Source organism: Abramis brama (assembly GCF_963993115.1).
Source record: "Abramis brama genome assembly, chromosome: 20".
NCBI classification, from domain to species: domain Eukaryota; kingdom Metazoa; phylum Chordata; class Actinopteri; order Cypriniformes; family Leuciscidae; genus Abramis; species Abramis brama.
The window spans coordinates 10,341,055-10,459,507 of NC_139982.1; the positions used below are offsets into that span (position 1 = coordinate 10,341,055).

Consider the following 118,453-nt stretch of genomic DNA (forward strand, 5'->3'; position numbering starts at 1 on the left):
CCACTGGCTTCAGTACTGGTGTTCCATCCCGCTCTCTAACAGGATCTCCTGTTTCATGCTTAGGGCCTCTGTGGCGGCCTTAGTGCCCTCCGCAAGCTTCTAAGGGTGTGCACGTAGGGACATTCCCACTCAAACTCCATGTTCCTGTAGATTGGAGGATGAATCCTTTCATCCAGCCTATTGGCATCAGGCTGATGGGTTATCCCTGGCACCCATCATGTCCTGTGGGTGAGGTATACGAATATATATTTGAAATATATAAGTATATATAGGAGAATCTATTGAGTCTGCTTCCTTATGGAAGAGCGGTGGGGCTACCCCCTCTTACTTGCTAGCGTGGGAGCCACTCAACGTTATTGTTGCCCGGTACTGAGGTACCTGTAGGCAATGTTAAGATTCTTCGGGTATTCCATCCTCCATCGCATGTGTCGGATGGTCAAGGTCATAGCCTTTGAGGTTCCTACATTAGGCCTCAGGCTGAGAGGAGTCAGTCCATCTAGTTATGCATCAAGGGTTAGGAGCTATTCCCTTTATTAAGACTACATTTGGTTATCTAAAACCACTCATATTTGAAGTACAAGGTGCACTTTTGCCTTCACCTCTCATCTAATATTTTCTACTGTCTGGGGCTCCCATCCATGAGGTCAGTCGAGCCTCCGGCTCCAGACCTCCCCTTCTTGCACCAAATCTTATGACAAGCTAGTTTGGATGCGCCCTCTACTCATTCTATCGTCCGTGAGTGTACCAGATGCTTTATACCAGGGCGTTTTTTCTCTCAGTGTGGTGGCGTGGGTATTCGTTCACCAAAGTATCGAGTATCGATGCAGCGGGAGTTCCCTTTACGAAAGGGAACGTCTCGGGTTACGTATGTAACCCTCGTTCCCTGAGTAGGGAACGAGACGCTGCATCCCTCGGCCACACTTTTCGCGCCCCTGAGAACGACTTGCTTTGACCCTTCGAAAGCTGACGCGGCTATGTTCCGTTGTCCTTATATAGCTTCCGGATCACCGTCACATGCAACGTCACGAGTGACGAAAGACACAGCACCAATCAAGATTGGAGTAATTCCATTACAGACTTCAGATGCGTCATGCCGAAGGCATTCCCCAAAGTATCGAGTATCGATGCAGCGTCTCGTTCCCTACTCAGGGAACGAGGGTTACATACGTAACCCGAGACGTTCTCTCTAGAAGAGGGAACGTGTACTGCGTAATATCTTACGCTATGGGGAAATCTCTTTTCCGCGAGATACTAAAGCCAAAAATTAATTTTGGAATAATGTAAAACGCGTTGCGGCAGCATGCAGACATAGGCGAGACAGCTCGCACGCCTATTGGCTGCCCTGCGGCAACTGCAGCAGCCTATCGAAAGGCCCCATCGTCGAAACGGGCGTGGCCTTGGGCTATAAACATAGCTTCGTCAGGCTGGTTTAGCTGGTTTTTCATCGCCGGAGCGAACCAGAGCTTGTTGCAGGCACGGCAAAGATACGCAGTACTCGTTCTCTCTTCTAGACAGAACCGAGGTTACGTTAGTAACTGAGTACGTTCCCTTACGAGAGGTTCTCTCGTACTGCGTAATATCTTACGCTATGGGGAACACAGTGTAAAACGCTGTGCATGCTGAGATCCAATACCAAAGTCCCAAGGGTAAGTGCCCGGGGCTCATATAGTACATGATCATCAGGAACTCACAGAGAGTCCAGGAAGAGGGGCTAGAATAGCATCATTCTTGTAATAAACAGCATCCCATAAGGAGCAATTATGCTGATAGTGTTCCACACAGCCAGGGCGAGCAAACTCGGCCTGGTCTGATGAATATTGTGGGTCTTACACACTGCCCATAGAGCTGCGTGATCGATCAGCGAGCGTTGCTCAAGCAGTTTCAGTATTCTGGGCCGAAAGCATCGGGGCAGACAATACCAATTTATTAGACCGAAAGCAGCTTAGCCTGCAAAGCGGGAACCTCTAGGTCATAAAACCTTATAAATGTAGATGGGGAGGCCCAGCCTGCCGCCATACAGATATCTTGCAAGGCAATCCCACTAGACCAAGCCCACGACGAGGCCATGCCTCTTGTGGAGTGCGCTCTGACACCTAACGGGCACTGCAAGCCCTTTGAGGCGAAAGCCAGCGCTATAGCATCAACTATCCATCTGGATAGGCTCTGTTTCGACACGGCTAGTCCCTTAGAACGCCCGCTGAACGAGACAAAGAGCTGCTCTGTCTGTCTGAAGACAGACGGGCGAGACACATAAGCCCTTAATGCCCTGACTGGGCAAAGGAAGCTGGCGTCCTTCTCCTCGTTAGAGACCGGCAGGGCTGACAGGGAAATCACCTGAGACCTGAACGGTGTGTTGAGGGATTTAGGAACGTACCCGTGCCTCGGTTTGAGTATGACTTTCGAGTCATTTGGCCCAAACTCCATACATGTCGCGCTCACTGAGAGCGCTTGCAAGTCCCCTATACGCTTTACTGAAGCGAGAGCCAGAAGAAACACTGTCTTGAAAGACAGGTGTTTGATATCTATTGATTGGACAGGCTCGAATGGGGCACCTTTCATGGCCTCCAAGACCGTAGAAAGGTCCCACATGGGAACTGAGGGAGGTCTGGGAGGTTTTAACCTCTTAGCTCCTCTAAGGAAGCGAATGACCAGATCGTTCCTTCCAAGTGACTGGCCAAGCGTTGGTTCAGTGAACGAGCCCTTGGCTTGAGAGAGGAGGTCCCTTCTCACTGGTATCGGCCATGGGGCAGTGCTTGTCAGCTGCATCAGAACTGGGAACCAAGCCTGGTTCTTCCAGAACGGAGCCACTAGTAGCACTGAGCATCCGTTTTCCCTGATCCGCTCTAATACCTGAGGTAGGAGCGTGACGGGGGGAAAAGCATAGAGCAGGCAGCGGGGCCAGACGTGGGCCAGCGCATCCTTGCTCTTGGAGAAAAATCTCTGACAGTGAGCGTTTTCTTGAGCGCTTTCTTTTTTTAAAATTTCCAGGAAGAGTTTGTTAGGATGAACATCAGTGGATTGACAATGGCACAACACATTCATTTCTTTAAGCCCAGCAGTAAATAAGTATGAAGTGGATATGAATTGAAAGGTGGGGGTGGTGGGCTGTAACAGGGGTGAGGAGACCTGGTCAAAACCCATTTCCATTAAGTGAGAAATCTTGAGGTTTACGGCGAGAAACAGGTCTACTTCCGCTCTGCCGAATGTTTCCCACAGCAGCTGGACTGTCTGCGGATGTAGAGACCATTCTCCTTCTGGAACATTGTTCCTGGACAGTCTGTCTGGTCCCACATTCAGGTGGCCAGGCACGTGCGCTGCTCTCAGCGAGCGCAGATTGTGCTGAGCCCAGACCAGGAGGCGTTCCGTCAGCCTGTAAAGGTTTCGGGACCTGATACCTCCCTGGCGATTTATATAGGCCACCACTGACATGTTGTCCGAACGGACCAAGACGTGGTGTCCTGCTATCTGGGGACAAAAGCGCTTCAGCGCGTTGTCGACTGCCATCATTTCCAAGCAGTTTATGTGTAGAAGCTTTTCCCGTTCTGACCACTGGCCAAAGAACGGACTGCCCTCAAGCAGCGCTCCCCACCCCGAGGTGGAGGCGTCCATAGACACCACCTTCACACTCGAGGAAGTCCCCAGGCTTACACCTGACTGGTACCAGTCGATCGCTCTCCAGGGTTTCAGAGCTGAGACGCATTTCTGATCGACCTTGAGGCGAAAAAGACCGGAGGCCCACGCTCGGCGCAGCACTCACGTTTTTAGCCAGAACTGCAGTGGGCGCATGCGAAGCAGACCCAACTGAAGTACTGACGATGCTGAGGCCATGAGACCCAGCATCCTTTGAAACTTTCTGAGCGAGACTATAGCGTTGCAGCGGAAGGTTTCCGTCATGCGCTGAATATCCAGTCTGCGCTGTGGCGATAGCTGAGCTGTCATAGACAGCGAGTCCAGTTCTGTGCCCAGAAAATATATTCTCTGACTGGGAGACAGTGAACTTTTCGCCCAATTGACTTTGAGACCCAGATCCTCGAGATGCTCGAGTAATATGGTCCTGTGTTCTATGAGCTCTCAATGAGACTGAGCTAGAACCAGCCAATCGTCCAAGTAGTTCAAAACTCGCATTCCCCGAAGTTTCAGGGGAGCGAGGGCCGCATCCTTGCACATCGTGAATGTACGGGGTGCTAGGGACAGGCCAAATGGTAGGACTGTGTATTGATATGCCTGGCCCTCGAAGGCGAATCTCAAAAATCGCCTGTAATGTGACGCTATTTGTATCTGAAAATTCGCGTCCTTCAGATCTATTGACACAAACCAGTCCCCTTGGCAAATTTGCGAGAGGATTTTCCTGGTTGTGAGCATGCTGAACCGGCGTTTTGAAAGCACTTTGTTCAGCCGTCTTAGATCTATAATGGGTCTGAGACCCCCGTCTTTTTTCGGTACCAGAAAATATCTGCTGTACAGACCCCCTTCGCTCTGAGCTTGAGATAAAGGCTGTAGCAACACTGACTTGGCATCCGGCCAGATGGTCTGAATTAGGCGAATCCTGATTTTCAAGAACAACTCCCTACTGTGTCTAACTTTTGTTCTTTGTGAACTGAAGACAAATTACAAAGACTGGCTTCATTCAGTGTCTAGGACTAACTGCTTCCCTCATCAATTTTTACGACTCCTCAGGCCATAAGTGAATCTGCATACAAAACTGCTTTTGTCTCTGAGATTGCCATTTTCAAATTAAACCCCCAACCCCTCACGTAGTACGCGTACCACGGGATGCAACAGATGCCGACCATAAAGTCACTTCACACACACACATACACGAACTTTACACATTAAACTTAGAATATAAGCATGTCATATTTCATATACTCCTGTGTGTTTTCCAGTTTATATTCACTTCGTTTATGACGTTTATTTGAAGGAACAAACTTAAAATGCCAATGATATGCCTATCTTATGTAACTTTGTTTTCCTATAATCTTAATATGACGTGTTTGATATCTCTGTAATTCTCTAAATCTAACGGAGTCGAATTCCGATAGCAGAATGCAGTAATGTAAATTGTTTTACACATTTCATATTTCTGAAGCCGAAAGGTTTAAGTCAAACACTTCTGTAACTCAAGCCAGGAGGATGTTCCAAGCAAACAAAGGAATCTTCCCACTTGCAAATCTCGGCAGATGATTTGCCCTTCCCGCAAAACGGGGCGGGGACAGGATTCCCTCAAAAGACGGAACTTCCCCGTTTTTCGCTCTCTTCTTCTCCCTCCTTCGACTCCTCCGAAAACTTTGGAAACCCAAGTCCGGACCGGCTTCGGCCTGCTTCTCTTCTCTTTTATTTCTTTGTATGTTTTCTATAGTCTAGTTTCGTTTTCCTATTCGCCTCTGTTCATTCACGAGCTGAATGAACTTAGTCTGAATCATTCTCGGTAACGTACGTTCAAGTGAACCTTCAAATCTTCCCGCTACACAACTCCGGAAGAAACCAGGACACGCAGCTCAGCTCTAAAAGGGACACACATATTCCTTTTTCTCAGCTCCACAAAAGAGTGCCTCAAACTGCAAGTATCTTACTTATTTTAAAGCTGAATCTAGGTGTCTCTCAAAAGGAAAAGGGTTAATTGTTTGTAATAAGTTGCCAGGCTCTTCTTCAATTCTCTCTCTCTCTCTCTCTCTCTCTCTCTCTCTATCTCTCTCTCTCTCTCTCTCTCTCTCTCTCTCTCTCTCTCTCTCTCTCTCCGATCTCTCTCACTCTGATCGTTCATTTTGCTTTCACTGTCCCTCGCTCATCCTCACTCTCTCATCCTATCGTAATGCGTTTTTTATCTTCTTGTAATGTGTTTTGTCTAGTTTTGTCTTAATGTTTCTGTATATACATATATTCCGTGTATAACTGTAGTATGTATTATTAGTTCAATGATTAAAATCGTACTCGGTTACTAACGTAACCTCGGTTCTCTCTAGAAGAGGGAACGAGTACTGCGTTTTTGTAAAAACGCTATGGGAAAAACTCTTTTTCACGAAATACTGAAGCAAAAAATTATCCTTAATTTTGAAGTAATGTAAAGCGCATTGCAGCAGCACACAGCTATGGGCGAGACGGCTCGCTCGCTCATTGGCTGCTCTGCGGCAACTGCATAAGCCTATCGAGCGAGGCCTGAAGTGACGTCAGGCCAATGAGGGCGCTTCGCGCCCTCCTTGCCACTTCCCGCCGAAACGGGCGTGGCTTAGCCCTATAAAGGTAGCTCGAAAAGGCTGATTCACTTCATTTTCTTTTCATCGCCGAAGCGAACCAGAGTGAACGGCGGGGAACGCAGTACTCGTTCCCTCTTCTAGAGAGAACCGAGGTTACGTTAGTAACCGAGTACGTTCTCTTACGAGAGTTCTCTCGTAAGAGAACCGAGGTTACGTTAGTAACCGAGTACGTTCTCTTACGAGAGTTCTCTCGTACTGCGTTTTTGTAAAAACGCTATGGGAACACAATGTAAAACGCTGTGCGTGCTGGGATAAAGCACCAATAAGCCTGGAAGCGAAGCCCAGAGCTTACGGTGCACAATCACCAGATGGACTCACAGAGAGTCTGGAAACAGGAGGGGAATCCCTCCGTCCCTTATATGGTGGCGTCCGTAGACGCAAAACATGACGTCACATAGACAAGGCGGGGAGCCTGAGCTAATGTGGGAAAATGCGGGTCTTACGCAATACTGCCCATATGACAGTCGGCAGCGCACTGCGCTCGCGATCTCAGTGTTCTAATCAGACAACTGATTCGGTTACACCGACAGTAGCTTAGCCTGCAAAGCGGGAACCTCTAGGTTATAAAACCTAATAAATGTAGACGGTGAGGCCCAGCCTGCCGCCATACATATGTCCTGTAAGGAGATCCCACTAGACCAAGCCCACGATGAGGCGACGCCTCTCGTGGAATGCGCTCTGACACCCAACGGGCATAGAAGGCCCATGGTAATGTATGCTAGCGCTATAGCGTCGACTATCCATCTGGATAGGCTTTGTTTCGAAACAGCCATTCCCTTGGAACGTCCACTGAGCGAGACAATAGCTGCTCAGTCTGTCTGAAGACAGCAGAGCGAGACACATAAGCTCTTAGGGCCCTGACAGGGCAAAGCGAGCTTGAGTCCCCTTCCTCTCCTGACACCGGCAGGGCAGACAGGGAGATAACCTGAGCCCTAAACGGTGCGTTGAGGGATTTTGGCACATAACCATGCCTAGGTTTGAGTATGACTTTTGAGTCTTTAGGCCCAAACTCTAAGCACGCCGCGCTCACTGAGAGCTCACTTACCCTAACCCTAACCGTGCAGGTCACCTATGTGCTTCACTGAAGCGAGAGCCAACAAAAACACTGTTTTGAAAGACAGATGATTGAGGCTAATTGTTTGGGTGGGCTCGAAAGGGGGACCTTTCATGGCCTCCAAAACCGTAAAGAGGTCCCACATAGGGACTGAAGAAGGTCTGGGAGGATTCAGCCTCCTAGCTCCCCTGAGGAAGCGGATGACTAGATCGTTCCTTCCTAATGACTGACCGAGCGTTGTTTCAGAGAACGCTGCGATAGCCGCCACACAGACTTTGAGCGTGGAAGGGGCTCTACCCTTATCCAACAGCTTCTGTAGGAAGGAGAGAACCTCCGTCACCTCTCAATCGAGGGGTGATTGACCCCGAGCTGTGCACCAGCCGGAGAAAACCGACCACTTTGAGGCGTAAAGCCGTCTAGTCGACGGCGCTCTAGCCTGAGTGATAGTATTCAGCACTCCCACTGAGAGGTCAGCGGGTACCCGTTGAGCGCCCACACGTGGAGGGACCACAATTCCGGGTGAGGATGCCAAAACGAACACCTGGCCTGCGAGAGGAGGTCCCTCCTCAATGGCACTGGCCACGGGGCAGTGTCTGCTAACTGCATCAGACCTGGGAACCATGGTTGGTTCTTCCAGAGCGGCGCTACAAGCAGCACTGAGCATTTCGTTACCCTGCCCCGTTCTATCACCTGAGGGACGGGGGGAAAAGCGTAGAGCGGACAGCGCGGCCACGTTCGGGACAGCGCGCTCTTGTTCTTGGAAAAGAACGCGGGGCAGTGAGCGTTTTCGTGGGACGCGAATAGGTCCACCTCCGCTCTGCCGAATCTCTCCCACAACAGCTGGACTGTTTGCGGGTGTAGAGACCATTCGCCCGTGGGAAACCCAAATTCTGGAGCCCAGGCACATGCACTGCTCTCAGCGAGCGCAAGTTGTGCTGAGCCCATATCAGGAGGCGTTCTGCCAACCTGTACAAGTCTCGGGATCTGAGACCGCCCTGGCGATTTATGTAGGACACCACAGACATGTTGTCCGAACGGACTAAGACGTGTTGGTCCTTGATTCGGGGACGAAAGCGCGTCAGCGCGTTGTCCACTGCCAACATTTCCAGGCAGTTGATATGTTGGGGCTTCTCTCGTTCTGACCACAGGCCGAAGAACGATCTGCCCTCGAGCAGCGCTCCCCATCCCGAGGTGGAGGCGTCTATCGACACCACCATTACTCTTGAGGAAGTCCCCAGGCTTACACCTGATTGGTACCAGTCGCTCGTTATCCAAGGTTTCAGAGCTGTCACACAGCTTGACCTGAGTCGATTTTATAGGCGCGAGCCCTGTGAAGGGCTGTGTTTGGCATCAGTACTACATTTATAGCACCATCGGCTGTGGCCGGGACACCAGAAAATACATCCCTATGGGATTTTTCTGGGTAGCCGTAAAAAGGTTTTTGCAGAATAAACATCTGCAGTCGCCTCTCATGTATTTGACGGCATAAATTTTCCTGCTTGCAGACGCGGGAATCGAACCCGGGTCTCCATGCGCGAAAGCCTGAGAATCTACCCCTGGGCTACAGGGGAAGACACATTGGCTTTCAGTTATAGTGTTTGTGGCACCAGGCATCGGACACGTTTACTATGTTGTGTGCGCGATCGACCTGAGTCGATTTTATGAGCGCGAGCCCTGTTTTTGTGAAGGGCTGTGCTTGTGTGTAGGGATGGGCACTAGGCAGTGGGCATCTTTCTACACGTATAGCACCATCGGCCGTGGCCGGGACACCAGACGATACATCCCGTGGGATTTATCTGGGTAGCTGTAAAAGGCTTTTGTGTGCAGGCAAGCGGGCAGCTGTGCACTGCAAAATACACTGGAACAGTCATATTTCTTGGGACTGAACGAGCGGCTAGTCGAGCGCGGGCTGTACCACGTGCTCGTCGGCTGCAAAACACATCTGCAGCTGCCTCTCAGGGAACTGACAGAGTGATTTGCATTTGGCAGCATAAAATGTTTTCTGCTGGTTGACTCGGGATTCGATCACAGGTCCTTTCGCGCGAAAGCCTAGGAATCTACCACTAGGCCACAGTGAAGATACATAGACATTCAGATAGCGCGAGTATTATCCACACTGGCGTTTGTTTGCAGGCATGCGGGTAGCATAACATGCAATACTGAACATTTTCAGACGCCTGAAAATGCCAGAATGTGAGAAGAATGGATGTCGCCCGGTTTTCAGCGGGGCTAAAAACACTCCATTCTCCTTTGCCAGTGACGCACGGAAACCATAGAAACGGTGTTCGGTTGCAGGCAAGCGGGTATTACGCGCTTGCTGGCTGCAAAATGCACCCCTGCAGTCGCCCTCAGGGGACTGACAGAGCGAAGCATTGGCGGCATAAATATATGCGGCTGGACCGGGAATCGAACTCCGGTCTCCCGTGCAAAAAACCTATAATTCCACCACTGAGCCACAGGGGGATACAGGCTTTAGATGCGTTGAGCGTCAATGTTCTTCGGCGTTTGCTGGCAGGCGTGCTGAGAAATGTAAGAGAAAAGAGGCCAGTACACTACGAACACTCTTTTCTCCTTTCGCCGGTGAATGACGCGCAGAGGCAGGGTAGTTTTTCTTGTAACGTAAAGAAAAACTAACCCCGACCGTCCACTTCCAGGAGGAGCAGCCTCGGAGAAGGATGCCAGGTGAGTCCTCAGAGTCACCATAGGCAATCGGCTCGGAGTGAGGGCGGTCGCCGTCAGCGAGCGCGAGAGCTGCGAGATCCTCTAGAAAAGGGGGGCGTCTTGAAAAAGACGCCCGGCTCTTTTAGTGTAAAAGGTACATACATAATACACATAATACACAGAATATATAGAAAGGATATAGGCGCCGGATAGCGCAGCAGGTACGGCAGTCGAAGGTGGCGTTGGCCAGTGGCTTCAAGTGGCTCGTCCCGCTGAAGTGCTTTCTCAGACGACGCGTTGCTTCTCTCGTGATCCAACGATGCGTGAGCTTCGCTGAAGAGATGAAAAATCAAGTGAATCAGCCTTTTCGAGCTACCTTTATAGGGCTAAGCCACGCCCGTTTCGGCGGGAAGTGGCAAGGAGGGCGCTTTACATTACTTCAAAATTAAGGATAATTTTTTGTTTCAGTATTTCGTGAAAAAGAGTTTTTTCCCATAGCGTTTTTACAAAAACGCAGTACGAGAGAACTCTCGTAAGAGAACCATTATATCCTAGATTGATTCTGTCTATATTTCTCACCTTACGGGTCCCTGAAGTGTTTTGATCCTAGCTACAAGCTTTACAATTTGATTATGGTTTTAGTAACCTAAATCTTATAACAAGAAGGTGCTATTTCCTGGCCAGAAAACTGATCTTCCTGGAATTATAAGAAGTGCTACTTTTTATGAGAAGTTGATAAGTTAATCTTACGGTCTTTGCTGGACAAACAACTGTTCGATAATTACATTAATTTCCAGTAAAAGATATCAGGATAATTGATCTGAAGAATGGTATATTGATATATTCAATTTATCTATTTTTCATAATTTTAATGTAACTGTAATATGCAATATATATTAATCATATTCCTGAATAATTATAAAAAATCCCTGTATATCTTGAGCTAATGCGTTTACGTTACAAGGCTCTATGGCCCCTTTGCTCAACAGTTTTGCAATTTCGGCTCGAAGTAGATGTGCTACTTCCTTTTCCACCGTGGTTTCGATTCGCGCCGCGCAACGGCGGGGGCGTCGAGCGAACTGTAGCGAATAGCCTCTTTCTATAATGTTCAGCACCCATTCTGATACCCCGGGAAGCTTTGCCCACGCATTTGCATGAATAGCTAGGGGTTGAATGAGATCTGGGCTGACCGTATGTGTGTTGGTTTCGTTTTTACAGAAACCGAGAGACATGCAGTGTGTAGTGTTTGTGGGCACTGGGTCGTGGGCACATTCACTACATTTAATGCGCAATCGACCTGAGTCGATTTTATGTGTGTGAGCCCTGTGAGACGGGCTGTGTCTGTGTGTAGGAATGAGCACTGGGCAGTGGGCATTTTTACTACACTCATAACACCATCGGCCATGGCCGGAATACCAGTGGCCATGCAGTGTGTAGTGTTTGTGGTCACTGGGTCGTGGGCACATTTCACTACGTTTAATGCACAATCGACATGAGTCGATTTTATGTGTGCAAGCCTTGTGTGGCGGGCTGTGCTTGTGTGTAGGAATGAGCACTGGGCTGTGGGCATTTTACTACACTCATAACACCATCGGCCGTGGCCGGAATACCAGAAAATACACTCTTTATGAGATTTATCTGGGTCGCCGTAAAGACGGCGTTTGTGTGCAGGCAAACGGGCTGTAATACCGGCTTGTTTTCTGCTAAATACACTGGAACAGTCACATTTTCTGGAACTGAACGAGCGGGAAGTTTTGGTGAAAGTCTGGCCGCAGCGGGACTTAACACTGTCGCTTTCCTAGGCGGGCTAGGAAGACTTTGAGGCCTCGTTTTTAGAAACGGTGTTTGGGTGCAGGCGAGCGGGTTGTACAACGCGCTCGTTGGCTGCAAAATACACATCTGCAGTCGCCTTTTAAGGGAACTTGGCAGAGCGAAAGCCTTGACGGCATAATTTTATCTGCTGGCAGACCCGGGATTCAAACACAGGTCTCTGGCGCGAAAGCCTAAGATTCCGCCATTGAGCCACAAGGGGGGAACACATAAGCTTTCAGTTAGCGCGAGCATATAAGAAAGCGTCAACACGTCTTGTGACGGCGTTTGTTTGCAAGCGTGCATGTATTATAACAGGCTCGTTTACTGCAATATTGACATTTCCAGTCGCCTGAACTTCAGAGGGGACTGAGAAATGTGTGAGAAATGGAGGTTAGTCCAGCCTCGGCGGGACTAAAGCACTCTCTTTTCTTCTTTCGCCGGTGACGCACTCGCGAGGGCGGGGTCGCTTTCTTGTAACGTAAAGAGAACTATCCCAGTGACCGTCCGTTTCTGACATCCCTTGCGAACGGCGCAGTTTGCGCGGCACGAGCAAAGGGAGAGAGAGCTGGAAGAGAGAGAGCGTCATAATGTTTTGCTTCGGTGTTTGATTGCAGGCGTGCGTGTATTATAACAGGCTCGTTTGCTGCAATATTGATATTTCCAGTCGCCTGAACTTAAGAGGGGACTGAGAAATGTGTGAGAAATGGAAGTTAGTCCGGCCTCGACGGGACTAAAACACTCTTTTCTTCTTTCGCCGGTGAGTGACGCGTGAACGGGTGCAAGGGCGGGGTAGCTTTCTTGTAACGTAAAGAAAACTAGCCCCGGGACCGTCCGCTCCTGACCTCTCTGTGAACGGCACGGTTTGCGCGGCTGTATCATCCCCCACAGATGCGGCTTCTTGGTCGATATCCACGACAGAAGCGGCGGCAGACGGCGGCCGCTGTCCATCAGGAAGAGACTCTAGCGAAGCAGGTGAAGCAGGCGGGCGAACCGGCGAGCTTTTGCGGGTTGGGGGAGGTTCCAGGACCCGTTGAGCACGGCGCCTTTACGGTGCGGTACCGCGGCGGGCGGAGGTGCAGTCTCAGAGAAGGATGCCAGGCGAGTCCTCAGAGTCGCCATAGGCAGTAGCTCGCAGTGAGGGCAGCCGCCGTCAGCGAGCGCGAGAGCTGCGCGATCCTCACCCAGGCAGGAAAGGGCATCTTGAAAAAGACGCCCGGCTCTTTTAGTGCAATGAGAGTGTGTGTCGCGGCGGCGAACACACACACACACAAAACACAGTAGCAGAGAAAAGGATATAACGCCGGATAGCGCAGCAGGAACGGCGGCTGAAGGCGGCGCGGCCAGCGGCTTCAGATGCAAGGCTCGTCCGCTGAAAGGCTTTTTCTGACGGCGCGGCTTCTTCTCTCAGGATCCAGCGATGCGTGAGCTCCGCTGAAGAGATGAAAAATCAGCTAAACCAGCCTGACGAAGCTATGTTTATAGCCCAAGGCCACGCCCGTTTCGGCGGGACGTGACGCAGTGGGCGCGAAGCGCCCCCATTGGAGCTGGCGTCACGATGGGGCCTTTCGATAGGCTAGCTATCTCGCCTATGTCTGCATGCTGCTGCAACGCGTTTTACATTATTCCAAAATTAAAGATAATTTTTGGCTTCAGTATCTCGCGGAAAAGAGATTTCCCCATAGCGTAAGATATTACGCAGTACGAGAGAACCTCTCGTAAGAGAACAAATTAAACAGTTTGAATCAATTAAACTGTTGCCACAAATTCCAATTAAATTATCTTCAACCAACAAACAACATTAAGTTATATGAACTTAAATTGTAGCATGAACATTTTTAAGTTGATTACTTATAAATATGAAATTGTTGATTTCAACATAACTCACTTATAAAGTTAGTGGTGGACCTCTAACCTATTTTAGTTCAAATGAACAGCTAGAGATCATAATGTATTACTTATTTAGAATGTAAATGTAATGACCAATAAGATATTGACACTGGCATTAGCACAGCCATTGGAATTCAAACATTAAAACATGAGTTTATGAATGTAGTTTATGTAGAGTTTTAAGTAGATAAAAAAAAAAAAAAAAACTTATTTATCTATTCTATTAAATAATATAATTATTTAAAAAGGGTCAGCACATCATGATAATTGTTTCTGTACTTCTGCAAATCCATCTTGTTTATGACTTTTTTTTCCAGATTTTTGGCCTTTTCTCTTTTTAAAAATAATAGAATGAACACTGATTCATAGACTTTTGAGTAAGCTTTTTTAAGGAATGTGTTTTGGAGTGGATGAGATTTACACAAAAGTATGAAACGCTGTGATAGTAGATCATTTACTCAACAAGCTAGAAATAAATGACAAGCTTTTTCATAATTTTAAAATAATGGCAGACTGAAAGATTTGGATTAGTGTTACAAAACCTGCTCTGGCTAATAATCGGTTTGATAAATCTCCTCAAAAACCTGAGACAGCGTTCATATTAGCGGATTCAACAAAATTATCAAAGGATCAAGACTGTAAGATAAAACACAAAGGCTCTTTATCTGAGAAGATGGGTGGCTCTTTAAAGATGGGGTAGATGAAGTCAGGCACGCCTCACTTTGAGCTGGTGTATTTGGTGACGGCCTTTGTGTTGATAACTTATAAATATTAAATTGTTGTTTCAACTAGTTTCAACAATTCACTTATAAAGGGAGTGGTGGCCCTCTAATCTATTTTAGTTCAAATAAACAGCTAGAGCTCATATATAAATTATTTAGCATGTAAATTTAATGAACAATAAGATATTGTCACTAGCATTAGCAGTCATTGCTCATATAGAAATAATTACTCGTTCAATGCTGTATCTCAGGTTATTATTCAATAATAACTAAAGTATCTCTATATTCGTAATGTAAAATGATTTTCTTTTTTTTTCTTTTTTACAATTTTTTTTTTTTTTTTTTTTTTTTTACCAGTGTTAATTTTCTGGAAACAAATGCTCTATAGCAGTGGTTCCCAAACCTGTCCTGCCGGCACCCCAACACTGCACATTTTCTTTGTCTCCCTAATCAAACACACCTGATTCAACTCATCAGCTCATTAACCCATGTGATAATGAGCTGATGAGTTCAATCAGGTGTGTTTGATTAGGGAGACAAAGAAAATGTGCAGTGTTGGGGTGCCGGCAGGACAGGTTTGGGAACCACTGCTCTATAGATTACAGTAATGTTCTTACTTGAAATGGAATTAAAACAGTAAAACAAAAGTTTAAGACTTGAGTTTTAAATAGTAAAAAAATAAAAATAAAAAATGGTACCAAAACACTTTTTTCTTTTTTAAAAAGTAAATCATGGTAATTTTGTCTGTACTTCTGCAAATCCATCTTGTTTCATGATTTTTTTTTATTTTATTTTTTTATCTCCTTGTATGTTTTCCCCTGTCTCAAATCGAGCCGTCTGACCGGGTGACGTCACACGGTCGGACGCCCCTCCCACGATTGTTAATTGACAGCAGCGTTTCAACACAGACCCGCCCTGAGCGAGCTGTCATCATAGTCCGCCATTGTTGATACGCTGGAGCAGAATAGCGTCTAAGCGATTGTGGTGTTCTGTTCTTGGGTGTAATAAGGAACACAATCAGGGTATCTTCCGTCCATTTCATTTCCTATTTGAAATGAAATAAGCAGAAACGAGAAATGGCGCCTTTATCCGTTTTTTCGTTTTTTCCAAAAAACGAAAAACGAGATTTCGGCTTGATTTTTCGTTTTTTAGTTCACAGGCAAAAAACGAATAAATTACTTCAAAATTCGTTTTGCACATGTGGACGGTCATGAGGCGCCCCTGTCAGCCGATTGGTCAAGAAAATCTGAGCATGTGACGTCATCGGTAGTTCCCTAGGTTTATTCAACAAAATAATAGTCCTATGGCTCTGCGTACCGCATATTAAACTGTTCAGGGCAGGTCCTGGACTTACTTATGTGCAACTTAACGCGTTTCAGAGAAATATTTATATATCAGAAATATTAAATATTAATCTGCTGCACCCAGATGGTTTTATTAGCTGTGCGGAGTTAAATCTGTCTGGTGCTGCGCTAGGCAGCGCAGCGGGTGAAGCACAATGTTCAGTCGAGTGTAGCATATACGCAGCAGTCATAACTCTTCTTTTAGACAATACGCTCAGTTTTGGACAAGGGGTGGTTATTATTGCAAATACTGTAATGCAAAACTGCTGATGGTGGTTGGTACCGCGATGATGGTAAATAAAATTGTAGGCTACTGTAACTGTAGCCGCGAGAGTGAGACAGCGAGATGATTGACAGGACGATAGCGGAGGAAAAAGCGCAAGATTTTGTTAGTAAAGAAATATTTATTTGTTTAATATAAAAGTGAGTTTGCCTTTGAAAACAACAACAAAACGGTGAAATAACAGTGTGATCACAAAACTGAGCGTTCGTTTTAAAGGGAAATTTCCAAATATATTTTATCTATTTGTTAGCCTAATGCTGTTGTTTTATGCTACAGGTTTAATACTATGCGGATGCGGGAGTTAAAACTGTGCTGGGCTATGTTGGTGACCCAGTGTAATTGTAGCCTACAGCGTAAAATACAACCACAAACACACGTAATATGTATGCATAGCCAAAACACAACACGAGTTTGTTTAAACTTGATTTTTACCATCCATATTTTTTTTCTTCCGGACTCCACGCCAGAGGTCCCCCTCAGCACCCCAAAAATGCTACAAAGTATAATTTTTCTCCCTTGGTCCGGAATGAACGGAACTACAGATGTGAAAGCACCCTAAACGGTTCAAATTGACCCGCAACGGGTCAATTTGAACCGTTTAGGGTGCTTTCACATCTGTAGTTCCGTTCATTCCGGACCAAGGGAGAAAAATTATACTTTGTAGCATTTTTCAGGCGTTTTGGTTCCTTTTCACACCACACATTTGTGATGTTCCCGCCCGGGTCAATTTGTCCCTCAGCTATTCAAAAGCAACTGTATGGACACATGCGTTTGTATGACAGGGCACTTCAACTCCAGTTCTAAAGTGCAAGTGTCTAAAAGTGATCTAACCCTATCCAAACACACTTGAAAAAGCTAAATCACGTTGTTCAGAATTAATTGCAAATTACAGATGAAAATCTTTGTCAGACAAATAAGCTCTCATTTCTATATTCAAGATATCTGAAATACCTAGCTTTTAACCTTTTATGATTTTCAAAGGCAGCTTTACAGAGCCAATAAATAAATAAAAAACATTTATTTGATGTATGTTTTTGTTATGTTTTGTTTCTCACTCCCATGTGAGTGAATAATGAGCTTTCCCACAATTTTGCTTAGTGTGGCACAAGACTTTGGCATAGACAGCAGGAAAAATGAGCTCCCAAAGATTGACATTTATTATACAGCTACATTTAATTGTTTAGTTATGATGTTATAAGCATAAAATGTATAAGAAAAAATGAAAACGTAAAAAAAAATTATGCAAAAAAAGTCAGTAGGCCTATACTGTTTATAAAAAGAAAACGGTTTTAAAAATGGTTAAAAAACAATTTGTCAATTTGACCCGCTCCGTAAGTAGCCTAAGGAAATCGAACAGTGAACGAGGGTACGTTCAGCATATAGCGCTTATTTTAGATTTTTTTAATGTTTGACAACATCTTCCTCCACTCTTTGAACAATTTTAATTAACATTAGCCTATTCGTTATTAACAGAGCGAATAAGACGGATGAGATAACACAACTTATCTCATGGCCGCGGGCCGCCAGTTGTCGTTCCCTGACCTATTCACCTTTCAAACGAATGCGGTTCATTGTTATTTTTTAATGAAAACACAACAACAATAAAATAGTAGGCTACAATAAAAAAAACTCCTGCATAGTATTAAACTTGAATTAACAAAACGATTAAGACGGAATAACAACAGCATAGGCTAACAAATAAATAACTAATAAATAAAATATATTTGGAAATTTTCCCTTTAAAACGAACGCTCAGTTTTGTGATCACACTGTTATTTCACTGTTTTGTTGTTGTTTTCAAAGACAAACTCACTTATATTAAACAAATAAATATTTTTTTACTAACAAAATCTTGCGCTTTTTCCTCCGCTATCGTCCTGTCAATAATCTCGCTGTCTCACTCTCGCGGCTATGATTAGATACAGTTACAGTACAATTTTATGTACCATCATCGCGGTACCAACCACCATCAGCAGTTTTGCATTAGACCTACAGTATTTGCAATAACCACCCCTTGTCCAAAACTGAGCGTATTGTCTAAAAGAAGAGTTATGACAGCTGCGTATGCTACACTTGACTGAACATTGCTTGCCTAGCGCAGCACCAGACAGATTTAACTCCGCACAGCTAATAAAACCGTCTGGGTGCAGATTAATATTTAATATTTCTGATAAATAAATATTTCTCTGAAACGCGTTAAGTTGCACATAAGTAAGCCCAGGACCTGCCCTGAACAGTTTAATATGCGGTACGCAGAGCCATAGGACTATTATTTTGTTGAATAAACCTGGGGAACTACCGATGACGTCACATGCTCAGATTTTCTTGACCAATCGGCTGACAGGGGCGCCTGTGCAAAACGAATTTTGAAGTAATTTATTCGTTTTTTGCCTGTGAACTAAAAAACGAAAAATCAAGCCGAAATCTCGTTTTTCGTTTTTTGGAAAAAACGAAAAAACGGATAAAGGCGCCATTTCTCGTTTCTGCTTATTTCATTTCAAATAGGAAATGAAATGGACGGAAGATACCCTGATTGAACACAGCAGTCATTTTGATGTTCCTAAATCCGAACCACTGAAGACGCAGTGGCTGAGTTTGTTTTTCGAAGGGAATATTCCTCACGATCAACGTCAATGCTTTCATGTTTGTGTGAATCATTTCTCACCAGACTGCTTTACAAACGAGGGTCAGTATAAAGCTGGTTTTGCTAAGAAACTGCTCCTGAAAAAAGGATCGGTACCAACTATTCGTGTTCCTGCTGCACCTCCAGAAGAAGAAGTGAGTGTAACGTTTTATTAACCTTTATATTAATCTTTGCAAATCGCTTGCACGCTTCACAATGAATGCGGCTAAGGTTTACACTCAGGGTACATGTTTTCTATGTACGACGTTCTCAATATAATTCATAATCCCACGTTTATAATGAACAACGCATTATGGTTATTGTGTTATTACAAACCATGTACGCAGGTGTTAAAGTTAACGTGGTAACACTATACTAAGCTTACTTTTGTAGATGGTTTATAACGGTGTCTGTTACTGATTAAGAAGTGATGTAAAAAAAACAAAAAAACAGTTATAACTGCATGAAGATGAATGGTAACAATACCTGCAAAATACTGTTTACATCCTGCAAATGCATATGATTCAAGACTATAAATAGTCTAATTGATGTTTGCTTTTGTATAGGCAAGCACATCTGAAGAATTGGACATGGTGCAACATGTGGCCAGCCAAAAGAAACTGTGTACAGTTGGCACCCAGCTCTCAATGAAAACTTTACGTCCGCACTACAAAAGCACAGGGTTTCTGATCCAGATCTTATATAGTGTGAAGTCATATATTCAGTTTTTGTGGTATTGTCATTAATAATATTTATTGATTTTTTTTATTTTTATTTTTATTTTTAATTTATATTACTCCACGGTATTAAAATGTCAACTATTATGTAACAGGCACACAGACAACTATGTTATACCCAGATATTGGTGTTGGCCAGTCAATACCACTGCTATCATCAACACCAATAAAGAGGCCAAATAAGAGATCTCGCTTGGAGCTAGAGGAGGAAGAGGAGGACCCTTCTGGAGCCAGCTCAAGTATGAATGTGGAAGAGCCTATGGATTCCACATATGATCCAGCTGACTCTGTCACAACCTTGACTGTGCCAACAGATGTGACGTAAGTGACAAGACTATTTTTGTGTTTTGATTGTATTTATTTATTTATTTTTTATTTATTTTTTATGTTATGTGGAATTTGGAAATTATTTAAGTAACTCTTTATTATTCTAATAGATTTGAGTCTTCAAAGCCGGTTCACAAGACAGTGACTTACATTGTTTATGAAAACTGCCTGCTGTAGCTCTTCGAGCAGTGCCTTGTGTGTCAACGTGTTACCAATGTACAGAGAAAAGTATTTGGCACATTCCTCTCTGTGGAACAACGCTGCCCACACTGTGACTTCTTCAGAAAATGGAATAGTCAGCCAATTATACAAAGCACTCCTGCAGGGAACCTCCAGCTTTCTGTTGCAGTGTATGCCAATGGTGCCTCTTTCTTCAAAGTTAAACGGGTAGGTTGGTGAGGATTTTACTGTCTAGCCCATAATTTACTATTGCAAGTAATATCACAAAGACCAACCCTGAACAAAAATAAATGAACATACTGTCCCTAAAGTCATGCTAAATGACTGAATCCTCTTTTCTGACCTTAGATATTCCAGGCAATGAAACTGAAAATGATCGACTACACCACCTTTCGAATTCATGCCCGAAGGTACATACAGCCTGCAATTGTACATAGCTGGAAGACAGCACAGGATGGCATGTTGCAGCAGCTCAGACAGCAGCAGAACATTGTCCTGGGCGGAGACATGAGGGCAGATTCACCAGGTACTAAATGCTGAACAACTGTCTCAGTTTACATATTACTGTGAAAGCAAAACATACAGAGTAATAATAATAAATAATAAATACTGAATGTAATACAAAGTAAACATTAATTTTCTACGTAAAGGTCATTCAGTCAACTTTGTAAATTACTCAGTGATGGACCTACTGTAAGGACCAGCACTATTACTGATCTGCAACTAGTTCAGGTGAGACTAACATTACAGACTTATGCAAGATGTAATGCATATGCAATGTAACAAAGTAAATGTACAGAAAAAAAAAAAGGCACAGGGATTGTTTACTGTGTAGCTATTCGCTAACATAACAGGCATTGACAACAATTGTCATGTATGCCCTTTATTTTGTAATCAGAGTAATGAAGTTGGAGGGAGCAACAACATGGAGAAAGAGGGTCTGAGGAGGAGCCTTGATCTCTTGAGGGCACACGGTGTGACTTTTGACAGCATTGTTACAGACCAACACCCTCAAATACAAAAATACCTGCGGGAGGCCAACAGTATTACGATGTATGGCACATTGAAAAAGGTTTTAGCTCCTGTCTGAGTATGTGTTGTTTATGTGCCTAATGACTGTCATAGTCTCACAGACTGGTTATTTTTTTAACCGATCAGTAAAATTGTATTACAAAACATTATGATACAAAACCATACCTTTGACCAGAACTTCCTTTTTATTATATTGTGTTCGATAAACACTGTATCTTTCTGCATGGCTGAATTAAAGTTTGTTTTATTTGTTTATATTATTAGGAGTATCAAAGAAACTGCTGAGGATTGCTCAGAACAAAGACAGTGAAAAACTGCAGAAGTGGTATCGCAGTATAAAAAAACACAGATATTGGACAGCGGCTTCTTCTTCATCAGGGCCAGAGCGAGTGGCAAAGTGGACATCAATTCTTAATCATATCCAAGACATGCACACACATGATGATCCCGTTTTCCCACAGTGTTTGCATCTGCAATGCAATACAACAGACAAGAGCAAGTGGTTGAGAGCAGGTGTGTTTTCATGACCATTAGCTGTAATATCAATCTGTCAATGAACTAACGTATACATCAGTAAACACATAGCGTTCGTATCTCACTACTCTACCCTGCCAGTACATACAAAGATAGATCAAAGTGACATTATGTTAACCAACCATTCAGAAACGTCCTGTTCGAGCCTTAATTGTCAAACTTCTTCGGGCCGTCATCTTGTTCCAGGTCCTACTCCGGTTCAAATTGAGACAGTTGCACAGATATGTCCTCAGAGACTCCCGCTGCCATTCTATCTCCAAAATATACCCTCAACTGTTGTCAAGGCAACACTCCACGTGTGTTGTGTCAAAACCACTGATCTATATTGACCTTATGCACCAGAGAAACGAGGGCGCCGCCATATTTAGAATATTGTCTTTTAACTTCCGTTTTTGCGGTCGCTCTGTATATTTCTATTGCTGTCCAGGAGTAATTAGCTTTTGAAGTGGATTTACTTAATGTAAAGTCAACGAAAGTTATCATGAGGACTGTAATGTTTAAAGCAGATGATTTAACAAATGTCAGTAGACCGGGAAGATTTTAAAACGAGCCGTTAATTTAATAAACACGCAGAATCGCTGTGAAAATACAGACCGGAAGTCAAAAGACTTGCTTTTGAGCGCAGCGATTAAGGATTAAATTTATCCTTAATTTTTTATTGATTGTCAACGCAGTGCAGCAGCAAGCAGACCTAGAGCAGGCTATCTAGCGCGATCATTGGGTGCTCTGCGGCAACTGCAGCAGCCTACCACTGAGCCTGGCGTGACATCACGCCCAATGAGGGCGCGCCCGCCAAAATGGGAGTGGCTTAGCATATATAAGGAAGGGCTCGGGGGCTGCTACGCTGGTTTTCGTCGACTGAAGCGAAATGAGCTCGTGGCGCGAGCACGGCGGGTTACGCAATACTCGTTCCCTCTTCTAGAGAGAACCGAGGTTACATTAGGTAACCGAGTACGTTCTCTTACGAGAGGTTCTCTCGTATTGCGTAAGTTGCTTACGCTACGGGAACCCCTTGTCAACGCTGTGCGCGCCTAGCATCCACTACATGAGGCCCAGGGGAAGCCCGGGGAACACAGATAAGTGGGAATCAGGCGGCCAACAGAGTGGGCCAGCACATGTTCATAAGCACACAGTAGGGGGTGCAGAGCGGCTCAGCCGGTCTGTACTGAACTTGACACGACCCTTTATAGTGCAGCTCAACCAGGAGAGCTAAATCGAGTAAGAGTAGCCCACGCACGATTAATCTGGGCAGGTCATACACACGACTTAGACTGATAGAAGTTTAGCCTGCAAGGCGGGGACTTCCAGGTTGTAAAACCTAACAAATGTAGAGGGGGAGGTCCAGCCTGCCTCCGTAGAAATGTCATGAATAGAAATCCCGCTGGACCAAGCCCACAATGAGGCCATGCCTCTGGTGGAATGAGCCCTGATGCCCAAAGGGCACTGCAGGTCTTTAGACGCATAAGCTGCCGCAATAGCATCCACTATCCATCTGGACAGACTGTGTTTCGAGGTGGCGAGACCCTTGGTGCGCCTTCCAAACGAAACGAAAAGCTGCTCAGAGTGCCTGACAGCGGCGGAGTGCGTAATGTAATTTCTCAGTGCTCTGACAGGGCAGAGGAGGTTACTATCGACCTCGCTGCCGGATACCGGCAAGGCTGAGAGAGAAATGACTTGCAATCTGAAAGGAGTGCCAATCACTTTGGGGACATAACCATGCCTCGGTTTGAGAATGACTTTAGAGTCATTAGGTCCGAACTCGAGACATGCAGCGTTAACTGATAACGCGTGTAAGTCACCCACGCGTTTGACTGATGACAGGGCTATCAGAAAAACAGTTTTGAGCGTGAGGTATTTCAGATCCACAGTTTCTATAGGTTTGAAGGGATGAGCTTTCAGGGCCTCCAGGACCAGAGAAAGATCCCAAATAGGGCCGCGGGGGATTCATCCTCCTGTCGAGTCAGCGAACGCTGCAATGGCCGTAAAATACACTTTGAGTGTGGAGGGGGACCTGCCCATGTCCAGCAGCTCTTGAAGGAAGCAAAGCACCCACGAAACCCCACAAGTTTGTGGGTCTAAATTTTTGACGGTGCACAATTTATTAAACACAGACCATTTAGACGCGTAGAGCCGTCTCGTAGAGGGAGCTCTAGACTGCGTGATCGTGTTCACGACCCCTTTTGGCAAGTCAACGGGTATCCGTTGATTATCCATGCATGCAGAGACCAGCGCTCTGGATGTGGATGCCAGATCGAACCGCGGGCTTGAGAGAGGAGGTCTCTTCTCACCGGGATCGGCCATGGGGCTGAGTCTGCCAGCCGCATTAACTCCGGGAACCATGTTTGGTTCTCCCAGCGTGGGGCTATAAGGAGCACCGGGTGGCGCGTCTCCCTGATTCTCCCGATGACCTGTGGCAACAGTGAGATCGGGGGGAAAGCGTACAGCGGGCCGCTGGGCCAGGCTTGGGCCAGCGCATCCTCGCTCTTTGAAAATAACCTTGGGCAGTGAGCGTTGTCTTTTGACGCAAAGAGGTCGACTTTCGCTTTGCCGAAAAGGTGCCACAGTAACTGGACTGTCTGGGGATGCAAAGACCATTCCCCCAGGGGAACATTGTCTCTGGACAGTCTGTCTGGACCATCGTTCAGGTGACCGGGCACGTGCGCGGCTCTCAGCGAGCGCAGTGAGTGCTGAGCCCAAACGAGGAGGCGTCCCGCCAGGGCACAGAGAATTTTGGCAGTCGACATCGGCAGTTCTTCGCAATACTCGCAGCCGATACTTCGCAATACTACACAATACGAGAGAACCTCTCGTAAGAGAACACTGTCGTCCGAACGAAGGTAAGTTACCAGCTTTCTTTCTTTTAGCATTTTTCTATAACCGGCAACGTTACAATGGTATTAGGCCTACAAGGTTGTTTATTTGTCATTATACAAGACAGGATTGTATACCGATAATTAAAAATAAATAAATAAATCAACGATTAAAACACTGTCATCTGAACGAAAGTAACTTTACCAGCTTTCGTTCTTTTAGCATAGTTGTAGACTACGACACCGGCAACAAGGTTGTTTATTTGTCATTTTACAGCACAAGCTTGTATAACGATAAAAATAAATAAATATAGCCTTAAACAACAGACAAAGTGTAACGTTAGCGAAGTTTGAAGGAGCTAGCGGCTGCTGCTTCTACAAGGCTTCCGGTTGCAAAAGCAAACATAGCAGGTTTACGTAGAAAATACATTAACATTACAATATTCATTACAATATTCATTACAATATTCACTTTTTTTTTTTTTTTTTTGTCTTTGTTAAGGTCATGCACTCTCAGCGACTGAATGAACTGCCTTTAAAGCCATGGGTGATCGTCAGCAGCAGTTGAAAGGTGGAGTGTGCACACTGCACATGTATGGCAGGAGTAGCGGAGACATGTACCTATGTAGGTGCTCTGTTATTTAAAGTGGAGGCTACTTTTCAGATTCGTGGGGGAAAAAAAACTGTCACCGATGTACCAGCATACTGGTTTTTGCCCAGCAATTTGAGCAAGATCACAGCTGAAGTGGGATACAAGATTGACTACACCTCATCTGCTAGGCAAAAAAAAAAAGCTTGACCAGCGCATAACTGCACCCTCCACTGCGCCAGGCATAAGGAGTCGTGCCAAAAAAAAGGAAAATTCCCCTAGCTAAACTTGACGAGTTGTCACCAGTGCTTGACACACTGCTGCAGCATAGCAAGGCTGCTGGTTTGTCAGGGATAGATAACTATTACACACTGTACACAGACACAGTACAGCCCTCAGCAGTGCCCGAGTCCCTTGCAACATCTCTGTGTGATAAAAGAATAGATTCCCATTACCTTTCAGCTATCCAACTACACTGTGAGAAATACAGAGATGCTGCAAATGTGACTGATGAGCAGGCATCAGCTATTGAGATGTGCACAAGACAACAGCATAAATATTCTGCTTGGTATGCAAGTCGGACTGGAAGAATTACTGCCTCAAACATGCATGCAGTCTTTACCACAAGTTGGAAAAGCCAACCCTGACTGTTATTAAAAAGGTGTGCAACCCATAACACAGTGTCCACCGTACAAACCAGATGGGGTATAGAGCATGAGATTGATGCTCAAAAGACCTACCTTCACACCAGAGCCCCACATCACACAAACCTAAAAGTCGAAGAGTGTGGTTTTATAATTAACCCCAGATTTCCAGAAGTTGGAGCCTCTCCTGATGGACTTACAATGTGTGATTGCTGTGGGAAAGGCTGCCTTGAAGTTAAGTGTCCCTTCAAATATAGATCATGCAGCATCCAACAGGCCTTAGAAACAAAGGACAAAGACTTCTGTCTTGAGTTGTCCTATGAAAAGCTTCAGCTTAAGAAAACACATAGTTATTACACACAGACACAGACACAATTTTTTGTCACTGGATCCAACCACTGTGACCTTGCTGTTTGGACTCTGGAGGCATTCCAGAGCTTGTAGCCAAATATTACTCAAAGAATACACCACAGGTACTATAAGCTCACTTGCACAGCCATGTAGTCTGGGTCTTGCACTGTATATAATAATAATAATAATAATAATTCATTACATTTATATAGCGCTTTTCTCGGCACTCAAAGCGCTTTACATAATAGATATATATATTAAGTTTGTTCTCAACATGATTGCACTGTATATAATATATATATATATATATATATATATATATATATATATATATTATATTTGCAGTTTCTAAAGATGTTTACACAGACATGTTTACATTTATCGCTGGAAAAATTCAACTAAATTTCCACCCCCAAAAAACTGTTGTTGTTTTTGTACTTGCAAATTTAATTTTTATTAAACCAGTTTCTACAAATTCATATTGTGTCATCTGTTTTCAATAGAAGTATTTAAGTATACAAACATGTCATCAAAACGAATATATGTCTACAACAGTAATATACATATTTACAACATTAAAATGAAACATTTTAATTAACATCCACATTTTTCATTTTCATCTGGTTTTACAACCACACTGGGACACGTTTAGACGTATACAGCAAACGTCTCAGTTTAGGTATGTAACCCTGGTTCCCTGATAGGGAACGAGATGCTGCGTTTGAGACGCTGTGAGAACGCCCTGCGTGATTGCGTCGTGAAGCACGTGTATAATCAGTCCAATGGAAAGACGAGACGTCATAGGCGGGTGACGTCATCGACCAGAAAACTATAAAGCACCCCTGATACCAGACCGCGCTAGCTTCTGGAAAGCCTGAAGCAAGTCGATCAGGGCATGCAGGAAGTATGGCAGCAAACGCAGCGTCTCGTTCCCTATCAGGGAACCAGGGTTACATACGTAACCTGAGACGTTCCCTTTCAAGGGAACTCGAGCTGCGTTTGAGAAGCTGTGGGAACCCCATACCCACTACGCCATAATGCCAAATGCTCGTTCTGTGTGAAGTCCTTGCGCACACTAAGAAGCAAGCAACCTAGCCCCAAGAGTGGAGAGGTCTAGATCATAAAATCTGACAAATGTATGTGGTGAGGACCAGCCCGCCGCTTTACAAATATCTTGAAGAGAAACTCCCGAAATTAAAGCCTTAGAGGCAGCCATACTCCTCATAGAATGGACCCGAACAGCCAAAGGTGAAGGCTGTCCGACCGCTTCATAAGCAAGTGAGATAGCCTCAACTACCCACTTGCTCATTACCTGTTTAAATGCAGGGCAACCTTTCTTAGGTGACCCGAAGAAGACAAATAATTGCTCTGATTTACGCCACAGGGCAGCTCTGTGAACTTAAGCATCCAAAGCCTGAACGGGATATAACAGATTAAGTTTTTCCTGATCTAGGGTATCAAATGGTGGAGGATAAAAGGCCTGCAGCACTATTGGGCCCGCAACATTAGTAGGGACCTTAGGGATGTAACCCGGTCTAGGGTGAAGAAATGTGCCCCCTGCTTGGGACAGCAGGTCCCTCCTGATCGGAATCTCCATGGGAGAGCTGTCTAGAAGAGATCGGGTCGGCCAGTGAGGGGCTACTAATAACAGACGGACCCCTTACCGGCGAACCCTCTCCAGAACACCCGGAAGCATGGATACCGGGGGAAATGCGTACAGGTGTAGCCTCGGCCACACCTGCACCATCGCATCCAGCCTGAGAGGAGCTGGGTGCGTAAGGGAGAACCACATGGGAAAATGGGTTGTCTCTGATGATGCGAACAGGTCGACTTGAGCTTGACCAAACTTCTCCCAAAGGAGCTCCACCACCTCGGGGTTAATAGAGAAACATATTAAATTAGAATTATTTGTTATGTTCCTAAAGCATTATTATTTATTGACTAAGAATATGATAAAAGATAAAAGCAGGCCACAATCAGATAGTTGGCAAAAATTAGCATTTACAAAAAAACGGGATAAAGAACAATAAAGACTTATTTTTATTATGCTTTTTGATCTTTTCTGTTTCTGGTTGTCATAGAGTTAATTTTCAGTGTAAATGTGAAAATGGCTGACATATTAAGGATGTATGTATCTTTTTTTGTTGTTGTTGTTGTTTTTTTTGTTTTTTTTTGTTTTTTCTGTTTTAGTTTGTTATTGTATTGTTTTCTGTATTACCTTTGTTGACGTGTCTTTTTTCTGTTGTATATTGTTATTTAAAAAAAAAAAAAAAAAAAAAAATAGATCATCTAAAAGACTCTTTCTAGATTCAGTATCAACTTCATCTGCTGGCCAGTCAATATTTAATTTCTCAACAGCACGAGTCAAGACCTCCATAAGCTCCTCATCAACAGAGGTATGAGCTGGCGAAGACTCATAATCCCCTGTATCAATACTAACGACATCCAGTTCCTCAGAACTGCAGAGCGGGCTCCTTCCTGGGCAGAGGCACTGGATTCAGCAGGTAAGGGCTGAGAAAGGGCGGGGCCCGTCTCAAACCCCGCTACTAAATCCATATGCGAACCCCAAGATGAAAGCCGCCGCTGTACCTCAGCAGCAGCGGGACCCGCACCTCGGGGAGCGCGAACCGAACCGTCCTCCTCAAAGAACGCCCGGCGAGAGCGGAGCGTCCTCACGGACAACTTCTCGCAATGCTCACAGTCAGCCCCCTCGAGGACTAACTGGGCATGCTCCACTCCCAAACAAGCAACACAAAGCTGATGTGTGTCCCCACCCGTGATGTAACGGATGTGGAGTCTTGCTTGCTCACTATCATATATATATATATATCTATATATATGTATATATATATATATATATATACATATATATATATATATATATATATATATATATATATATATATATATATATATATATATGTATATATATATATATGTGTGTGCTTGAACTTGACAGACAACAATAAATATGACAAGGACAGATATACAGAGAGCGCTTGCTGAAGTCACAGAAGCTAGTGCGGTCTGGTCTGGTATCAGGGGTGCTTTATAGTTTCCTGGTCGATGACGTCACCCACCTATGACGTCTCGTCTTTCCATTGGACTGATTATACACGTGCTTCACGATGCAATCACGCAGGGCGTTCCCACAGCGTCTCAAATGCAGCTCGAGTTCCCTTGAAAGGGAAAATTCACTATCTTGTCAAGAAGTGTCATCTCCTCCCCCTCACATGGCAGTAACAAACTAATTGGTATTCTCTTATGTAACATTGTGTACTTGTTGTGCATACTGCCAATCACCCTTTCAACATGAATCCTCAGGTGTGCTATCGCTCGTGTGTTTTCCACATCCTTAGCGTCGAGTTGACATCTTCCTTTAGTGAACGCAGGAACTTTGACCTCTGCACACATCATCCCCACACTATCCTTGATATCGAAGCCTCGATCAGCTAGCACTATGTCACCAGGTAACAGTTTGTTGAGAAGGCCACAGTTCTCAGTTATGTGCTTGTCAGAGGCACGCCCACCCCATCCCTTGGAAATAAATGATATGGCACCTTGTGGTGTAATACCAATGAGGTATTTCATGGTGTGTGTACCTTTGTAATGAGAAAAGGCCTGTGCACGTGCCTTTAGATTTGATGGCCTTTCTGTGTGTATTTCAAAGCAGTCGACTATAATAGCAACACATTTCCCAAAAGCTTCCAAAAATTTATGTGGCATTGTAGCTTGTAAGCAATGCCTCTCTCCCTTCCTCATCCTCTGCGGCTTCCACATCCGCCCATTCTCCACATTCATCTTCTACAGCTCCTACCTCTGCCTGGTCACCACCTCCCGCATCTGCTGCCACTTCTGCCTCTGCCTGGTCATCACCTTCCTTTTCTTGTGCTGCTCCCACCTGTTTTATTTTTTCTTCATCTTCTGCAGTGGTTTCTCCCTGCATTTGGGATTCACCGTCGTCTCCTGCTACTGGCACGGTCATTTGTTGTCGTTGTAATTGACGAGAATACTCGGTAGCACGCACTTCAGAGTGTCCCAGGTGCAGTGTTGGAGTCCAGTCAGGATTGGACTCATCCATTTCATATGCTGGTTTACCTTCAAGAAGACAACAATAAATAAATACAGAACAAAAAAAAAAAAAATACTGCAGTGAAACAACTTCTTTTTAAAAAACATAGACAATACATTTTAAGATGCATATTAAATAAATCACACCTTATTTAACATTAAAATCATAATAAGAAATTAAAATAGGAATGGTTACCAAAATTTAATTAAAGAACACAAACAAATCTTGTGCTAAATGTCAGTCCTGTCACGCCACAGTCAGTCCTGTCACATTAAATATTATGATATAAAATGTCATATTTGAGATAATATTGATTAATTCATTTTTTTTTTACTGTGTAGATAAAGGTGGTTGTATATACCCACCATTATGTGTTTGTAAAATATCCTATGTTAAAGTATTTTTTTATATAAGTGCCTGGTGGTTATTCTGGACTTTCCATTCACTACATTTGACCTAAATATTGCTTATATTTCTTATAGAAATTATGATATCATGTTAGATACAATCAGGGACATGTAATCAATAAGAAAATACTATTTGTGTCAAACTAATTCATTTAAAAAAACATTCTAACATATACAAATTTGTCTGTGACAGGGCCTGACAATTTAGGTGTAAAACGCTTTTAAAAATGTATTTTATTCAAAAATAAAAACATGCTAAGATGGCACGATATGTGTTTCCCATAGTTCCCAAGTGTCTTCCATATGACTCAATGCTCAGATTAAAGAATAATATCTATTTTTCTCCAAGATATTTAGAAGTGGAATTGTATGTTGCTGGTAGAATGTCCCTAATACTTTGACACTCACCTGAATAAAAATGTCTGGAACATACTTTTAACGATCTTGGGATGCTGGAAAACTTGATGTCTGTACGTCTTACGGCTGATATCCAAGACAGCCGGTGTCTCTTTGTCACATCAGACACATAGCTTCCTTGATTCTGCCTCTAAAGCTAAAGAAAGACAATACGATGTCTAATTTCTTACCTTGTCGGTCATGTGAACGGACATTACAACCGACAACACAACAAGTTCTTCCCATATCTTTAAAATTAATCGAAATGTCAATGTATACTTTATATATTAGCGGTCTGGATTCGTGTCTGCCAGATTGACCATAGACAGTAAAATAAATGGACACAGCGACCCCATTGGATTCAACGGAGAAAAGTGAAGTCAATTAGAAGCACTCACTTCCTGATGGCTGAGCGTACTGCGCAGACTCAAACTGAGCTTGACGACGTAGATGTGACGTGAGCAACCTGTCTGTCTTCTAGTAGCTGTGCCAAGATAAATCTGAATCATTCCCTTCCGAAACTTGCAGAGACGAAGAGCGTGAGTAGGAGGTGTCCATGAGCTAGGAGCAGGAGCAACTTTTCTGGAGCAAGTATTCTGATTAATTATTTTGTCTTTTTGCCTCCACGTCCCCCCGATTGCCCGCGAGCTTCTCCTCCTGTCCATACGGTAATTTCTCTACTGTGCGACAGAGAGTCGTGTGGTTATGACGCAATCGTTAGCCTATTTTTACAAAAACTGCTTCTACGAGGCCATAACGTAAAATAAAAGGTAATGGAGCCTTTTATACGTTTTCGTGTTTCTTTAAAAATAAATAATGGACAAATTGAGTCTTTAAATGCCTCAGATGTGAAGTTATTCGCTGTCAAAGTGACACCAAAATTAATGGGAGTCAATGGAATGCTAACAGCAGGTGATGGTCTGCTAATCAATGACGGCCCCCGGGGAAGCTTCAGTTTCCGGCTGATAGATTACCCCCTTGAGATTAACAGCTGAACGGCGATGGCATCACAATATGGCAGCACTACCCATCAGCCACCACGGCACTCTGTGGCTTGACGTCACGTTGCCAAGCTCTATAGATCAGTGGTCAAAACACCCCACAGAACCTGTTGTTGGGAGGTAAAGCACCAATTTTTCATATAATCTTGACTTGAGTAAAACAGATTGAAAGGAGTTTTTCATATATTTTGATAGGTTTCATGAGTTGTATCTCAAACGATGAGTTGTTTGATATCATTTTAACTTTATGATTTTCATTTTGTCTTATATATATATATATATATATATATATATATATATATATATATATATATATATATATATATATATATATATATATACATACACACACACACAAACATGCATATCTATATAACCCTATGTTTGGAAGTTAAAAAAACAAACAATCTGATATTTCCTACTGGCACACTACAGCAGAAGATATAAATAACTGGCTTAAAACCATTTTTATACATATTACATTACATACTTCCATAGTATGAAAAAAAGGCAATAGGACTAGAAACGGTTTGGTAACCATCATTCTATAAAAATACATTTTTGTGTTCAACAGAAGGAAGAAATCCATACATGTTTAGCCAGAACAACTTGAAAGTGAGTAAATGATGACAGAATTTTAAATTTTAGGTGAACTGTCCCTTTAAAAAAATAATGTTAAGAAATTAAACCTTATTGTAAAGTGTTACCAGTATCTTTTGGAATGAGCACTTTAGAATGAGTACACATTGCACTTATTATTTTGCGTTTATTTTGAATTTTAAGATACAATGTATATGTGGCATCAAACATCCAAACTGAGTATTTGTTACAAATGAACATGAAGATGTTATCCCATAGTAAACTACAGTAAAAATAAATAAATAAATAAATAATATATATATATATAATGTTTAAAATGAACATCAATAGTCAGATTATGTACTTTGTCTAATAATGAACCACTCTATAAACAATTTTTTTTTGGTTGACGTAAACATTTACTCTTTATGTGGCGGAGTGTGTGGCTCTTAAAAGAGCCGTTGGGTTTGTGTGGTTTCTCTTGGTTTCAGGCGTTTATCCGCCGAAGCCGTACAGGGTGCGTCCCTGTCTCTTCAGCGCGTACACAACATCCATGGCGGTGACGGTCTTTCTCTTGGCGTGCTCGGTGTAGGTGACGGCATCGCGGATCACGTTCTCCAGGAACACCTTCAACACTCCGCGGGTCTCCTCGTAGATCAGACCGGAGATGCGCTTGACGCCGCCGCGGCGAGCCAGACGACGAATGGCGGGTTTGGTGATTCCCTGGATGTTATCGCGCAAAACTTTACGGTGACGCTTAGCGCCTCCTTTCCCGAGTCCTTTACCGCCTTTACCTCTTCCAGACATGTTTCACTCTGATTTTTTCAGACGATCAATGATAGTTAACGAATAGATACTGATGTGTGTTACAAGGAAGCCTTCTACATTAGCATACAGGACCTGACAGAAACCAGTGCCGCGTCACATGACACACACCCCTCCCCCAAAATATAGCTAGAGCTTTGTTTCATATTAAAATTCAGGTTTCATAAATTGTATTTAACAAATATCATATATTTTACAGTAGTACTGGTTGATAAATGATTTTCTACAAGTTTACAAGGCAAGACGACATTATCACATTTATATATAATATATGTATGTATATATATATATATATATATATATATATATATATATATATATATATATATATATATATATATATATATATATATATATATATGTATATATATGTATGTATTGAAAGTAGAAAAATAGAAAACAGTTCCTTTCTGTGCGGATTCTTGACGCGTTTATTGCAACTACATTTCATCACATCCTTTCATGTTACTTTTTATGTAATCTAGACTTGAGTAAAACAAATTGAAAAGAGTTTTTGATATATTTTGATAGGTTTCATGAGTTGTATGTCCCAGGATAAGTTTTTATATTAAGGTATATAAAAAAAGTCATTAATATTTGTATTTCATGTGATGCAAAAAAAAAAAATAATAATAATATTCAAAATATGCTGCATGTATGACATGTCTAAGTGTCCTAAAATTGAGGCATGTAAATGTCTTGTGTTTTTACACTGCTGAAGTGTCTCACTGTCCTGAAGAGTTCAGCTCCAGTCCTATTCAAACATTGCCAACAATTGCTTGTAATTTCGCAGTAAATCTGAAGACTTTTAGCAGGTTTTGGTATGTCTGATAGGGGTCGGAGCTGAACTCTGCAGGATGGTTGACGAAACCTGTTCTGCCCCTCATACATCGTAGTCAATTTTGTGTATTAACTTTTTTTCTTATCAAAAAGAAAAACAGCATGAACCACATATAACTGAAGATGCTGAAAAAGAAAATTAAGACAATGTTCACGATTGTTATTAGCAGCTTATGGCTACTTTTACTGAAGAAAGCTAACTAATATACTTTCCACAAAATCTAAATATCCAGCATCATGAAACAGAGAACATTTGAACCAAGTCATATGAACATTGTCGCTTTAGAACCTGCATATATTGACCTCGGATACTTTGGTTTGATACAGTTTTAACTTTATGATTTTTACTTTGTGTAAAATATATATATATATATATATATATATATATATATATATATATATATATATATATATATATATATATATATATACGTATACGTATATGTATACACACACACACACACACACATACTTATCTATATAACCCTATATGTTCATATATATGTTTGGAAATTAAAAAAACAAACAAACTGATGTTTCCTACTGACACACTATAGCAGAAGATATAAATAACTGGCTGAAAACCATTTTTATACATATTACATTACATACTTCCATAGCATGAAAAAAGGCAATGGGACCAGAAACGGTTTGGCAACTATCATTCTATAAAATGCCTTTTGTTTGTGTTCAACAGAAGGAAGAAATCCATACATGTTTAGCCAGAACAACTTGAAATTGAGTGAATTATTACAGAATTTTTAATTTTGGGTGAACTGTCCCTTTAAAGAATAATGTTAAAAAATTAAACCTTAATGTAAAGTGTTACCAGTGTCTTTTGGAATGAGCACTTTGGAATAAGTACACATTGCACTTTTTTATTTTGAATTTTAAAATGTATATGTGGCATCAAACATCCAAACTGAGTATTTGTTACAAATGAACATGAAGATGTTATCCCATAGTAAACTACAGTAAAAATAAACAATATAATAGTTACATTAGTTACCTACAACGTTTAAAATGAATATCAATAATCAGATCATGTATTTTCAGTTTAATAATGACCCGCTCTAAGCCATATATGGTTCGCCTTTACTTCCTGCCTGAGCTGTGTGTGTGTGTGTGTGTGTGTGTGTGTGTGTGTGTGTGTGTGTGTGTGTGTGTGTGTGTTGCAGCTCGATATACGGTCTCTCCTGATTATTCAGATCTGGAAATTAATTTAATCATATATGATGCTGCGTAGGACCCTGATGTTTAATATTCGTTATTTTCGATGTTACACTAGAAATTCCCTCATTCAGTTAAAACTGAAGTGGCTCTTAAAAGAGCCGTTGTGGGTTGACGCAGACGCGGGTTTAAGCGCGCTCTCCGCGGATGCGGCGAGCCAGCTGAATATCTTTGGGCATGATGGTGACCCTCTTGGCGTGGATGGCGCACAGGTTGGTGTCCTCAAACAGACCGACCAAATAAGCCTCGCTGGACTCCTGCAGGGCCATGACAGCGGAGCTCTGGAAGCGCAGATCTGTCTTGAAGTCCTGAGCGATTTCTCTCACCAGCCGCTGGAAGGGCAGTTTGCGGATCAGCAGCTCGGTGGACTTCTGATAGCGGCGGATCTCCCGCAGAGCCACGGTCCCGGGCCGGTAGCGGTGAGGCTTCTTTACGCCGCCGGTGGCCGGAGCGCTCTTACGGGCGGCTTTAGTAGCGAGCTGCTTCCTCGGGGCTTTACCACCGGTGGATTTACGAGCAGTCTGCTTGGTTCTTGCCATTGCTGCAGTCTTCTTCTCTCTGTCCTGCTTGCGCTGGAAATGCCGCTCTGTGTTTCTCGCCCGCTTTTAAAGCTTTGAACAGCCAAGAGCTCATAGTGTCGCGAGGATACAGGCCTCGTGATTGGCTAATACGTGATGTCTGCGCATGAGTGCCAGCCAATGACTGCGCGTTTCCTCTTTTCAAACAAGCGGAGGGTTTCCCGCTCGAGATGCTTTCTATGTTCCATTGACTACTTTGCTCATAAAACACAGTGTACACAATCTCCCTGGTATTTATACTCACATTGTTGTATTTATGTGTTCTGAAATATACTCGCCTTAATTCCCAGTGGTTGTGCAGATTTTGGATTAGAACAAAGTCAAGTTACAGTCTGTGTAAAAGCACTGCAGCGAGACGCAATAGGGTTTCCATCCGTCCCGTAAAACAGCATAAAGGGCAAAATACCCAGACTAACATTGATGACCAATGTTTTCCTGAAGCTGATATGCAAATTGATTTTTTTTATTCATTTCAGATAATCAATTTTTATTACATATAATCAAGGCTTGGTAGACAACTATATTTTAATATTAGGTGAGATGGGTTGGGTAGCAAACACGCGTTAGGGGATCATGTGTTTATAACAAGCATGCGCACAACTACGATTATACATGTAAAGGTCGATGTAGAGAAAACATTCATTTTGATGGTTCATTTTCACTCTCAACCACATGAGTTTATGGTGTTTATAAAACAAACATAGAAAAGCGCTCATTGTCAGATAAAATGGGTGGCTCTTAAAAGAGCCGTTGTTTCAGTAACCCAGTCTTCAATCTGTTTATTTGGATTTGGCGGGTTTCTCGGTCTTCTTGGGCAGGAGCACGGCCTGGATGTTGGGCAGCACGCCGCCCTGAGCGATGGTCACTCGGCCCAGAAGTTTGTTGAGCTCCTCGTCGTTGCGCACCGCCAGCTGCAGGTGACGGGGGATGATGCGGGTCTTCTTGTTGTCCCGAGCGGCGTTTCCAGCCAGCTCCAGGATCTCAGCGGTGAGGTACTCGAGCACTGCCGCCAGATAAACAGGAGCACCGGCACCGACGCGCTCGGCGTAGTTTCCCTTGCGCAGAAGCCTGTGAACACGGCCGACGGGGAACTGCAATCCCGCCCTGGAGGAGCGAGTCTTAGCCTTGGCTCGGGCTTTGCCGCCAGTTTTGCCTCTTCCACTCATTTTCAGTTCAGTTACTTCAAACACCTCCGTCTAAAATAATAGAATGAAATTAGAGTGGCTCCACACACTGTATTTATACGAGAGTGACAATCGCCCATTGGTTTAGAGTCTGTAAAGATTCAAACCAATCACTGAACTTCCCTCCAAAGCCCAACCCCCTTTCTGGCGGGGATTATGAACAAGTATTAATTATCTGTAAAACAGAAAAGATGAAACCATTGAAATATAAAATTATATGTATGAAATTTAAATAAATACAAAAATATAAATTGTACGCTGTTTCTACCAAATGTGCAGCACACCTTTCTCTCTCTCTCTCTCACACACACACACACACACACACACACTGTATATTCTGGGCACATTGACCGTCTGATACTGTACAGTATACTGTTCCTATTGTAATATTGGAGTTTTATCACTGTCCATATTGTTGGATGTGGGTTGTTTGTATTGTCACAATTCTCCAGCATATGTTGTGTGTATATTCTCTACTGTGTTGTACAACATATTTCGACTGATCACTGTCTGAACCCTCCTAAGGTTTTTTTTTTTTTTTTGGCCATTTACAATAAATTCCTTAAATATATAAATAATGGTTTACATTAGTTTTTTTTTTAGTTTTTTTCCAACAGTTTTGACTTGTTTGTTCAGATTGCATGAGTCTAAGAGGTCAAAAGTCAAATCTCATCTATTCGCTTTCAAAAGTAACACAAATCATTGATATTAACGACTTTTGCACTTATTCAGAATTAGTGGGTGGCTCTTAAAAGAGCCGTTGAGGAACAAACACTGGACTTTATTTCTTTTTGGGCGCTGCCTTTTTAGGCTTGGCGGCTTTAGGCTTTGCAGCTTTAGGTTTAGCGGTCTTTGCCTTTTTAGGACTCTTGGCTGCTTTCTTAGCGACTGCTGGCTTCTTTGCCTTCTTGGGGCTCTTCGTCGCCTTCTTAGCGGGTTTGGCTGCGGGTTTCTTGGCCTTCTTGGGCGATTTCTTGGCGGCGGGCTTCTTTGCCGCTGCGCTCTTGGGCTTCTTGGCCGCAGCGGGTTTCTTGGCCGCGGGCTTCTTCGCTTTAGGAGCCGCTTTCTTGGCTGGTTTCTTCTTGGTCTCGGCTTGCTGCTTGTTGAGCTTGAATGAGCCCGAGGCGCCGGTCCCTTTGACCTGCACCAGAGTGCCTTTAGTCACCAGGCTCTTGATGGCGATCTTGACGCGAGAGTTGTTCTTCTCCACGTCGTAGCCGCCGGCAGCGAGCGCTTTCTTCAGCGCGGCGAGGGACACGCCGCTCCTCTCCTTGGATGCGGACACAGCTTTGACGATGAGCTCGCCGACGCCTGGACCTGCTTTCTTGGCTTTAGTAGCGGACTTCTTCTTGGGCGCTTTAGCCGGGGCGGCAGCAGCGGGTGCTGGGGCGGTTTCTGCCATTTCTCTCTGATCGGATCAACAGTCTTTCAAACGCTGTCTCTGTTTTCAGCAATGAATGACGCTCGCGCGGCGCTGCGCTCTTAAATAACACATGAGAACCTTATAGACTCAACCTTCCCGCTCGGCGTCTGTGCGCGTCCACGAGCCCCTCACGCGTGTGTTTTCTTCTCTTACATTTGGTTCTAAACTGGAGTGGTAAAATAGTTTGGCGCAGTCAAAACAAAGTGAACACCAAGCAGAGGTTCTGAGCTTTCATTGGAAACTAAAATACCCGCTGATGAAATGTTTATTTTGCCTTCGTCAGATTAAATCCAAGGCGAGCATCAGCCACGGCGGAAAGCCGCGTGTAAATTTGATGGATAGTTTAAGTGTAAAGGTTGATAAAAGCCTGAACGCCTCATATGTGTATTCAGCAAACAGTCTGAAATAGACTTTAATGAAATCAGCATCAGTGAGGACCGTGAGGAGGCTTTCATACAGATGTTGTTTTGGGCAGCTTGAAGCACACGAACATCATCCGGAGGCTCCGAGTCTCTCTGTGACTCATGTCTGGCCAGCAGATGATATGTCCTTAAAATAATAATAATTTGTATTACTTTTAATAATAAATATATAACCTTTCCATAAGATGATGTACATCATATCACCTAAATAAAAATGTAAATCGTCATATTTGTTCATCCTTATTCGTCATTCATCTCAGTTTTCGGCATGTGAATGAGGATCATGTAAATAAAAGCTCATCTGAATGAGCTGCTCATTTAAGCAAGGCAGCAAGTGACTCAAAAAACAACTTATTTTCCCCCAGTTTCATATTTCCCTTGTTCTATAGCTTGTACTTTTCTGGACAATGTTTGAAACTTTGTATTGCAAGCATTTCTTATGCCATTGCCTCCTTAAGATGTATCGCTTGTATTTCTCCATAGGTCGCCTTGGATAGAATCATCTGCTAAATTAATATGATAAAGAGCAGGTCACTTATTGTAAGTTTGTTATATTATGATTTAGCCACTATTGAATGCTAATTCATAAAATAGTCATATCATTTGCACTATATGTTTGATATATTTGCACAGATGTTGGGATTTTGGTCAGACTGTGTAAGTTCAGCTCTAGCCCAAACAAACATCAGATCAAGACAATGAAGGTGTTCAGAATTACACAGGCAGGTTTAACTGGGATTAGTACTATAAAGTATGAGGACACTGGAGCTGAAGAGCTGATAACTAAGTAAAAACGTTTTGAATTAAACACTCAAAAACAATAAAAAATGTAGTTGTGTTGGGTCTCAGTTGTTTGGAATTTTTCAACTTAATCCCTAAAAATATGTTTCTTGGAATTTAAAACATCAGGGGATATGAGGGCATTCTGATCCAAGACAATAATTTTCTGTTAGATTTATTTTCAGGTAGACTCTCTGCAGCCTCGAAGCATCTGTCAGTCATCTGATGGAAACAGGCCTCGACCCCCGTTATGTGTGGCATCAGTGCGAGATCAATGATCAAGACACAGACAGTGTAGTACCCTTTTACAGTCTATGGTAGTACCATCACATTCTAAACTTTATTAAGGAAGAAGGGTCATATTTATACAAGATAAAGCAGAATCATCCAGAATGCAGGCCATCCATTCATAATACTGAAAGATCAACCCCATACGGTATATTAATAAATATAATAACAAGTAAGAGATGTCAGAAGATCAAATGTATGTGTACGTCTTGAGTTCGAGTGTACCAGTGTGTCCAAGGCATGGTTCTTGTTTTGTCTAGGTTTGTGATGTGCACATAACAAAACAGAAAGAAGCAGTCTTAAAAAGCAGCAGGGCAGTCTTACACAAGAATAATCAAAAGTGGAGCCTTAAGAACAAAATATTATCATGTTCTTACTTTTGTTCTTGTGAAAAGAAATGGGTATACTAGATGCAGTATTTTTTTAAAGAAACGGTCCCTATTAACTTTGCTAATATTACCAGCCAATCGGATTTCTCACTGACTAGTTTATTAAAAACAAAAATGACATTTATCTTTTTATGATCTACAGTGTGTGTTAAAAATGTGCTGTAGGCCTACATGTTATAGCCTAGTATATAAAAAGTGTTTTAGGTCATACAATATTAACTGGATGGCCCGATGTAAAGGAGAAAGACCATTTAAAATGACTAACTTTTAAGAAAACAAGGAAAAGCAAAGGCACAAATGCAAACAGGTCAGAGGCAGAACGTTCTGTAAGAAAACACACAAGCAGTCCCTGTATACAGTCACATATTACTGTCATTTATTGTTCTTGAAGAGCCTAAATGTAAAGGACTGTTAGCAATGTTGGGCCCTATGAAAGAATATGAGGTTGGGCCCCATAGACATAATAAATGCATAGATGCCCTAATGGCCGCTTTGGAAACTTGCTGCGATACGTCAAAACGTCCGCCATATTGCTGAGGGCAAGACTGCACTGTAAAAAAATGCAAGTAAACGGGTGATCTCGATAGTTAGACTTATTAATTTTTAATAAGGAATTGTCAAAGCTCAGACTTGTCATGTATTTGGCTTTTTATTCTTGGATAAGAATTGTGAAGATCCCCATACTGAGATATAATTAAATGTTCACATTAAATGAAATACTATTTTCTTATTGTGGAAAAAGCATTTTCTGTCTTTAACCCGATTGATCGCCATTGAAAAAATTAAACAAATCGGCAAAAACAAATATTTTATCTATGTGCATCTTATCCAATAGTGCATCTATGTATTTATTATGTCTATGTTGGGCCCCCTATTACACTGTTACTATTAATAAAATTGATCTCTGTGGGCCCCAAACGTGTGTGGGCCCTTAGAATTGTCCTAACTTTTCCCCCCTTAGCGCCGGCACCCCTGTCAGAGGTGAATATATAGAGGCTATAAAGTGTTTAAGTTTCTCCTCATCATGTAAGCACATACATGTTATCACTTCGAGAAAACCAATGGGGGAGGAAAATAAAGATGACTGTACTATATGCCAAACATAATGCTGAAAAATAATTTGAATGTGAAAAAGTATTTTGAAATGGAAAATGTATACAAACCCTGCTCCCTTGCAACAAGCTTAATTTTCACTAAATGTAAACTAGTTCTTACACAACACAAAGCATATAGGCCTGCTTGCCAAAATTCTGGACTCAAACTGAATCCTGAGGGACTTTATTGTGTGTTGATACTGATGTATGATCTTCAAATGTTTATACACGTTCTCACAAAGAGTTCATATAATGTGCACAATAATATGTAAGAAAATTGCGGAATTGCAATTGCCAGATTAAAGTATATTATTGGCATGATTGTGATCTGTCACATGAGCGAGAAAGTCAGACACAGGCGCGTTGGAGAATCAACTGGTGGTTCGGGCGATGGGAAGGGATTCAAATTTAAGAGCTTTCAATTGGCGGATGTGTCTCTCTAGCAGCCCATTTCTGACCAATGAAAACACGCAACCGGAGCAGGGCCTTCCAGCCCTCTGAAATTAGCATGATCTTTCAATCTTTCAATGGATCTTTCAATAAACACCCAGTTGACTACACTAATGTTGTGCACGCTGTAGCATATTTAATAACTTAAAAAACAAAACAAACAAAAAAACAAAAAAAAAACAAACAAACATTATTTTGCAATATTTAGTGACAATTATAAGCCATTGATCGTTTACTGTACGGATTGATCGCGTTTGTGTCGGAGACTCCTTGTCTATGAAAGAAAATGTATGCCACACACAAAAAAAAAATAAAAAAAATATTGCATAGATGAATTTTTGTAGAGGCAGTTACACGAAATCCGTGTGTGTTCCATTCCACAAGCTTTATAAGATGTTAGATGCATGTTTTTTGCCATACCAATAAAATCACTGGCCACCCCTGAAAAAAAGTTCTATGCCCCGGTCTGGCCACACCCACCGGCAGTGCGAATCATTCACATGGTAATAACCTGACATAAGCTAGCTAGAGAAATCTGGTAAACGCCCCCTATCAATAGGATAAAATTGGCAGCAAACTTTTGTTTGGCTTTATTGACCTTTCATCAAGATGGCACGTCACGCACGCGAGCAAGCTCTTCAGATGACCATAGACAGTGAGGAAGAATTCACTTTTTCTTCAGAGTCCGAAGACGACGAATACCTTGACGATGAAGACCTGCATTTTGAGGAGGGCTTTGATCCAGCGCAGGACACATTTTCTCAAGAGTAAGTCATTTATTCTTATTTTAGTTATTAGAGTTGCCTACACGTATAGCTGTTTCAGACCTGTCCAGACTGAAATCTACCTGTTTTTAATATTATGGGTGAAATGTGTTGTCCTGTGGTCTTTTCATAGTATGTCTTACAAAACAAGCATTTATTTTCTATAATGTGGAGAGAGAGAAAATTAAATATTCAGATTCTGGGTTAGCTTACATCATATTCATTTGGTTTGAGGCTTTATTACCTCCCCTTAATGCAAATATAGTGTTGGTAGCACAATCTGATAGGTAGTATTATTCAGCAGAACACCGGTGTTTACTGTAAAATACTGGCTCATCAACTGAGCTTAACTGTGTTCTCCAGTATCTGCTGAGGTGTAAATGTTTTGAACGTGCATAACATAAGGTCGTCGATGCCCCATCAACAGGCATGAAGCACAGGACTATATATCCATTAATTGCCAATCACTTATGCATGCTCTGGTATGCCACCTTCTCCAATATCTGCTTAGGTGTAAATGTTTAAATGATGCCTCATCGTCAGGTGTAAAGCATCAGCCATATCAGCCATATACATTAATTGCCAATCACTTATGCATACACTGGTATGCCACCTTGGACAACCTAAGCTAACAAATGTTCACTAATATTTGTGCTTGTACCTTTTCTTTTCTTAGGAATGTGGTTCCTTCACGTGCACCTCACACAGGGACGGCACAAAAGCATCGTTCATTTTTCAGCGCGGTTGAGAATCTTAACGAGTATGTGCACATTATCTTATATTTTACAACTGACAGATTAATTTTGAGAACATACTGTGAAATAATACATACAAAGTGATTGTGGGTTTTAAAAAGCTTTTTAATGAATGGGCAATATATCACTATTAGTAATGGATAATGTTGTTGTGATCCTGTTGTCAGCATGCTCACTTTTGTTTTCTCCCCCCACAGATGTGAGAATGACTGTGAGCAGATACCTGTTGCAAAGAGAGCCAAGAAGACTCTGTCATGGAGAGAAGAGACTGATGTCGACGTGGCCCCAAAGCCTCGGAGATTCCTGCCGGCACGGGAACCTGGGCCGCAGTTGAGTCTTGCTGACTCGCACTCTCCTATGAGTCTGTTCAAACTATTTTTCTCAGAGAGCGCCGTGTCAAATCTTTGCCACAACACAAACGCTCAGGCTGCCAGGGCACTCGCACAGGGTCGCAAATACAGTTGGACAGATGTCAGTGTTGGCGAGCTGTACCGCTACATTGGACTCGTTTTCTACATGGCCACGGTGAAGATGAGCTCCGTCGCTGACTACTGGCGTCAGCACAGTATTTTTACTGTGCCCTTTCCCGCCACAGTCATGTCTAGGGACCGATACCGCACCATTTCATGGAATTTGCACATGAGCCACCCAGATGCAGACAAGGAAAATGACAAAAAGAGGGGCACAGCTGAACATGACAGACTTTTCAAGGTCAAACCCCTCATGGACACCATCCGTCTTGCGTGCAAAGCCTTCTATCATCCTAGAAGAAATGTCACTGTGAAGGAAAGACTGGTGGCATGCAGAGCAAATGCAGGAATGAGACGGTTCATGAAAGCCAAGCCAACAAAGCTGGGCTTCAAGTGTTTTGTCCTTACTGACTCGTCAAATGGATATACTGTGGACCTCTCTGTGTACATGGGCAATCACATCTTTCCCACAGGCCATGGGCTTTCTTATGATGCTGTGATGTCTCTCCTGGACAAGAAAGTTTTGGGCTCTGGGTATCATGTGTACATGGATGATTTCTACACAAGTCCAAAGCTCTTAACAGACTTGTTTGCTATGAAGTTTGGTGCTTGTGGAACTTACAGAGACTATAGGAAGGACTTTCCATGGAGCTCATCTAATGCACTGACCAAAAAGTCCAGCAGGGGATCCATCCGGTGGATTCGGGATGGGCCTCTTGTGTGTGTGAAGTGGATGGACAAACAAGAGGTGTCTGTTTGCTCCACCATCCATGCTGCCTATAAAGGAGACTGTGTGCAACGAAAAGTGAAAGCACAAGATACATGGAGGAAAAAGACTTTTCCATGTCCTGCACCTGTGTCCGCGTACAACCAGCACATGGCGGGTGTTGACCTGTCCGATCAGCTGTTGCAGTACTACACTGCACAGCACAAAACCATGAAGTGGTACAGAAAAGTCTTTCTACACTTCTTGGACATTGCTGCCACCAACGCTTTCATATTGCACAAGGAGCTACACGGCAACATGACGCACAAGGAGTTTATGGAAGAGCTCATTGGAGAGCTCTGTGGTGTGTCTCAGAAAACAGCACCAAAACACACCAGTAGTGACCATGTGCCGGTTCCAGGAGCTGAGCTGACCTCCGATGTCAGATATATTGTCACTGCTGGTCGCCGCATGCGTGTTCATTGCAAAGCAGTGCATGGAAAGAAGCTGTGACGTTCACTTGTGTCTTCATTTGAACAGGAACTGTTTTCAGAAATGGCACAAAGGTGTGTGAGTGTGCTCAAACCCCCCTTATGGTAACTAGCTGATGTTAATAGCTGAAGCTGATGAATAGCTGAAGCACAAATGTTAGGGCATGTCCAACATCTTCAGGATCCAAACCCTCAGATGCTACAAGGTTTTGAATACGTGATGGGAGATTTTAGACCTCCATGAACTATTTTGAGAAGTTCAGTGTGATAACAGATAACATCTCCATGTATTCTCTATTAAGGAGTTTCCCCAAATACTGTTGTTGCTTTTGCCAGTATAATCCATTGGACATCTTCCCATCGTTCTCTGTGGCACATTTACTGTCCATGTTACTGTAACATGAGCACTGGAGCCTCACGGTAAGGCAAAGAGGAGAAAAACATCCCTTGCCAGTTTAACCATCCTGTTCAAATGCTGTCAGTCACCCGATGTACAAGACTGTGAAAAGTGGGGGTGCCAGAAAAATGAAACAAAATAACAGAAAATAAACTTCTTGTAAAAACAGTCATTTTCGGTCAATAAAATACCATTTATAACTGTAATTTTACACAAAACAACTCGATTAAATCTCTGCATAAAAAAAAATAAAAAAAATAATCCAAATTCGGATCAATTGTCAACATTTGATTCAACTTTATACTTGTAGACAATAATAAATAAATGATGTGTGGTTGTGGAACTTAGTAGAAAGAAAGAAATACTTTCTACAAAGTCTTTATAGAAATTAACTGTCTATAAAGTATGTTCATGAAAATGGACACAAAGGAACACCATGTCATAGAGTTGCAATTGAAATTATTCAACCCCCATTGCAAATCAGGTTTATTGGGAAAATTTACAGACTTGCAGTTGTTTGCAATGAACAAATCAAATAAAAATAATTTAAAAAAAACTTTTTTTTTTCTTCTTTTTTTTTAAACTATGAGATGAATGCTATATATACAGAGATTAAATCTAGAGGCGTGTTTAAGATATATTTACAAGGATTAAGAGAGGATAAAAACAAGAGGCACTTCTACTTAGCCCAAGCTTTTACAAGTGACCCACTCTGATAATTTAACAGTAGGCATGCAACTGCATAACGCTGATTTATGTTACCAAACATGTTTAAGGGGATGACAGTATCAAATAATTTAAATTCCTTCAGTCTACGAATTAGGCGCTCAATGTGCACTCTGAGATGTGCAATAGATTGAGTCTCCCTGACCTCGTGCTTTGGCATCTGAGGTCTCCCAGCGAGGAATGCAGGCCTGTACACCTTGCAGGGCACACAGTCATCCACAAGGAAGCCTCTGTTGACCATCATTGCCATATCAGGGGGGCCATGCCAATCATTCCCTTCAGGGTACAGTGGGACTTATAGTTTGAGCATACCTCACTCTGAAGTAAAGGGGAGGAGGGTGTATGACAACGGAGCTCTGTGCAGTCCAGAATTGTGGTGGTGTCTGGGTAGTCTTCAAACTCTGAAGGCAAGTGTTCCGTAATTTTGTCTCGAGTCATCCAAATGCATTGTGAACCAAGAACAGAGAACAAAAAATTGCTCCAGGTCAGAATGATTCTGCTTACAGTAGACTGATGCACCCCATACCGCTCAGCTAGGTCCCTCTGCTTCAGACCAAGGGCAAGGTAGTTCAGGAAGAGGAACAGTTCATCTATTGCCTGTAAGGACTGACAGATCACAACACAATTACATGTATATGTATATGTAATTGTCAAAACTGGTAGGTGTACAGTACAGTTACAACAACAGACATCTGATGGTGTGGAATTTATTTCCATTCATTCTACATTCAATTCTAAAAGTGCTAGTGTTGGTCATAAGGTGAACATCCTGGCTTCAGAAAGTAAAAGTCCAACCATGTATTGAACAAGTATATGATAGGATGCATAAATTCTGTAGCCGGAGAGTTTGGTCATAATAGCACAGACGACAGACCTACCATGGAAGCACTTTGCTTTTCAGATTCAACGTTTGCAGTTCCTGCTCTGGTTACCCGAACCATGAATCTCAGTGATGGTTCAATGACCTGCCAAAATCGAAAATGTGAAAATAGTGAAAATGTCAAAGCATGGACATTTCTTGCATTTAGCACCATACTTATTATTACATTTATAGATTCTTATTTTGACAGTGCACACCAGGTCAGAGGTGAACCTGAAGTAGGAAGTGACTTGCACTGGTCTATTTGACATGCTGATTATATTTAATCTTCATTGTTTGTGGTTTGGACACCCTAGTGCAAAAAATAAAAAAAAATAAACCAAAATGTTTTTAAAATATATTTATTTCATACTAAGTATACTACAAATCGATATTTACTGACATAATGCTTGAAGCTTACTGATATAAATATTACAATTAAACTTTATTTGGAGTACTTCTTTATTGCACGATGGACATTAAGCCTAAAAAGTGCTTTAATATTAAATATTATTTTATTTTAAATATAATTAGTAAAGATAGTATGATCACTGTATAATATCAGTCTTTAAATGCAAGATATTTAAAGTGTTCTTAAAGTATAATGCGTTTTTATTAAATTAAATATTTCTACATACCTGGTGTAGAAACAGATGTCACTGTCAGAACCTGTAAATCGCTGTAGCCCTAAACGCTGTTTGAGTGACATCTGTTCCAGCTGCTGCCTCACATGGACGATTTCTTCGCGAAGCCTTTTGTTTTCTTCCCTGCCTTTCAGGGAACCGAGGTTACGAAAGTAACCGGAGACGTTCCCTTTCAAGGCGGTCACTTCGACATTACGTTGTGTGACGTATATGGGAACTGTATAAAATCCCGCCATGGGAGCAGTGAAGCCACACTACTTCGAGACTGACAGAACCCACAGCCAATAGCCGAGCTGCTAGGAATACAGGCATCTGATAGGCTGAAGCGGGCCAATAGCGCGCTTTTTAAAACCCTGTCAAATTTGCATCTCCCAAGCAAATGAAATAGGGGAAGGCTGCACTGAATCGCAGACACAACGCAATAGAAAGGGTTTATACAGTGTCAACAGCATAGCGGTGACAGTTGCATAAGCACAGCACATTCTGTCTGAGAGACAACCCGTGAAGAGACAACCCGTGAACCAAGCACAGAGTTAGCAACGGTAACTACTGGGCTACACATGGGAAAAACCTGAACTCACCGACAGTACTTGCGACCCCACAGAGGGTACATCCAACTTATAAAACCTGGCGAACGTATTCTGAGAAGACCAGCCAGCAGCAAAACATAAGTCCTGTATAGACATACCTCTAGCCCAGGCCCACGAAAAGGCGAATGCCCTCGTCGAATGAGCATTGATGCTAAGGGGACATTCTTCCCCCTGGCAAACATAAGCCAGAACAATAGCGTCCACAATCTAGTGAGCAAGCCTCTGCTTTGAGACCCCACGTCCCTTGTTACATCCACCAAAGCACACGGACAGCTGGTCCGACTGGCGAAAGGCGGCTGAGCAATTCATATAAACCCGCAAAGCTCTGACTGGGCAAACAGCACTCTGAGCGTCAGCATCATGCGAGGCTGACGGTTCAGCAGACAAGGCAGGTAGGGAAACAACCTGTGCCTTGAACGGAGTATTGAGGGACTTCGGAACGAAGCCTAGTCTCGGCCTAAGAGTGACATTACAGTCTCCCGGTCCAAAATGAATGTAGTCATCGCTTATCGAGAAAGCCTGTAGGTCACCAACGCGCTTCACCGAAGCGAGAGCGAGAAGCAAAGCAGTCTTCAGGGAAAGCTCCTTGATCACAATCGAGGCAAGTGGCTCGAACGGCGGGAGAGACAGAGCCCTCCGAACCAGGGCTAAATCCCACGGCGGCACAGAAGGCGGTCGCGAAGGGCATAATCTCCTAGCTCCATTGAGAAAACTGATCATCAAAGCGTGTTTACCGATCGACTGTCCGTCGACCGGGGAATGAAGCGCAGCAATAGCGGCCACATACACCTTCAGTGTGGACGGCAAACTCCCGTTATCCATCCTGAGCTGAAGGAAGCGCAGAATATCCGACACGGAACAGCTCCCCGGGTCGATACTGACATCCTGGCACCCTTTAGAGAAAACTCCCCACTTCAAAGCGTATAAACGTCTAGTAGACGGCGTGCGCGCCTCAGAGATAGTGCTCAGCACTCGCTGATGCAGAGTGTCCCGCCCGCTCAGAGTCCCCGCAGTGGCCACACATGAAGGTTCCACAGCTCGGGGCTGGGGTGCCATATCGTGCCCACCAATAATTCTCTCATGTCCGCGAACCAGGGCTGGTTCGGCCAGTTCGGGGCTATGAGGATCACAGACACTTTCTCCTCCCTGATCTTGCATAACACCGTAGGCAGAATCTTCACCGGAGGAAAGGCGTAAAGCCTGGTTTTCGGCCAGCGCAAAGTCAGAGCGTCCCCCGCCAGAGGGGAGCAAAACAGCGAGAAGAACGCCTGACAGTGCGTGTTCTCGCTCGTGGCGAACAGATCGACTTCTGCCCTCCCGAATCGATCCCAAATAATTTGTACCGAGCCAGGGTGAAGCCTCCACTCTCCTTGAGGAATCCCGTTCCTCGATAGCATATCCGCCCCGCGATTCAAGACACCGGGAATGCGCGATGCTCTTACGGAGAGAAAGTGCCGGTCTGCCCACAACAGGAGACTCGCCGCCTGCTTGAATAGGGCTCTGGAGTGCACGCCGCCTTGGCGATTTATGTACGAGACTACAGACTTGTTGTCGGTCCGAATCAGTACATGCTGCTGTTCCAACTGCGGCCGAAAGGCTTCAATTCCAGGCGGTTTATATGCCACTTCTTCTGTGGCTCTGACCACAGACCTGAGACAGGCATGCCCATGCATACTGCTCCCCAACCTGAGGTTGACGCATCCGTCAAGACCGTGGTGCGCCGCGTCACGATACCCATAGGGACTCCTGAGCTGAATAACTCCGGGTTTTTCCACGGTACCAGAGTGCGGACGCAACTGTGGGTAACCATGATGCGCTTGTGGCCGGAGGACCACGCCCTCGAAGGGACTCGAGTTTTCAGCCAGATCTGTAGCGGTCGCATATGCAGCAGACCCAGATGACACACTGATGAGGCTGCTGCCATCAGTCCCAGAAGCCTCTGAAACTCCCTCAGTGACACGGACCTGCCCGGTCTGAAACAACGTAGAGACGATGATATTGTCTCTATGCGCTCTCGGGAGAGATGGGCTCGCATCGTCACCGAATTCAAACACACACCCAGAAAAGTTGTAGTCTGTGTGAACACACTTTTCTGCTTGTTTACGCGCAGTCCCATCGTATCCAGGTGGCGAAGCAACGCTTCCACATGACCGATTAGCACCTCCCTCGAGTGGGCTAGAATCAGCCAGTCGTCCAGATAGTTTAGGATTCGCATTCCGCTCGATCTGAGGGGAGAAAGCGCCGCGTCTACAAACTTCGAAAAGGTGCGGGGGGCCAATCCGAATCCTAGAGCCAATCCGAATGGGAGTACTGAGTACTGATAAGCTGTGCCCTCGAACGCAAATCTCAGAAAGCGCCTGTGGCGCGGCACTATCTGGATATGAAAGTGCGCGTCCTTTAAATCCACTGAAGCGAACCAGTCGACGAACCTGTGCCAGGATCTGCTTCAGAGTTGTCATTCTGAACGCGCGCTTGTGAAGCGCTCGGTTGATGGGTCTCAAGTCCAGAATCGGACGGAGACCCCCCCCCCCCCCCCCCCATATATATATATATATATATTAATAAATTAGCTATTAGACATATCTCAGGTGTTAAATTATTAAAACTACTTAAATAATTAGTAGTATGCAGATAATTAGGTAATTAGTATGCAGTTCACTTTAAAATAACATTATAGCAAATGTTCTGTAGTACTTTGTATCAAGTAAATACAGATCAAATATTTTTATTATTGTACTGTATATTGGATTACATATATTTTAATTAGATGTTTTCAAGTTGAAAATAATATTACTTTGTTATTTCTGTAGTATGGAAAACATTTAGAAAAGTTTATTTGTAACTTGATATGTTAAATGTAATATAAAAGTATACAAAGTTTAACTGTCACAATTTCCCCCCACCAGATTCAGTGCAGCAACTGTGCAAGATGGTACCTCTGTCTGTCAATATGAAGAAAAAAAAAAATGAAGAGACCACTGTGGTTGTGTGTATTCAGTAAGTAAAAACTAAAATCCTTTGAAATTGTAGTTGTAAAAATATATTGTTTACTCTTGTATGGTTTATAGCTGTACTGGTCTGATGAAATAAAGCTTCATACAGAAATATTTTTTTGTTCATTTTGGTACTCTCTCTCTCTCTCTCTCTCTCTCTCTCTCTCTCTCTTTTCAGTAGACACCGCAGACACCGTGAAAACTACAAGAAATAAAACCAAATATTCAAAATATGTAAGTATATAGTACTATAGTATAGTAAGTATATATATATATATATATATATATATGTACTATTATAAAGGTAAATTGTCGTGCATGTGCGCCTCTCAAACCATGCAGATTAAGAAATAATTTTTCATGTCGTTTCTCTGCATCCATGTTCCATAGTTATCCTTTTTACCCGCTTAGAAAAGTGCCACGTTTTATTTTGTGTCACCATACTTGGTCGTGTAACTACTCGTGTAATTGTATTTAAATAAGGAAAACGTGTTTGGTCGCTTCTAACTTCATCTCTGTTTGGATCCTAATGAATGAACTGGGCTAAGTGCTATCAAAGTGTCGCCGCGCGACAGAGCGATTGAGTGCACGCACTGAGACGAGAGAGGTATGTATCAACTCGTCTTAGTTAAGGGAATAGCATAGTTTAATATGAAAAAACGGTGAAGTATCCCTTTAATTAAATCAGTTATTTAACATTGAATCAACATAGAAACAATATCAAATCAATCTTGCTTTATGTACAGCAGGATTCTATGCCAGTTAATTGTCTGTTTTCACTCCTTTCAATCAAAAACAACGTAGGGATGTAATTAATATGGTTTTTAATCAAAAAAGTCTCTCAAACCATATGGTTTATATTTTATGTTGTTTTGATCAGTTTGTTCAATCTCCTCACATGTCTCCTCAAAATCACTTAACATGCATCTAATTACAAAACAGTCTGCTGTTTTCTTACTTTTTTATTATTGAGAGAGGAAAGCGAGCAGCACATTTACTCATCTTACCATTGCTCTCAGCTGTGTGGGTGGAGTCAGATGTTCTCTAACAGTAGGCTATAGCCACTGCTCACGTATTTCGAACTTCGTTTTACTTAAAACGAAGAACGAAAAAGAACTTTGCCGTGAGTATATCGGGACCTTATCTGTGATCGTGTAAAGCCTGGGTTGAATAGCCTACCTTAAAGGGGTCATCGGATGCAAAATTAACTTTCATATGGTGTTTGCATATAAATGTGTCTTTGCAGTGTGTGGACAATCACCATACAATGAAAAAAAAAATCCATTCACTCCTTTTTTTTTTATCCTCAAAAAGTCTAAGCACTCTCAATAATCAGGCCATTTGGATTTTCTGAGCAATATGTCATATTGCTCATGCTCTGCCCACAACCTGGTTTTCAGATCAACAGCCCATGGGCACACAAATGGGCACACAGATGCATTTGCTATTTAAACAATGTGGCGCAGGACGTGAAAATGATAACTGCGTCGGGCTGAAACTAGCAAAGAACAACGGGTGTATGGGCCCATTGAGTCAGTTTTGCTGATGCAAAGTAGGCCCTTCGTTACCAAACACCAACTAAATAAGGATACAATTATGTGTAATTCGCAAACTGTTTAACATTAAACTGTTGGTTACTTTAAAACTTCATCTGGGAGATCACGGGGATATGTGAATATTTATCTGTTAACTGGTTGCATATGTCAGATTTATTGCATGACTCGGGCAGAGAAAAGCGTACTCGGTTACCTAACGTAACCTCGGTTCTCTCTAGAAGAGGGAACGAGTATTGCGTAAGTTGCTTACGCTACGGGTAAAGTCATCTTTTCTCGAGATCTGAAGCCAAAAATTATCCTTAATTTAACTCTTTGGTTGCTTTTCGCAGGAAGTGCTTCGGGTCATTGTCCATCTGCAATGTGAAGCGCTGTCCAATGAGTTCTGAAGCATTTGGCTGAATATGAGCAGATAATATTGCCCGAAACACTTCAGAATTCATCCTGCTGCTTTCGTCAGCAACCAAAGAGTTTTTTAAGGGAAAGAAGTGGAATGTTATGCAATGGCCAAGTCAGTCACCTGATCTGAATCCGATTGAGCATGCATTTCACTTGCTGAAGACAAAACTGAAGGGAAAATGCCCCAAGAACAAGCAGGAACTGAAGACAGTTGCAGTAGAGGCCTGGCAGAGCATCACTAGGAATGAAACCCAGCGTCTGGTGATGTCTATGCGTTCCAGACTTCAGGCTGTAATTGACTGCAAAGGATTTGCAACCAAGTATTAAAAAGTGAAAGTTTGATTTATGATTGTTAATCTGTCCCATTACTTTTGGTCCCTTGAAAAGTGGGAGGCACATATACAAACTGTTGTAATTCCTACACCGTTCACCTGATTTGGATGTAAATACCCTCAAATTAAAGCTGAAAGTCTGCAGTTGAAGCACATCTTGTTCGTTTCATTTCAAATCCATTGTGGTGGTGTATAGAGCCAAAAATATTAGAATTGTGTCGATGTCCCAATATTTATGGACCTGACTGTATATCTTTGCATTTTCAACTGTGTCCATATTGAAATGTGAAATGTAGCAATTTCAACAGTTTAAATGTTGAAACTAAACTACAACATACATGCAGCAAATTTTGCATCACATAAAACAGAAATATTGATGATTTTTTTTTTTTTTTTTTTTTTTTTTTATATATAGAAACTTATCCTGGGAGATACAACTCATGAAATATATCAACATATATCTCCATCCATCCATCCATCTTCCTCCGCTTATCCGGGGCCGGGTCGCGGGGGCAGCAGTCTAAGCAGAGATGCCCAGACTTCCCTCTCCCTGGACACTTCCTCCAGCTCTTCCGGGGGGACACCGAGGCGTTCCCAGGCCAGCCGGGAGACATAGTCTCTCCAGCATGACCTAGGTCTTCCCCGGGGTCTCCTCCTTTTTTTTTTTTTTTTATATATAGAAACTTATCCTGGGAGATACAACTCATGAAATATATCAACATATATCTAAATATATGAAATATATCAAAAACTCTAGATGAATGTCTATATTATATAAAAGTGACATGAAAGGATGATTTGATCATGATGATCATTTTCCACTCATTTTCCACTTCCCTTCTTTAAAGGTTAAAATGTAGTCAGTAAAGTTGTGAAAAAGTATCAAACATAATCCTGCATTTTAGCTTTGCAGTTTTAATAGAGTAATTTTGTCTTTCTCCATTGTTTGTGTTTTCTAAATTCCCATTACTAAAAGAGCAAATATACACTTAAAATATACATGTGCAAACACACACAAGCATAAACAGAAGATAACAGAGATGAGCCACTCTATTATTTAATAATTTAACTTTAATATTGTGATATGTCATCTTGTGTCCCTCTTCATTTACTTTGGTGACCTTGTAGAACATCACATTTCATTATAAACCAGTACTGCTGTGATTTATTATGATCTCTGTGAAATACATTTTATGAAACCTGAATTTGAATATGAAACAGGTCAGGGTTGGGATTAAATCACATGTGCTCTGGGGGAGGGGTGTGTCATGTGACGCGGAGCTGGTTTCTGTCAGGTCCTGTAAGCAAATGTAAAATTCTTCCTTGTAACACACAGCAACTATTCGTTCATTGTCTTTCATTGATCTACTGAAAGTAGTCAGAGTGAAACATGTCTGGAAGAGGCAAAGGCGGTAAAGGACTCGGAAAAGGAGGCGCTAAGCGTCACCGTAAAGTGTTGCGCGATAACATCCAGGGAATCACCAAACCCGCCATTCGTCGTCTGGCTCGCCGCGGCGGCGTCAAGCGCATCTCCGGTCTGATCTACGAGGAGACCCGCGGAGTGTTGAAGGTGTTCCTGGAGAACGTGATCCGCGATGCCGTCACCTACACCGAGCACGCCAAGAGAAAGACCGTCACCGCCATGGATGTTGTGTACGCGCTGAAGAGACAGGGACGCACCTTGTACGGCTTCGGCGGATAAACGCCTGAAACCAGGAGAAACCACTCAAACCCAACGGCTCTTTTAAGAGCCACACACTCTGCCACATAAAGAGTCAATGTTTTGATTAGATTAACCATAGAATTAATTTCAAAACGCCATGTCTGAGACCATATATATATATATATATATATATATATATATATAATTTTCCTTTTTTTTTTTTTTTTTTTTTAACAGATAACAAATGTAAGCATTTGATTGTGTTAAATGTTAATTTAACGGATATTATTTTTTTGGAAACTAACAATTCAAACTAACAATTACATCAACATAGTAGGCTACCACAGTTAAGAGAAGTGAAGGTGAAGACGAAAATGTTATATTGTACACTAACGATCCAATGAGCTTGTATCAGCTTTTTCTGTCATTTTAAACATTTTAACAATAGTTTCATGAGGATACTGTTTTTAAAGGGTGTCTGACCATTATTCGTTTCTTTTCTCCCAAACTCTCTCAATAGGTTTATAAGGGGTTTAAAAATTACATGATGATGCACAATATTAGAACCGCTTATTTATCTCAAAAAATATTGAATAAAAGAGCGGGAAACGAAACAACGGAAACTTGAGGGAGGGTGTCGTTCGTGGAGCAGTGGGCGGGACTATTATTTAACCTCCTGTGATTGGCCTTCGTGATGCTTTGAGTTGTCCAATGAAGTACGAGTTTATGGGTTTGGCCTATGAAAACGGACAATCAGAGAATTCCCTTATCCCTTTGAAAATTAGCATAGGGCAGTGAATAAATACCTCTGTCTCACACTGGCGGGACAGAACTTTGTCAAATATTTGATCTTGCATCATCATGCCTGAACCAGCAAAGTCCGCGCCCAAGAAGGGCTCAAAGAAGGCCGTCACCAAGACCGCCGGTAAGGGAGGAAAGAAGCGCAGAAAGTCCAGGAAGGAGAGCTATGCTATCTATGTCTACAAAGTCCTGAAGCAGGTTCACCCTGACACCGGCATCTCCTCCAAGGCGATGGGCATCATGAATTCTTTCGTCAACGACATCTTCGAGCGCATCGCCGGTGAGTCGTCTCGCCTCGCGCACTACAACAAGCGCTCCACCATCACCTCTAGAGAGATCCAGACCGCCGTGCGTCTGCTGCTGCCCGGAGAGCTGGCCAAACACGCCGTGTCCGAGGGCACAAAGGCCGTCACCAAATACACCAGCTCAAAGTGAGGCGTGCCTGAATTCAACTATCCCAAAGGCTCTTTTAAGAGCCACCCATCTTCTCAGATAAAGAGCTTTTGTGTTTTACTATTTACAGCTTTTATTCTATGTGAATTTTGATGGATCTTCTAGTGCTAAATGAACACTGATGACAACACTTTCTCAAGTTTTTGAGAGGATAATTTAGGCTGAGCACGTTTCATAGCCCTAATCCATCTCTTTCAGTGTGCCATTAGTTTAAAAATGTGAAAAAGTAGGCTTGTCTTTTTGTTTCTTGATTATTGTGTAAATGGTGAACTATAACTGCATTGCATTTCCCAACTTCTGTAAATCTCAACACCAAACCACAACAGTATTTCAAGTGTATTTTTACCTTCCTACAACAGGCATTTGTGCCTTATACCAATTAAAAATATACCAATGAATATTAAAAATCACTATTCTAACTGTTTTTAAGAGAAATATCCTAAAATATCTGGAAAAAAAGTCCTAAAACAAGATGGATTTGCAGAAATGCATACAAAATTAACATGATGTGTTGATTGTGACACAGTAAAAAGAAAAATGGCTGTGTTTTCTATCTTGAGATAAAAAAAATATTTTTTTTTTTTTTCATCAGCCGTGTGTGCAGATAAGTCAAATACAAAATGTTATGTCTCTGGATTTACTATTTATATGTGTGTTTGAGTAAAATTATCATTCTACAAACTACTACCAACATTTCCTCCAAATTTAAAGTAAAAACATTGCCATTTAGAGTTTTTTTTTTTTTTTTTTTTCAGAATGGCAAAAAAAGGAGTGTAATAATTACTTTAATGAGCTCATTGTTTCTGCCTTAAATTAAAACATGTTAGCAAACTGCACGATCTGCATTATGTTGAACTACATTTCTGAAATATGGACATTAATTGGACAGTCACATCTGATTACAGATTAATCTAAATTGTAATGTAGAAACATGCATTTTCTGTAAAGCTGCTTTGAAACAATATGAATAGTGAAAAGCACTATAAAATACATGTGGATTGAATTTAAAGCTAAAATGACAAATAGGACACCCTTACGGTCTCGTGGACTTAACGGACATGCGCACGTGGCGGCCACTGTAATTCCACAAGACTGCAAGTTGCCATTTGGGACAGAGCCTAATATTATTTCTCTATTACCCACTTCTCATTCAACTCTTGAAATGGGTTGAACTGGAATGTCCAAAGTCTCTATGCGCTATGGACCTGATTTATTATGTACATTTTTTTTCTTCTTTTTTTATTATGAATTTGTTTGATGCACCATGCAAAGATACATGGAAGCTGTGACAGAAATCAGGGTTACACCACCAAATGTTGAACTTTTCTGAAGTTAAAACATTAGTCTTGTGTTGTTTAAAAATTAATATAAACTTTCTTTCAGATTGCTAAATTATTGATATGTCTATTGTTCCCCCTTTTATCTGTCTGTTTGTTTGAATGGCTGTTATGTTATATCTAAAGACAATAAGAAGTTGATTTTTTTTTTGTGTGCCATTTTCTGAAGAAAAAATGCTCTAAATTGGCAATGTTTTTACTTTAAATTTGGAGGAAATGTTGTCAGTAGTTTGTAGAATGTTCATTTTACTCAAACACGCATATAAATACTAAATCCAGAGACAACATTTTGTATTTGACTTATCCGCACACACGGCTGATTAAATTAAAATATTTTTTTTATTTTTGTATCTCAAGATAGAAAACACAGCCATCTTTCTTTTTACTGTGTTACGATCAATACATCATGGTCATTTTGTATGCATTTCTGCAAATCCATCTTGTTTTAGGGTCCGTGTACTTTTTCGTTCATTCATTATCCAATTTCGGAATGAAAGATGAAATTTAAAAAAGGGTGCAGCTTGTTTTTTTGTTTAAAAGAAAAAAAAAGCAGAAATGGCTGTATTTTGTTTTCCAAGTGTAGTGTTGTCATCAAATAATAGTATTAGAAAATTGGACGACATTTCCGATCGTTTTTTTAATTTGTAATATTTATTTGTACGTTTATTGTATTTCATTTGACTGATCCTGTCTTTACCCGGAAGTAAATTACACCGTCGTGCGAAGTCATACACTAGATGTCGCCTTGGCTACCCTGGTGTGTGGCTAACATTTCCAGTAAAATGGAAAATTTAAAGGAAAATGCTTAACGTGTAATTAAACGTTGCATTCATATTCTGGGCTCATCTGATTTTTTTTACATAGCATAGCCTATTTTATTATTTTAGTATCATAATGATTAATAAATGCACGCACAATTATCCGTGAACTTTATTTGAACAAATGCCTTTCAACTTGTGTGTGCAAAATTCAGAATTAAATGAATGTTCAGCAATTTGTACAAATAGAGAGTCTGTAGGCCTACTATACTGTTGTAACCATTAAATAAGCACATTTAGTTTCATATTTGTTAAAATATTATAATGGTTTTTTTTTTTTTCCATGTATGTTGATTTATGAAAAGTGAACAGCAGGAGTAAGATAGGATGCGCAATATATCGAGAGACATGGAGCGGGTCAGACATGATTTTGTTCAGACATCATCACTTCATTATGTTTCATTATGTTTTTTCATTATGTTTTTTGTAGAAAGCGTTTCTTTAAAGTGAATTTCGTTTTGTATAAATTGTATCTTAATTTTAATCAATTTTTCATTAACCAATTTCCTGGATTTAATAAATAAGAAGCAAATATAACAGACAATAATCATGGAGGCGCCCGTGCGGTCACTTGCATTAACTGGAGCGCATCTCATCCTAACTTAACGAAACTCAGCGTATGCCTCACACAGACATGAGAAATACATCAAATACACAAAGCTTGAAATGTCTTTAAACGAAATAATTCAAAACGAAAAGAAAAAGGCTACTCTCTGATTATGTAATCCATTATGTGCATTTCTCTCTATAGGCGCGTTCACTACGGAGATTGCGATCGTCAACTTCATCTTTGCAGTCGAGTCGACACTGTCAGAAAACACTAGTTTATTAATAAAAATCAATGCACGCGTCACCGGATTTACAAATGCACATCTTGCATGTTACACGCACACATATTATGTCGAAATAACGAGATATTATGTTGAAATAACATTATTATTAATAATACATCTTTTAGAATATTTGATTGAATGCTGAATGTTGCGCTTGTTCAATTTAATAAAATTAAAACTTTAATTGTGATCATTAAAATAAAATTGAATATTAAATATATAGTGGCCAAGTTTTGCTCGTAGCAATAGTTCATTCTAAGTTTACTCAAGTGGAAGAATGTGACTAATAAACTTAGGCCTACTAGCACTAGGCTATTATATTTTGAAAAAGAAGTAGATCTTAATATCAAAACCTTAAATTTTCTCTGGACTCAATGATAAATACATGTCTGACCGTTGGAACGAGCCAAAAAAACTAGAAAATCGCATTCATGACGATTTATGGTGATTTTATTTCCGTTAGACATTTGCCTACATTGACGCTGATGCATTAAAGAGGAGGGGCTCCCCTGTTCCAAGATGGCGGCTCTATTGACGCTTTCGTTCCAATGAACTGCCGTAGCCAAGGCGACATATTTTATATATGTATAAAATTTATATATGTATAAAATATGTATATTTTATCTAGTGTATATCATAGATATCATATATAAACGCTAGATGTCTTATGGCGCAGTCACTTCCGGCATCACCATTCGGCCATCTTGTCACAGTGAAGCTGTGAATTAAGGTGAGTGATCAGCATGCACACAAATCCTCTTATCTCGCTGAAATCTTGACGGATTTACAAACGGTTTGGTTTCTTACAAACGTTATTAACGTGGCTATAATTCCGAATGCTTGAACATGTATGTTATAATTATTCATATGTATGCAGTGTATGTATGCAGTGTCATAACTACATCTCTGACGTTTATAACAAACCAAACCGTTTTAAAATCGGTAGAAAATTGAGCAAGTTATGGTTATTTAAAAGTACATGCACCATGTTACGAGTGAGCGAGCACACTGTGGCAAGCTGGCCGCCACGTGCGGACGTCGACCTCCATTGGCCAGCAGCGCGCACGAGACATCTAGCGTTTATATATGATATCTATGGTGTATCTATGACTTCGCACGACGGTGTAATTTACTTCCGGGTAAAGACAGGATCAGTCAAATGAAATACAATAAACGTACAAATAAATATTACAAATTAAAAAAACGATCGGAAATGTCGTCCAATTTTCTAATACTATTATTTGATGACAACACTACACTTGGAAAACAAAATACAGCCATTTCTGCTTTTTTTTTCTTTTAAACAAAAAAACAAGCTGCACCCTTTTTTAAATTTCATCTTTCATTCCGAAATTGGATAATGAATGAACGAAAAAGTACACGGACCCTAAAACAAGATGGATTTGCAGAAATGCATACAAAATGACCATGATGTATTGATCGTAACACAGTAAAAAGAAAGATGGCTGTGTTTTCTATCTTGAGATACAAAAATAAAAAAAATATTTTAATTTAATCAGCCGTGTGTGCGGATAAGTCAAATACAAAATGTTGTCTCTGGATTTAGTATTTATATGCGTGTTTGAGTAAAATGAACATTCTACAAACTACTGACAACATTTCCTCCAAATTTAAAGTAAAAACATTGCCAATTTAGAGCATTTTTTCTTCAGAAAATGGCACACAAAAAAAAAATCAACTTCTTATTGTCTTTAGATATAACATAACAGCCATTCAAACAAACAGACAGATAAAAGGGGGAACAATAGACATATCAATAATTTAGCAATCTGAAAGAAAGTTTATATTAATTTTTAAACAACACAAGACTAATGTTTTAACTTCAGAAAAGTTCAACATTTGGTGGTGTAACCCTGATTTCTGTCACAGCTTCCATGTATCTTTGCATGGTGCATCAAACAAATTCATAATAAAAAAAGAAGAAAAAAAATGTACATAATAAATCAGGTCCATAGCGCATAGAGACTTTGGACATTCCAGTTCAACCCATTTCAAGAGTTGAATGAGAAGTGGGTAATAGAGAAATAATATTAGGCTCTGTCCCAAATGGCAACTTGCAGTCTTGTGGAATTACAGTGGCCGCCACGTGCGCATGTCCGTTAAGTCCACGAGACCGTAAGGGTGTCCTATTTGTCATTTTAGCTTTAAATTCAATCCACATGTATTTTATAGTGCTTTTCACTATTCATATTGTTTCAAAGCAGCTTTACAGAAAATGCATGTTTCTACATTACAATTTAGATTAATCTGTAATCAGATGTGACTGTCCAATTAATGTCCATATTTCAGAAATGTAGTTCAACATAATGCAGATCGTGCAGTTTGCTAACATGTTTTAATTTAAGGCAGAAACAATGAGCTCATTAAAGTAATTATTACACTCCTTTTTTTGCCATTCTGAAAAAAAAAAAAAAAAAAAACTCTAAATGGCAATGTTTTTACTTTAAATTTGGAGGAAATGTTGGTAGTAGTTTGTAGAATGATAATTTTACTCAAACACACATATAAATAGTAAATCCAGAGACATAACATTTTGTATTTGACTTATCTGCACACACGGCTGATGAAAAAAAAAAAAAATATTTTTTTTATCTCAAGATAGAAAACACAGCCATTTTTCTTTTTACTGTGTCACAATCAACACATCATGTTAATTTTGTATGCATTTCTGCAAATCCATCTTGTTTTAGGACTTTTTTTCCAGATATTTTAGGATATTTCTCTTAAAAACAGTTAGAATAGTGATTTTTAATATTCATTGGTATATTTTTAATTGGTATAAGGCACAAATGCCTGTTGTAGGAAGGTAAAAATACACTTGAAATACTGTTGTGGTTTGGTGTTGAGATTTACAGAAGTTGGGAAATGCAATGCAGTTATAGTTCACCATTTACACAATAATCAAGAAACAAAAAGACAAGCCTACTTTTTCACATTTTTAAACTAATGGCACACTGAAAGAGATGGATTAGGGCTATGAAACGTGCTCAGCCTAAATTATCCTCTCAAAAACTTGAGAAAGTGTTGTCATCAGTGTTCATTTAGCACTAGAAGATCCATCAAAATTCACATAGAATAAAAGCTGTAAATAGTAAAACACAAAAGCTCTTTATCTGAGAAGATGGGTGGCTCTTAAAAGAGCCTTTGGGATAGTTGAATTCAGGCACGCCTCACTTTGAGCTGGTGTATTTGGTGACGGCCTTTGTGCCCTCGGACACGGCGTGTTTGGCCAGCTCTCCGGGCAGCAGCAGACGCACGGCGGTCTGGATCTCTCTAGAGGTGATGGTGGAGCGCTTGTTGTAGTGCGCGAGGCGAGACGACTCACCGGCGATGCGCTCGAAGATGTCGTTGACGAAAGAATTCATGATGCCCATCGCCTTGGAGGAGATGCCGGTGTCAGGGTGAACCTGCTTCAGGACTTTGTAGACATAGATAGCATAGCTCTCCTTCCTGGACTTTCTGCGCTTCTTTCCTCCCTTACCGGCGGTCTTGGTGACGGCCTTCTTTGAGCCCTTCTTGGGCGCGGACTTTGCTGGTTCAGGCATGATGATGCAAGATCAAATATTTGACAAAGTTCTGTCCCGCCAGTGTGAGACAGAGGTATTTATTCACTGCCCTATGCTAATTTTCAAAGGGATAAGGGAATTCTCTGATTGTCCGTTTTCATAGGCCAAACCCATAAACTCGTACTTCATTGGACAACTCAAAGCATCACGAAGGCCAATCACAGGAGGTTAAATAATAGTCCCGCCCACTGCTCCACGAACGACACCCTCCCTCAAGTTTCCGTTGTTTCGTTTCCCGCTCTTTTATTCAATATTTTTTGAGATAAATAAGCGGTTCTAATATTGTGCATCATCATGTAATTTTTAAACCCCTTATAAACCTATTGAGAGAGTTTGGGAGAAAAGAAACGAATAATGGTCAGACACCCTTTAAAAACAGTATCCTCATGAAACTATTGTTAAAATGTTTAAAATGACAGAAAAAGCTGATACAAGCTCATTGGATCGTTAGTGTACAATATAACATTTTCGTCTTCACCTTCACTTCTCTTAACTGTGGTAGCCTACTATGTTGATGTAATTGTTAGTTTGAATTGTTAGTTTCCAAAAAAATAATATCCGTTAAATTAACATTTAACACAATCAAATGCTTACATTTGTTATCTGTTAAAAAAAAAAAAAAAAAAAAAGGAAAATTATATATATATATATATATATATATATATATATATGGTCTCAGACATGGCGTTTTGAAATTAATTCTATGGTTAATCTAATCAAAACATTGACTCTTTATGTGGCAGAGTGTGTGGCTCTTAAAAGAGCCGTTGGGTTTGAGTGGTTTCTCCTGGTTTCAGGCGTTTATCCGCCGAAGCCGTACAAGGTGCGTCCCTGTCTCTTCAGCGCGTACACAACATCCATGGCGGTGACGGTCTTTCTCTTGGCGTGCTCGGTGTAGGTGACGGCATCGCGGATCACGTTCTCCAGGAACACCTTCAACACTCCGCGGGTCTCCTCGTAGATCAGACCGGAGATGCGCTTGACGCCGCCGCGGCGAGCCAGACGACGAATGGCGGGTTTGGTGATTCCCTGGATGTTATCGCGCAACACTTTACGGTGACGCTTAGCGCCTCCTTTTCCGAGTCCTTTACCGCCTTTGCCTCTTCCAGACATGTTTCACTCTGACTACTTTCAGTAGATCAATGAAAGACAATGAACGAATAGTTGCTGTGTGTTACAAGGAAGAATTTTACATTTGCTTACAGGACCTGACAGAAACCAGCTCCGCGTCACATGACACACCCCTCCCCCAGAGCACATGTGATTTAATCCCAACCCTGACCTGTTTCATATTCAAATTCAGGTTTCATAAAATGTATTTCACAGAGATCATAATAAATCACAGCAGTACTGGTTTATAATGAAATGTGATGTTCTACAAGGTCACCAAAGTAAATGAAGAGGGACACAAGATGACATATCACAATATTAAAGTTAAATTATTAAATAATAGAGTGGCTCATCTCTGTTATCTTCTGTTTATGCTTGTGTGTGTTTGCACATGTATATTTTAAGTGTATATTTGCTCTTTTAGTAATGGGAATTTAGAAAACACAAACAATGGAGAAAGACAAAATTACTCTATTAAAACTGCAAAGCTAAAATGCAGGATTATGTTTGATACTTTTTCACAACTTTACTGACTACATTTTAACCTTTAAAGAAGGGAAGTGGAAAATGAGTGGAAAATGATCATCATGATCAAATCATCCTTTCATGTCACTTTTATATAATATAGACATTCATCTAGAGTTTTTGATATATTTCATATATTTAGATATATGTTGATATATTTCATGAGTTGTATCTCCCAGGATAAGTTTCTATATATAAAAAAAAAAAAAAAAGGAGGAGACCCCGGGGAAGACCTAGGTCATGCTGGAGAGACTATGTCTCCCGGCTGGCCTGGGAACGCCTCGGTGTCCCCCCGGAAGAGCTGGAGGAAGTGTCCAGGGAGAGGGAAGTCTGGGCATCTCTGCTTAGACTGCTGCCCCCGCGACCCGGCCCCGGATAAGCGGAGGAAGATGGATGGATGGATGGAGATATATGTTGATATATTTCATGAGTTGTATCTCCCAGGATAAGTTTCTATATATAAAAAAAAAAAAAAAAAAAAAAAAAAATCATCAATATTTCTGTTTTATGTGATGCAAAATTTGCTGCATGTATGTTGTAGTTTAGTTTCAACATTTAAACTGTTGAAATTGCTACATTTCACATTTCAATATGGACACAGTTGAAAATGCAAAGATATACAGTCAGGTCCATAAATATTGGGACATCGACACAATTCTAATATTTTTGGCTCTATACACCACCACAATGGATTTGAAATGAAACGAACAAGATGTGCTTCAACTGCAGACTTTCAGCTTTAATTTGAGGGTATTTACATCCAAATCAGGTGAACGGTGTAGGAATTACAACAGTTTGTATATGTGCCTCCCACTTTTCAAGGGACCAAAAGTAATGGGACAGATTAACAATCATAAATCAAACTTTCACTTTTTAATACTTGGTTGCAAATCCTTTGCAGTCAATTACAGCCTGAAGTCTGGAACGCATAGACATCACCAGACGTTGGGTTTCATTCCTAGTGATGCTCTGCCAGGCCTCTACTGCAACTGTCTTCAGTTCCTGCTTGTTCTTGGGGCATTTTCCCTTCAGTTTTGTCTTCAGCAAGTGAAATGCATGCTCAATCGGATTCAGATCAGGTGACTGACTTGGCCATTGCATAACATTCCACTTCTTTCCCTTAAAAAACTCTTTGGTTGCTGACGAAAGCAGCAGGATGAATTCTGAAGTGTTTCGGGCAATATTATCTGCTCATATTCAGCCAAATGCTTCAGAACTCATTGGACAGCGCTTCACATTGCAGATGGACAATGACCCGAAGCACTTCCTGCGAAAAGCAACCAAAGAGTTAAATTAAGGATAATTTTTGGCTTCAGATCTCGAGAAAAGATGACTTTACCCGTAGCGTAAGCAACTTACGCAATACTCGTTCCCTCTTCTAGAGAGAACCGAGGTTACGTTAGGTAACCGAGTACGCTTTTCTCTGCCCGAGTCATGCAATAAATCTGACATATGCAACCAGTTAACAGATAAATATTCACATATCCCCGTGATCTCCCAGATGAAGTTTTAAAGTAACCAACAGTTTAATGTTAAACAGTTTGCGAATTACACATAATTGTATCCTTATTTAGTTGGTGTTTGGTAACGAAGGGCCTACTTTGCATCAGCAAAACTGACTCAATGGGCCCATACACCCGTTGTTCTTTGCTAGTTTCAGCCCGACGCAGTTATCATTTTCACGTCCTGCGCCACATTGTTTAAATAGCAAATGCATCTGTGTGCCCATTTGTGTGCCCATGGGCTGTTGATCTGAAAACCAGGTTGTGGGCAGAGCATGAGCAATATGACATATTGCTCAGAAAATCCAAATGGCCTGATTATTGAGAGTGCTTAGACTTTTTGAGGATAAAAAAAAAAGGAGTGAATGGATTTTTTTTTTCATTGTATGGTGATTGTCCACACACTGCAAAGACACATTTATATGCAAACACCATATGAAAGTTAATTTTGCATCCGATGACCCCTTTAAGGTAGGCTATTCAACCCAGGCTTTACACGATCACAGATAAGGTCCCGATATACTCACGGCAAAGTTCTTTTTCGTTCTTCGTTTTAAGTAAAACGAAGTTCGAAATACGTGAGCAGTGGCTATAGCCTACTGTTAGAGAACATCTGACTCCACCCACACAGCTGAGAGCAATGGTAAGATGAGTAAATGTGCTGCTCGCTTTCCTCTCTCAATAATAAAAAAGTAAGAAAACAGCAGACTGTTTTGTAATTAGATGCATGTTAAGTGATTTTGAGGAGACATGTGAGGAGATTGAACAAACTGATCAAAACAACATAAAATATAAACCATATGGTTTGAGAGACTTTTTTGATTAAAAACCATATTAATTACATCCCTACGTTGTTTTTGATTGAAAGGAGTGAAAACAGACAATTAACTGGCATAGAATCCTGCTGTACATAAAGCAAGATTGATTTGATATTGTTTCTATGTTGATTCAATGTTAAATAACTGATTTAATTAAAGGGATACTTCACCGTTTTTTCATATTAAACTATGCTATTCCCTTAACTAAGACGAGTTGATACATACCTCTCTCGTCTCAGTGCGTGCACTCAATCGCTCTGTCGCGCGGCGACACTTTGATAGCACTTAGCCCAGTTCATTCATTAGGATCCAAACAGAGATGAAGTTAGAAGCGACCAAACACGTTTTCCTTATTTAAATACAATTACACGAGTAGTTACACGACCAAGTATGGTGACACAAAATAAAACGTGGCACTTTTCTAAGCGGGTAAAAAGGATAACTATGGAACATGGATGCAGAGAAACGACATGAAAAATTATTTCTTAATCTGCATGGTTTGAGAGGCGCACATGCACGACAATTTACCTTTATAATAGTACATATATATATATATATATATATATATACTTACTATACTATAGTACTATATACTTACATATTTTGAATATTTGGTTTTATTTCTTGTAGTTTTCACGGTGTCTGCGGTGTCTACTGAAAAGAGAGAGAGAGAGAGAGAGAGAGAGAGAGAGAGAGAGTACCAAAATGAACAAAAAAATATTTCTGTATGAAGCTTTATTTCATCAGACCAGTACAGCTATAAACCATACAAGAGTAAACAATATATTTTTACAACTACAATTTCAAAGGATTTTAGTTTTTACTTACTGAATACACACAACCACAGTGGTCTCTTCATTTTTTTTTTTCTTCATATTGACAGACAGAGGTACCATCTTGCACAGTTGCTGCACTGAATCTGGTGGGGGGAAATTGTGACAGTTAAACTTTGTATACTTTTATATTACATTTAACATATCAAGTTACAAATAAACTTTTCTAAATGTTTTCCATACTACAGAAATAACAAAGTAATATTATTTTCAACTTGAAAACATCTAATTAAAATATATGTAATCCAATATACAGTACAATAATAAAAATATTTGATCTGTATTTACTTGATACAAAGTACTACAGAACATTTGCTATAATGTTATTTTAAAGTGAACTGCATACTAATTACCTAATTATCTGCATACTACTAATTATTTAAGTAGTTTTAATAATTTAACACCTGAGATATGTCTAATAGCTAATTTATTAATATATATATATATATATATGGGGGGGGGGGGGGGGGGGTCTCCGTCCGATTCTGGACTTGAGACCCATCAACCGAGCGCTTCACAAGCGCGCGTTCAGAATGACAACTCTGAAGCAGATCCTGGCACAGGTTCGTCGACTGGTTCGCTTCAGTGGATTTAAAGGACGCGCACTTTCATATCCAGATAGTGCCGCGCCACAGGCGCTTTCTGAGATTTGCGTTCGAGGGCACAGCTTATCAGTACTCAGTACTCCCATTCGGATTGGCTCTAGGATTCGGATTGGCCCCCCGCACCTTTTCGAAGTTTGTAGACGCGGCGCTTTCTCCCCTCAGATCGAGCGGAATGCGAATCCTAAACTATCTGGACGACTGGCTGATTCTAGCCCACTCGAGGGAGGTGCTAATCGGTCATGTGGAAGCGTTGCTTCGCCACCTGGATACGATGGGACTGCGCGTAAACAAGCAGAAAAGTGTGTTCACACAGACTACAACTTTTCTGGGTGTGTGTTTGAATTCGGTGACGATGCGAGCCCATCTCTCCCGAGAGCGCATAGAGACAATATCATCGTCTCTACGTTGTTTCAGACCGGGCAGGTCCGTGTCACTGAGGGAGTTTCAGAGGCTTCTGGGACTGATGGCAGCAGCCTCATCAGTGTGTCATCTGGGTCTGCTGCATATGCGACCGCTACAGATCTGGCTGAAAACTCGAGTCCCTTCGAGGGCGTGGTCCTCCGGCCACAAGCGCATCATGGTTACCCACAGTTGCGTCCGCACTCTGGTACCGTGGAAAAACCCGGAGTTATTCAGCTCAGGAGTCCCTATGGGTATCGTGACGCGGCGCACCACGGTCTTGACGGATGCGTCAACCTCAGGTTGGGGAGCAGTATGCATGGGCATGCCTGTCTCAGGTCTGTGGTCAGAGCCACAGAAGAAGTGGCATATAAACCGCCTGGAATTGAAGCCTTTCGGCCGCAGTTGGAACAGCAGCATGTACTGATTCGGACCGACAACAAGTCTGTAGTCTCGTACATAAATCGCCAAGGCGGCGTGCACTCCAGAGCCCTATTCAAGCAGGCGGCGAGTCTCCTGTTGTGGGCAGACCGGCACTTTCTCTCCGTAAGAGCATCGCGCATTCCCGGTGTCTTGAATCGCGGGGCGGATATGCTATCGAGGAACGGGATTCCTCAAGGAGAGTGGAGGCTTCACCCTGGCTCGGTACAAATTATTTGGGATCGATTCGGGAGGGCAGAAGTCGATCTGTTCGCCACGAGCGAGAACACGCACTGTCAGGCGTTCTTCTCGCTGTTTTGCTCCCCTCTGGCGGGGGACGCTCTGACTTTGCGCTGGCCGAAAACCAGGCTTTACGCCTTTCCTCCGGTGAAGATTCTGCCTACGGTGTTATGCAAGATCAGGGAGGAGAAAGTGTCTGTGATCCTCATAGCCCCGAACTGGCCGAACCAGCCCTGGTTCGCGGACATGAGAGAATTATTGGTGGGCACGATATGGCACCCCAGCCCCGAGCTGTGGAACCTTCATGTGTGGCCACTGCGGGGACTCTGAGCGGGCGGGACACTCTGCATCAGCGAGTGCTGAGCACTATCTCTGAGGCGCGCACGCCGTCTACTAGACGTTTATACGCTTTGAAGTGGGGAGTTTTCTCTAAAGGGTGCCAGGATGTCAGTATCGACCCGGGGAGCTGTTCCGTGTCGGATATTCTGCGCTTCCTTCAGCTCAGGATGGATAACGGGAGTTTGCCGTCCACACTGAAGGTGTATGTGGCCGCTATTGCTGCGCTTCATTCCCCGGTCGACGGACAGTCGATCGGTAAACACGCTTTGATGATCAGTTTTCTCAATGGAGCTAGGAGATTATGCCCTTCGCGACCGCCTTCTGTGCCGCCGTGGGATTTAGCCCTGGTTCGGAGGGCTCTGTCTCTCCCGCCGTTCGAGCCACTTGCCTCGATTGTGATCAAGGAGCTTTCCCTGAAGACTGCTTTGCTTCTCGCTCTCGCTTCGGTGAAGCGCGTTGGTGACCTACAGGCTTTCTCGATAAGCGATGACTACATTCATTTTGGACCGGGAGACTGTAATGTCACTCTTAGGCCGAGACTAGGCTTCGTTCCGAAGTCCCTCAATACTCCGTTCAAGGCACAGGTTGTTTCCCTACCTGCCTTGTCTGCTGAACCGTCAGCCTCGCATGATGCTGACGCTCAGAGTGCTGTTTGCCCAGTCAGAGCTTTGCGGGTTTATATGAATTGCTCAGCCGCCTTTCGCCAGTCGGACCAGCTGTCCGTGTGCTTTGGTGGATGTAACAAGGGACGTGGGGTCTCAAAGCAGAGGCTTGCTCACTAGATTGTGGACGCTATTGTTCTGGCTTATGTTTGCCAGGGGGAAGAATGTCCCCTTAGCATCAATGCTCATTCGACGAGGGCATTCGCCTTTTCGTGGGCCTGGGCTAGAGGTATGTCTATACAGGACTTATGTTTTGCTGCTGGCTGGTCTTCTCAGAATACGTTCGCCAGGTTTTATAAGTTGGATGTACCCTCTGTGGGGTCGCAAGTACTGTCGGTGAGTTCAGGTTTTTCCCATGTGTAGCCCAGTAGTTACCGTTGCTAACTCTGTGCTTGGTTCACGGGTTGTCTCTTCACGGGTTGTCTCTCAGACAGAATGTGCTGTGCTTATGCAACTGTCACCGCTATGCTGTTGACACTGTATAAACCCTTTCTATTGCGTTGTGTCTGCGATTCAGTGCAGCCTTCCCCTATTTCATTTGCTTGGGAGATGCAAATTTGACAGGGTTTTAAAAAGCGCGCTATTGGCCCGCTTCAGCCTATCAGATGCCTGTATTCCTAGCAGCTCGGCTATTGGCTGTGGGTTCTGTCAGTCTCGAAGTAGTGTGGCTTCACTGCTCCCATGGCGGGATTTTATACAGTTCCCATATACGTCACACAACGTAATGTCGAAGTGACCGCCTTGAAAGGGAACGTCTCCGGTTACTTTCGTAACCTCGGTTCCCTGAAAGGCAGGGAAGAAAACAAAAGGCTTCGCGAAGAAATCGTCCATGTGAGGCAGCAGCTGGAACAGATGTCACTCAAACAGCGTTTAGGGCTACAGCGATTTACAGGTTCTGACAGTGACATCTGTTTCTACACCAGGTATGTAGAAATATTTAATTTAATAAAAACGCATTATACTTTAAGAACACTTTAAATATCTTGCATTTAAAGACTGATATTATACAGTGATCATACTATCTTTACTAATTATATTTAAAATAAAATAATATTTAATATTAAAGCACTTTTTAGGCTTAATGTCCATCGTGCAATAAAGAAGTACTCCAAATAAAGTTTAATTGTAATATTTATATCAGTAAGCTTCAAGCATTATGTCAGTAAATATCGATTTGTAGTATACTTAGTATGAAATAAATATATTTTAAAAACATTTTGGTTTATTTTTTTTTATTTTTTGCACTAGGGTGTCCAAACCACAAACAATGAAGATTAAATATAATCAGCATGTCAAATAGACCAGTGCAAGTCACTTCCTACTTCAGGTTCACCTCTGACCTGGTGTGCACTGTCAAAATAAGAATCTATAAATGTAATAATAAGTATGGTGCTAAATGCAAGAAATGTCCATGCTTTGACATTTTCACTATTTTCACATTTTCGATTTTGGCAGGTCATTGAACCATCACTGAGATTCATGGTTCGGGTAACCAGAGCAGGAACTGCAAACGTTGAATCTGAAAAGCAAAGTGCTTCCATGGTAGGTCTGTCGTCTGTGCTATTATGACCAAACTCTCCGGCTACAGAATTTATGCATCCTATCATATACTTGTTCAATACATGGTTGGACTTTTACTTTCTGAAGCCAGGATGTTCACCTTATGACCAACACTAGCACTTTTAGAATTGAATGTAGAATGAATGGAAATAAATTCCACACCATCAGATGTCTGTTGTTGTAACTGTACTGTACACCTACCAGTTTTGACAATTACATATACATATACATGTAATTGTGTTGTGATCTGTCAGTCCTTACAGGCAATAGATGAACTGTTCCTCTTCCTGAACTACCTTGCCCTTGGTCTGAAGCAGAGGGACCTAGCTGAGCGGTATGGGGTGCATCAGTCTACTGTAAGCAGAATCATTCTGACCTGGAGCAATTTTTTGTTCTCTGTTCTTGGTTCACAATGCATTTGGATGACTCGAGACAAAATTACGGAACACTTGCCTTCAGAGTTTGAAGACTACCCAGACACCACCACAATTCTGGACTGCACAGAGCTCCGTTGTCATACACCCTCCTCCCCTTTACTTCAGAGTGAGGTATGCTCAAACTATAAGTCCCACTGTACCCTGAAGGGAATGATTGGCATGGCCCCCCTGATATGGCAATGATGGTCAACAGAGGCTTCCTTGTGGATGACTGTGTGCCCTGCAAGGTGTACAGGCCTGCATTCCTCGCTGGGAGACCTCAGATGCCAAAGCACGAGGTCAGGGAGACTCAATCTATTGCACATCTCAGAGTGCACATTGAGCGCCTAATTCGTAGACTGAAGGAATTTAAATTATTTGATACTGTCATCCCCTTAAACATGTTTGGTAACATAAATCAGCGTTATGCAGTTGCATGCCTACTGTTAAATTATCAGAGTGGGTCACTTGTAAAAGCTTGGGCTAAGTAGAAGTGCCTCTTGTTTTTATCCTCTCTTAATCCTTGTAAATATATCTTAAACACGCCTCTAGATTTAATCTCTGTATATATAGCATTCATCTCATAGTTTAAAAAAAAAGAAGAAAAAAAAAAGTTTTTTTTAAATTATTTTTATTTGATTTGTTCATTGCAAACAACTGCAAGTCTGTAAATTTTCCCAATAAACCTGATTTGCAATGGGGGTTGAATAATTTCAATTGCAACTCTATGACATGGTGTTCCTTTGTGTCCATTTTCATGAACATACTTTATAGACAGTTAATTTCTATAAAGACTTTGTAGAAAGTATTTCTTTCTTTCTACTAAGTTCCACAACCACACATCATTTATTTATTATTGTCTACAAGTATAAAGTTGAATCAAATGTTGACAATTGATCCGAATTTGGATTATTTTTTTTATTTTTTTTTATGCAGAGATTTAATCGAGTTGTTTTGTGTAAAATTACAGTTATAAATGGTATTTTATTGACCGAAAATGACTGTTTTTACAAGAAGTTTATTTTCTGTTATTTTGTTTCATTTTTCTGGCACCCCCACTTTTCACAGTCTTGTACATCGGGTGACTGACAGCATTTGAACAGGATGGTTAAACTGGCAAGGGATGTTTTTCTCCTCTTTGCCTTACCGTGAGGCTCCAGTGCTCATGTTACAGTAACATGGACAGTAAATGTGCCACAGAGAACGATGGGAAGATGTCCAATGGATTATACTGGCAAAAGCAACAACAGTATTTGGGGAAACTCCTTAATAGAGAATACATGGAGATGTTATCTGTTATCACACTGAACTTCTCAAAATAGTTCATGGAGGTCTAAAATCTCCCATCACGTATTCAAAACCTTGTAGCATCTGAGGGTTTGGATCCTGAAGATGTTGGACATGCCCTAACATTTGTGCTTCAGCTATTCATCAGCTTCAGCTATTAACATCAGCTAGTTACCATAAGGGGGGTTTGAGCACACTCACACACCTTTGTGCCATTTCTGAAAACAGTTCCTGTTCAAATGAAGACACAAGTGAACGTCACAGCTTCTTTCCATGCACTGCTTTGCAATGAACACGCATGCGGCGACCAGCAGTGACAATATATCTGACATCGGAGGTCAGCTCAGCTCCTGGAACCGGCACATGGTCACTACTGGTGTGTTTTGGTGCTGTTTTCTGAGACACACCACAGAGCTCTCCAATGAGCTCTTCCATAAACTCCTTGTGCGTCATGTTGCCGTGTAGCTCCTTGTGCAATATGAAAGCGTTGGTGGCAGCAATGTCCAAGAAGTGTAGAAAGACTTTTCTGTACCACTTCATGGTTTTGTGCTGTGCAGTGTAGTACTGCAACAGCTGATCGGACAGGTCAACACCCGCCATGTGCTGGTTGTACGCGGACACAGGTGCAGGACATGGAAAAGTCTTTTTCCTCCATGTATCTTGTGCTTTCACTTTTCGTTGCACACAGTCTCCTTTATAGGCAGCATGGATGGTGGAGCAAACAGACACCTCTTGTTTGTCCATCCACTTCACACACACAAGAGGCCCATCCCGAATCCACCGGATGGATCCCCTGCTGGACTTTTTGGTCAGTGCATTAGATGAGCTCCATGGAAAGTCCTTCCTATAGTCTCTGTAAGTTCCACAAGCACCAAACTTCATAGCAAACAAGTCTGTTAAGAGCTTTGGACTTGTGTAGAAATCATCCATGTACACATGATACCCAGAGCCCAAAACTTTCTTGTCCAGGAGAGACATCACAGCATCATAAGAAAGCCCATGGCCTGTGGGAAAGATGTGATTGCCCATGTACACAGAGAGGTCCACAGTATATCCATTTGACGAGTCAGTAAGGACAAAACACTTGAAGCCCAGCTTTGTTGGCTTGGCTTTCATGAACCGTCTCATTCCTGCATTTGCTCTGCATGCCACCAGTCTTTCCTTCACAGTGACATTTCTTCTAGGATGATAGAAGGCTTTGCACGCAAGACGGATGGTGTCCATGAGGGGTTTGACCTTGAAAAGTCTGTCATGTTCAGCTGTGCCCCTCTTTTTGTCATTTTCCTTGTCTGCATCTGGGTGGCTCATGTGCAAATTCCATGAAATGGTGCGGTATCGGTCCCTAGACATGACTGTGGCGGGAAAGGGCACAGTAAAAATACTGTGCTGACGCCAGTAGTCAGCGACGGAGCTCATCTTCACCGTGGCCATGTAGAAAACGAGTCCAATGTAGCGGTACAGCTCGCCAACACTGACATCTGTCCAACTGTATTTGCGACCCTGTGCGAGTGCCCTGGCAGCCTGAGCGTTTGTGTTGTGGCAAAGATTTGACACGGCGCTCTCTGAGAAAAATAGTTTGAACAGACTCATAGGAGAGTGCGAGTCAGCAAGACTCAACTGCGGCCCAGGTTCCCGTGCCGGCAGGAATCTCCGAGGCTTTGGGGCCACGTCGACATCAGTCTCTTCTCTCCATGACAGAGTCTTCTTGGCTCTCTTTGCAACAGGTATCTGCTCACAGTCATTCTCACATCTGTGGGGGGAGAAAACAAAAGTGAGCATGCTGACAACAGGATCACAACAACATTATCCATTACTAATAGTGATATATTGCCCATTCATTAAAAAGCTTTTTAAAACCCACAATCACTTTGTATGTATTATTTCACAGTATGTTCTCAAAATTAATCTGTCAGTTGTAAAATATAAGATAATGTGCACATACTCGTTAAGATTCTCAACCGCGCTGAAAAATGAACGATGCTTTTGTGCCGTCCCTGTGTGAGGTGCACGTGAAGGAACCACATTCCTAAGAAAAGAAAAGGTACAAGCACAAATATTAGTGAACATTTGTTAGCTTAGGTTGTCCAAGGTGGCATACCAGTGTATGCATAAGTGATTGGCAATTAATGTATATGGCTGATATGGCTGATGCTTTACACCTGACGATGAGGCATCATTTAAACATTTACACCTAAGCAGATATTGGAGAAGGTGGCATACCAGAGCATGCATAAGTGATTGGCAATTAATGGATATATAGTCCTGTGCTTCATGCCTGTTGATGGGGCATCGACGACCTTATGTTATGCACGTTCAAAACATTTACACCTCAGCAGATACTGGAGAACACAGTTAAGCTCAGTTGATGAGCCAGTATTTTACAGTAAACACCGGTGTTCTGCTGAATAATACTACCTATCAGATTGTGCTACCAACACTATATTTGCATTAAGGGGAGGTAATAAAGCCTCAAACCAAATGAATATGATGTAAGCTAACCCAGAATCTGAATATTTAATTTTCTCTCTCTCCACATTATAGAAAATAAATGCTTGTTTTGTAAGACATACTATGAAAAGACCACAGGACAACACATTTCACCCATAATATTAAAAACAGGTAGATTTCAGTCTGGACAGGTCTGAAACAGCTATACGTGTAGGCAACTCTAATAACTAAAATAAGAATAAATGACTTACTCTTGAGAAAATGTGTCCTGCGCTGGATCAAAGCCCTCCTCAAAATGCAGGTCTTCATCGTCAAGGTATTCGTCGTCTTCGGACTCTGAAGAAAAAGTGAATTCTTCCTCACTGTCTATGGTCATCTGAAGAGCTTGCTCGCGTGCGTGACGTGCCATCTTGATGAAAGGTCAATAAAGCCAAACAAAAGTTTGCTGCCAATTTTATCCTATTGATAGGGGGCGTTTACCAGATTTCTCTAGCTAGCTTATGTCAGGTTATTACCATGTGAATGATTCGCACTGCCGGTGGGTGTGGCCAGACCGGGGCATAGAACTTTTTTTCAGGGGTGGCCAGTGATTTTATTGGTATGGCAAAAAACATGCATCTAACATCTTATAAAGCTTGTGGAATGGAACACACACGGATTTCGTGTAACTGCCTCTACAAAAATTCATCTATGCAATATTTTTTTTATTTTTTTTTTGTGTGTGGCATACATTTTCTTTCATAGACAAGGAGTCTCCGACACAAACGCGATCAATCCGTACAGTAAACGATCAATGGCTTATAATTGTCACTAAATATTGCAAAATAATGTTTGTTTGTTTTTTTTTTGTTTTTTTGTTTGTTTTGTTTTTTAAGTTATTAAATATGCTACAGCGTGCACAACATTAGTGTAGTCAACTGGGTGTTTATTGAAAGATCCATTGAAAGATTGAAAGATCATGCTAATTTCAGAGGGCTGGAAGGCCCTGCTCCGGTTGCGTGTTTTCATTGGTCAGAAATGGGCTGCTAGAGAGACACATCCGCCAATTGAAAGCTCTTAAATTTGAATCCCTTCCCATCGCCCGAACCACCAGTTGATTCTCCAACGCGCCTGTGTCTGACTTTCTCGCTCATGTGACAGATCACAATCATGCCAATAATATACTTTAATCTGGCAATTGCAATTCCGCAATTTTCTTACATATTATTGTGCACATTATATGAACTCTTTGTGAGAACGTGTATAAACATTTGAAGATCATACATCAGTATCAACACACAATAAAGTCCCTCAGGATTCAGTTTGAGTCCAGAATTTTGGCAAGCAGGCCTATATGCTTTGTGTTGTGTAAGAACTAGTTTACATTTAGTGAAAATTAAGCTTGTTGCAAGGGAGCAGGGTTTGTATACATTTTCCATTTCAAAATACTTTTTCACATTCAAATTATTTTTCAGCATTATGTTTGGCATATAGTACAGTCATCTTTATTTTCCTCCCCCATTGGTTTTCTCGAAGTGATAACATGTATGTGCTTACATGATGAGGAGAAACTTAAACACTTTATAGCCTCTATATATTCACCTCTGACAGGGGTGCCGGCGCTAAGGGGGGAAAAGTTAGGACAATTCTAAGGGCCCACACACGTTTGGGGCCCACAGAGATCAATTTTATTAATAGTAACAGTGTAATAGGGGGCCCAACATAGACATAATAAATACATAGATGCACTATTGGATAAGATGCACATAGATAAAATATTTGTTTTTGCCGATTTGTTTAATTTTTTCAATGGCGATCAATCGGGTTAAAGACAGAAAATGCTTTTTCCACAATAAGAAAATAGTATTTCATTTAATGTGAACATTTAATTATATCTCAGTATGGGGATCTTCACAATTCTTATCCAAGAATAAAAAGCCAAATACATGACAAGTCTGAGCTTTGACAATTCCTTATTAAAAATTAATAAGTCTAACTATCGAGATCACCCGTTTACTTGCATTTTTTTACAGTGCAGTCTTGCCCTCAGCAATATGGCGGACGTTTTGACGTATCGCAGCAAGTTTCCAAAGCGGCCATTAGGGCATCTATGCATTTATTATGTCTATGGGGCCCAACCTCATATTCTTTCATAGGGCCCAACATTGCTAACAGTCCTTTACATTTAGGCTCTTCAAGAACAATAAATGACAGTAATATGTGACTGTATACAGGGACTGCTTGTGTGTTTTCTTACAGAACGTTCTGCCTCTGACCTGTTTGCATTTGTGCCTTTGCTTTTCCTTGTTTTCTTAAAAGTTAGTCATTTTAAATGGTCTTTCTCCTTTACATCGGGCCATCCAGTTAATATTGTATGACCTAAAACACTTTTTATATACTAGGCTATAACATGTAGGCCTACAGCACATTTTTAACACACACTGTAGATCATAAAAAGATAAATGTCATTTTTGTTTTTAATAAACTAGTCAGTGAGAAATCCGATTGGCTGGTAATATTAGCAAAGTTAATAGGGACCGTTTCTTTAAAAAAATACTGCATCTAGTATACCCATTTCTTTTCACAAGAACAAAAGTAAGAACATGATAATATTTTGTTCTTAAGGCTCCACTTTTGATTATTCTTGTGTAAGACTGCCCTGCTGCTTTTTAAGACTGCTTCTTTCTGTTTTGTTATGTGCACATCACAAACCTAGACAAAACAAGAACCATGCCTTGGACACACTGGTACACTCGAACTCAAGACGTACACATACATTTGATCTTCTGACATCTCTTACTTGTTATTATATTTATTAATATACCGTATGGGGTTGATCTTTCAGTATTATGAATGGATGGCCTGCATTCTGGATGATTCTGCTTTATCTTGTATAAATATGACCCTTCTTCCTTAATAAAGTTTAGAATGTGATGGTACTACCATAGACTGTAAAAGGGTACTACACTGTCTGTGTCTTGATCATTGATCTCGCACTGATGCCACACATAACGGGGGTCGAGGCCTGTTTCCATCAGATGACTGACAGATGCTTCGAGGCTGCAGAGAGTCTACCTGAAAATAAATCTAACAGAAAATTATTGTCTTGGATCAGAATGCCCTCATATCCCCTGATGTTTTAAATTCCAAGAAACATATTTTTAGGGATTAAGTTGAAAAATTCCAAACAACTGAGACCCAACACAACTACATTTTTTATTGTTTTTGAGTGTTTAATTCAAAACGTTTTTACTTAGTTATCAGCTCTTCAGCTCCAGTGTCCTCATACTTTATAGTACTAATCCCAGTTAAACCTGCCTGTGTAATTCTGAACACCTTCATTGTCTTGATCTGATGTTTGTTTGGGCTAGAGCTGAACTTACACAGTCTGACCAAAATCCCAACATCTGTGCAAATATATCAAACATATAGTGCAAATGATATGACTATTTTATGAATTAGCATTCAATAGTGGCTAAATCATAATATAACAAACTTACAATAAGTGACCTGCTCTTTATCATATTAATTTAGCAGATGATTCTATCCAAGGCGACCTATGGAGAAATACAAGCGATACATCTTAAGGAGGCAATGGCATAAGAAATGCTTGCAATACAAAGTTTCAAACATTGTCCAGAAAAGTACAAGCTATAGAACAAGGGAAATATGAAACTGGGGGAAAATAAGTTGTTTTTTGAGTCACTTGCTGCCTTGCTTAAATGAGCAGCTCATTCAGATGAGCTTTTATTTACATGATCCTCATTCACATGCCGAAAACTGAGATGAATGACGAATAAGGATGAACAAATATGACGATTTACATTTTTATTTAGGTGATATGATGTACATCATCTTATGGAAAGGTTATATATTTATTATTAAAAGTAATACAAATTATTATTATTTTAAGGACATATCATCTGCTGGCCAGACATGAGTCACAGAGAGACTCGGAGCCTCCGGATGATGTTCGTGTGCTTCAAGCTGCCCAAAACAACATCTGTATGAAAGCCTCCTCACGGTCCTCACTGATGCTGATTTCATTAAAGTCTATTTCAGACTGTTTGCTGAATACACATATGAGGCGTTCAGGCTTTTATCAACCTTTACACTTAAACTATCCATCAAATTTACACGCGGCTTTCCGCCGTGGCTGATGCTCGCCTTGGATTTAATCTGACGAAGGCAAAATAAACATTTCATCAGCGGGTATTTTAGTTTCCAATGAAAGCTCAGAACCTCTGCTTGGTGTTCACTTTGTTTTGACTGCGCCAAACTATTTTACCACTCCAGTTTAGAACCAAATGTAAGAGAAGAAAACACACGCGTGAGGGGCTCGTGGACGCGCACAGACGCCGAGCGGGAAGGTTGAGTCTATAAGGTTCTCATGTGTTATTTAAGAGCGCAGCGCCGCGCGAGCGTCATTCATTGCTGAAAACAGAGACAGCGTTTGAAAGACTGTTGATCCGATCAGAGAGAAATGGCAGAAACCGCCCCAGCACCCGCTGCTGCCGCCCCGGCTAAAGCGCCCAAGAAGAAGTCCGCTACTAAAGCCAAGAAAGCAGGTCCAGGCGTCGGCGAGCTCATCGTCAAAGCTGTGTCCGCATCCAAGGAGAGGAGCGGCGTGTCCCTCGCCGCGCTGAAGAAAGCGCTCGCTGCCGGCGGCTACGACGTGGAGAAGAACAACTCTCGCGTCAAGATCGCCATCAAGAGCCTGGTGACTAAAGGCACTCTGGTGCAGGTCAAAGGGACCGGCGCCTCGGGCTCATTCAAGCTCAACAAGCAGCAAGCCGAGACCAAGAAGAAACCAGCCAAGAAAGCGGCTCCTAAAGCGAAGAAGCCCGCGGCCAAGAAACCCGCTGCGGCCAAGAAGCCCAAGAGCGCAGCGGCAAAGAAGCCCGCCGCCAAGAAATCACCCAAGAAGGCCAAGAAACCCGCAGCCAAACCCGCTAAGAAGGCGACGAAGAGCCCCAAGAAGGCAAAGAAGCCGGCAGTCGCTAAGAAAGCAGCCAAGAGTCCTAAAAAGGCAAAGACCGCTAAACCTAAAGCTGCAAAGCCTAAAGCCGCCAAGCCTAAAAAGGCAGCGCCCAAAAAGAAATAAAGTCCAGTGTTTGTTCCTCAACGGCTCTTTTAAGAGCCACCCACTAATTCTGAATAAGTGCAAAAGTCGTTAATATCAATGATTTGTGTTACTTTTGAAAGCGAATAGATGAGATTTGACTTTTGACCTCTTAGACTCATGCAATCTGAACAAACAAGTCAAAACTGTTGGAAAAAAACTAAAAAAAAAACTAATGTAAACCATTATTTATATATTTAAGGAATTTATTGTAAATGGCCAAAAAAAAAAAAAAAACCTTAGGAGGGTTCAGACAGTGATCAGTCGAAATATGTTGTACAACACAGTAGAGAATATACACACAACATATGCTGGAGAATTGTGACAATACAAACAACCCACATCCAACAATATGGACAGTGATAAAACTCCAATATTACAATAGGAACAGTATACTGTACAGTATCAGACGGTCAATGTGCCCAGAATATACAGTGTGTGTGTGTGTGTGTGTGTGTGAGAGAGAGAGAGAGAAAGGTGTGCTGCACATTTGGTAGAAACAGCGTACAATTTATATTTTTGTATTTATTTAAATTTCATACATATAATTTTATATTTCAATGGTTTCATCTTTTCTGTTTTACAGATAATTAATACTTGTTCATAATCCCCGCCAGAAAGGGGGTTGGGCTTTGGAGGGAAGTTCAGTGATTGGTTTGAATCTTTACAGACTCTAAACCAATGGGCGATTGTCACTCTCGTATAAATACAGTGTGTGGAGCCACTCTAATTTCATTCTATTATTTTAGACGGAGGTGTTTGAAGTAACTGAACTGAAAATGAGTGGAAGAGGCAAAACTGGCGGCAAAGCCCGAGCCAAGGCTAAGACTCGCTCCTCCAGGGCGGGATTGCAGTTCCCCGTCGGCCGTGTTCACAGGCTTCTGCGCAAGGGAAACTACGCCGAGCGCGTCGGTGCCGGTGCTCCTGTTTATCTGGCGGCAGTGCTCGAGTACCTCACCGCTGAGATCCTGGAGCTGGCTGGAAACGCCGCTCGGGACAACAAGAAGACCCGCATCATCCCCCGTCACCTGCAGCTGGCGGTGCGCAACGACGAGGAGCTCAACAAACTTCTGGGCCGAGTGACCATCGCTCAGGGCGGCGTTCTGCCCAACATCCAGGCCGTGCTCCTGCCCAAGAAGACCGAGAAACCCGCCAAATCCAAATAAACAGATTGAAGACTGGGTTACTGAAACAACGGCTCTTTTAAGAGCCACCCATTTTATCTGACAATGAGCGCTTTTCTATGTTTGTTTTATAAACACCATAAACTCATGTGGTTGAGAGTGAAAATGAACCATCAAAATGAATGTTTTCTCTACATCGACCTTTACATGTATAATCGTAGTTGTGCGCATGCTTGTTATAAACACATGATCCCCTAACGCGTGTTTGCTACCCAACCCATCTCACCTAATATTAAAATATAGTTGTCTACCAAGCCTTGATTATATGTAATAAAAATTGATTATCTGAAATGAATAAAAAAAATCAATTTGCATATCAGCTTCAGGAAAACATTGGTCATCAATGTTAGTCTGGGTATTTTGCCCTTTATGCTGTTTTACGGGACGGATGGAAACCCTATTGCGTCTCGCTGCAGTGCTTTTACACAGACTGTAACTTGACTTTGTTCTAATCCAAAATCTGCACAACCACTGGGAATTAAGGCGAGTATATTTCAGAACACATAAATACAACAATGTGAGTATAAATACCAGGGAGATTGTGTACACTGTGTTTTATGAGCAAAGTAGTCAATGGAACATAGAAAGCATCTCGAGCGGGAAACCCTCCGCTTGTTTGAAAAGAGGAAACGCGCAGTCATTGGCTGGCACTCATGCGCAGACATCACGTATTAGCCAATCACGAGGCCTGTATCCTCGCGACACTATGAGCTCTTGGCTGTTCAAAGCTTTAAAAGCGGGCGAGAAACACAGAGCGGCATTTCCAGCGCAAGCAGGACAGAGAGAAGAAGACTGCAGCAATGGCAAGAACCAAGCAGACTGCTCGTAAATCCACCGGTGGTAAAGCCCCGAGGAAGCAGCTCGCTACTAAAGCCGCCCGTAAGAGCGCTCCGGCCACCGGCGGCGTAAAGAAGCCTCACCGCTACCGGCCCGGGACCGTGGCTCTGCGGGAGATCCGCCGCTATCAGAAGTCCACCGAGCTGCTGATCCGCAAACTGCCCTTCCAGCGGCTGGTGAGAGAAATCGCTCAGGACTTCAAGACAGATCTGCGCTTCCAGAGCTCCGCTGTCATGGCCCTGCAGGAGTCCAGCGAGGCTTATTTGGTCGGTCTGTTTGAGGACACCAACCTGTGCGCCATCCACGCCAAGAGGGTCACCATCATGCCCAAAGATATTCAGCTGGCTCGCCGCATCCGCGGAGAGCGCGCTTAAACCCGCGTCTGCGTCAACCCACAACGGCTCTTTTAAGAGCCACTTCAGTTTTAACTGAATGAGGGAATTTCTAGTGTAACATCGAAAATAACGAATATTAAACATCAGGGTCCTACGCAGCATCATATATGATTAAATTAATTTCCAGATCTGAATAATCAGGAGAGACCGTATATCGAGCTGCAACACACACACACACACACACACACACACACACACACACACACACACACACACACACACACACACACACACACACACACACACACACACACACACACACACACACACACACACACACACACAGCTCAGGCAGGAAGTAAAGGCGAACCATATATGGCTTAGAGCGGGTCATTATTAAACTGAAAATACATGATCTGATTATTGATATTCATTTTAAACGTTGTAGGTAACTAATGTAACTATTATATTGTTTATTTTTACTGTAGTTTACTATGGGATAACATCTTCATGTTCATTTGTAACAAATACTCAGTTTGGATGTTTGATGCCACATATACATTTTAAAATTCAAAATAAAAAAGTGCAATGTGTACTTATTCCAAAGTGCTCATTCCAAAAGACACTGGTAACACTTTACATTAAGGTTTAATTTTTTAACATTATTCTTTAAAGGGACAGTTCACCCAAAATTAAAAATTCTGTAATAATTCACTCAATTTCAAGTTGTTCTGGCTAAACATGTATGGATTTCTTCCTTCTGTTGAACACAAACAAAAGGCATTTTATAGAATGATAGTTGCCAAACCGTTTCTGGTCCCATTGCCTTTTTTCATGCTATGGAAGTATGTAATGTAATATGTATAAAAATGGTTTTCAGCCAGTTATTTATATCTTCTGCTATAGTGTGTCAGTAGGAAACATCAGTTTGTTTGTTTTTTTAATTTCCAAACATATATATGAACATATAGGGTTATATAGATAAGTATGTGTGTGTGTGTGTGTGTGTATACATATACGTATACGTATATATATATATATATATATATATATATATATATATATATATATATATATATATATATATATATATTTTACACAAAGTAAAAATCATAAAGTTAAAACTGTATCAAACCAAAGTATCCGAGGTCAATATATGCAGGTTCTAAAGCGACAATGTTCATATGACTTGGTTCAAATGTTCTCTGTTTCATGATGCTGGATATTTAGATTTTGTGGAAAGTATATTAGTTAGCTTTCTTCAGTAAAAGTAGCCATAAGCTGCTAATAACAATCGTGAACATTGTCTTAATTTTCTTTTTCAGCATCTTCAGTTATATGTGGTTCATGCTGTTTTTCTTTTTGATAAGAAAAAAAGTTAATACACAAAATTGACTACGATGTATGAGGGGCAGAACAGGTTTCGTCAACCATCCTGCAGAGTTCAGCTCCGACCCCTATCAGACATACCAAAACCTGCTAAAAGTCTTCAGATTTACTGCGAAATTACAAGCAATTGTTGGCAATGTTTGAATAGGACTGGAGCTGAACTCTTCAGGACAGTGAGACACTTCAGCAGTGTAAAAACACAAGACATTTACATGCCTCAATTTTAGGACACTTAGACATGTCATACATGCAGCATATTTTGAATATTACTTTTTTTTTTTTTTTTGCATCACATGAAATACAAATATTAATTACTTTTTTTATATACCGTAATATAAAAACTTATCCTGGGACATACAACTCATGAAACCTATCAAAATATATCAAAAACTCTTTTCAATTTGTTTTACTCAAGTCTAGATTACATAAAAAGTAACATGAAAGGATGTTTTGCTGATCATTTTCCACTTTTGTCTGTTTAAGGGTTAAAATGTATGCGGTCAGTAAAGTTGTTAAGGAGTATCAAACATAATCCTGCATTTTAGCATTGCAGTTTTAATACAGTATTTTTGTCTGTATCTCGTTTTCTAGATTCCCATTACTAAAAAGGTAAAACAGAAGATAAAACAGATGTGCCACTCTATTATTTAACCCAATTAATCCCACTGATAACAATTGTGACCGGGTTGGCGAGCCATTCGTTAGTCTGGTTGTTTGATGAGAAAAAGATTAAATGTAGTTGCAATAAACGCGTCAAGAATCCACACAGAAAGGAACTGTTTTCTTTTGTTCTACTTTCAATACATACATACATATATATATAATGTGATAATGTTGTCTTGCCTTGTAGACTTGTAGAAAATCATTTATCAACCAGTACTACTGTAAAATATATGATATTTGTTAAATACAATTTATGAAACCTGAATTTTAATATGAAACAAAGCTCTAGCTATATTTTGGGGGAGGGGTGTGTGTCATGTGACGCGGCACTGGTTTCTGTCAGGTCCTGTATGCGAATATATAAGGCTTCCTTGTAACGCACAACAGTATCTATTTGTTGACTCTCATTGATCTACTGAAGTAGTCAGAGTGAAACATGTCTGGAAGAGGCAAAGGCGGTAAAGGACTCGGGAAAGGAGGCGCTAAGCGTCATCGTAAAGTTTTGCGCGATAACATCCAGGGAATCACCAAACCCGCCATTCGTCGTCTGGCTCGCCGTGGTGGCGTCAAGCGCATCTCCGGTCTGATCTACGAGGAGACCCGCGGAGTGTTGAAGGTGTTCCTGGAGAACGTGATCCGCGATGCCGTCACCTACACCGAGCACGCCAAGAGAAAGACCGTCACCGCCATGGATGTTGTGTACGCGCTGAAGAGACAGGGACGCACCCTGTACGGCTTCGGTGGATAAACGCCTGAAACCAGGAGAAACCACTCAAACCCAACGGCTCTTTTAAGAGCCACACAATCTGCCATATAAAGAGTCAATGTTTTGGGTACGTCAACCAAAAAAAAAAAACATTGTAAACCGTTTTCCGGGATGAACTAAACAAAATAATTCGTAAATAACTTATAACAGAGACCATCAACTTTTTATTTATTCTTTAAATAACCCAAAATTAAACCATTTGCTTTTGTGTTACACAAATTTAATGAATGCCGTTTTACAAAATTAACAAAAGGCAATTAGAACCAATACAGCACCACAGTAAGCAGAAGCGAAAATGCAAAAACCAAAATATATGTTGTGCAGAAATGGGTTTATTTCTATTATTATTTAAGTTTAAACAGTTGGACAACATAGTAAGTTGCATGATCAATGAAACTATGAAAATGATCCGATGAAAAACTGTTTTTAAAGGTGGTCTGACCATTATTGGTCTCTTTCCTCCCAAACTTCCTCAATGTGTATATAAGGGGTTTTAAGATTACACGACTATGCACAATATTATAACCGTTTATTTTCCTCATACTACTCAATAAAAAGAGCGGGAAACGAAACAAATGAAACTTGGGTCAAGAGTGTAGCTCAAACATGAGACGATGGGCGGAACTATATTTTATCCGCCTGTGATTGGCCCTAGTGATGTTTATGGGTTTGGCCTATGAAAACAGACAATCGGAGAATTCTCGTATGGCTTTGAAAATTAGCATAGGGCAGTGAATAAATACCTCTGTATCACACAGGAGGGAACAGAACTTTGTCAGTTTTCTGATTTGGTATCATCATGCCAGAACCAGCAAAGTCCGCGCCCAAGAAGGGCTCAAAGAAGGCCGTCACCAAGACCGCCGGTAAGGGAGGAAAGAAGCGCAGAAAGTCCAGGAAGGAGAGCTACGCTATCTATGTCTACAAAGTCCTGAAGCAGGTTCACCCTGACACCGGCATCTCCTCCAAGGCGATGGGCATCATGAACTCTTTCGTCAACGACATCTTCGAGCGCATCGCCGGTGAGTCGTCTCGCCTCGCGCACTACAACAAGCGCTCCACCATCACCTCTAGAGAGATCCAGACCGCCGTGCGTCTGCTGCTGCCCGGAGAGCTGGCCAAACACGCCGTGTCCGAGGGCACAAAGGCCGTCACCAAATACACCAGCTCGAAGTGAGGCGTGCCTGACTTCAACTACCCCAAAGGCTCTTTTAAGAGCCACCCATCTTCTCAGATAAAGAGCTTATTTTATTTTTATCTACAGCTCTTGAACCTATGAGAATTTTGATGATTCTTCTAAAACATGGGTGATTCTTAGACTATGGGCACTTATGGACACATGTTCTTTGGTCATGTTTAAAAATGCATATGATTTTGGACAAATTCCTATTTTTTTGTCAAACTAACAAAACCACTTTAAAAACTTTTTACTACCTTTCCATTGTTTTTTTTATTTTTTTCATACTTTTCAACCCCCTTACTGTGTCAATCACTTTCTCCTTGTCGCACACCCAGACTTTTTAACTTCAACAATGTAAATAGTTTAAAAATGACTTCTGTTAAGTATTGAACTATGTACCTGAATTAAGCACTAGTAAAATTATTAAAATACATTATAGTATTTAATGTGAGACACTATCAATTTTACTTTGTATACGAAATATAGCTGTCGCACAGTATTGATGTCATTTGCACCACAACACTAATGCTCCTTTGAAAGGTTTGTGTGAAAGCTTGTTTAGGTGGTTTCTATGGAAATGTTCAGTGACATTAGAGCACATGTTGGACATGGAGGGAATTCAAATTTTCATCAACAACAAATGATGAAAAATCAAGGTAAAAATTGCTTGATCAGTTAATATATTTATTCTACGTCATTTCCAAACATGCTGTACCTTCAAGGGTGTTTTTAAAAAGCTAAATATTTTGCATACATGAAATGCTAAGTATTAATTCAAAGCTAATCAGTGAAGCTATCTTCCATTTTTTCACAAAAAAACTACAGAAATGTAATTTCCACCACACTGCCCTCTGTGGTGGAAATGACATTTATGGTTACAAAGTACAATTGAAATGGATTGCTAGAGTAGATTTGTGTAATACTTTTTTACACTATAATATATTACAGTACGTTTTATATTTATATTATAATATTATTTTTATTTCTAAATTACAATCCGAATGCCGGAAAAGTTGGGATGTTTTTTAAATTTGAATAAAATGAAAACTTAAATACTTCCAAATCACATGAGCCAATATTTTATTCACAATAGAACATAGATAACATAAATGTTTAAACGGAATTTGATACCTGCTTCAGCTCTCAAAATAGTTGGCACGGGGGTAACAAATGGCTGAAAAAGCAAAACATTTTGAAAAAAATTCAGCTGGGAGAACATCTAGCATCTAATTATCAGGTCTGTAACATGATTAGCTATAAAAGGGATGTCTTAGAGAGGCAGAGTCTCTCAGAAGTAAAGATGGGCAGAGTGTGTAAAAAGATTGTGGAACCCATATTTTAAGCCCACCGGCAACTATAGTTGCCACAGTGTATAGTTGTCATTTTCCTTTTATAAGTTTTTTTTTTTTTTTCATTTTAATGAAGTGGTGAAAATCAGTCTGACCCACTCCAAGTCTCCCGATATACTGCACATCCTATCTTACTCGTGCTGTTCACTTTTCATAAATCAACATAGATGAAAAAATAACATTATAATATTTTAACAAATATGAAACTAAATGAGCTTATTTAATGGCTACAACACATATAGTAGGCATACAGACTCTCTATTTGTACAAATTTCTGCACATTCATTTACTGCTTCTGAATTTTGCACACATAAGTTGAAAGGCATTTGTTTGTGCATAGTAAAACATATCTGCAACATTTATCAAGTTCACGGATAATTGTGCGTGCATTTATTAATTATTATCATAATGAATAATGCAACAAGGACAAATCATGTAAACTGCCTTGTTTGTTTATTCAGAATGAAATGGATCGCAAATGGATCCGAATGAAGAAACGTAAAAAAAAAAGAAAAAAAAAAAAAGAACAATGATGAACACAGAAAATGAACAAGAATGAACTTTGGATGAACGTTGGATGGCCTAGGGGGAGTAGGCCTAGTAGGCTACAACTCTAATTTAATTCAACAAGGTTTTAGAATATAGAATAGTTTTTAAACAAAATAAATATTTTTTGAGAGAATTGAGAATTGGGTTGTAGCTTGTTGTCTAGGTTACTGTGATTGTAAATAGTTGTTGTTTGTGTTTTAACAACGTTTAGCTCAAGAATAGGCAAGTTCGAATAGCCTATGTGAATATTGCCAACTTCACTGAACTCCTTGAGTTAAGCACTGACCGCATTTCTTTATATTTGAGTCCAAGTTCAAACACTATGAAACGCTCCATTACCGTACGGAGCTCTGAAACACTGCCAGCGGGACATTACAACAGGAAGTGTCTGTCCGAGGTCAAAACAGGTTTTGCGTGGGAACGCAAATATCTTTGCGAGGGAACGCAAAAGTTTTGCGTGGGAACGCAAAGTTTCTCGGGGGAACGCAAAAGATTTGAAAAAAAGAATAATCTCCCAACCTAAAAAAAATTCCACCACCACGTCCCTTTAGGGGCTCCGTACTGACGGACTGTCCCATATTAGCATATTTCTGCCCTCAGCCATTTGTATACTTTCTGCAAGCTGGTTGCCATGGCAGCACGTGTCTTGTGGTGACACACCCCATAGAAGAGAGGGGTGGGGTGAGCAGTTGCTCATTATCATTTAAAGAGACATGCACCGAAATGGGTCGCTGTGAACAGAGCTGTTTTTGAGGAGTATGTTGCACATGATGTTAACATAATTATAAAGTCTTGCCACCATAGAATAAATATTATTTTAAAAATCACCTGGAGAATCAGTATGCATATCGCCACAGGTTGTAGTTGCTGGAACATGGCCTGCTGATCCATCTTCCACTTGTGATATATGGATGGTTCCAGAAACAAACAAGCATGCCTTCTGAATGTGTTGTAATCGTGTATTTGCAGATTCATAGCTCGGCAAATCTGGAAACATTGCAGAGATGAAATTATGGTGTGTATCGTGATTTTAAAAACAATGTGCATACAATGGGCCTCATTCATGAAACACGAGCAGAACAAATTTTTGTGTGAATCGTTCATAAAGCCGTTCTGACATAAATTTTCAGATTCTCAAAAATGTTTGTATTTTCAAAATGTTAGTTGGTACGACAGAAATTTACACCTGCTCCCTAAATGGTGCATAACACATTTGAACGTTCATGTGTTCTAATTCAGGCAAACTGATGACATTGCATTTTGATGCACTATGTACCATCCTAATATTTCACGAGTTGATTTGCCCTGTGTGGTGTAATTAAGAAAGTTACAAGAGACTGTTTAATGTAGAATGCCTTTATTTTGAAGGTGTGTGTTTTATTTTGTAATTTGGATTTCTTGTGGGTGGGATCATTTCCTGTTGTGCTGCAGTTGCGGTCATGTTGAAGAAGCACATGTTGTAGTTAATGCCATCTCTATCCATCCATCTTTTGTTCGGTCATGGGGTATCGTCAGTGAGTATATTTAATTTAATAACTAAAGACACAATTTAGGAGCAATATATTATTTGATTTGTGTTGAATTTATTCATTTGTTTACTTACCTGTATCTTAATTAAGACATTTTGAAGGTGCAACCTGTAAAGGGGGAAAAATACTTTATTTATTAATTAATGGTAATACATAAAATACTTACCTGTATTTTGTTATGTGTTTGTTATTTCAGTTTTACCTTTTCTTCATTAAAATTACCTGCCAAGTACAACACATCGCCTGTTCATTGGAGGAAAACTTTTTGAAGGAACGAGTTTAGCTTGCTGTTTCATGTCAGATGAGAACAGTATACCCTGTCTTTTCATTTTTTTCAACCTTGGGTAATAGGCAGCTACCCAGCCGTCCAATCACAGTGGAGAAGGGCAGGCCAAATACTACACCGACTAATCAATGACTGAACAACAATGGTGAAGTTAATATCACTGGTTGCTGAATTTTTATATTCAGTAATATTCTTCAAAATGAGATACTAGTAACACATTACTGCCATGGATATTCTGTGTCATAGCAACCAAAGCATCTCAGCTGGGGAAACATTGTGTTTTCAAAGCACTTTCCAGCGCCACCAGGTGGCCGTTTTCAGGAGAGCACCAGGCATTTTTTAGCTGGCTAAAATGCTTTGGTGGACACACGATAATTGAATATGTATTGCTAGATGGCCAATTAGTCTCTTTAGCATTTATGCAATATACTGGAGCCAAACCTGAGAAGGAAGTCCAGAAGATTCCACAGCATTCTTGGACACGTCATTTGCGTAGTTGTAACTCATGGGCAGGATTATGCTAATTATAAATGAGCATGCACTAGGGCTGAATGATTAATCGAAATCAAATTGCAACGTTATGATTAGCTAATCGCAAAAGGCTGCAATGTGGATGCGATATGAAAAGTATGTCCCAGAGAAAAAGCATGACTGTCCTCTTTGTGTGGCCGTCTTACTAAGCAACTGAGTGAGTGCAACTCCGTTATACCCCAAAGAATTAGCTAACCATCTACTGGAGTGTTAATTTCGTTAACGAAATCTATGATGAAAAATGTTTGTTGACGATTTTTTTTTCCATGACTAAAGCTAGGTTTACTCGCCGCGTCCGCACGAGTGCGAAGGTGCGCGCGGCAAAAATTATGTCATTGCAGGTGGGCGGTCGTGCGCGTTGAGTGCGCAAGACCCCATTTCGCTTGAGGTGTGCATGGCAGATTTTGTAACAGCGCGTGAAGATGAGCGACTTCGAGCCGAGCACGAATGTCTCATCACACCGGCACCGGTGATTTATTAAAATGAGCATACAATAGCATAAAAAGCCTTTATTTAATTTAGTTGTTAGTAGTTAGACGAAACAAAAACGAGACAACACCAACGGCATTAAACATGCAATATTCTTGACGAAAGACGAGACTAAATGTAGTTTAGTTTATTATAAAAAAAAAATACCTCGACCAAAATCACAGTTTTTGTAAGGGAGAAAAAAAAGAGTCGACAAAAAAATCATGTTTTTAACAAGCCACTACGGGCATACATGCTTGTGGTTGCCAAATTTCAACTATTTAAATCCCCCAATCAGAGTTTTTTTGTTAAAGTGTAAATTGCAGGTTAACCACCACAACCAATTAATGTCTAAATTAAAGTGCTCAATATGTATATATTAAAAAAAACTGTCTTAAAATGTGTTAAAATAACATTTATTGGGGTTTCTTCAAAGGTAGCATGTTTTTTACAGTTACTGGGTGATGTCGTCATAAGAGGGAGTAGCAACCCATACTCTGCTAGATTCCTACTGTTTGTGGCTTGACTATGGAGAACGACTGGGAGACTGATAACATTAGGGAACAAGCCAAAGTCTTTTCAAAATCTTGCCGTCATGTAGAATAGCAAGGAGGGACAACGACTGAAGACATTATTTACTTGCATGGTGTCAGTAGTCCTAATCAGAGCTGTAGAGATGCACACACTGCACAGGCACAATGGCGCTTTGCCCGCATCTGCTGACAGAACGCGATACTGTCAGTGCTAAAACGCAACTCCGCAATGACACGGAGCTGTCGCGAGATACGCGCCTTTAACTGGATTAAGCCGAGAAAAGCCGTTTTGGACGGACCGAGCTCAAGGCGGATGAGCGCGGCAAGTGTGTTTCTGCGGCGGGGTCCATTAGCGAAAGATGAACAAAAACCACAGAGTGCCGAGCAACCGAACTCTGAACGCCGTGGAGGTGAATTTTGATGTATTCGTACATCCCGCACAAACACAATAGTTAACCATTTTTGCTAGCTAGGTCTCCAATATAACTGCTAGCCTACTTGCCGTTAGACTAACGGGTCGGTAACTCTAGGCTTGGAGTCCCTCTTATGACGTCACGCCCAGCCTAGTGGAAGGCAGGTATAATACCCTTTTCACAAGATGTAAAATAAGTATTTGTATTTGAGTCTGTATGTGAAGTTTTAGCTCAAAATACCCCACAGATATTTTTATATAGCATGTTAAAATTGTCAATTTTTGAGGGTGAGCAAAAAAGCACCGTTTTGTGTCTGTTCCTTTAAATGCAAATGAGCTGCTGATCCCAGCACAGAGGGCGGAGCTTCAACAGCTTGCACTCACACAGACATGCACTGAACATTTAAAAAAACTTTTAGCCTTTTATGTTCAAACCAATGATTCAGACAATGATGGAGAGACTCAAGAAGAAGTGACAACATGTTAGCCTGGCAAGCCAGACCTACATCAAGATGTTAGGTCTGGCAACTCACCATAGACACGGCTCAATCCGAGGGGCGGTATAAATGGCTGTCTTTCAAATTCCCTCTGCACGCAATAGGACAGCGCTTCAACCAACCAGAGCATTTTCCCAACAGCAGAGCTAGTTGATAGATTCAACTTTTGCCATATCTGGCCGGCAAAACTACGAACACATCTTCCTTTTTTTAAGAATGACTTAAGTGCCGTTCTTTGCTCTTTTCTCAAAGAACAACTTAACTCCAAGTCCTCCAGAGTCGCGGCCAAAGCCGATTCGAAAGACTGTTCTCCAGCAGCTGCCATTCTTTGTTTTCAAGTAGCAGGGAACCGTCACAACTCTGTCGTCATTATGTTAAGCCCGCCCCGCCTACTCTATACAAGACGTGATTGGCCTGACCCAATTTAGGTTTTTGCAGCTCGAAAGTCAATGGAGAGTTGCTAGACTACCCTGGCTGCAAAATACATTTTGCTGCTGCTAGGGTGCATCTAGATTTCTAGGCTAACAACATGTAGAAGCAACAGGACATTTCTGAATGGTTAGTTGATGAATTTATGTAGGTTATGTGTAGTTATCTTCTAGTCATTGATTAGCATATTCTGACTTGATAATCTATAAATTGTGTTCAGGGGGCGGGGTTTATGTAAACTTTAGGGTTTGTGATGTCACTAACCCTGGAGGAAGCTTGTGTAGTCCCTACCAGCCGTTTGTAGTAGTCCTTAAAAAGTGATTTATTTAAAAGAATTTTGAGCATTGTAACTTTGGAGATGTTGTTTATGCTCAAACAGCAACATTACACACTAACTAAAGTTAAAAAAGTGAAATCATAATCAACCACCCCTTTAAAACCACTGTAAAAAGTACCAACTTTTCATATTATATTCAGCATTTTGGTATAAAAAACATACAAAACAATGGTGGGCGGTTCTTATCTTTATGTTTAATAAGCACATTGCATTATCTTTGCGAAAAATGTAACCTGCAATTTACACTTGTTTTACAAAATGTTTTCTATCCAGTGTTTTACTTCATCTTTGCAATCTGGCAACCATGTGCACGCACTCACTCTATACTGCTTAAGAATCGCGGATGATCTGAAAACACAGACAAACAAGTAACCTGCAGTTAAGTGAGCTCCATTTGAGATTTGAAATTTTCTGCTCAAATGAAAGTGTTAATCAGTCATCTTTGTTCTTTCACGAGCTGCTTGTGGCTGTTTGCTGCGACTAAATCTGCGATCAAACCTTCTCAGTGATGAACTGCAATAAATCCAAACATGGATCTCGACTGAAAACTTGGTCCATATATCAAACACGCTTGCATGAATTAATATGAAACTCGGTACACATATAGATCTCATCGGGCCGAACAACTTTCCCTCGTCAAGTTTTACATCAGCCCAACAGGAAGTCGGCTATTATCGGTTGTTTGGAAAACACTTGCTGTGGAATTTGATGTCCTCCTCCTAGAGAATTCATCCGATCCCCACCAAACTCGTTGTGCATGAAGTCAAGACATTGAGGATGCTAAATTGCGGACAGATTTTTGATATCTCCAACGGTTTGGCCGTGGCGAGGAAACGAATTTATGGTGAGAAAAGATAAACAGGAAGTGGTATAACTTCTGCATACATTAACTGATCTTGATGAAAATTCAGCAGTGTGTTCGTGGTAAGAGGCCAATCAGATGGATGTAACTATTGTGAGTCAAAGTTATAGCACCACCAACTGGCAGCAGGAAGTGTGTCACTTTCAAAAGGCTTTTGATGAAATACGTATATTGGTCTCATCGAGCTGGACAACTTTCTAATTTACAGTCATTAGCTCCGAGCAACAGGAAGTCAGATATTTTGGTTTGAATGTGGATTTCTTTGCAAAATCAGCCTCTGAATTTTTACCCACTCCTCTTAAGTGGTTTATTTGATTCCCACCAAACTTTTTCAACATGATGAAAATACATTAAAGATTCTAAATTGTGAACGGATATTAAATATTTCAAACGGTTTTGATATAGTGAGGGATTAAAGTAATGTCCAAAAAGGAAACACTAAAAGCCTCATATCTTCTAAAATTGTAATTATACACCATTTATTTCTATATAAAAGTATACAAATATCACAACTTAACCCATTTTATTCTTTTTTTTTTAAATAATTTTATTCTAATTTTATTCTAAGTTTAAAAACAGTATTAGTAAAAAAAATCAAGTCATACATAGGGCTATACTGCCCTCTTGTGTTCAAAATCAGGTAGGCCTATTGTGTCTATATAAAAATATACTAGGTATGTGACAGTGAGAATATTTTACCACCGGGTTAATCGACGTGTGACACCGCTGGGGGCTTTTGAATCGCTAACTTAAAAACGAAAGTAAGTATGTTCGTCCGCACTGACATTGATAATGGTGATAAACTTTGATAAATGAATGCCCGTGCAGCTGTGAGCATTTTAGTTTAATTTTAAAATTAACGCCTTTCGGGGGGCAAATTGCTTAAATTTATTTTACAAAAGCACAATGTTGTGCTTTATTACAAGCGTACACAAATATAAGTTAACACTTTGCAGTTTGAATGATGTCCTCTATGAACAAAATGACAGAGTTTGTTTTTATGTCTCCGTTGTTCAATCGCGCCCACGCCACACACACACACACACATTACAGCATTGCAATCTTGACATCGCAGCCTGTTCATTATAGCCCTAATAAAATATAATAATAAAATAGTCAACCTAACATAAAAAAAATTACACTGCTCTGTTTAAATAGTCAGTAGTACAATTCGTACATTCACAGTAAGCATCGCTCCACTGTGATGTTTCCAAGCACATTTTTGCACGTGTGAAGAGGATGATTTTTTCCGTCGATATTGGAACACGAGTGAACTACAAAGCCTATGATAAAGAATAGTTTGTCTGCCTTTAGTGCCCGGTGCCTTTAGCCTTTTAATTGTGATTGCGGTTGCTGAATAACTGCACTTATGCAGCTCTGCTTTTTGCTGTTGATTTAATAGAAAAACATTAAAGTAATTTGGATTTATTAGATTACTAGGACATTCACCATTTTAATTTGAGAGAGAAGTTTTATTTGCTTTACCAGTAGGCCTATGATAACCTATAATAAATCAGGAAACTAGATGAGGTCAAATAAACCATGTGTATGGGTTGACATTCTCTTGATATGTGCTTATAGGTGAAAGTGCAATAATTCTGATGAATATAGCCTACATTTCTCAAATGACAACAATCATTATGATTATAATTTTGAGCAAAATTATTAATTAACAATTTAACCATTATGCAGCATGACGAAAACTAGACTAAAATGCTCAGACATTTAGTCAACTAAAGCTTGACTAAACAAATACAGGACATGGTTGACAAAATATGACAACAACTAAGAGTACATTTGACTCAGGACTGAGACTAAAAAAAAGAAAAGAAATAAAAAAGTAAAATTTAATTTTACACACAAATTACTCAGAATGTGCTTGCATATTTACGAAAGTTTCATGAATGAGGCCCTATAATAAAAAAAAATAATAAAAAAAACCCTTATCCATTTTATTGAATGATCCACCAGTGAAGTAAACAGCCGCTGACATTTGCAGGTTTCCGACTGGGGTGCTTCCTCTCACAGGCTGGCTCTGCCATTTTTTAGTATATTGACAGTGGTTGCCAGGGCCTGAAATTAACACCCGACCACACGCCAAATGCGGGTGAATTCTGCAATTGGCGGGTAACACTGTCAATCTACCTGCCACATTGGCAGGCAGCCAATGAGAATCGACCCTTCGGGGGAGTTTGATTGACAGGCGATCTGGCCAATCATAATCCGCCGAATCCGCCTTTTTTTGTCCGACAAAGCAGTCAGGAGAGTTCAACGTTGGAGGATTTGAACTTGAAAAAACGGAGTGTACTGAGTAAGCCTACTGACATCTTTCCGCAGTTAAAACTACATTCCTTCTTATGTTCATTCATGTTTATTTGATGCTATAAATTAACTAGAAGGAAGAGATGATCGGTTCACGAGCAGCTTTTAACTGAGGCACCACAGCGATCTGTCAAGAAGACACATTACAGAGCCACAAAACGGTATTGTCTAAATTTCTTTAAAAATTACCAAATTTGAACGTTGAGACTTTGTTTAATATCAAAAGTAACCAGGACTGTCTTGTCTGTCAGCGTGTTGTCAGTGTCTCTGCTGCGCGATGTGTTTTTCATTGCGTGAGATCATGGTTTGAGCGCGGTGTAGCTTGTCGGACATAGCAACAGTAACTAAAGGGGCCGGGGTCTTTGCGTTTTTTTTTTTTTTTTTTTCAACTGTTGTTCTTTGACATTTAAACGAAGTCAGCCATTTCGTTGGATTTTAGCTAAAAATGTGGCGGCACATTACTGGAGTAAAGAAAGCATCTGTGAAAGCAGCGCAGTTTGAGTTTTTCGGAACGTATATGTCAGGGTTCACCAATCTCGGTCCTGGAGGGCCGCTGTCCTGCAGAGTTTAGCTCCAACCAGCTCCAACACACCTGTTTGAATGTTTCTAGTATGCCTAGTGAGACCTTGATTAGCTGGTTCAGGTGTGTTTAATTGGGGTTGGAGCTAAACTCTGCAGGACGGCGGCCCTCCAGGACCGAGATTGGTGAACCCTGGTATATGTGATTGGAGAGAAAGATGAGGCCCTTCTCTGACTACGTTTGAATGTGTGAGTTAAGTATTAAACTGTTGGTGAGATGAGATGAGATAATGCAACGCTGACATAGGCTACAGTACAATGACAGTTGCACAGATGTTGGGAGTTGGGAACCGGTGAGAAAATGTCCGGTAGCCTACCCGGTAACTTTACCAGTAATAACAATACGCTGTAACTAACAGCTGCCCAGCCATCAACACAGCCGTGTGTGATTTGTTTACATACGAGCTGCACTAGGTCTATATCTGTATTCTAAGAGTTATTATTACTTGTATGGATCTCATTAATAACTTGACAGCACTTAAATGTGTATTCTTACACGTTAAAGAACAAATGTTTGTGCAACCTTTTTTGGTTTTTCCACCTTTTATGAGGCAAAAAAAAAAAAAAAAAAAAAAAAGGATGGTAAAAAGTCACTGTGGCGGGTGGATTTTTAAAACCACCTGCCACAATGGCTGGTGGTCAAAAAAGTTAACTTCAGGCCCTGGTGGTCGCAGACCTGACTGAATGACACAAATGTCCCGAGCCGACGTTGCTGGACATCGCAGTTATTCTTGCACACAGGACATGTTTCGAAAAGCTCTCTGAGAGAGCTTTCAAAAACAATGTACTTTGCATCTGTGTAATCACAAGAGACCTCCATCCCACTAAAAGTAAGGACAAAGCATAGAGTATCACTGATAAATTCAAAACAAACGGAATGAATAAAAATGTACATTTGCACAACATTACCTAATTTCAGAAGGCTCTGCAACAGAGTCAGGCTCATACAGTGAGGAAAATAAGTATTTGAACACCCTGCTATTTTGCAAGTTCTCCCACTTGGAAATCATGGAGGGGTCTGAAATTGTCATCGTAGGTGCATGTCCACTGTGAGAGACATAATCTAAAAAAAAAAGAACCAGACATCACAATATATGATTTTTTAACTATTTCTTTGTATGATACAGCTGCAAATAAGTATTTGAACACCTGTCTATCAGCTAGAATTCTGACCCTCAAAGACCTGTTAGTCTGCCTTTAAAATGTCCACCTCCACTCCATTTATTATCCTAAATTAGATGCACCTGTTTGAGGTCGTTAGCTGCATAAAGACACCTGTCCACCCCATACAATAAGAATAAGAATCCAACTACTAACATGGCCAAGACCAAAGAGCTGTCCAAAGACACTAGAGACAAAATTGTACACCTCCACAAGGCTGGAAAGGGCTACGGGGAAATTGCCAAGCAGCTTGGTGAAAAAAGGTCCACTGTTGGATCATTAGAATCATTAGAAAATGGAAGAAGCTAAAAATGACTGTCAATCTCCCTCGGACTGGGGCTCCATGCAAGATCTCACCTCGTGGGGTCTCAATGATCCTAAGAAATCAGCCCAGAACTACACGGGAGGAGCTGGTCAATGACCTGAAAAGAGCTGGGACCACCGTTTCCAAGGTTACTGTTGGTAATACACTAAGACGTCATGGTTTGAAATCATGCATGGCACGGAAGGTTCCCCTGCTTAAACCAGCACACGTCAAGGCCCGTCTTAAGTTTGCCAATGACCATTTGGATGATCCAGAGGAGTCATGGGAGAAAGTCATGTGGTCAGATGAGACCAAAATAGAACTTTTTGGTCATAATTCCACTAAACGTGTTTGGAGGAAGAAGAATGATGAGTACCATCCCAAGAACACCATCCCTACTGTGAAGCATGGGGGTGGTAGCATCATGCTTTGGGGGTGTTTTTCTGCACATGGGACAGGGCGACTGCACTGTATTAAGGAGAGGATGACCGGGGCCATGTATTGTGAGATTTTGGGGAACAACCTCCTTCCCTCAGTTAGAGCATTGAAGATGGGTCGAGGCTGGGTCTTCCAACATGACAATGACCCGAAGCACACAGCCAGGATAACCAAGGAGTGGCTCTGTAAGAAGCATATCAAGGTTCTGGCGTGGCCTAGCCAGTCTCCAGACCTAAACCCAATAGAGAATCTTTGGAGGGAGCTCAAACTCTGTGTTTCTCAGCGACAGCCCAGAAACCTGACTGATCTAGAGAAGATCTGTGTGGAGGAGTGGGCCAAAATCCCTCCTGCAGTGTGTGCAAACCTGGTGAAAAACTACAGGAAACGTTTGACCTCTGTAATTGCAAACAAAGGCTACTGTACCAAATATTAACATTGATTTTCTCAGGTGTTCAAATACTTATTTGCAGCTGTATCATACAAATAAATAGTTAAAAAATCATACATTGTGATTTCTGGATTTTTTTTTTTAGATTATGTCTCTCACAGTGGACATGCACCTACGATGACAATTTCAGACCCCTCCATGATTTCTAAGTGGGAGAACTTGCAAAATAGCAGGGTGTTCAAATACTTATTTTCCTCACTGTATGTGGAATCATGAGGTTGTGAAATTTCTGAAAGATTTCCTTCATCCTCATCCATCAATTCCATACTTTTGGCAGGTGTTGCACCGAGTCCAGATGTGGACGCCTTTATTGGTTTAGATGACAGATGCCTACATGTTTCAACTTGTGTGGTCTCAGTACGAACACCTGTATGGAAAACTGTTGCCTGCACACCGGACAGAGGAAAATAAATTTGTATTCTTTGATTTAAGTAACCCTTACTCTATAAAACACTACCTTTACCTCCAATAATATTTTAAAGGCACTAAGAACAATTTCACATATTACATACATACCTCTGCGCCGTGCATGTCCTGTCTGTTTAGTGAAGGAGAACTGTGTGTTTTGAGATTGGGCAAAGGTGCAGTGAGTGCCTACAGATGTCTTTAGTGGGTAAGCTTGCACTTCAGCAAACACAGGATGTCTAAGTTGTGTTTGATATTCCCTGCACTTGATTGAAGGCATGTCCTGGCTGATAGGAACATGTGTAGATGTGCTCTAGAAATAAATAAATACAACAATGAGTTAATCTGTGGTAACAGGACTTTCACAATAATCATCTTGCTAGACTGCAATCAAACAGATATTCCATGCAAAACATGGATCTAAACAATACTGATGTTTAATATAAAATGATTCATTAATTTCAGCATATTTTCCCACTCTGTGCATTATTGGTTCACAATGGTAATACGGCAATGCAACACTTTGATTCTACGTAATCAATATCGTGCATTTCTGCCATACAACACTCTACTGTTACCATGGCTATTTAACTGGATAGTTTTCTAGAGGTGAACAACAGGTGAAGTGTGTGAGAGATGGTCAGAGCAAACCACGCTGTGTGTGTGAGTTGTTTTATTTAGAATAACGTTAAACAAATGGACACGTATGGTGGTCAGCTAAACAAATGTATTTAAACACACACAATACATCATCGCATTTTCCATGGATAACGTTTGATACACTATGCGTTCGTGTTGTTAACATTATATGCACTTAAGCACCGATTGCCAACCAAACACAGCCATTTGATTCAGTTTTTCTCACCGCCTGCGGTTCAGACTCTTGACCGGGATCTTGTAACGTTATCGCCGGAACCGCTCCACCTTTCAGTTCTCTTACGAGAGGTTCTCTCGTACTGTGTAATATCTTACGCTATGGGGAAATCTCTTTTCCGCGAGATAATGAAGCCAGAAATTATCCTTAATTTTGGAATAATGTAAAACACGTTGCAGCAGCATGCAGACATAGGCAAGACGGCTCGCGCGCCTATTGGCTGCCCTGCGGCAACTGCAGCAGCCTATCGAGAGGCCCCGTGGTGACGCCAGAACCAATGGGTGCGCTTCGCGCCCACTGCGTCACGTCCCGCCGAAACGGGCGTGGTCTGGGCCTATAAATATAGCTCGAACAGGCTGGTAATCTGATATTTCATCTCTTCAGCGGAGCTCACGCATCGCTGGGTCCTGAGAGAAGAAGCCGCGCCGTCAGAAAAAGCCTTTCAGTGGGACGAGCCTTGCATCTGAAGCCGCTGGCCGCGCCGCCTTCAGCCTCCGTTCCTGCTGCGCTATCCGGCGCACTATATCCTTTAACTGCTAGTGTGTGTTCGCCGCCGCGACTCACACTCTCTCTCTCTAAAAGAGCTGAGCGTCTTTTGCCTCGTATCCTCTGTGGCTCGTGCCGAGCCCCACTCAGCGACGGGGACCGCCATGTCATCTGCGTTTCCTGCCTGGGTGAGGATCATGCAGCTCTCGCGCTCGCTGACGGCGGATGCCCTCACTGCGAGCTATTGCCTATGGTGACTCTGAGGACTCGCCTGGCATTCTTCACCGAGACTGCACCTCCACCCGCTGCGGTGCCGCGCCGTAAAAAGCACTGTGGCACTCAGCGGGTCCCGGAACCTCCTCCCACGATCGAAGCTTGCCGTTTCGCCCGCCAGCTTTGCCGCCTGTTTCACCTGAGTCTCTCACTCCCGGACAGCGGCCGCCATCTGCCGCCGCTTCTGTTTTGGATGACGGCGAAGAAGTGGCATCTGTAGAGGAGGACAGCTGCTCTATCCTGGCGTCGGGGCAGTGAGGATTGGTCGAGCTCTGTGGATCTCGCCCCCTCTGCTCGCGAGCCTTCCGGGAAAAGGGCTAGCATCGAAGCAGAGCTGACGTGTCTGCTCACGCAGGCCGTGGAGAACCTCGGCCTCGAGTGGTCGACGCCCGCGGAGCCTGCGCACAACCGGCTGGATGGTCTCTTTCTGCAAAGAGACTGCGCTTTGCGGCCTTCAAGACCCACGCCGTTTCTTCCTGAGCTTCATGAAGAACTCGCAAAGTCTTGGAGCGCCCCCTTCTCAGCCAGGTTACGTACCTCTGCTTCAGCAGCATTCTCCGTGTTGGACGGTGCTAAAGACAGAGGCTACCATTCTCTTCCTCTGGTGGAAAAAGCTGTAGCGGGCCATCTTTGCCCGCCCTCTGCTGGACGGAGCGCTAAGACCGCGCTACCATCCAAAGCTTGCCGGACGACTTCAGCCATGCACAGTCGCGCTTACACCGCCGCTGGACAGGCTGCATCGGCGTTGCACACATTGGCCACCCTGCAGATCTTCCAGGCCGACCTTCTCCGCAAACTGGATGAAGAAGGACCGGAAGCTATCAGCTTGCCGGATTTAAGGAGCGCTACGGATCGTCCGTCAAGGATTTCGCTGACAGATTCGCCGAGGTGCAGAAAATGTCACAGGCCATGAAACATTTTCTGCCAAAGCGCTCCAGCTCCGCAACAGGCCGCTCTAAACAGCCGTCTGCTCGAAGCTCCCAGCCGTAGCCCCTGCCCGCCGCCGCCTCACAGCGTCCCCCTTAAGAGAGTCGAGCGCGGGCAGGCTGCCTGCTGTGATCAGCGCGGCCCCCGCCTCGAACGCTGCAAGCACGGCGTCTATGTTACAGCATACCGAAGCTCTCCGGCCGCCACTATGTCACGGCCAGAGCCCAGATCTCATTCAACCCTTAGCTATTCATGCAAATGCGTGAGCAAAGCTTCCCGGGGTATCAGAATGGGTGCTGAACATTATAAGAAGAGGCTATTCGCTACAGTTCGCTCGACGCCCCCGCCGTTGCGCGGCGCGAATCGAAACTACGGTGGAAAAGGAGGTAGCACATCTACTTCGTACCGAAATTGCGAAACTGTTGAGCAAAGGGGCCATAGAGCCTTTATCTCAAGCTCAGAGCGAAGGTGATCTGTACAGCAGATATTTTCTGGTACCCAAAAAAGACGGGGGTCTCAGACCCATACTGGATCTAAGACAGCTGAACAAAGCGCTTTCGAAACGCCGGCTCACGACCAGGAAAATCCTCACGCAAATTCGCCCAGGGGACTGGTTTGTGTCAATAGATCTGAAGGACGCGTATTTCCAAATACAAATAGCGTCACGTCACAGGCGATTTTTGAGATTCGCCTTCGAGGGCCAGGCATATCAATACACAGTCCTACCGTTTGGCCTGTCTCTAGCACCCTGTACATTCACGATGTGTATGGACGCGGCGCTCGCACCCCTGAAACTTTGGGGGATGCGAGTTTTGAACTACTTGGACAATTAGCTGGTTCTAGCTCAGTCACACTCAGAGCTCATAGAACACAGGACCATATTACTCGAACATCTCGAGAATCTGGGTCTCAAAGTCAATTGGGCGAAAAGTTCACAGTTCACTTTCAAAGGATGCTGGGTCTCATGGCCTCAGCGTCATCGGTACTCCAGTTGGGTCTGCTTCGCATACGCCCACTGCAGTTCTGGCTGAAAGCGCGAGTACCGCGCAGAGCGTGGACCACCGGTCTTTTTCGCCTCAAGGTCGATCAGAAATGCGTTTCAGCTCTGAAACCTTGGAGAGCGATCGACTGGTACCAGTCAGGTGTAAGCCTGGGGACTTCCTCGAGTGTGAAGGTGGTGTCTACGGACGCCTCCACCTCGGGATTGGGAGCACTGCTCGAGGGCAGACCGTTCTTCGGCCAGTGGTCAGAACGGGAAAAGCTTCTACACATAAACTGCTTGGAAATGATGGCAGTCGACAACACGCTGAGGCGTTTTCGTCCCCAGATAAAAGGACACCACGTCTTGGTCCGTTTGGACAACGTGTCAGTGGTGGCCTATATAAATCGCCAAGGAGGTATCAGGACCCGAAACCTTTACAGGCTGACGGAGCGCCTCTTGGTCTGGGCTCAGCACAATCTGCGCTCATTGAGAGCAGCGCACGTGCCTGGCCACCTGAATGTGGGACCAGACAGACTGTCCAGGAACAATGTTCCAGCAGGAGAATGGTCTCTACACCCGCAGACAGTCCAGTTGCTATGAGAGACATTCGGCAGAGCGGAAGTAGACCTGTTTGCGTCTCAGGAAAACGCTCACTGTCCGGAGTTTTTCTCCAAGAGCAGGGATGCGCTGGCCCATGTCTGGCCCCGCTGCCTGCTCTATGCTTTTCCCCCCGTCACGCTCCTACCTCAGGTATTAGAGCAGATCAGGGAAAGCGGATGCTCAGTGCTGCTAGTGGCTCCATTCTGGAAGAACCAGGCTTGGTTCCCGGTTCTGATGCAGCTGACAAGCACTGCCCCATGGCCGACACCAGTGAGGAGGGACCTCCTCTCTCAGGCCAAGGGCTCGATCTGGCATCCTCGCCCTGAGCTTTGGTCCCTACATGCATGGGTCATCAACGGGTACCCGCTAACCTCCCGGCGGGAGTGTTAAACACGATCATGCAGGCTAGGGCCCCCTCTACGAGACGGCTCTATTCCTCAAAATGGTCTGTGTTCTCTAGCTGGTGCACAGCCCGTGGCTTATCACCCCCAGATTGTGGGGTGGCGGAGGTTCTCTCCTTCCTGCAAGAGCTACTGGATAAGGGCAGAACCCCATCCACGCTCAAGGTTTACGTGGCGGCCATAGCAGCGTTTACTAAACCGGCGCTTGGCCAGTCACTTGGAAGGAGCGATCTGGTCATTCGCTTCCTTAGGGGAGCTAAGAGGTTAAATCCTCCCAGACCTCCCTCAGTCCCCATGTTGGACCTTTCTACGGTCCTGGAAGCCATGAAAGGTGCCCCATTCGAGCCTATCCAAATGATAGACATTAAACACTTGTCTCTCAAGACAGTGTTTCTTCTGGCTCTCGCTTCTGTGAAGCGCATAGGGGACTTGCAAGCGCTCTCTGTGAGCGCGACATGTATGGAGTTTGGGCCAAATGACTCGAAGGTCATACTCAAACCAAGGCACGGGTACGTTCCTAAATCCCTCAACACACCGTTTAGGGCTCAGGTGATTTCCCTGTCGGCCCTGCCGGTCTCTAATGAGGAGAAGGACGCAAGCTTCCTTTGCCCGGTCAGGGCATTAAGGGCTTATGTGTCTCGCTCGTCTGTCTTCAGACAGACAGAGCAGCTCTTTGTCTCGTTCTACGGACGCTCTAAGGGACTAGCCGTGTCGAAACAGAGCCTATCCAGATGGATAGTTGATGCTATAGCGCTGGCTTACACTTCTAAGGGCCTGCAGTGCCCGTTAGGTGTCAGAGCGCATTCCACAAGAGGCATGGCCTCGTCGTGGGCTTGGTCTAGTGGGGTTGCCTTGCAAGATATCTGTATGGCGGCAGGCTGGGCCTCCCCGTCTACATTTATAAGGTTTTATAACCTGTTTTATAACCCGATCGCTGATCGATCATGCAACTCTATGGGCAGTGTGTAAGACCCATAATATTCATCAGACCAGGCCGAGTTTTCGCCCTGGCTGTGTGGAACACTATCAATATAATTGCTCCTTATAGTATGCTGTTTATTACAGGAATGATGCTATTCTAGCCTCTCTTCCTGGACTCTATGCGAGTCCCTGATGATTCATGTAATTTATGAGCCCAGGGCACCTGCCCTTGGGACTTGGTATTGGATCTCAGCATGCACAGCGTTTTACACTGTGTTCCCCATAGCGTAAGATATTACGCAGTACGAGAGAACCTCTCGTAAGAGAACGTACTCGGTTACTAACGTAACCTCTGTTCTCTCTAGAGGGGGAACGAGTACTGCGTATCTTGCCATGCCTGCAACACGCTCTGGTTCGCTTTGGCGATGAAAAACCAGATTACCAGCCTGTTCGAGCTATATTTATAGGCCCAGACCACGCCCGTTTCGGCGGGACGTGACGCCACCACGGGGCCTCTCGATAGGCTGCTGCAGTTGCTGCAGGGCAGCCAATAGGCGCCATCTTGCCTATGTCTGCATGCTGCTGCAACTCGTTTTATATTATTCCGAAATTAAGGATAATTTCTGGCTTCAGTATCTCACGGAAAAGAGATTTCCCCATAGCGTAAGATATTACGCAGTACTCGTTCCCTCTCTAGAGAGAACAGAGGTTACATTAGTAACCGAGTACGTTTTAATCGATCTGCGAATCCAGCGAACACACTTGCACAACTCCGTTGTTGCCCAGGAAAAACAATCTGCATCCACTGTTCCCTTAACACTGGGTTCTTTGGGAAACTGAACAAGGTTATCTTTCCCTCACAACCAAAAAAGCACTTCTTTGGTGACATTGTTGATTTCGTGGTCTAATAGCAAAATGACAAATCTTTCTCAAGCAAGTCCTGTGCAGCGTTGCGCCTTCAGTAACCCGACCGAAGCACGTTGATGGACGTTGCTCTTGTTCTAGCTCTGGTTGATGACGTATGTGTGTGTGTGTGTGTGTGTGTGTGTGTGTGTGTGTGTGTGTGTTTCCGGAAGAAGTGCCCATACAAGGAATCCCGCCCTTCATGACGTCATACAAGGCCATACTTGAAAGAAACTTTCAGAAATACTCGATCACACATTGTTGAAACTTTGGCCATTTTTAGCATGAGCATCCAACTCTTTAACAGTGTAAAGAAGTCAGAATGCATGAAATAGCATTAAACATTCCTTAACCTTTAATTAACCCTTTCACGCGTAGTGGTCACTACAGTGGACAGCTATTAAAAAAGCATTTTCTTGAATTTGCACGGGTTTTTATGGCAAAGTTGCACATCAGCCTCTTCATTGGACCCTGGTGCATCATCCTATAAATTGCAACCAAGTGGCTAGCCTTTGTGTTTTGATTTTTCCCCCTCCAAATCAAGATGGCCAAGGGTCAGTCAGGCATGCCAAGTTGCTCCGGAATATCCACCCATTCCTTCTATCCTAGGAGACTCTTGTAGGTAAAAAAAAAAATATTGCAGCATCAAGCAATGTCTAATGAGTCATATCACAGTAACATTTTCCAAGTTTTGATTTTAGATTGAGAGAAAACTCTGATTAATCACATGTGCACTGTAGTGGACGTCATGCATCAATTGCTGTATTTCAGCTAAAATTCATAATTATAATTATAATTATAATTTGAATGCCTTTATTGTCATTGTACTTTACAATACAACGAAATTAGGAGCGCTCTCCATTAGGTGTGTACAATAAATACAATAAATAATCCTTACAATACATTAAAAATTATAAATAAAACAGAATAAAAACAGAATAAAATAAAATTAATGCAGTAATCGCAGTGCAAAAAGTAACAGTGAGTGACTGGGTTTGTCTAACTACATTTGTTCATGGAAACCATTGCATTTGGAAAAAAGCTATTTTTAAATCTGGTAGTGCTGGATTGTATAGACCTATAACGCCTACCAGAAGGCAACAATTGAAACAGATGGTGGCCTGGATGAGTATTGTCCTTGATGATGTTCTTAGCTCTTGAGAGAGTACGACTGAGTGCAATGTCTGACAGAGAGGGGAGGGGGCAGCCAATGATTTTTTCTGCAGTCTTGATAATTCTCGGATAGGCAGCAGAACACGCAACAAACCACACAGAGATGCAATATGAAAGAATGCTCTCAATGGTGGATTTATAAAAGGACACCAGCAGCTTCAAATTCATGCTGTTTTTCTTGAGTATCCTCAGGAAGTGGAGGCGCTGCTGTGCTTTTTTTACAACTGTTGTAGTGTTGATTGTCCATGAGAAACGATCTGTAATATGGATGCCCAGAAATTTAAATGAGTGAATTCTCTCCACGCACTCGCCATTTATGAAGAGAGGTTGATGGTGTGTGTTACATTTCCTAAAGTCTATTATAAGTTCTTTTGTTTTTGCAATGTTTAGGATTAGGTTATTGGCAGAGCACCACTCAGACAAATTCTGTACTTCTTGTCTGTAGGCAGACTCATCCCCGCCCGTTATAAGTCCTACCACCGTAGTGTCGTCTGCAAACTTTATGATGGAATTGGTGGGACATGTTGGTAAACAGTCAAAGGTGTACAATGAATAAAGGAGAGGGCTCAGCACACAGCTCTGAGGTGAGCCGGTGCTAAGTGTGATGGTGGAGGAGAGGTGGGGGCCAATTCTGACAGTCTGTGGGCGATTTGACAAAAAGTCCTTTATCCAGCTGCAGATAGGTGGGTGAAGGCCGAGAGTCAACAGATTATTTATCAGGATGTCGGGGATAATTGTATTAAAGGCGGAGCTATAATCCACGAAGAGCATCCTGACGTAGCTGTTTCTCTGTTCAAGATGGCTCAGGGCAGTATGGAGAGTAATGGATAAAGCATCATCTGTGGATCTATTAGGCTTGTATGCAAACTGATGGTTATCCAAGGAGTGAGGTAGACTGGCTTGCACATGTTTGAGTACCAGTCTCTCAAAGCACTTCATTATGAGAGGAGTGAGGGCCACGGGTCTGTAGTCTGCAAGGCTGTTTGATGCTGATTTCTTGGGGATAGGGATAATAGTTGCTGATTTCAAAGAGGAGGGGACAATGGCCTGAGCGAGAGATAAATTGAAAATGGTGGTAAAAACAGCAGAGAGTTCATTACAACATGCTCTGAGTACCTTCCCAGGTACCCCATCAGGGCCAGCCGCCTTCCTGGGGTTCACTGCTTTAAGAACCTGTCTCACTTCGTGCTGTTGGACTGTGAGAACAGGCATGTCGGTGACCACAGATGGGGGTAAATTCAATGAGCTCTTGGTCTCAAAACGGGCATAGAAGTTGTTGAGTTCTTCTGCCAGGAGGGCGCCATTTGTTGTTTTTACTATTTTCTTTCTGCCCTGATAGTTAGTGAGATGTTGTAACCCCTGCCATACTCGTCTCGGGTCATTATCCGAGACATAATTCTCAATTTTCTCTTTGTAGAAGCAGAAGTTTAGCAGTCTTAATACCCCTCTTCAGATCAGTCCTAGCAGTGGAATATAGGGCTGTGTCCCCTAACCTGAAGGCCCAATCACGTGCTTTGAGGAGTTAATATACTTCTGAAGTCATCCATGGCTTCTGATTAGAAAAAAACCCTAATACGTTTACTTACAGTCACATTGTCAATGCAGGTTTTTATTTAAAAAGGACAGTTTCTGTGTACTCCTGAAGATCCCCTTGTTCAAAAAGGGACCATTCAGTGCTTGAGAAGCAGTCTTGGAGTTGTGACAGTGCCCCCTCTGGCCATGTTGTAATGGTTTTAATACATGGCTTTGTTGTCCTTCTAAAAGGGATGTAGGCAGGAAGGAGGAGCAGAGAAAGGTGATCTGAGAGCCCCAGGTGAGGAAGGGACACTGCCCTGTAGGAATGCTTTAGGTTACAGTAGACATGGTCAAGAGTGTTATTTCCCCTGGTGACGCAATTCACATATTGAGTGAATTTGGGGAGCACTGACTTTAAGCATGCATGATTAAAATCACCCGCAATCACATGGACTCCGTCCGGGTAAGATTTCTGCAGATTACTAATGGTTTGGAAAAGATGAGCCAAAGACGAGCTAACATTTGCATCCGGTGGAATATAGACGGCTGTCACAGTTACTACAGTTAGCTCTCTCAGTAGGTAGAAGGGTCTGCATAGACTCCAGGGGTCTCATTTATAAAACTGTGCGTAGGAACCTTACTAAAAGTGTACGTGTGCCCGAAAGCCAAAAATGACGTACGCAAAAAAATATTCAGACTTATAAAACCGTTCGTACGCCAGCACCTGCGCAGAATTCACTTTATAAATCCCAGTCAGCGGAAGATTGTGCGCACATGCGTCTCCACCCCGAAATAACCATATATGGAGCTTACAACGCCTAGTTTTACTATGCATATCCTCATCTGCATATCATTTGCATATGATCATTTATCCACGTGATAACGTTTAATGGTACAAGACACATTACATTAATAAAAATCATGTACTTGCCTATCCTTGTCTTGTTTTTGAATACATAAATCAAATAGTGTAAAATACATTTCATCTTTTCCACTGGCCGAATAGTATTTTTAATTGATTTATATTTTTGGAAACAGATAGGCCTTGGGCATTATTTGCACGAAACTGTTTTCTCAGACAATCTTGTATTATCTTGATAAGCAATTATCTCTGTGGTTAAAACATTAAAACACAGCACGCCACAGAAAAAGTGTTCAAAAACATCGCATCCGCAACAAATATTTCTATTGATTGAATTCGAATATAAAAAAATGTTGTAACTTCTCAGTAATGATTTCATGTTTAAGTGTTCTCCATTAATTTGAATGGCATATTTAATCTAAATGTTTATATCAGAAGTAAAACATAGTTTAAATCATTATTTTATTTATTTAAACTGTTATTTGCGTCAGTTTCACTAAACGGCTCAACGCGCTCGCTGGCGCGGACATTTAAGAAGGGATTTGCTTCAAGTGACAGGCTTGGTGAGTGAAATTATATTTGTATTATCTTGTATTTTTTCTTTAGATTTTCTGTCTAAAAGTGAACAAAAAGACGCTTAACTCCAGCTCACCATCGGTGTCGCCAAATTGCTCCATCTCCAAAACGTTCGTACGCATGGGTCAGAGTTTGCGTGCAGGTGCGCAAATTTTCCCGTCAAGTTTGTTTTTATAAATCACAACTTATGCGTCAGAAGTGGCGTACGCCTCTTTCAGGGCCTGTTTTGTGCGTACGCAACGGTTATAAATGAGGCCCCAGATCACGGGAACAGTGACTGTCTATAACGCGACTCTGCTCGCACCAGTTGTCATTCACATATACACACAGCCCCCCTCCTCTTTTCTTACTGGTGTCTCTGGATCTGTCCTGTCTGTGTAGCGTCCTGTCATTCAACTCGACAGCAGTATCGGGGATCAATGAGGTAAGCCAAGTTTCGGTGATTATCATTGCGTTGCAGTTCCGTATTGAACTAGATGTACCGCATGGCGGTACAAAATATGACCGCCGCTCAGGCCTGCACTGGCTTTCCACAAAAAGAAATGACGTGGAGCAATCTGGCTGTATTGTGTGTTTATGTATATACCTAAAAAAAGTAGTATGTGCATGTCTGTCTGTGTGTGTGTGTATGTGTGTGTGTTTGTGTATGTGTGTGTCTGTGTGTGTGTGTGTGTGTGTGTGTGTGTCTGTGCGTGTATGTATGCGTGCGTACATGTGTGTGCGCGTGTGTGTTTGTGTGTGTGTGTCTGTGCATGTGGATTTGTATGTGTGTGTATGGGTGTGTGTCTGTGCGTGTGGATGTCAGTGTGTGTGCATGCTTGCGTTTGTTTGTATTCCTGCATGTGTGTGTGTGACAGTTAGGGTTGCCAACTTCAGAAAAGGAAAATGCGGGACAATCGTGGTTATTTATAGGAAAATGAGGGACACTCAAATAAAAATTAGAAATAAAACCACAAATAAATTAGGCCCAAAATGCGGGACGTCCCGCGGCTCCCGCCTAATTCGGGACAGTTGGCAACCTTAGTGACAGTATCATCCTAAACCAGCAACCCTTCGCTCAACAGCACCATCTACAGGCCGATGAGTGTACAGTCACTAAATGTGCACATAAATGAATTTATTTTATACCCCCCCATGGATGAAATTCTACGAAACTTAGCATACCCCCAGAGGATGTCAAGTTAATCATACACATGAAATATGGTGCAGTTCTGAACATCTCAACTGAAGATAGGGGCGATTAAAGCAGAATAATATTGCATTTTCATTTTTTATGGGAGGGGCGCAAATCACAAATGAGTGATTATGGGCTAGGTTGATGTGGGCCCTTAAGACCAACATACCATAAAAATGTCTTCATCCTCGGTGCCACGGTTCAGGTAGTTATTTAGGAAAAACTGCATTTTTTGGGGTTTCGGGGGGCCCAGTGCGGGGGGGAAGTGGCCCCCGGGGACCAAACGAAATTTTTCCGTAAAAGTCTAGTGGGGCTACATGCCCACCAAATTTCATGTTCCCCGGTGTTTCGGTGTCCCTGGTATCGTTGACAAAAAATTCACGGGGGGCCCAGCGCGGGGGGGGAGTGGCCCCCGGGGACCAAACGAAATTTTTCCGTAAAAGTCTAGTGGGGCTACATGCCCACCAAATTTCATGTTCCCCGGTGTTTCGGTGTCCCTGGTATCGTTGATGAAAAATTCTTGGGGGGCCCAGCGCGGGGGGGGAGTGGCCCCCGGGGACCAAACGAAATTTTTCCGTAAAAGTCTAGTGGGGCTACATGCCCACCAAATTTCATGTTCCCCGGTGTTTCGGTGTCCCTGGTATCGTTGACGAAAAATTCACGGGGGGCCCAGCGCGGGGGGGGAGTGGCCCCCGGGGACCAAACGAAATTTTTCCGTAAAAGTCTAGTGGGGCTACATGCCCACCAAATTTCATGTTCCCCGGTGTTTCGGTGTCCCTGGTATCGTTGACGAAAAATTCACGGGGGGCCCAGTGCGGGGGGGGAGTGGCCCCCGGGGACCAAACGAAATTTTTCTGTAAAAGTCTAGTAGACCAACATACCATAAAAATTTCTTCATCCTCGGTGCCACGGTTCAGGTAGTTATTTAGGAAAAACTGCATTTTTGGGGTTTGGGGGGGCCCAGCGCGGGGGGGGAGTGGCCCCCGGGGACCAAACGAAATTTTTCCGTAAAAGTCTAGTGGGGCTACATGCCCACCAAATTTCATGTTCCCCGGTGTTTCGGTGTCCCTGGTATCGTTGACGAAAAATTCACGGGGGCCCCAGCGCGGGGGGGGGGAAGTGGCCCCCGGGGACCAAACGAAATTTTTCCGTAAAAGTCTAGTAGACCAACATACCATAAAAAATTCTTCATCCTCGGTGCCACGGTTCAGGTAGTTATTTAGGAAAAACTGCATTTTTTGGGTTTGGGGGGGGCCCAGCGCGGGGGGGGAGTGGCTCCCGGGGACCAAACGAAATTTTTCCGTAAAAGTCTAGTGGGGCTACATGCCCACCAAATTTCATGTTCCCCGGTGTTTCGGTGTCCCTGGTATCGTTGACGAAAAAATTCAGTATATGACGAAAAAAAAAAAAAAAAAATCTTTGACAATCCCTATATGACCGCTTTCGCTAGCTACGCTAGCGGCGGTCATAATTATTTGCGGCTAAAAGTAGCTCCAGATCGCCAATCTTATGGACAACAGATCTGGCATTTGAGAGGAAGAGGCTGGGGATCGATAGTCTGTGTGGGTCTTTCTGTAATCTGACACTGAGACCCGCTCTGCAACCCCGCTTCTGTTTTCTCTCACGCCGGAGTCTGCGTCGCTTTCCTGGGATAACAATCCACAGAGAGCCCGGCTGGTGATGGAGTCAGGTATGTTGTGAGTCTGATGGAAAGCAGGCCCGGCGCCACGAGGGGGCAAAAGGGGGCATTGCCCCCTCAGATCTGATTTGTGCCCCCTCAGTTTCATTTTTGTATTCATGGTTACAAATGAAATGTTTAACCTTTTGAGCGGTCCAGTCCCATATATGGGATTTTTATTTCAGTGCCCCTGAGAGTACGGTTCCACATATGGGATTTAGAATGTTCAGTGACGACATAACTGCCAGATTCAAACTGTGCTTTCTCGCGTTGTTTGGCGCTGAGCCAGAGACGGACGCGCTCAGCGCTGTCACAACTATGCGGTGTTTTCAACCTCACAATGTTTGTTTTAGGTTTCAGACATTTAAATACGCATACGCACTGGTAAAACAATACATTTGGAGTTTGTAAAATACACACTGATGTCTGTGGAAGCAGCAATAACAATCTATTCAAATATAATTTGCCGACGTGGGTTATTCATATCAGACAAACACAGTGGAAGTAACTATATCGTTTCATGTATTTCGGGAGAAACTGATGACTCACAGGATTCTCTGAACTGCGGCGCAAAGAAACAGCCATCTCAAGATTAGATCAAGATTATAAAGGTTTTTAAATGACCAAACACACTCACATACACATTTTTGAAAAGAGATATTTTGAGATCAGATAGTTGATGACATGGTAAGCAAGTTTGTGAATATTTTGAATAAAAAGGGAAAAGGAAATAAAAGCGATACATCTGTCATGTTTATATACCGTCTATGCTGTCAACAGTTTGTGGCTGCGGTGTGTCACGTGACAAATATGACGCGTCGCCATGGAAACATTAAGGGGGAACGTTCTAAAATAACAGTCGCCTTGAAAAAACACACTATGGGGAGTCAGTTAGAATATTAAAATTAAGCGTGAAAGGGTTAATATATGCATAATAAATGACGCTGGCTTATCGTTTTACTAAGCAAGTTATCAGTGTGTATTGTTCATGGTATAAAGTTAAACCCCCTTAACAATTTCACATGCCCCCTCAGTCATTTCATCCTGCAGCCGGGCCTGATGGAAAGATGACATAATTGCCCTGCTATGGGCAACGCCAATGTTTATTAGGTCCTGACGATTGTAGGAGTTTGTTGACTGATACATATCTATCTGTAGCAGCGACCAAATAAACAAAATTAAACACCAACTTGGAGAGCAAAGATCCGCTGCACTCGCGCGCGCCGCCATCTCACCGGAAGTCTATTTCACTATGAAGCCATTCCTTGTAATGGAAGTGTAATGTGAATATTGTTTTTGAAACTTAAAACTTAAAAACTTAATCTGCAGTGACTTTTTTTACTGTAAATAAATGTATTTGTATCATTAGAATGTAATTTTCATTGACATCGAAAAAAGTAATCTGATTACGTAATGCATGTTACTTGTAATGCGTTTCCTTACTCATAACATCAAAAAGTAATCTTATTACGTAATGCATGTTACTTGTAATGCGTTTCTTTACTCATAACATCAAAAATTAATCTGATTATGTAATGCATGTTACTTGTAATGTGTTTCTCATAACATCAAAAAGTAATCTTATTACGTAATGCATGTTACTTGTAATGCGTTTATTTACTCATAACATCAAAAAGTAATCTGATTACGTAATGCGCGTTATTGTAATGCGTTTATTTACTCATAACATCAAAAAGTAATCTTATTACGTAATGCATGTTACTTGTAATGTGTTTCCTTACTCATAACAAAAAATTAATCTGATTATGTAATGCGCGTTATTGTAATGTGTTTCTTTACTCATAACATCAAAAAGTAATCTTATTACGTAATGCATGTTACTTGTAATGCATTTCTTTACTCAACATCAAAAAGTAATCTGATTATGTAATGCATGTTACTTGTAATGCGTTTCTTTACTCAACATCAAAAAGTAATCTGATTATGTAATGCATGTTACCTGTAATGCGTTTCTTTACTCAACATCAAAAAGTAATCTGATTATGTAATGCATGTTACTTGTAATGCGTTTCTTTACTCAACATCAAAAAGTAATCTGATTACGTAATGCATGTTACTTGTAATGTGTTTCTTTACTCAACATCAAAAAGTAATCTGATTATGTAATGCATGTTACTTGTAATGCTTTCTTTACTCAACATCAAAAAGTAATCTGATTACGTAATGCATGTTACTTGTAATGTGTTTCTTTACTCGTTACATCAAAAAGTAATCTTATTACGTAATGCACATTACTTGTAGTTAATTACTTGTTAGATCAAAAAGTAATCTGATTAGGTAATGCATGTTACAATACATTACTCGTAACATAAAAAAAACAACAACAAAAAAATTATCTTTGAAAAATTTGTAAAAAAAATAAAATAAAAATAAATTATTGTTTTTCATGCCCTAAGAGCAATAAAAACACATAAAAAAAAAAAAAAAAAAACCCTGACTGAGGTTATCATAATTCATGCATGAAAGGGTTAAAAAAAAGTTAAAATTAGAAATTATTTTATATTCAAATATTGAATTAAATTCATTATTGAATTCAAATAATTGAAATCATCATGCAACATCAAATCACAATTGTATCAAACTGAAGTGTCAGAGGTCAATATATGCAGGTTATAAAGCTTTTTAGATTTTATCCTCTTCATTTAAGCGTATGTTAACACTTCAAGAAATGATGGGAGTGGAGATGACTGTACTGTATGCTGAAAATAATGTAAAAAACAAAACAAACAAAAAAACATATTGGTGACTATTTAATGGGTGAGGACTTTCATGGAGTGATAATGCCAGATAATTAATTATTTTAAGTTTACAGTATAGTGAACATTATTATACAAGAATATAATGCAGCACATTCTTTTGAAAATAATATTTTCTAAATAAATGTCATCAGTAACAATATTATATTCAAACTTATATGAATTTAACCTTTAAACGGGTAATGTGCACCACAAGATAAATACCTTCATGTAGGAGGCATGAAAAAGATTTTTTCATTTATTTTATTTTTTTAACCCAAAACTGTTATTATCATAATAATTAAGTCTCTTTTGAGTATGTGGCTGGTTGCAGGTTAGTTACAAATCCTGGGAAGACTTTTCATCTTTGTGGCTCTTCATTTTCCTGGAGACTTTCCTTTGACATGGCCACATGCCTCTCATGACCCTAAACAATCCTTGCGACCATACCATTAGAACAAAAATAGGCAATATTAAACAATAATGATTAATAATAATGATAATGATTTGCATACTGGCACACAGTGCTGGGTAGTAACTGATTACGTTAACTGGATTAAGCAATCAGATTCCAAAAATGTAGTACTTGTAATTAAATTAAATTAAATAATTATTTTTTTTAATACTCATGAGTCTAGTTACTTTTGTAATATATATATATTACATCATTTAAATTTATAATTATAAACAATGGCAGTAACTCATTAATAATTTATTGATGCTCCCTAATTCTTCTTCTATATTCTAATTCTATACATACATATATTTCTTTTTTTTTCTTCTTTTTTTTCATAAAGTCTTTTAGTTTTGTGAAACTGCACACACAGACCAGCCACTAGTCAGATGGCTATAAATGGAAATTGGAGAGGCCACAAATCATTTGAACACTGAATTTACATAAACCATTTCACTTTTAAGGAGTGTTTTCTCAACATTGCATCAAATCAACTCCAGATGAGCACATTAATTATTTGAATAATTACCCAGTAAGTAATTGAACCATGTATTAAAGGTACACTGTGTAGGAATTTCTCCCATCTAGCATGAAATTGTATTTTGCATTCAAACAAATAGTGCTCTCAAGCGCCTCGCTTTTTCAAATGCGTGTTGCAATACGGTAGCCGTTATGTACCAAGAATCTATGACAACATGTCTTACAATAGCACTTCATCGAGTTTAACTATACATGTTCTACTGTTATGCTGCCTATATAATGAATTACACAACCAAGCAATGAAAAAAAAGCTTGTAATTTAGACCGTAACATTGACTTACCTGTTGAGAAGAAAAGCAGGCAACTTCAGCATCCCTTTCAAAGTTACTTT

At 41.8% G+C, this 118,453-nt stretch overlaps 15 protein-coding genes across 15 annotated transcripts; 8 read left to right on the forward strand and 7 right to left on the reverse strand.

Moving 5' to 3' along the window:
* Positions 1–32,643: 32,643 nt before the first annotated feature.
* On the reverse strand, positions 32,644–33,105 carry LOC311070685 (histone H4; the record flags this gene model as incomplete). Its single annotated transcript, XM_084094692.1, has 1 exon — positions 32,644–33,105. The coding sequence occupies one exon, from the start codon at positions 33,103–33,105 to the stop codon at positions 32,794–32,796; it is 312 nt and encodes a 103-aa protein (XP_083950818.1). The 3' UTR covers positions 32,644–32,793.
* A 2,101-nt stretch (positions 33,106–35,206) lies between these two features.
* On the reverse strand, positions 35,207–35,750 carry LOC311070665 (histone H3.2-like). The gene has a single exon (XM_084094670.1). It carries the CDS (start codon positions 35,730–35,732, stop codon positions 35,322–35,324), a length of 411 nt encoding a protein of 136 aa, XP_083950796.1. The 5' UTR covers positions 35,733–35,750; the 3' UTR covers positions 35,207–35,321.
* A 500-nt stretch (positions 35,751–36,250) lies between these two features.
* Positions 36,251–36,960, reverse strand: LOC311070666 (histone H2A-like). The gene has a single exon (XM_084094671.1). It carries the CDS (start codon positions 36,935–36,937, stop codon positions 36,551–36,553), a length of 387 nt encoding a protein of 128 aa, XP_083950797.1. The 5' UTR covers positions 36,938–36,960; the 3' UTR covers positions 36,251–36,550.
* Positions 36,961–37,470: 510 nt separating this feature from the next.
* On the reverse strand, positions 37,471–38,391 carry LOC311070655 (histone H1-like). Its single transcript, XM_084094659.1, has one exon. The coding sequence runs from the start codon at positions 38,355–38,357 to the stop codon at positions 37,737–37,739; it is 621 nt and encodes a 206-aa protein (XP_083950785.1). The 5' UTR covers positions 38,358–38,391; the 3' UTR covers positions 37,471–37,736.
* Positions 38,392–42,410: 4,019 nt separating this feature from the next.
* On the forward strand, positions 42,411–45,009 carry LOC311070989 (piggyBac transposable element-derived protein 4-like; the record flags this gene model as incomplete). The annotated part of the gene is made up of 2 exons (XM_084095206.1): positions 42,411–42,568; positions 43,518–45,009. 2 exons carry the CDS (start codon positions 42,411–42,413, stop codon positions 45,007–45,009), a joined length of 1,650 nt encoding a protein of 549 aa, XP_083951332.1.
* A 9,837-nt stretch (positions 45,010–54,846) lies between these two features.
* LOC311070687 (histone H4) lies at positions 54,847–55,211 on the forward strand. Its single transcript, XM_084094694.1, has one exon. The coding sequence runs from the start codon at positions 54,871–54,873 to the stop codon at positions 55,180–55,182; it is 312 nt and encodes a 103-aa protein (XP_083950820.1). The 5' UTR covers positions 54,847–54,870; the 3' UTR covers positions 55,183–55,211.
* A 634-nt stretch (positions 55,212–55,845) lies between these two features.
* On the forward strand, positions 55,846–56,948 carry LOC311070672 (histone H2B). Its single transcript, XM_084094679.1, has one exon. The coding sequence runs from the start codon at positions 56,005–56,007 to the stop codon at positions 56,377–56,379; it is 375 nt and encodes a 124-aa protein (XP_083950805.1). The 5' UTR covers positions 55,846–56,004; the 3' UTR covers positions 56,380–56,948.
* A 5,070-nt stretch (positions 56,949–62,018) lies between these two features.
* On the reverse strand, positions 62,019–63,108 carry LOC311070670 (histone H2B). Its single transcript, XM_084094675.1, has one exon. It carries the CDS (start codon positions 62,949–62,951, stop codon positions 62,577–62,579), a length of 375 nt encoding a protein of 124 aa, XP_083950801.1. The 5' UTR covers positions 62,952–63,108; the 3' UTR covers positions 62,019–62,576.
* Positions 63,109–63,732: 624 nt separating this feature from the next.
* LOC311070686 (histone H4) lies at positions 63,733–64,101 on the reverse strand. Its single transcript, XM_084094693.1, has one exon. It carries the CDS (start codon positions 64,083–64,085, stop codon positions 63,774–63,776), a length of 312 nt encoding a protein of 103 aa, XP_083950819.1. The 5' UTR covers positions 64,086–64,101; the 3' UTR covers positions 63,733–63,773.
* A 9,845-nt stretch (positions 64,102–73,946) lies between these two features.
* Positions 73,947–76,545, reverse strand: LOC311070990 (piggyBac transposable element-derived protein 4-like; the record flags this gene model as incomplete). The annotated part of the gene is made up of 2 exons (XM_084095207.1): positions 73,947–75,438; positions 76,388–76,545. The coding sequence occupies 2 exons, from the start codon at positions 76,543–76,545 to the stop codon at positions 73,947–73,949; spliced, it is 1,650 nt and encodes a 549-aa protein (XP_083951333.1).
* A 4,017-nt stretch (positions 76,546–80,562) lies between these two features.
* LOC311070656 (histone H1-like) lies at positions 80,563–81,485 on the forward strand. The gene has a single exon (XM_084094660.1). The coding sequence runs from the start codon at positions 80,599–80,601 to the stop codon at positions 81,217–81,219; it is 621 nt and encodes a 206-aa protein (XP_083950786.1). The 5' UTR covers positions 80,563–80,598; the 3' UTR covers positions 81,220–81,485.
* Positions 81,486–81,993: 508 nt separating this feature from the next.
* On the forward strand, positions 81,994–82,703 carry LOC311071116 (histone H2A-like). Its single transcript, XM_084095346.1, has one exon. It carries the CDS (start codon positions 82,017–82,019, stop codon positions 82,401–82,403), a length of 387 nt encoding a protein of 128 aa, XP_083951472.1. The 5' UTR covers positions 81,994–82,016; the 3' UTR covers positions 82,404–82,703.
* A 500-nt stretch (positions 82,704–83,203) lies between these two features.
* LOC311071131 (histone H3.2-like) lies at positions 83,204–83,734 on the forward strand. The gene has a single exon (XM_084095353.1). The coding sequence runs from the start codon at positions 83,222–83,224 to the stop codon at positions 83,630–83,632; it is 411 nt and encodes a 136-aa protein (XP_083951479.1). The 5' UTR covers positions 83,204–83,221; the 3' UTR covers positions 83,633–83,734.
* A 2,330-nt stretch (positions 83,735–86,064) lies between these two features.
* LOC311070688 (histone H4) lies at positions 86,065–86,393 on the forward strand (the record flags this gene model as incomplete). Its single annotated transcript, XM_084094695.1, has 1 exon — positions 86,065–86,393. Exon 1 carries the CDS (start codon positions 86,082–86,084, stop codon positions 86,391–86,393), a length of 312 nt encoding a protein of 103 aa, XP_083950821.1. The 5' UTR covers positions 86,065–86,081.
* Positions 86,394–87,210: 817 nt separating this feature from the next.
* Positions 87,211–87,836, forward strand: LOC311070677 (histone H2B; the record flags this gene model as incomplete). The annotated part of the gene is made up of 1 exon (XM_084094684.1): positions 87,211–87,836. The coding sequence occupies one exon, from the start codon at positions 87,211–87,213 to the stop codon at positions 87,583–87,585; it is 375 nt and encodes a 124-aa protein (XP_083950810.1). The 3' UTR covers positions 87,586–87,836.
* Between the last annotated feature and the right edge of the window lie 30,617 nt (positions 87,837–118,453).

What these genes read in the sequence shown, in the direction of transcription:
- LOC311070687 (XM_084094694.1), top strand. Translation starts at nt 54,871, where the DNA reads ATGTCTGGAAGAGGCAAAGGCGGTAAAGGACTCGGAAAAGGAGGCGCT.
- LOC311070665 (XM_084094670.1), bottom strand. Translation starts at nt 35,732, where the DNA reads ATGGCAAGAACCAAGCAGACTGCTCGTAAATCCACCGGTGGTAAAGCC.
- LOC311070656 (XM_084094660.1), top strand. Translation starts at nt 80,599, where the DNA reads ATGGCAGAAACCGCCCCAGCACCCGCTGCTGCCGCCCCGGCTAAAGCG.
- LOC311070655 (XM_084094659.1), bottom strand. Translation starts at nt 38,357, where the DNA reads ATGGCAGAAACCGCCCCAGCACCCGCTGCTGCCGCCCCGGCTAAAGCG.
- LOC311071116 (XM_084095346.1), top strand. Translation starts at nt 82,017, where the DNA reads ATGAGTGGAAGAGGCAAAACTGGCGGCAAAGCCCGAGCCAAGGCTAAG.
- LOC311070672 (XM_084094679.1), top strand. Translation starts at nt 56,005, where the DNA reads ATGCCTGAACCAGCAAAGTCCGCGCCCAAGAAGGGCTCAAAGAAGGCC.
- LOC311071131 (XM_084095353.1), top strand. Translation starts at nt 83,222, where the DNA reads ATGGCAAGAACCAAGCAGACTGCTCGTAAATCCACCGGTGGTAAAGCC.
- LOC311070666 (XM_084094671.1), bottom strand. Translation starts at nt 36,937, where the DNA reads ATGAGTGGAAGAGGCAAAACTGGCGGCAAAGCCCGAGCCAAGGCTAAG.
- LOC311070670 (XM_084094675.1), bottom strand. Translation starts at nt 62,951, where the DNA reads ATGCCTGAACCAGCAAAGTCCGCGCCCAAGAAGGGCTCAAAGAAGGCC.
- LOC311070686 (XM_084094693.1), bottom strand. Translation starts at nt 64,085, where the DNA reads ATGTCTGGAAGAGGCAAAGGCGGTAAAGGACTCGGAAAAGGAGGCGCT.